This window comes from Macrotis lagotis, chromosome 4 (genome assembly GCF_037893015.1).
Source record: "Macrotis lagotis isolate mMagLag1 chromosome 4, bilby.v1.9.chrom.fasta, whole genome shotgun sequence".
Taxonomy (NCBI): domain Eukaryota; kingdom Metazoa; phylum Chordata; class Mammalia; order Peramelemorphia; family Peramelidae; genus Macrotis; species Macrotis lagotis.
The window spans coordinates 61,596,458-61,715,685 of NC_133661.1; the positions used below are offsets into that span (position 1 = coordinate 61,596,458).

Consider the following 119,228-nt stretch of genomic DNA (forward strand, 5'->3'; position numbering starts at 1 on the left):
TTCCCACATCCCCTCCAACATTGAACATTTTCCTTTTTAGTCATATTGGCCCATCTGAGAAGTGTGAGGTGGTACCCTAGAATTGTTTTAATTTGCATTTCCCTAATCAATAATAATTTAGGGCAGTTTTTATATGACTATAGATAGCTTTAATTTCATCTGAGAATTGCCTTTCTATATCCTTTGATCATTCAACAATTGGGAAGTGACTTGTCTTTTGTTCTTAAAGAAGACCGTGGCATCAGGAAGATGATACTGTGACAAGTGAGAGGACTGGGTATGAGGGGAGAGTGGGGGAGAGGGATTGCTTTGCTAAGTCCCCAGCCTCAGTTTCTCCTCTGGAGGCATCTGGGTCCAATAGCTAGATATGAATCAGGACAACTGGAGATGACCCTGGAATGGAGGGAGTCAGGGTTAAATGACTTGCTCAAAGTCACACTGCTCTACTATTAATATGTATTAAGTATTTAATAAACAAATGTATGTTGACTGACAGATTGACTAGCAAAGTGAGAAATTGAGTAGGAAGTAAAAGTGGAGCGCTCTCTCTCTCTTTCTCTCTCTCTCTCTCTCTCTCTCTCTCTCTGTGTGTGTGTGTGTGTGTGTGTGTGTGTGTGTGCAAGTGTCTTTATCTCTCTGGGTCTCAGTTTCTCCAAAAGTCCAATGGAGGGGTATAGCTAGGTGGTGCAGTAGATAGAACACCGACCCTGCAGTCAGGAGTAGCTGAGTTCAAATCTGGCCTCAGCACTTAATAATTGCCTAGCTGTGTAACCTTGAGCAAGTCACTTAACCCCAATGCCTTAAATAAATAAAATTATATATATATATATATATATATATATATATATATAATATATATATAGTCAAATGGGAATAATATCTGTGCTGCCTCAGAGAATTGTGAGGAAACTTTTGAGCAAATCTATAAACCTCAGCGTTATTATTTTACAGAAGTTTAGAAAGAGAAGTAATTTTCTTGCAGTTACCCAATTAACAAGCAGTAACAGGATCCCAGGATACAAACTTATCTCAGGGGGCAGCTAAGTGGCGCAGTGGATAGAGCACTGGCCCTGGAGTCAGGAGTCCCTGAGTTCAAATCTGACCTCAGACACTTAATAATTGCTTAGCTGTGTGGCCTTGGGCAAGCCAATTAACCCCATTGCCTTGCAAAAACCTAAAACAACAAACATCTCTGTATGAGGTCCCTTCTAGTAGAAATCCTATGAAAGCCTACCATGCCTTAAGCTTATTCTGGGTTCTTTTTTGTCAGTTTCAATGAAAATAAAATCCCTGTATTTCCCCTCATTGCTAACCAACTTACAATTCTTAGGTGGCTAAGCTAGTAAACACTTACCACCCTAACTCTCGGAGACTGCTAATCCTGCAGAGGCCTCAAATTGTCATGGACAGACTGGGCCTGTGAGGTAAGTTCTTTAAATAGAAGTAAATTCTCCCAGAGTCACTGGGGACATGTGCTGGAGGTCAGCTGGATCTCCGGAACGCTTTCACAAAGAGCAGGCGTCTGGTGCTGAGTGAGAGGAGGGTGAGGCACCTAGAACTATGAATTTTGTGGCCAGGTTGCTTTACTTGAAGGAACCACTGGACCGAACTCCTGGGACTCACTTTGGAGGAGAAGAAGAGTATGATCTTTTCTGGCCAAGGTTGGAGAACTCTGAGATCTAACTTAGAACTAGAGCTGTTTCTGCCCTCGCCCACCCCTGACTTCTTCCTTTAGGGTCTCATGGACCATCCCCCAGCTAGGAATAGACTTAGACCCAGGGGAATTGACTACCCAGAAGTCCAGTCGCCCTGGTTACCTCCTTACACTGCTGTGGTTAAGATTCTGCTTCAACTCTTTGTCTATGTGGCTGTTGTATTGTTTAGGTAATGCATTTTACTCATCTTTCTCTTCCCTTCTCTGTCCTTGGGGCTCAGGTCTACAGTTTATACCTTGCTTTTTGCCAGGGGAGGGAACTGGGTGTTATAGGGAGGGATGATTTTGGGGTGAGAAGGACCCAAATTTCTGGTGAGTTTCATCTCAATTCAACAATTTCTGAGAAAGGGTGATGGGCCATTTACCCATGGAAGGATATTCATATTTTTATTTTGAAGGGCAGGTGATAGATACAAACAGGAAACTGTTGATGATTTGACAGATAGGGTTTGCCCAATATGCATTATGGAGATTTTCTGGTCTGGATTCTGGACTTTCTATAATTTGTATGGGCAAAAGAAGATTATAACTGAAATCATAGAAAAATCATATAGGAGAGAAAAGGGTAGTGAGGGCATAGTGACTTCATTCTCTCTCTATATATGTACAAAACATAATATTTTATCTATAATTATATTATTATTTTAATAAATATATTCATAAATGATGCCATATATAAAAGCTTGGGGAGAGTAATTCAATTCACTTCTTACTGCTATATATCAGCTTTGTCAGAATGATCTCCTTCCTGGGTATAATATGGACTATTCAGTCTGAAGGCTTAGGTCCTTGTATGAACTTGGTTACTTACTATGTGACCTTGTGTAAGGAATTTAATATCTTGGGTTTATATCCTCATCTGTAAACTGGGAATAATGATGATGATGATGATGATGATGATATCCATACTACTTACCTCACAGGATGGTCATGAAAAAATTGGTTTGTCTACCTAAAACTCTATAAGGTTATCAGACTATTCCCCAGCAAGGTCAAATATCACTGAAGGAAGGAAATCCATTTCACCAGCTGACAGTTCTTGATTTTTACAGAACTTCAGGCCTGGATTGGATGACTGGGCTGCTATGTACCTAGAAGGAATGCTTGTTGAGTCATCCTTTGGACTAGATAGCCTTTGAAGTCCCTTCTAGCTCTGAAATGATGATTTCCAAGCATTGCCAATCAATTCTTAAATGGAGGTTTAAAGTTTGCACATTAAATATTTAATGTTTGCTGATTGTAATTTTATTTGCACCCTACAACTGTGAAGTACCAGAGAAGGTCTTGAGAAGTCTCATAGAAAGTAAATATCAGAGGCTTTGAACCCTGATCTTCTTCACTTTAATATTTCAATTTATAAAAGCACAGTTATATGATTATTTTTGCAATTTTGCTGATAATCTAATCTTATCTTGGATTTTCCATTAGGCATGTTAATGCAGACTTTAATACAGTTTAAGGCAATGAATTTGTAAAATTAGATCCTTATGAGATAGGTAGACTGGCCTGGATGAAGGATATCTGTGGCTCCTTACTTAGTAGTTGCTCCAGCCCCCAAAGGATTATTATTAAATCTCCTTTAAATTAACATGTTGTGTATAGAATTAGTTTCCTTTAAATCCCCCAACATTAGTAATAGTTTAATGTTTAACAGGGTTTCCCTTGGATCTCATTTCAAATATAGAAAACTCGTATTATTGCCATTCTTAAGATATTCTGATGGGGTAGTTCACATAAATATTAATATGCCTATTTGACAGATGAAGGAATTGGGGTTTGGAGAGATTAGGTGATTTAGCTGCTCTCACCCAACTAACATATGGCATATTTAGCAATAGGGCTTCATGATTTCTCCAGTTCTCTGTTCACATTACTGTCCTCCTGGGTCATCTTCTGCCTTGCTCAGGACAAATGTCAAGACTGTGGTTTCCCATGTGTATCCAACTACAGAGGCTTCTCAGTCAAGTTATTACTGTGGCTGGTCCTTCATTCCTCAAGACCTCGACATCAGGGAGGTGACGCCATGGCTTGCCAGTGAACAGAATTTCCATGAGGGTGGGCTGTGCAAAGTCACCAGCCTCACTTTCTCCTCTGGAGCCATCTGGGTCTGGTGGCCAGATCTGGATCAGGACACTGGAAATGACCCTGGATTCCTTGGCATTTTTAAGCTAAAATCTCTCCCAGGCCACAGCTTGACGGAGGCAAGACCCATTCAATGAAAAAGGCAGATAAAAGAATGATCCCTTTTACTTAGTCCAAAAAAAAAATTATATTGGGACGGCAAGAGTCTCAGGGTTTCCTCAGTATTTAAAGCAGATAAGAAAGAAATGAAGCAAAGAATAGCTTCTTCTGCATAGTAGGGAAAAAATCAACCTGGGAGAGGAAGATCCCCAGGGTTTCTGTCCAAAACAGAAACAAATATATATATTTACATTCACTCTGAGTCAATCTGGAACCAAAAGAAAGACGAAAGTGAAGTGGGGTGGGGTGGGGGAAGAGAGGGAGAGGCAGAGAAAAGGAGAGAAAGGAAAGACAGAGAAAGATGAAGAAGAGGAGAGAGACACAGAGTTAGAGACAAAGAGAAAAAAGAGAAATAGAGACACAGAGAGATGCATGTGCGCGTGCACACACAAACACACAGAAAGAGAGAGAGACAGAGACTCAGAGAAGTTGTTGACATCAGGAAGATGATGTTATGACATGCAGTTGGATTGAGTTTTAGTGTTTTTAAGTGAGCAGTCTTAGTCAATAACATTATCACACGTGGGAACAAAAAGATTCAAAATTGCTATAAAGTGTAATAATGAAAATGACACTTTATTGTGTGATTTTTGCAAAGTGAAGCTTTTCCCTCAGGGTGGGATAAGAAATCTTTACCCCAATCCCTAGAATTCATCTCATTGTGCCTTCCTGATCTTATTTTGATGTTTTTGCAGCTATGCTGAGGATCTGATTTCCAGAAGGTAAGTTTCTTGAATACTGGGGCATCCCTTCTTGGGTATGGATGTGTCTAACTAACAAAACTAAGTGATCCCTGAAGACGAGATGGATGGATGTGAAAGTCACAGAAGGGAGCTTTAGATAAATGGATGTTAGGATGGAAAGATGGATGGAAGGATGATCGATGGATGGATGAAGTAAAGGAGCGAGGAATACAAATATAAGGAGAAAAAAGACAGTCCGGACCCTCATGGAGTTTATATTCTAATGAGGGGAAGATATAAAGAGGGAATCATATAAAAGAAAACTGAAAGGGGAGATGGTGAAAAGTACTCTGTGTTGTGGTAGAGTCTGAAAAGTCAGATTTGGATTTGGGAAAGGAATGAAAGCAAACTGCCCTTGCTATTTTCTCAAAAAGAAAAAAATCATTTCATTCATCTGCAAACACAAGTTGATAATTTTGTATGGGAAGATGTTATAAATATCCAAATAGCCTTTGGCAGAAAAAATGGTTCCCTAGTTCTGACTTACAACAACAACACTAAGTACCTTCACTTCACTGGTTCTGCCAGTTCAGCAATTCTTACATGTACTCAATTGGAAAATGAAAATATGACATTGACAGCTGATGTCTATGTAGTGATCTAAGGTTTATCAAGGGTTTTTTGGTATTCTCACTCAAATCTAACAACCATCCATGACCACAGTTGCTACTTCATTTTATGGATAAGAAAACTGAGACTCAAAGAGGCTAGTATTTGTTCAAATCCTGGCTTCAAGATTTAAGCCCAAATCTTACTGATTTTGACTCTTATTATTCTATTTGCTATTAGTCAATTGGGTAGTCAGATGGTGCCATAGTGCATAGAACGCCAGGCCTGGAGTCAGGAAGACTCATCTTCCAGAGTTCAAATCTGGCCTCAGCTATTTACCTGAGAAGTCATTTAACTCCACTTTGCCTCAGTTTCCTCATTTGTAAAATAAGCTGGAGGAGGAAATGGCAACCTGCTCCAGTGCCTTTGGCAAGAAAAACCAAATGGAGTCAAGTAGAGTCAGACAGGACTGAATAACAAAATTAGCTTGGAGTAATTACAACAGCCTCTCCACTGGAATCCCAACACCCCTAGGGTAGGATTTTACTCAATGACCCAGACCATAGCAATGTTGCACTTCAGTGGAACAAGTCAGTAAAGTAATCTAGGTTATCTTTGAAAACACTCCTAGTTCTGGGAATAATGATGATGATGAAGATGAAGTTTGTTCTCAAACAAGAGCATGACATCAGGGAGGTGATGCCATGACAAGCACATACATTGGATTTGAGTGAGGGGTTGCTTTGCTAAGTCACCAGCCTCACTTTCTCCTCCAGAGCCATCTGGGGTCATATAGGAATCAGGGTGACTGGAGACGGCCCTGAATGTGAGGCAATCTGGGTTAAGTTACTTGCCCAGGATCACACAGTTAGTGTCTGAGATCAAATTTGAACTCAGGTCCTCCTGACTTTAGGCCAGTGCTCTCTCTGCTTAGGGTCCCTACTTAGGGATGCTATAAGACTCAAATGAGATAATGAATATCAAGCACTTATATTTGCCATTTAAATGACAGTAGTAGTACCAACAGCAGCAGTAGTAGTTGTATTGTTAGCCTCCAGCCATCCTTTCTGGTGAGGACTTCAGATCTCAAACCTCCTCCTGGACACTAGCTGAGCTTTAGACCTGTTTGTAGAACAAACAGGAATGGGTTAGTAAATGTTTAGCACCTGGGCTTTGGAAGAAAAGAATGTTTGCATTGACTTTTCAGTTTATTCTGCATTATTAACATCTCTTTAAGTCTAGACAATCAACAAAACAATAAACCAATCTCTGACTTGTAAATCCGAGGCTGAAGTGTAAATGCTCACACTGAAAATTTGGCAATCAGTTCAATGGCTTCCATATACCTCTGGGTCCATTCTCTGTGTGTATATTTACACACGTGTGTGCATCACACATATTCCTACATGCATCATATTCATGTTTGTGGGAATATGGACTTGTTTATAGAAATACATAGACATAAAGATATAGATACACATCTTAGCCCTATGTATAGAAATACATAAAGTTATAGATACACATCTCAGCCCTATGTTTCCAGATATAGACAGATGTTTCTATCTCTGTATCTGCATACATGCATGTTTTGTGTATGGTGATCTGTACATATATGGATGTGCATGGATGTTTGCTTATTTGTGTTTCCCTCATTAGAAAGTGAGAATATGAGCTGGGGGGAGAGACCATGTTTTTACTTTCTTTGTATTCCTAGCACTATGAATATATAAATGTTTGTTGGTGGACTGATTGATTGTCTTGGAGTAAGGGAAATTTGCATGGGGGGGGAATAAAGAATTAAAGAAAAATGAGAGGAAGAGGGGGAAAGAGACACACAGAAAAAGAGAGCAAGATAGACAGACAGATAGAGGCAAAGAAGGATACCAAGACAGAGATAATGGGAATTAGTTTCCATTGGCAAAGGAAAAGTTTTTCCTGTGTTGACTTGAGTCTGAAACCGTAATCCCTAAATTGCCCTTGATTATTATGCTAATGATAATTCCAAACAATAAACCATTCACTAATTGTTTTCTAATTATGCATGCACCTGATTAGAGGGGTGGGCTGGTCTTAAAACTCTGGTCTCTGTGTCCTGGGGGCACAAGAGAAAAAAGCTAGCTTTCACTTTCCAGCCCTTATTATCTGTAATGTTAGGGCTGGAAGGCACTTTAGATATGATTGAATCTAGCCCTCTGATCATCCTACACTCAAGGAAACTGAAACCAAATTGAATGACTTTTTTTTCCAGCTTGGAAAGATATTAGGTGGGAAGCTAAGGCTTATACTGGAAAAATTGGATAAATGAATGCCAATACAGAGGAAGGCAAAGGAAAGAAGTGAGGCGAGCTGAATGTCTTGGATCTGGAAAGATTATGGGGGAATCTGAATTGATTTTACAATGGCAACTCTTCTGGAAAGAGTAACGGAATATCAATAATCTTCCCCTGACTATGTTCCTTCCTATATATTTCCAAATTGCTCAGCAAAGAACTTTCTTTGGGCTCTGTATGTGAAGGGCACCTTTGCATTCCTAGTATTCTTAGAGATTAAGAAACATGATCTAGGAGGGGTTGGTTACACAACCACATTGCACAATAATGGAATGGGAAAGAATTCGGGTGTCCTTGCTCCCCAGCTCAGGAAGCTTTCCTTTATAGACCATAGCAAATCTAATGAGGTTCCCTTCCATTAGACTCTAAACTCCTTTAGAGCAGTGTCTTTTTTTGTTTTATTTTGTTTTCAATCTTTCTTTGTATGTGCTTAGCACATACCTGCCAGAAATTTAGTAAGCAGTTAATAAATGTTTGTGACTCGCTAACTTATGGGGGTAGTCCCTGGTGGGTTGTGAGGAATGGAGCAGTAGATAATGCAAATACTCCATTTTATTAAATGATTCTATAAGTTAAAAAAAGCAAACAATTTTTTTTTTGCAGAATGAAGGGCTAACATGACATATATACTGATATTACATGTTATAAATATATATATATTCAAATATTTGGACTAATAAAACATGTTAATATACTAACATATATATGCCATGATATACTATAAAATAAATATATAAAATGTAAATAAACATACTATATGTTAATATACTGACTAGCTAATATTAAATTATTAACTAAAATTTGCATTTAAATGAATTATCAACAACATAGTAGCTTTTTGTCATAGCATAAATTCTTAATTGATTGTTACAAATAGTATTATCCAGAATTATTTTAAAAAAGAAACAAACATTTTTATTTTTTTAAAGATTAAATTTTATTTTATTTTCAGACAAAGATTAGCCTTCCTTCCCCTGCCTCCCTAGCCAGAAAACAAGGAAAACAAAATCCATGTTACTAACATACGTGGTCAAGCAAAACAAAATTTCTTACTGTCATGTCTAAAAAAAATTACATCTTAATCTGCACTTGGAGATCATTAACTCTCTATCAAGAGGTGGACAACATGTTTCATCAAAGATCTTCAAGAATTATGTTTAGTCATTGTGTGGTTCAGAGTTACAAAGGTTTTTTTAGTCTCTCTCTCTCTCTCTCTCTCTCTCTCTCTCTCTCTCTCTCTCTCTCTCTCTCCCTCTCTCTCTCCGTTTCTCTCTGTCTCTGTTTCTGTCTGTCTCACCTACCTGGATCCACTTTCTCAACCTCTTCCCTCTTGAACAATCACAACAAATTTACACATTGATCATATCCTAAAAGATATTTATTTCATTCCGCATTCTGAGACCTTCACCTCTCTATCAGGAGGAAGGTAACATCTTTCATCATTAGTTCTCTGGAATCCTCATTGTTAAAAGAATGATAAGATTTATAAATGAAAATTACATAAGAATGTACATTAATTATAAGGGATAAGAATTCAGCACAATTGCATTTCCTCATATTTTTATTTTAGTTTACATTTTTATTTACACGTTACTAAAATATTCTTCTTGTAAGAGTAAATATAATCCTTCCTCCCCCTCCAAAAAAAAAAATCTCATGAGAAATAAAGTTAAAGAGAAAAAAATGTGCATCAGTATGTGTTCCAATACTATCAGCTTTGTCTCTGGGATGGATGACATTCTTTATCATAAGTCCATCATAGTAGTTATTTCCATATTTTTCCAAAGTTGTTGTTACTGATTATAATTCCCTCCATCCATTCCTCCCCACTATCATTTATTATATTCTCTCTTTCCTTTCACTGTCCCTCTTCAAAAGTGTGCTGTGGAGCAGCCAGGTGGCGCAGTGGACAGAGCACTGGCCTTGGGGCCAAGAGGCCCCAAACTTGCATCCCACCCCAGAGATCCAGCAACCTCCCAGACCCTTGGTCCTGGACATGCCACCATCTTGCAAAAAGTAAAAGAGAAAATGTGTTATATTTCTCCCATGATCTATCCTCTCCTCTATCACCCACATCACCCCTCCCCTCCCCCATCCCCTTTCTCCCATCTCCTTCCTCTCTTTTTTTCTCTATATTTCTATACCCTATTAAGTATGTATATTATTTTCTCCCTGAGACATTTCCAATGAGAATGAAGGCTCCCTCAATCCCCTCACCTTCCCCCTTTTCACTCCATTGCAAAAGCTTTTTCTTTCTCTTCCTAACTATTCATACAGAAAATGACTAATCTGTAAACATATTAAACAGAAATGTTTATGTTCAATATTCACCAGACTGTTTTGCCACTGAGGGAAGGATGGAAGGAAATTATGTAACTTAAAAATGTGCATATGCATGTGTATGAATGTTAGAAAAAAATACATAACATGTAATTGAAAAAATAAAATATCAATCAAAACAACCCTGTGTGATATGTAGTTTCTGTGATGATGGACTAAATACTATGACAAAATTTCATAACAAAATCATGGAAAATAAATTATATTACAGAACTGATATTAGACAATAAAACTTTTTTAAGATGGAACAAAAGGGGGGAAAGGTTGAACAGGAGAGTTATAAGTTCAGCTTTGAGTATGTTGAATTTGAGATGCTACCTATAGAACATCAAATTGGAATTGTCCAGTAGGCAGTTGGTGGTACTGGATCTCCAAGGAGATAGTAGGGTTGAAAACATAGAATATGCACAGAGATAAAAATTGAATCCATGGGAGATAAGGAGATTACCAAGTGAGAGAGAGAGTAAAGAGAAAGAGGGCCCAAAATCTTGGAGGACACTTACAGTTAGGTAGTGGGGTGTGGCTTGATAGTCCAGAAAAGAAAAATGAGAAAAGAGAGACCAGGGAAATAGGGCAAAAACCAAGAAAAAGCTGTCATGAAAACCAGAGAGAAGAAAATGTATAGCAGGAAAGGGTAGTCAATTGATACAAAGAGGTGAAGGGAGATAATGACTGAGAAAAGGTAGCATTTCTTGTTTTGTCATTTTTTTCCATTGTATCCAACTCTTTGTAACAACTTTTGGAGTTTACTTGGCAAAGTACTGGAGTAGTTTGCCATTTCCTTCTCCAGCTTATTTTTACAGATGAGGAAATTGAGGCAAACAGGATTAAGTGACTTGTCTGGGGTCATATAGCTAGTAAGTATCTGAAGTAAAATTTGAATTCAGGTCTCCCTTGGACCCACTGGACCACCTAAGTATCCTTGAGAAAAGGCAAATAAAAGATGCCTTTGGGGGGTGGCTAGGTGGCGTAGTGGATAAAGCACCAGCCTTGGAGTCAGGAGTACCTGGGTTCAAATCTGGTCTCAGACACTTAATAATCACCTAGCTGTGTGGCCTTGGGCAAGCCACTTAACCCCATTTGCCTTGCAAAAACCTAAAAAAAAAAAGATGCCTTCAGAGAGAGAAATTTAAATTGAATGATGTGGTAGGAAGTCAGATGACAAGGAAGTTAGGAGAGCTTTGATAAATGATATCCTATTGAGAAAGTTAGTCTAAGTCCCCGTACGTAGTAATTTCTTGGGTAACCAAACTCCTTTCTTTCATCTTTCACCTTCTAGGAACAATGATAATGAAAAGAAAGCTGAAACTGCCATGCTCCATCAATACTATAGCAATGATCAAGAGTTCTCGGAAGACAGCAGCGTTGACTTGAGTCAGTCACCCAACTCATTTGAGTATTCAAAGGATTCTGTAGAAGATGGAAAAGAGGAAGATTTTCAAGAAAATGTTAGGACATGGAAGTTGAAGGTCCTGAAGCAGGGAGAGAAAGATTCATTCATAACACTCAAAGACAGTACCTGCTGCCCAGCATCCAACTTCCAGATGATCAGATTGGAAGACATTAACACAGCAGCCTCTCAGATCCAGAAGGGTGTCCAGTTCACTCCCTGTATGGTATGGTATGACTTTAGCAAATCCAAGATTCTAATCCTATCTTTGCCCCTAGCTAGCTTTGGGACTTTGGTCATGGTCTGAGTACTTTTTTTTTTTAGTTTTTTTCCAAGGCAATGGGGTTAAGTGGCTTGCCCAAGGCCACACAGCTAGGTGATTATTAAGTGTCTGAGGCCAGATTTGAACTCAGCTACTCCTGACTCCAGGGCCGGTGCTCTATCCACTGAGCCACCTAGCTGTCTCCTGAGTGCTTTCTAAAGTGAGAGTGTCCATACTGTACCTGACTACCAGGTTGTTGTGAGGATTAATAGAATGAGGTCTTCCAAAAGTTCTGCTAGTTCATTGCAAGGAACTCTGGGTCTCCAATTTGGAGCCCAGATAAATGTTCTAGAGCAATCAATCATTGAGTCAACAAGTATTTATTTATTGATTGATTTTTTTAAAACAAGTATTTTTTGAACAAACTTACAACATCTGAAGCACTTAGCTAGGTGCTGGGGATGTTAAGAAACTTGAGTCCCTGACCTCCAAATTCACACTCTCCTGAAGAAGACCAAATGCAAACAACTATATCCATACAAGATACATACAGGGTAAAAGGAAAGAGGGGTATACTCTCAGAGGGTTCTTAATTTGGAGTCTCAAACATTTTTTAAAATCATATTTTATTATAATTGCTTTCCTTTGTATCCTTATATATTTTTTATGTCTTTTAAAAGCAGTATTCTGAAAAGAGATCCTTGAGTTTCACAAGACTGTCAAAAAGGATCCATGGAATAAATACAGTTGAAAATTTTGTCTTAGAGGAAAAGAGTCATCCTCTATTAAGTAACCCTAAGAGAGAAAAGACCAATATGCAGCATCTTTCTAGCATTCAACTTAGTAATTTGAGTGACAGTTGGGAAAGTGACCCCTGAAGTTGCTACATGAACATCACAGGGAGCTGTTTCTTATCTTTCTCCTTTTCAGCTAAATTCTTTTTTAAATATTTATTTATTTTTATTTTTATACAAATGATGTTTTTTCATACATTACTAAAATATTCTTGTTTAAGAGTAAACATAATACCCCCCCCAAAAAAATATAGACCTTCATGAGCAAAAAAGGAAAGGAAAGTTAGAAAAAATTCAAATTCAAATTAAAAAATAATAATAATAAGGGCAGCTAGGTGGTGCAGTAGACAGAGCACCGGCCCTGGAGTCACGAGCACCAGAGCCAAAATCTGGCCTTAGACACCCAATAATCACCCAGCTGTGTGACCCTGGGCAAGCCACCCTAACCCCATTGCCCTGCAAAAACCAAAAAAACCCAAAACAAAACAAAATGATAATAATAATAATAGGAGGAGGAGGAGGAGGAGCAGGAGCAGCTAGGTGGTGCAGTAGACAGAGCACTGGCTCTGGACCCAGGAGCACTAGGGTTCAAATCCAGCCTCAGACACTCAACAATCACCCAGCTGTGTGGTACCAGGCAAGCTACCCAACCCCACCTGCCCTGCAACGCCCCCTCCAAAATAATAATAATAATAATAATAATAATGATAAATGTGCTTCAATCTGTGTTCCAACACTACCAGCTCTGTTGTGGGTGGATCACATTCTTTAGGAATCATATCACAAAAACTACTTCCATATTTTTATACCATTGCTGATCACAACTCCCTCCATTTGTACTTCTCCACTACCATATAATATATTTTCTCTCTCCTTTTATTCTGTATCTCTTCTTAAATGTGCTGTAGGGTAGCTAAGTGGCACAGCAGACTGGTCACCAGCCCTGGGGACAAGAGGACCCCAGCCCACATACCACCCCTAAGGACCAGCAGTTCTAGGCCTGTGGTCCTAGGCAGGCCATCCAATCCCAGCCCCTTGTAAGAAGTAAAAAAGAAAATGTGTTATATCTGACCACTCTCCCCAATGGTCCACTCTCTCCTCCATCACTCACATTCCCAACTTCTCCCTGTCCCCCTTCTCTCCTTCTTATTCTAGATGTCTATACCTCATTGAGTATATATTCTGTTTCCTCTCCAAGCCGCCTCTGATGAGAGTGAAGGTGCCCTCATTCCCCCTTGCCTTCTCCCCTTCCATATCATTGCAATAACTCATTGTAATAAAAAAATCTTATTATATGAAATATCTTAGCCTATTCCACCTCTCCTTTCTCTTACTCCCATTACATTTCCCCTTTAGCCATTGACTCCATTTTTACAATATATTATATCTTAAAATTCATCTCTCTCCTGTGCTTCATCTATAAAAGCTCCTTCTATTTGCTCTATTAAATGAGAAGTTTCTTATGAGCATTATCAGTGTCATTTTTCTATGCAGGAATACATGTAGTTCATCATCATCAAATCCCTCAGATTTTACTCTTCTCCATTCTCTATGCTTCACCTGAGACTTGTATTTGAAGATCAAACTTTCTGTTCAGCTCTGGCCATTTTAACAGGAACATTTGAAATTCCTCTGGTTCATTGAAAATCCATCTTTTTCCCTAAAAGAGGATGTTCAGTTTTGTTGGGTAGTTGATTCTTGGTTTCATTCTGAGCTCTTTTGCCTTCTGGAATATTATGTTCCAAGCCCTACGAGCCTTGAATGTAGTTGCTGCTAAGTCCTGTGTGATCCTGACTATAGCTCTACAATATCTGAATTGTGTCCTTCTGGCAGCTTGTAATATTTTCTCTTTGACTTGGGAGTTCTGGAACTTGGCTATAATATTCCTGGGGGTTGTTTTTTTTATCTCTTTCTGGGGGAGATCAGTGGATTCTCTCAATTTCTATTTTGCCCTCTACTTCTAGGATATCTGGGCAATTTTCCTGTAGGAATTCTTTTAAAATGATGCCAAGACTCTTTTCCTGATCATGACTTTCAGATATCCCAATAATTTTTAAATTATCTTTCCTGAATCTGTTTTCCAGATCAGTTGTTTTTTTCAATGAGATGTTTCACATTTTCTTCTAATTTTTCATTCTTTTAGTGTTGAAGTATTGTATCTTGACTTCTCATAAAGTCAGCAGTTTCCTTTAGTTCTATTCTAGATCTGAAGGGTTTATTTTCCTCAGAGAGCTTTCTTATCTCTTTTTCCATCTGGCCAATTCTGCTTTTTAAAGCATTCTGCTCCTCAATAACTTTTTGAATTGTTTTATCTATTTGACCTATGCTGGTTTTTAACATGTTATTTTCTTCAGCATTTTTTTGGATCTCCTTGATTAAGCTGCTGACTTCTTTTTCATGTTTTTCTTGTGTCTCTCTCTCTCATATTTCTTTTCCCATTTTTTCTTCTATCTCCCTTACTTGATTTTCAAAATCTTTTTTGACCTCTGTCAAAGCCTGAGCTCAATTTCTGTTTTTCTTGCAGTCTTTAGATACAGGAGCTTGTACTTCCTCATCTTCAGATTGAGTATTTTGATCCTTCTTGGGATCATAGACAATATATTTCTCAATGGTTTTCCTAATTTTTTCTCTGTTTACTCATTTCCCCAGCCTTTGCCTGGTTTTGGGGTGCTTCCTGAGCTTTTGAGTATTATTGGGACACCCCCAAACAAGGATCTCAGTGTGTGAAGCTCTGTCTTCTCTCTTGGTCTGTGAATGACCACAAGCACACCCCTCTGCCACAGGGCTGAGGTGGGGGCTCCCTGCTGTTCTATGGGGGGGCCTAGACTGTGATCAGGATCTGAATGTGGTCAGAGTCCCGGAGTCCTGTTCCAGGTACAGAGGACAAACCTTGGAAGTCTCCCTCCACTCCTCTACCTAGGCTGAGCACTCAAGGCTCAGTTGCCTGGGGGCTCCTGCTTACCAGATCTGCCTGCTTCCAGTTCCTGGATCTGGGCTGCAAAGGCCACGCTGCTTGCCGAGTACCTTGAGGGCTGGGCTTCACAGGCTCACTCTGGCAGAGGTCCCCTCACTGATCTTCCAAGGTGTGCCCAGTGCTCCCCTTGGTGTAGGTCAGGAAACTGCCCCTGCTGCCATGAGCCATGCCTCCCAGGAGCCCTGGGGCTGCCTCTGGAAGGCTGAAGTTCCTTCACTCTGACAGGCTGACCCTCTAACCTCATGGAGCTGAGCCTTTCCACTATTTTCCAGGTTACTTTGGGCTGGAGAATTGCTTCACTGGATCCCTCTGTGGGTTCCAAGATGCTTTCTCTTCTGGGTTTTGATGACAATGCCTTTTATTCTCATCCTAGCTGTTTCTACCTCTTCAATCTCCCTTGATGAATCCTCATCCATGTCCCACCACTAACCATGGGATCTCTTTTCTCTTTTTGTGCTGTCTCATTTGGTGATCTCATTTGTTTTCAGGAGTTTAGTTATTATCGCTGTGTTAATGATTCCAGGATCTACTGCTAGGTCCAAATGGCTGTGAACTTACTGAAGTGATTGAAGTACTCACTGAATAAAAATAGCCCTGGACCTGGAAATGACAGAATAAACATGATTAAATGTGAGTTTTCATCTAAGATAAATGGAAAGATATTAAGAGAGCAATTAGTTGTCTTTGAATTCTAATCATCTGATGATGAACTATGTCCTTGGTTATTGAAACAACTGGCAGCTGTAGCCACTACTAGTAATATTTGAAAAATCATGAAAAATAAGAGGTACCTTTTTCCTGGAGAAGAGAAAATGTTTTGATTTTTAAAAAAGAAAAGAACAAAATAGGCAAAACTTAGGTTATTTGACTTGATTTCATTTCCTGAGAGAAGCATAATGATTATAAAAAGCCATCTTGGTTTTATCCAGAACAACTTAGACCAAATTAATTTCTTTGGCGGGGGCATGATTATTAAACAAGTATGAAATGGAAATGTCACAAATGTAGTTTACAAGATTTTAGTAAAATTTTTGAGAAAGTGATGGAGAGATGTAAGAATTGATTGGCTGGGGCCAGCCAGGTGACACAGTGGATAAAGCACCAGCCATGGAGTCAGGAGGACCTGAGTTCAAATCCTCAGACACATAATAATTGCCATGTGACCTTGGGCACTTAACCCCACCGCCTTAAATAACTAAAATTAAAAAAAAAGAGCTGATGGGATGAACAATGACTCTAGATCAGGGCTGAAGAACTTTACTTTTAAAAGTTTTTATTGAAACAATAGAAAACATATTTTGATTTTCCATGTTAGTGAGAGCTCTGTGGTAGTTTGGCTTCATTTACCAAAGCATTTAGTAAGCCCACAGGCAGCCTCATAAAACTGCCCTGCAGGCTGCATTTGTGACATGCCAAATTTTGGACAGCCCTGATCTAGATCAATGACAATGAAACATGCTAACATCTGACACAAGGAATGATGGATTCAAGATGTAGAATGCAGCATACATTTTTTTGGGCATTTTGCTTGATCTTGTTTGTTTCTATAGGAAATGTGTGAGAGAGGGTACTAGTGACGGTCTTGCAAAAATAAAGAAGAAAGGAGCTTTTTTTCCCCCTAAGCACTTTTTAAGGCTTAGAAGAGGAAAAAAGGGAAGTTCAGAAGGAAACAGATCAGGACAAGTCTAAGAATTTATTATATCAGTTTCAAAAAGCAAACTGTAGCCCAGCACATGCATCCCCACATGCGCACTCACACACACACGCATGCTCACACGCACACACGTGCGCATACACACACACACACACACGCACTTGGTTGCACACACAGCAGCAGCAGCAGCCGCAGCTGCCTCCACCAGGCATGGTACTGGGCTCTACCTCATCATGGCAACCGCAGGACACAACACCCTCGACTTCCAGCTCAGTGCGAAAGCTGATGGAGATGCCATTCTTAAAGGTCTACAGTCTGTTTTTGAAGAGCAGGCAATGACAGAAACAATTCATTCTTGGGAAGATCATGGATATTTAGCAACCTATATTAACAAAAATGGCAGTTTTGCCAGTCTGAGAATTTACCCACATGGATTAGTGTTGATGGATGTACAGAGTTACAACAATGATTTGAAAGGAAGAGAAGAAATTGACAATCTACTAAACAAATTAGAAGAAAAGAATGAAAGAACTGTGTCAGGGTAGTATTGGAAGGTTAAAACAATTGCCAGCTCTGGTACGAGGAGGCAAGATGGATAAGTATTGGCCTACAGCTGATGGACGCCTAGTGGAATATGACATAGATGAAGTTCTGTATGATGAAGATTCACCTTATCAGAACATTAAAATTCTGCATTCAAAGCAGTTAGGAAATATCCTTATCCTCAGTGGAGATGTCAATTTGGCAGAGAGTGACTTGGCATATACACAGGCCATAATGGGTAGCAGGAAGGAAGATTATACTGACAAAGAAGTGCTGATTCTGGGGGGGTGGAGATGGGAGTATATTATATGAAATAGTCAAATTGAAACCAAAGATGGTCACTATGGTAGAGATTGACCAAATGGTGATTGACGGGTGTAAGAAATACATGCATAAAACATGTGGAGATGTCTTAGACAATCTTAAAGGAGAGTGCTATCAGGTTCTCATAGAAGACTGTATTCCAGTACTGAAGAGGTATGCCAAAGAAAGGAGAATGTTTGATTATGTGATTAATGATCTGACGGCTGTTCCAATCTCTACATCTCCGGAAGAAGATTCTACGTGGGAATTTCTCAGACTGATTCTTGATCTTTCGATGAAAGTTTTGAAACATGATGGAAAATACTTTATACAGGGGAACTGCATCAATTTGACTAAAGCCTTGAATCTCTATGAAGAACAACTTAGCTGACTTTATTGTCCAGTTGAATTTTCAAAGGAAATAGTATGTGTTCCCTCATACATGGAATTGTGGGTGTTTTACACTGTTTGGAAGAAAACTGAATATTGAAGATTATTCTTGCCTGCATATTGCCATCTTGAACCTTTTAAATTATATGCTCTAGATGATCCTGAAATTAGCCATTCTATTGATTGTGAATTCCTTAAAGTTTTTTTATTATTATTTTAATTTAAAAAGAAAATGGAAAATGTATATTTTGAAAAAAAGCAAACTGTATATAATAGAGATTTGTGATTGCACATAAAACTCTGTTGTTTGTTAAATTCAAAATTTAAAACTACACACCCACCAACCTCCTCCCATCCCAGGTTCTTTGAGTCTTCCTTATTCATGTTCCTTCTAAACTTCTTAAATCTTCTCCCTTTTTCAACTCCTTGTATCTTCTTGCTGGGAGTTGAGTCCCTCTTTGAGTCTGTATGATTAATAGATTCATTTTAATTCGCCTCTTTTCAAACTTGTCCACTGTCTTTTAAAGGCTGCCCATTGGTGTGATGGATCATTTTATTGTTAACTCTGTTGTTCATTCTAATTCATTAAAAGGATGTTTTTCATACCTTAAAAAAGGATCACTATCTTTGAATTAGTTTAGCACTTCCTTAACACCTTATTATCTAGCATTAGTTTGGGATTATACTTTAATTTGCACTCAGAGTTCATCAGTTTGCTCTCTAAGTACGATAGCATTTTTCATGGAATCTTTCCAAATTGTCTTAGATCATTATATTGATCAGAGTAGTTGATTATAAATTACTTTATTATAAATTTAATATTTTATATAAATTACAAAATTACTGTTACTAAGTACAATGATGTCCTGGTTCTTCTCACTTCACTTTGCATCAGTTCATCTTGCTTTTCCAAAGTTTTTCTGAAACCACCCCCTTGCCATTACTTACAGTATGATAGTGCTCTATCATAATCATACTACAAAACTTAATTTAGCTATCCCCAATTAATGGGTATCCCTTCAAAATTCTTTGCCACCACTAAGAGCTGATGCAACTATTTTTGTAGATATAAGTCTTTTTTCCTTTGATCTCTTTGGGATACAAACTTACTAGTGGAATTGCTGTGCTCTTTACATTAATGTTATGCTCTTTTCATTCTATCTTCTCTTCTGCCCAAACTAAGGAACTATGAGATTTTGGCAGGTGCAACCTGTTCTCGGGGTTCACTAGCGCTTATTTGACCACCCTTGATAGTACCTGGAAGAATGAGGAGACTTACAAATAGGAGTTAGATATATTAGCATTGATCAGGGAGTTTAGTAATTTTTAGGACTCAACACAGAAGACTAACTATTTCTTTTGATTTCCAGTATTCTAGGCTGTCTAAGAAATATGGCATGGAGATCTATCTAAAGAAGGAATTTCTCCAGCACACAGGCTCAGTGAAGGATCGAGGGGTATTCTCCCTCTTGACCTCTCTCCAGCAGGTAGGAATTGACGGAAAAGGAGTGTGTCAGTAAGCACATTCAGAATGTTACAGTTGATTGGGAGGGTAGGGAATGTGGATGATGGATGTGAAAGCCAGTGATTAGTTGAATAGGTAAAGACAAATAGATGATAAAACCTGTACTTGGAAATAGAACTTGGCAGTGCTTTATTGAGCATATCAGATACTCTGGGAGATATTTGGGAGATGTTCTGGGTATCAAAAAGAGATGAAAAAAGAGACCTTGTTCCAGCTCCCTCCCTCACACATCTCCCTGACTTTCATGTGTGTGTAATATATACATATTTGTATATTTATATATTTATTTATGTATGTTTTCAGAATTTGAACTCAGGTCCTCCTGACTTCAGGGTCAGTGCTTGATCATCCATGGTGCCAATTAGGTGCCCCAAATTACTGACAGTTCCTGAAGATTTGGGGATAGACTTGAAATCTTGGGTTTAATTTGTATTATCTTATTTATGGCCCTGAAAAAGAAGTTGCTTAATGTAGTGAAGTTGCTTAATGTAGTGAACAGGGCAGTTAGGTGATATAGTGGACAGAGTGCTAGGCCTGAAGTCAGGAAGATTCAATTTCCTGAGTTCAAATCTGATCTTAGATGCTTATGAGCTGTATGATCCTGGCCAAGTCACTTATCCTGTTTGCCTTAGTTTTCTTATCTATAAAATGAGCTGGAAAAGAAAATGGCAGACCACTCCAGTATCTCTGCCAAGGAAACCTCAAAGGAGAGTTAGACATGACTGAAAGGATTCAACAACAACAAAAATAACAGAAGGCAGAGTTGTAGATTTAGAGTTAGAAAGGCCTGGGTTCTAATTTTGCTTCTAATGCTTGGTAATTATCTCTTTGAGCTTCAGTTTCCTCATCCATTATATTGAAGTAATGATATTTATAGTACTTGCCTTATAAGGCATTTCATTTTCATTGAAATTTTATTTTATTTTTCCAATTACATGCAATGGTAGTTTTTCAACATTCATCCATTTGAAAATTTATGAGTTCCACATTTTCTACTACCTTCTCTTCTTTCCCTCTCCCCATGGTGGCTAACAGTCTGGGAAAAGTTGTACCTGCACATTCCTATTTAACATACATACATATTTGTCATATTGTGAGAGAAGAAGTAGAACTAAGGGGAAAGGGGAAAAAAACATGAGAGAGAAAGGAAAACATAAATTAACTTTTAATAAAGTGAACATAGTATGTTTTGTGCTACATTCAGCTGCCTTAGTTTTTTCCTCTGGATGTGGATAGCATTGCCCATAAGGTCTCTCAGGGTTGTTCTTGAACTCTGAACTGCAGAGAGGAGCTGCATCCATCACAGTTGCTCATCTCACATTGTTGTTGCTAATGTGTACAATGTACCCCTAATTCTGCTCACTATAAGGTAGTTTGGAGGATCAAATGAAGTAGGCATAGGACTTCTGATATACATACTAGCATTTGTATTACTTGCCTACCTATCTGTATTACTCGGCATATTTTCCACTGGATCAAAGATGTGATGGCGAACAAGATGTGAGAAAACAAGGAGGCAAGTAGGTTATGAAGATTTTTTTAAAATAGTATTTTTTTTAATTCCATGCCAAGATAGTTTTCAACACTGATTTTTTGTAATATTTTTAGTTTCACAATTTTCTACTTCCCTCCTTTCCTTCCCCTCTCCCCTTAATGAGTAATTTGATATACATTATACATGTATAATTCTCTTGAACATATTTCCATATTACTCATGATGTGAAAGATCAAAAGAGGAAGATAAGAAAAGAAAAAGAAAGAAGAAAAGGAAAAAAAGATAAAATAAATTTTTAAAAGTGAAAATAGTGTGTTTTAGTCTGCATTCAGACTCCAAAGGTGGTTCTTTGGATATGGATGGCATTCTCCATAACGTGTCTTTTAGAATAGTCTTTGATCCTTATACTGCTGAAAAGAGCTAAGTCTATGATAGTTGATCATCATACAATGTTTCTATTAATGTGTATAATGCTCTCCTGATTCTACTCACTGTCCTCAGCATCAATTCATGTAAGTACAGGTTTTTCTGAAATCTACCTGCTCATGATTTCTTACAGAACAATAATATGCCATTATATTCATATACCATAATTTTCAACATTCACTTTTATAAGATTTTGAGTTCCAATTTTTCCCCTTTCCCCAAGACAACAAGCAAACTGATATAGGTGCTACGTGTACAATCATATTAGACATATTTCCATATTAGTCATGTTGTCAAAGAAGAATCAGAACAAAAGGGGGAAACCACAAGAAAGAAAAAAAAGGTAAAAATTGTATGCTTCAATATGAAGGATTTTGAATACTGAATAGAAGGCTTGTTATTTGATTCTGAAGCGAAAGGGAGTCACTGGAGTTTATTGGGTGGGAGTGGGTGGGTGACAAGGTCAAACCTTTAGTGGTTAAGTGAAGGATAGGTTGGATTGGGGAGAGGCTTGTGGCAAGGAGACTAACCAGGAGGCTATTGTATTGTGCCCTGGTGTGCGATGAGTGACTGTATCAAGGTAGTAATGTCAGAAGAGACAGGGGAGAATATATGAGAGCTGATAGGAAGCTAAAATGGGCAAAACTAGGCAAGGGATTGGATATGGGGGGTGAGAGGGAGAAGAATTAAGGATTATACCTAATAAGTCTGTGTGAAAAATGATTCATTTGGAACTTCACTCTAGTCCAGTCAGTATTAATCAATTTGATATGATTTCATAGGAGTAGTGATTATAAATTCTATCTATTAAGCCACAGAGTTGTGAGCTTCATTTTGTAAAATCACTTGCTTAATTATAGGAATTTAACTAGAAACCCTCCACCCTTGGTTTTATGGTGACCAAGCCAACATGGCAATCTCCAGACACTCTCTTTTGTCCAATGTGAGCAAGTGACCATTTTATGACCACTTAATCTGTGGAAATGCTCCATGCTTTGTCTAACCAGAGACCCCTCTGCTGACATACCATTTGTAGCTGATGCACCATTTTTTTTGGTTCTTGAAGCAGGGTCTTTCAATCATTGGAAGTCTGTTTTTTGTACAGTCCCTAGAGAGTTCTAGTATCAGAAATAGTATTAAACCTTTTTAAAATAAGACTCTGGAGCAAAGGGACATGGCAGATTGTAGGAAGATCTGAGGTCCATTTCATTAGAGGGGTTCATGAATCCTTTTAAAAATGCCATTGGCTCAAAACTCTGAGTTTCTTTTATAGTAGGCTGGACAATTTTAAGTTCTACACTTGAGATAATTGGAAAAATCTCAGAAAAAAAATCAAAATCTGGGTAAATAATAGCCGAGGGGGGCACAGATCCTAGAAAATATCACAAAAGAGGGATCAAGTTACCAGACTTCATAGGCGCTGCAGGGTCAGAGCAGAATTAGGAAGAGAAAAATTTCAGGCTTGTATATATTCTATCCAGGGTAAACAGTCCCTGAAAGTGTTTACTTCAGAGCTCTTGGAGGGAGGACAGTGGTCACACCTGGTTAGCGTGAGGGTGGGGAAATGTGAACAGGGTTGCTTTTAAGAGGCTAGTTTTTAACCTAGACAGTAGCTGACAGTGTTATATCTTTGTACAGGACCAGCAGAGAAAGGGTGTGATTGTTGCCACAGACAGCAGCTTCTCCATGGCAGTGGCCTACCATTCAGCTGAACTCAAGATCCCAGTGTTTGTCATAGTGCCTAACAATATCTCTATAACAAGGGTGAGGATGTGTCGGGACTACGGCGCTGTGGTGATTATTTTTGGTGGGTCGGCCAAAGACTCACGAAGTCATGCCCAACAGCTGGCCCAGAAGAATGGTTATCTCTACCTGGAGGAGTAAGTAGACTAGACCCAGAGTCTGTCAGATTCCACTGGAGTTGGTAATCCTCCTAGAACCAGGAAGGCCTCACTCCTTAGCTGGCAATTTTAATCCTTTTTCCTCTTTACAAAAATAGTTATTAGGGACCCACTGTATGCACAGAACACTATTAGACAATGGAACCGGTACAAAATGTATATAACACACAGTGCTTGCCTTCAAGGAATTTTCAATATAATAGGGGATAACTATACTTTCATATTTCAGTTAATCCGTGATCAGTGGGGACACTGTGCAGAATCTTCATCCTGAGAAATGCTTGTCCAATGCACCGGAGTCTTTTTATATACAGTGGATACCTGTACAGCATTCAAGCTACCTACTTACTATTACTTGTTCTTCCAATTTGACTAGACCATTTAGTTTCAGATCTCTTTTTTAAATTAAATTGCATTTTTTCAATGAACAAAATCTGTTTCCTCTACCTCTATCTTACCATACCCCCTACACACATTGAGAAGAAAGAAAAACAAAACTTGGGTAAAATATGTATTATCAAATAAAAAAAAAGTCCCATTCCACATTCATCACCTTTATTTTAGAAGGTAGTTAGCCTGCTTGATTATTTGTTTGCTGGAATCATTAATCATTGCTTTGATAAGAAATTTTAATTCTTTTATAGCTGTTTATTGTTATAATGTTGCTGTTACTGTATACATTGTACTATTATTCCATTCTCCATCAATTCATACAAGTTTTCTGAGGTTTTCTTGAAACTATTCCCTTCAGCATCTTAATAATTTCTTTCAGTACAATAGTATTACATTATATTCCTTTATTATAATTTATCTAGCTATCCGTCAGTTGATGGGTACCCCCAGTTCCCAATTCTTTGCTTCTCAGAAAAGAGCTGCTACCATATGAGTTTTTTCCCGTCTTTCTTTGATCTCTTTGGTGTTTTGCCCTAGTAATGTAACATGATCATAAAGTTTCTTGGTATATTCTTTACATGCTTCTTCCATCACTGAGAATTACTTCCTGTACCTATGATATACATTTTCATTGCCTCAGGGTCCCATAGCTTGGGTTCTTTGGAGATCTTTTGGAGATACAACATCACTGGGAGAATAAATCTTAAAAAGATTGATTTCTTCCCCAGAGACTCCTTTAGAATCCTTAACGGTATTGTGATGTTTCCTAATCTAGCCCTTCTAGTCAGTTTTGCACTGTAAAGTAATGTCGATCCCAGATTTGTGTAGAATATAATGTTTAATGAAAACTTGGGTTTGAGTTCAAAGAGACTTTTGAGGGCAGAAGGATAATTAAATTCTGCCCATTTTCCCTTCCATTTGGAGGCAAATGTCCTCTCAAGTGGATGATTTTTGTATCAGAAAAATGAAGGACAGAGCACTCATAAAACTTATGGATCCTCACAATATTTAGTGAAACACTTTTTATAGGAAGCTGAGACCTCCAATAAAGAACCAAAGCCTAAAGGCACTTCAAGTTTTCCTTCAGGTAACAGAATGAGTTTCTCCCCAAGCACCAGTGCTAAATAGATGTGGCTCTTAGATCAATTTGTGATTTACAGCCTTTTTTGCTTGTTATTACAATGAAAGGTTCCATTTCTAATGTTGATCAATGATGTTTCTCTACTTCCCAAAGAGTGTAGGGCAGTGGTTGTTAGGGAGACAAGGTCCTGCTTATTGCTTTTACTACCCCCCATTACTACAATTATATGTTGCCAATCTTTTTAAGGTGCATAGTTTGCTGTGCCACCTCTTTGCTCTACATTCTTCAAGGGATCCTGCTTCCTTTTAGTATACACTGCAAATATTTTAGTCTAGTATTCCACATCTCACAAGATCTGGGTCCTAACTTTTCCAGCTTCTTTGATATTACTGGTCCATACTCTGATTCTGATCAAATTGTTTTAAGTTGTCCCTGAATTTAAAACTCCGCCTTCCATGCATTTATAGAAAATCATCCCCACCCCTTGAATCTTTTTTTTCCTCTTCTCTAAAATCATGGAGATGTGTTACTTTATCTCACTGTACATATTAGGTTCTCTCTCCTTTGTGAAACCTTCCCAGGTCCCAGAAGATTCCTAGTTTTTGTCTACCTTAAATTACTTTTTGTTACACTTAGTTGGAAGAAGCATAGTGAATAAAATGATAGACTTGGAATGAAAAAGACTCAAATTCAAATCATGCCCTATATACTTACTAGCTCTGTGACCCTAGAAAAGTTATTTATTCTTTCAGCCTCAGTTTCCTCATTGGGAAAATGGGAAAAATAATAGTCCCTACCACAAGCTTAAGACTGTTCTTAGGATCAAATGAGTTTATGTATGTGAAGCTCTTTGTAAACCTTTGTTGTTGATGTTCAGTCATGTCTGACTCTCCATGACCTCATTTTGGTTTTTCTTTTTGTTTGTTTTGCAAGGCAAATGGTGTTAAGTGACTTGCCCAAGGTCACACAGCTAGGCGATTATTAAGTGTCAAAGGCCTAATTTGAACTCAGGTCCTCCTGAATCCTGTGCTCTATTCACTGTGCCATCTAGCCCTTGGGTTTTCTTGACAAAGATACTGGAATGACTTGCTATTTGCTTCTTGAACTCATTTACGGGAGAAGAAACCAAAGCAAATAGGGTTAAATGACTTACCCAAGGTCATATAGCTAGTAAGTGTCTGAGATCAGATTTGAAATCAGGACGATGAGTCTTCTGGCTTCCAGTTCCATGCTCTATTCACTGCACCACCTAGATGCTTCTATCTTGCACCAATTAGGTACTTAATAAATGATTGTTTAATCTGTTAAACCAGGTGGGATTTTTCTTTTTCCTCATTCATTCTTCTATCTCCCAACAGGGAAGACAATCTTGAGTACCTCTCTGGTTTGGGCACTATGGGATTGGAGATCTTCAGGCAGGTACCAAACCTGGATGTGGTGGTGTTCCCTGTTGGAGGCCCTTGTGGACTTTTGGCAGGCTCTGCAGCTGCACTGAAGCAGCTGAACCCCCAGATCTCTGTGATTGTAAGTTCTCACCTCTTCCCACCATTTCTGATTTTGTTGTGAGATTCAGTGGCACTTGTACAACTGAAACTTGCCTTCTCTGACCTCCTCTGGCATGGCCCAGCAATCCCCAGATGTTTCAATGGCAAAGGAGAAAGAACACAATGTAGAAAGGAGAGAGGAAAAAAACAAAGGGGGGGGGGCAAGCAGAAAGCTAGAGATGGTAGGGACTTTGAGATCATCTGCTTCCTTGGACAGATGAGAAAAATGAGGTCTGGAGAGATTAAGTACTTTCCTACTTGTGCTAGAGGTCCAGCAAGGATGAGAACCCAGGCTTCCTGATATCTCAGTTCAATATTTTTTCCATGGAACTCCACACTTCTCCAGGTCACTTGGTGCCATTCTCTTTTCCCCAGGGTGTCCAACCTGAAAGTTTCCCTGTCCTAAAACATTCTCTGAAGATGAGCCATCCAGTAGATAACCAGACCTGGGAAGACCGCACATTCTATGGAGGTAGGAACTCTCCTGACTGTCAAGACCTGGATTTTACAAAGGCCCTATCTTGGTTCTTGGATCTGTCCTTATTCATCTGCCTTTCACAGACCAACTGGTTAACCAACCAGCATGTAGCAAATGATTATTGTGCAATGGGCATTTAGGACTGTGGGCAGGGATAGGGACTGCACCTACTATAGGACTGGTGCAGTCAGAACAGGTGAAGAAACTTCCATCAAGAACAGGTCAGCATCTCCTTCACAACTCCCAAGTCTCAGGATGCAGCCCACATCCCTGACTTGTGATAGGCAGAATATGCCAGAGGTGGAATTTCAGTCAGGTCTTCCTGGTTTCTAGGCTAGCTCTCTGACAATGCTGCTTTCTGGGAATACAACCACAAAGAGTTTATATTCTAATAAAGAATTTCTATTTAATTATTAAACCAGCTGTTTAATTCAACATTGTCATTCATTTAAGACTTATCTCTTATCAAACTTTCAACTTTGCAAAAATGCATAAATTCTAGTATTTTCCCCAAGAACATGATCAGATGGGTAACTAGGTTGGGGCCTCAGTGCTGAATTTAGAGGATGCCATATTACTTGAAGTCTCAATGTTACAAGAATAGTTAAAGTTAAAAGTTATTAGATGACAGTCTGATGGATCTTTTCATTTAGACAACTTTGCCAAGAGTGGCCTCACACTTGTGGCCCAGGGTGTCTTATTTTCCATAGGGGTTACTATCCTGATTCCTTCCACTCAAGGGATAGCATTCTGATACCTCTCTTTCCTTTTTTTTCTCCTGGTTTCCTTGGACAAGGGCTATGGTACTTGGCAGAGAGCAGAAACTCCCAGTTTCTGGGCCTGTCCCTGAATCTCCCTACCTCTAAAATTGGGGATAATTTTACATTAGATAACATTGAGAAGGAGCTCCTTAACCCAGGACATATTGTCTCCACAGAACTGAGTGATCCAAGCTCCAGTAAAAATACCCTGCAGCTGGTGGGGCAACTTGTGGACAAGATTGTCACGGTGACGTATGTTTCCTAGATAGTTGGCATTTATAGAGGAAGGGGCACTCGGGGGAAAGGGGTCCTGTCTTGTTTGCTTATTTCTTCAGTGTTCATCTTTCCTTCCTGACAGGCAAGAAGAAATTCTGATTGCCATGCTGAGGATTCTGGAGTATGAGAGAGCCACGGTAGATGCAGAAGGTGCCATTGGCCTAGCTGCTATTGTAGCTGGGAAGTTACCAGAGCTAAAAGGCAAAAGGTACCTAATGGATAGACAAAGTCCTGAAAAATCGATTCATTTGTGGTTGCCTGTGTGTTCTGGCTGAGTCTAGAGGTATATAGCATTCTTTCACATCCACTAATCAACATTTATCCAATCCTGACTATGTGCAAGACACCATGGCAGGTCTGAAGGAACACTTATTCTTTTTTTTTTTTAAGTTTTTGCAAGGCAATGGGGTTAAGCAGCTTGCCCAAGGCCACACAGCTAGGTAATTAATTATTAAGTGTCTGAGGCTGGATTTGAACTCAGGTACTCCTAACTCCAAGGCCAATGCTCTATCCACTGCACCACCTAGCTGCCCCAGGAACACTTATTCAAGATGGAGTTTGCCCTCAAGGACCCTAGTTGTATAGAGGAGATAAATTCATAGTTTGTTCTCTCTCTCTCTCTCTCTCTCTCTCTCTCTCTCTCTCTGTCTGTCTCTCTCTGTCTGTCTCTCTCTTCCCCCACCCCCATCTGTCTGTCTGTCTCTGTTTCTCTCTGTCTCTCTGTCTGTCTATCTGTCTGTCTCTCTCTCTCTTCCCCCCCACCCCCATCTCTCTGTCTCTGTCTCCGTTTCCTCTTCTCTCTCTCTCTCTCTCTCTCTCTCTCTCTCTCTCTCTCTCTCATTCTCTAAACAAATACTGTGAACTTTGAAACTTTTATGGATCTATGATCTCTTTGGTGGAACCTCTTATGAAATGAGAAATTCCTTTTAAGAGAATCTAGGGCAAAGATGAGCCACAGGAAAAAGATTCAGCTTTGCAGGAAATGGGTTCTTTCTCAGAACTGGGCCAGATGACTCTTCCTTGCTTCAGGCTTACAAACCTTTGCTACTCTCCAGCCCTTGGTTCGAGGCTCTCATTCCCCTAACCTGATTGGCTGGTTCCTGGATTTAGAGCTCTACCACACATGACCAGCCTCAATTACTTGAGCCTCCTTTGTTTCCATTACCACCTATGACTGTATGACTTATGTAGGCTTCTGCACCCATTGCCTTTTATTCACTGCATGTAAATGAGCAGGGAAGAGAGCTTGTGAAGACAAGCTGATTTCCAAGGTCAAGCCCCTGGCTAGTATGACTAAAGTCTGTTTTACTCCAATTCTCTTAGAAAAGGAGATTATAAAGTGTTGATATTTTACATTTGAGGCAAGAATCTGAACACAGGAGATTAAACAAGACCCTCAAAATTATTGAGAAATCCAATTCAGAGTCTTTTAGTAGGCATATCAAAGTGGCCAGGCACAAGATGCTATTTAAGGTATTCCCAAAAGGTTTTCCTTGAAAATATTTCTTCCTTCTTTAGACCCAATATTGCCTGAAATCTCTCCATTAGAGATAGGAGGCAGCTATGTTGTACAATAGCCAGAGAGATGCACTTGCAGTCAAGATGACCTAAATGAAAATCTTGCCTCAGCTACTTATTACCTGGATGACCCTGGACAAGTCACATCATCTCTCCTAGCCTCAGTTTCCATGTGTGTAAAATTGAGATGATCAAATGAGATAAGTAAAGTGCTTTGCAAACCTTAAAGCACAATATGAATGCTAACTAATATTCTTTTGGATGAGCTATTGCTCCATCCCTTCATCTCCTTAATAAAATCTCTAGAAAAGATAGCATTTCCAGTCTCTAGCACCTCAATAGATTTGACTACCAAATGAGACTCTCTTACTTAATGGGAGTGATCCCTAGATTGGGAGATAGGTGGTCCAGAGGGAAACTGAAAAAGAGGGAAAAACAGAAAAAATGAAGGAAAAAATTGCTACTTTTATAATTGTACTAAAGCTTACCTTTGGATAGTGTGAGCAGTGAAAGAAAAGATTTGCTCAAGATCACACCTTGGCAAGTGGTGAAATCAGGATTCCAACCCAGGTCCTTTGACTTCAAACTCAGATTTCGAGGCAGGAGAGTTTTGATGAAAAAGCCATGGCTGACATAGAGAATCTCCACTTTGTTTACTGAGAAAGGGCCTGTTTCACAGATGTTTTGGGAAATCTATTCATTTCCCAGTCTGAGAGACCCTAGCATAGAGATGACTCTCTTTCAGCCAGCAGACAAATAGGTCGTGTGAAAGCTAACTTTGCTGGCAAGTTCACAGCCTGCATTCCACGAGGATATTGGGGGTGCGGGTTGGGGGGAAGAGTGACATTCAATGAAAAACAGACCACTGTGAAAGGACCCATCCTTGAAGACTGATGACTTGATATAGAGAGAAGTCATCTTGCACTTGGAGTCAAACTCTGCCAACAAGGGGTGGTCTAGAACTATTTCAGAATTGGATGAACTTGGCTCAGTGAGAATCTGAAGGCTGATTTAGGAACAGTTCATTTTTAAGTGCTTAGATCAGCCCAAACTTGTTCTAAATGTTGGAGGAATAAATATGCTTACTAGGATGTTTCTTATTAGAACAATTATTCAATAAACATTATTAAGCTTCTACTATGTACTATAGGGTTTGGACTTTTTTTTTTTTAGTTTTTTGCAAGGCAGTGGAGTTAAGTGGCTTGCCCAAGGCCACACAGCTAGGTCATTATTAAGTGTCTGAGGTTGGATTTGAACTCAGGTCCTCCTGACTCTAGGGCCAGGGCTCTATCCACTGCGCCACCTAGCCGCCCCAAGGGTTTGGACTCTTAAGGGTGCTGTGGTGCACAGAGAACTGGCCCCTAGAGTTGGGAAGACTGATCTGGCTTCAAACACTTACTAACTGTGTGACCCTGGGTAAGTCGCTTAACCCTGTTTGCCTCAGTTCCTGAGTTCCTGCAAACCATTTTGCCAAGAAACCTGAACAACAGCAAAGCTCTTGAAGACACAAACCCTAGAATTTATAGTCTAATAGGGGAGATGAATAAGGTGCACACACACACACACACACACACACACACACACAACTGTAGAATATCTAGCAGAATGTGATAATGGTCATCAGAGAGGTATAAACCAAGTGCTGTAGGAATTCCAAGAGAATAAAGGAATGCTTTTGACTGGAAAGAATCAGGAAAGGCTTCGTGGATGAGATGACTTTTGAGCTGGACTTCAAAGGTTGGCTTGGAACTGTAGAGTTGAACCTAGAAGAAAGGGTGGGAATGGGGTGGAAAAAATGTGGAATATATATATATATATATATATATGAAATATGTAGTACAGTTTGACATATAAAGGGGAGTTTTGAGAGATAAGGAGCCAAGGAACCACATGAAAGAAAATCTTGAGTTTGAGGTCCTATCCAAATTATGACCAATGTCCACCAAGAAAGGCAGTGTAGGGTGGTGAGGAGTGTGCTGGGCTTGGAGTCAAGAAGACCAGAGTCTCTGGAGTTTAGCACAACGATCATGGACTATAAGTCACTTCTAGGCAATTGGGCAGTGCCCGAATCAAATCATAATGGTCTTTTAAGGTCATTTTTAGAAAGAGGAGCCCAAAGCTAGCCTAAAGGGCTTTCCTTCTTGCTGTCTCTCTTTGCAGAGTGGTTGTGGTCCTAAGCAGTGGAAACCTTAGCCTGAACCTCCTCCAGCAATGCATCCAGAGGGCCCTGACCCTGGATAGCCAGATCTGCAGGTTCTCTGTTTGGTTGCATGACACTGCAGGGGAACTTGCCAAACTGTTGGAGATCATGGACCAAGAGACAATAAGGTAATTTCAGATGCTGCTCTAGATGATGGAGTAACCTAGTCAAAACCTGGGCCCCGGGGGATAGGGTTCTTCTCTTAAGAAGGAGAGAATTCAAGGCAGGATAGAAGTAGATGGGAAATGAGAGGGAGATTTGGGGTCTGGTGGGGAGATTAAGTCCAGGGAAAAGTCAAATTAGGAGGAATAGCTTCCCTTCCTCTGGCTAAGAAATACTCAGTTTTTGGGGGAAATTCCTTGGATTTTTAAGTCATTCATTTAGTTTTTGGAATAAGGAACCATTGTATCCTGAGGGAGTTAGAATCACCTTCTCATTCATTTTAAATTAAATTAAACCTAGACTTTAGAAAGTACTTTCTCTTTGCAGGGCTTTGTGTTAGAGGTTGCTAAAACCAGTCTAAACCACTTCTTACCCTCAAGGAACTTATATTCCTAGGTCTGTGGGTGGTCTCTGAATGCCTAGGGAAGTCGATGGATCCTGGATCTAGGAGGATTGAATTGGGAGGAGGTAGTTTTCCTTAGAAGAGATGAGGACTTTTATCACTCCCTAAATTGGGGGGGGGGGGGGGTTGAACTCCTTAGAAGCATATTTTAAAGTTTTAGTCACTCTTTATAATTTCTTTAAAAACTGGACTTTTGGGGCTCTGGGCATGGATTTTGAAGGAATGAAGAGGAGCGTGCACAGGAAGGATGAGAACAAGGGAAACCATTTCAGAGAATTATAGATCTGCAGATGGAGATCTTAAGAGTCATATAATTCCTTGAATTTTAGATAAAGCCCAGAGAAAGGAAGAGCATTGCCTGAGATCATAGAGTAGCAGAACCGGGATTTTAACCCTAGTTCATTGACTGGAAAGTCAATGCTCTTTTCACAGTGTGATGCATAATTTGAGCTTTAAAAAAAAAAAGAGAAACTTGGAAAACATTTCTGGCTAATGGACTATGGGAAACATGGCTACAAGCCTCTAAAAATGAAATATAGAATGGGTGGATCAGAGAGATAATGTGTTGAAGTGGAAAGAGCACTGGCTTTGGAGTCAAAAGGCATCTAAAAAACAGATGTTCCTGGCATGCCCTCCTTGCTACCAACTATGTGATTTTTGGGCAAATCATTTAACATCTCTGGGTTTCAGTGGCATTCTGGCCCTGCTAATTCTATTTTGGCTCCCCACCTTGCAGATCAGGTTCAAAGAAAGACAGGAATTTGTTCCTTTGAATAAAAGTCCTACCAACTTGAAATAGGAGCTGTTTAATGGCAATGCCCAGTTTGAGAGTAGAAGAGTGAGATAGCACTGTAGACTAGTGTTGCCTTATGTATTTTGTCAACAGGAACTATTCAACTAAGGAGAGGTAAGGGGCACCCCAGTACATTTCTTGTAATTCTGTGTATCTTTTAGGGTGTTGGACATTCAGAAGGAACATGGATTTGTGACTGCTAAGCTCTTCATGACAAAGGTAAGAGGAGGTAGACATCCTGAAAGATGGGTGATTTTTGAATAGTTTCTGCCAGCAGACCATCATATCAATTAACTGATAGAAATCACACCCCCAAATTCATTTTGTATCCCAAATTCTATTCTGCTATTCCTAGATCCTTGCTTTGGATTGCAATGATGACCTAGGTTTTTCTTTTTTTTTGAGTTTAACCAATTTTCATATCTTTGGTTTTTGACATTTTTACTTCCAAATATAACTTGGATATCTATATCTACATACACCTGTGTATTTGTACACACATGTGTAAATATGCATATATATATATACATGTATGTGTGTGTATTCAAATATATTCTCTCTTCCCTATTTAGGGAATGAGCCCTTGAAATAAAGAATAAAAAAAGAAAAGAAGGGGAAAAATAAATAATACTAGTAAACACATCAATCAAGTCTGACAAATCATCCAGTGTTCTTTACCCACCTTCTGCAAAGAAGGGAGAGGTATATTTTATCATTTGTTGTAGATCTAAATTAAATTACATAATAGTAATTTTCATTTGTTGTTGCTGTTGTTTCCATTGACATTGTAAACATTGAGTATATTGTTTTCCTGGTTCTGCTTATTTGTAGAGCAATAGTACTCTAGGTCAATTCACATAATTCTTCTCAAGCTTCTCTGAATTTTTTAAGGAGCTAATCTGGTAGCATTTCATCATATCTGCTTGGCCATTCTCCAATCCATAGCCATCTACTTTGTAAAAGTCCAGAGTTCTAGTCTAAGATATGCTATTGGCTAACTGTGGGTCACCTTGGACAAGCTCTTTCCTCTATACTACATTGACCCAAGTAGGTCTCTTTTTCACAAGAGATAGATGATCAGAAGAAGTAGTAGTAGTAGTTTGTTAGGAGCATTTTTTCCTTTCACCTCAATTTTCAAGTTGATTTTATTTCTAGGAAAAGTCACTTGAAGAGTTCTTTCCTGAGTTCCCTCTTCTATAAAATGAAATTGAACTTTCTGCCTCTGGAATTCTATCCAGTTCTAGATTCATAGCTTTTTAAAATTGGCAGCCTTTCCTCACAACAACATTGGGAAGTAGGGCAAACCTCATTTCCATTCTGCAGCCAACAGGTAGCTGGAGCTTGGACTTGAATGCAGGTCTTAGCCCATTCCCATGATTAATCATATTTTTCTCCAACCAGGAAAATTGTTCAGCTTTGATTAAAACAATGAAAGCTTAAAAATGAGTGGCAGTGGCTCTCCAAATTATGATTCTACCAGGCAAAATGTGGCTCCTGCACTTTTACTCTCTTTCAGCAGCTACCAGTGTCAAAATCAAATCAGAGTAAATGTTCAGATAATACATTGTGTTGTGTGGAGTACCAGAGGAATAAAGGAAAATAAGTACTTCTTGTAGAGATAAAAGGAGAAGGGGGGAAAAGGTAAGGGGCAATATAGGCTAACAGTTATATTTAAGAATTGCTAGGTTCCCACTCCTCCCTCCTGGAAAGACCTCAAGCAAGTCACCATGGTGGACCTCAGTTTGCCTCTCTATAAAATGACTAATGCTCTGTCACAGATGGTAGACTCAGGTGTTTAATGCCTACACACAAAAGGTTAATGGGAGTGACTGATATTAAGAAACTTGACCCAAGTGTTCAAGTACACGAAGGTGTTCATATAGGCTCCATGGTTGGGTCTGTGAACTCCGATGACAAACTTCTCTCCTCTCTTCTATCCTAGGTCACCTGTGTTGTTGAAACTAGAGACAAACAACAAGTAACACAGCTTCAAAGTGTCCTCTTAGAACACTATCCATCCTTGGACTGGATGCAGTAATGAGTGGGAGATATATCACAAACACTAGTTACAGCAGCAATTTTATCTGTTCAATGAAGCTCTTATGATTGTAAGCCCTTCCTTAATGGCCACAATGGGAGATAGGTTTGTGAAAGTAGAAATGTGAAAGCACTCCATTTGGAGTCAGAGGTGTTAGATTTGAAATTTTGTTTACCACTTGTGACTATTCTAGCAGAATTATATTCTCTGTGGGTCTAAAGTTCCTTATCTGTAAAAATAATAAAATTTAAGATTTCAAATCACATTGGACTAAGTTTGCATAAATAAATTTAGTTTCCTGGATCACCTAATATCGTGTTCGATCCATAATAGAAACTTATTAAATGTTTGTCGATTGAATCAATGAATGAGGTTGTAAGGTCAGGAAAGACTTTTAAGTTGTATAGGAATTCTATCTGATCTTCAAGAAAAATCACTAGGGCAGCTAGGTGGCACAGTGGATATAGAGCACTAGCCCTGGAGTCAGGAGGACCTGAGTTCAAATCAGGTCTCAGACACATAATAAATGCCTAGCTGTGTGACCTTAGGCAAGTCACTTAACCCCATTGCCTTAAATAAATAAAATTTAAAAAAAAAGAAAAACCACCAAGGTAGAGGTCTGAAATAATGGTACTTTACTAAGGGTTCATTGTCTCCACTAATGAAGTGGATCTCAGATTTTCCTCATGATCTGAGATGCCCACTTCTTCTAGGGCCTTAGTTTTATAAAGCTTGATATACAGACAGTACAACCAAAAAAGAGTTTTATTAGTGGATAAACCTTGTCCTGGACTGTCCAGGAGAGTCTACAGAAAATAAAGAATCTCATTAGTTGGCAAACTAGTGAGAATTATCTTAAGAGATCTATCTTGACCTTTCAGAAGGTCCTACCAAGTCAATGAATCCATGGGCTGGGTTGATAAACAGATGTCAAAACATCTATATGAGTAGATGGGCCTGTAGAAAGCAGGTCAGCAACCAGAGTCATTCATTGGTCAGGTGCTCATGGCTCATGTTGGACAACAGAGGGATGTGAAAAGATAGAGGGGCAAAAAAAAAAAATACCTGGGGGGCTTTCTATGTAAGTTTAGTCACCACCTTGCTGGGTTTGGTATATAACAAAGAAAAACAAGAGTTTTAGCTTCCTTTGATTAAGCAAGTGAATTTCCAATCTATAATACACTGCTCTGAGACCAACTATCAGAACTTATAATAACCCCACCCCCACCAACCATATCAAACTGATTGATATGGATTGAAATAGAATTGGAATCCAATAAACCATCTATCACATTTCCCTGCTTAGGTTCAATGAAAGACTAGTTTTTCTATAGATCACCATAATCTAAGTACATAAGAGGGCAGTTCTCTTATGAGCAATGCAAAACCAGAGGAGACAGTTAACAGTTTGAGAGGAAAAGAGAGAGACAGAAAGACTCATTAAGACACTGATGAGAGTCATTGGTGGCAATCCCCTTTGACAAGTAGGCCTTAGCATGTGTCAATCCTTTTCTCAGTAACCTATTTCATTAATCCATCCTTATAGATGTCTCATTTCCTACAGGTGCTTTGTGCTTGCCAATTATTTTTCCTATCAAAAGCAACATAAACTTTCTATCCATCCTCTACTCCAGTAAGTTTGTTTAGATAACTTGTACAATCTATTTGTAACAGCTAATAGAAAGGGAATCAAAATTATTCTTTTTTAAATTTATTTTTATTAAAGATATTATTTGAGTTTTACAATTTTCCCCCATCTTACTTCCCTCCCCCACTCCCACTGAAAGCAATCTGTTAGTCTTTACTTTGTTTCCCTGTTGTACATTGATCCAAATTGAGTGTGATGAGAGAGAAATCATATCCTTAAGAGACAAAAAGTCTAAGAAATAATAAGATCTGACAATAAGATATGGTTTTTTTTCTAAATTAAAGGAAATAGTCCTTGAACTTTGTTCAAACTCCACAGCTCTTTATCTGCATACAGATGGCACTCTCCTTTGCAGACAGCCCCAAATTGTTTCTGATTGTTGCACTGATGGAATGAGCAAGTCCTTCAAGTTTGAACATCACCCCCATGTTGCTGTTAGGGTGTACAGTGTTTTTCTGGTTCTGCTCATCTCAGCATCAGTTCATGCAAATCCCTCCATGCTTCCCTGAATTCCCATCCCTCCTGGTTTCTAATAGAACAATAGTGTTCCATGACATACATATACCACAGTGTGATAAACCATTCCCCAATTGAAGGACATTTACTTGATTTCCAGTTCTTTGCCACCACAAACAGGGCTGCTATAAATATTTTTGTACAAGTGATGTATTTACCCTTTTTCATGATCTCTTCAAGGGTATAGACCCAGTAGTGGTATTGCTGGGTCAAAGGGTATGCTCATTTTTGTTGCCCTTTGGGCGTACAAACAAAATTATTCTCAACGATCTTATGCTTTCTTCAAATGGTAGCTTCTCCTTGATATATTCTGTTAAATTTCATTAGCAAAAAAATTTCAAGGGAAATTTTTATTGAGTGGTATATTATGAATGGTTACAAATATTATAAAGTGAACACTAACACCAGAATTGAGATAAGATGGAATAGTTATTCATTTTTTGAATTAATTTCAGAACAAGTAACAATTTTACAAATATTAGAATATTCATTTTCAGTTGATATTTCCTTCCCTAGTAATGTAACAATTAATAGATAGAATGGGATTTTGTAAAAAGTTATTTAAAAAAAGTTTTTCCAAACTGCAGAGAAGCCTATACTATAACTATTTGATATTCTGTGTTTCCCATGCTAGTGAAAAGTAGTGGAAACCAATCCAACATTTGAAGTAATGTTCTAAAACAGATAATATTTATTTAAAAAAGTATAATTAGGAATGTGTAAATATAACTGTGATTTGGAAATAGAGCCCTTTGAGTGACAAGAGTCATAAACAAGGTATCAGCAGACTTGATCAGTGGCAGCTTAAATCAGAGCGTTTATTAAATATAAAACACAACAACAAAAACAGTATGTTTGCCCCTGTATAATGTATAATGCCGTATTTTAAGCAAAAGCAGAAATTCTAATTTAGGCCACAACCATTCAGTTCAGTTTTATTATATGCTTCCCATTTCCCTCATTGAGTTACAAGGCAAAGAGAGCCAAGGATTCTGAACAATGAGAGTCAAAGTTGGAGTTGTGAAGTATAAGGCAAAAATATACACATTCAATCCTTGAATGTCTTTGAGGACCAACTTTGTGCAAAAGTTGTTCAAGGTTGTACAATAGCTTATTCATACATTGGACTTTACATTCATTGTCATATCTTCATAATAACCCTGAGAAGGGGCAAGTTTTATGTTTAGCTGTTTTGTTGTTTTAGTTCAAGTATCTCATTTTACAGATGAGGAAATTAAGTTTCAGAGAAATGCTTAATACATAGAACTGGAAGTAAAAACCAAGTTTAATACTCTCTTTAGCTGGCTATATTATCCTTGGTCTTAAGGAGTTTGATATCTAGTTGGAGAGAGAAGACTTGTGAACAAATGACTTTAAAACTTGGAAATGTTTGCGTGTGTATATCCAAATAGATAATACAATATAAGTGATATAGAAGCTTAGGGGAGAAAACAATTATTTCCTTGAAGTCAGGGAGATCTTCAGAGTAAAAGACAGCAAGAGTAAAGAAAGGTAGATTTTTCAAAAGGCAAAGATCTAAGGAGATAATGTATGCAGAAGACTTTGTTAATTAAAATTCTAGATAAATATCTGCTATCTTTTGAGCAAAGACAGGAAAGTAAGATAGTACTTTAGGAAACAAAGTAGTTCTAGATGGCTTGGAATGTAATATTCCAAGAGAAAACAGTGAGTGATAAAGCCTAAAAAATGAAGTAGGGAACAGATCATTGAATGACAGACTAGTATGTTTATATTTTATTCTGAAGATTATGGGCAACTATTAAAGGTCTTGCAGGGGGATGGATGATTTGCTCAATGATGAGCCTAAATTAGGATTTTTGGTAGCTGAAAGAAAAGAAAGACTATGGAGATATATTGGTTACTGATTGGAGGTAATGATTAAGGGAGGAAAAAGAGTCAGAGATGTCACCAAGCATGAAGACTATTAATGATAGTGCCCTGAAAAAGTATGGGGAGGATGTACCAAAGGCAAGTGGAAAGACAGTGATTTTATTTCTAAGCAAGGAAAGATTTCCTAACAATTAGAACTCTCCAAGAGTCAAGTTAGTTGCCCAAGAAGAATTGGGCTAGACCACATTGGAGGTTCTCCAAGTTAAAGTTGGATGATCATTGTTCAGTGCTTGGATGTTAAAGAAAGGATTTTGAGATCTATCTATCTATCTATCTATCTAATATAATGAAGATAATAAGACTATAAAACTCTAGTCATATAAAAATTCCAAAAATCACTTGTAAGTGTATAAACTTAAAATGAAATAATCCAGAGGTTCTACTTTACAATTATCAGACTAGGGGCAGTTAGATGACCCAGTGAATAGGGCACTGGCCCTGAAGAAGGACATGAGCTCAAATCTGACCTCACACACCTGGCTGTGTGACCTTGGGCGAGTCAACCCCATTGCCTTGTAAAAAATTAGTATACAATTATTAGACTAGCAAATACACACATACAGAGGCAAATGACAAATATTGGGGGACAAGTGAACTCCTGCATTGCTAATAGAGCTATGAATTGGTCCTGCCATTTTGGAAAGCAATTTGCAACTATGCTTCAAAATTTATTGAACCAGAAATTTTACTATTAGGCATATTCCTTAAAGCAATTCTCTAAAAAATAAGAATAGGTTCAATAAAAGGACCAATATAGCAAAGTATGTTTAAAGCACTTCTTTTTGCAATGGCAAATAAATAGAAATTAATGGGTGTATCCATCAATCGGTGAATGACTGAACAAATTATATGAATATAATGGTGCAATTATACCATAAGAAATCATGAAAGTAAAGATTTCAGGGATTGCCAGGGATACTTGTATCAACTAATAGAGAGTGAGGTGAGCAAAACCCAATTTATAAAATAGCAAAAATATTGGAAAGGCAACTTTGAAAGACTTAAGAACTTTCATCAACACAATGATTAGCTATGATTTCAGAAGATGGCTAATTAAGCATACTCCCCACCCCTTAAGAGAAGTGATGGGTCTAACACGCAGAATATTTATTTTTGGACATGGCTGTAAAAAGAATTTGTTTGGCTTTACAATGAATTTTTCTTATAAAGATGAAGAAAATGTGGAAAGGAGAAAAGATTATGGTGCCTTTCCCTGCCACCAAAGTGGGAACAGAAGGAAATCTGGTTCTATTAGAAACCAGGAGGGATGGGAATTCAGGGAAGCCTGGAGGGATTTGCATGAATTGATGCTGAGTGAGATGAGCAGAACCAGAAAAACACTGTATACCCTAACAGCAACATGGGGGCAATAATCAACCTTGATGGACTCTCTCATTCCATCAGTGCAACAGTCAGGGACAATTTGCTGCTGTCTGCAATGGAGAATACCATCTGTATTCAGAGAAAGAACTGTGGACCAAGGACTATTTAAAAAAATGATATTTTATTGTTTGATCTTGCTATCTCTTATACTTTATGTTTCTTCCTCAAGGATATGATTTCTCTCTCATCACATTCAATTTGGATCAGAGTATACCATGGAAACAATGGGAAGTAAGATTAGGGGAAAAACTGTAAAACTCAAAATAGAATCTTTAAAAAAAAGGAAGGAAATCTGTAAGGAATCACAGTCAAGCATTTCAAAATTATATATTAAATTTATTACACATTTAAAAAAAGCTCTACATAATCCACAATTTCACATATGTTAACTCTCCTTCTGTTTGACATCATATATGAAAATGTTATATGGATATTATGTATATGGAAATTAAGCATTAAAAAAAAAAGAGGCTATCGTCCTATATAAACACTTCATTCTGCAGGCCCAGAAGTGTTAACTGACTTTTGTATGTGTCTCATCTCTTCTACTAGACTATAAAAACCCTAAAGGGAATTATTATGTAGTCAGTTAGTTGGGTCCCATTCTTTGTGACTCCATTTGGGGTTTTCTTGGAAAAAAGATACTAGAGCAATTTTCCATTTTCTTTTCCAGCTCATTTGCAGATGAGAAAATTTAGGCAAACAGGTTTAGGTGATCTGCCCTGGGTGATACAACTTGTGTCATGTGTCTGAGGCTGAATTTGAACTCAGGTTCTCCTATCTCTAAGCCAGAACTCTAAACATAACTTAATTCATATTGTGACTTGTACAATACATAATAAATAATGTTTTTTGAGTTACACAGAATTCAATAAACCTAGTCAGGCAGCCTCTGCTCAGGAATGATGAAAATCATCAATTACTGTATATAATAATGAAAAATTCTATGGTTAAAGAAAAGGAACCAAACCTATTCACAGTATAGACATTTTCTGAAACAATCAAATACTAAATTTTCAAAAAAGATTTAAAACAAAGTAGTAATGAAGATACAATGTGCAAAAACATCAATTTCTTCTCTACTTTTTTTTGCGATGGTAAGGTTTATAGGCAATTAAGATGGAGAGAGAAGCGATCCCAAAGAGGAATGTTTGCAGGAACCATAGCAGTCGAGCCCGACCATTTGTGATACCTTTTTTACTACATGAAAAAAAAGACAATATAGACAAACGGTCATTTTCAATTTTCAACGTTCTTAATCGAGAGTAAAAAGTAGAAGAAAATCAAGCTAAAGACAGATTTTTCTTGACCTGAACTCTGAAACCCTTGATAATGCCTGAGTAACTAAAAACAAGTTCAAATCTGGTTTACAGCATCATATGCAGGTCAGTTTCCTTCTGGATAAAATTGTTCATTTAATGAAAATTACATAGTTTATAATTTCCCTCCTTTCTTATTGTTAATTTAATTTTGGAAATACTTTTCATATAAAAGATCCATTTGATAAAATGTGAACAGTTCCCCCAAGTCCTGTCAAAATATGTAAAATATTTAGACTATCATTTTGCCTTTTAATTTTTCTTGGCTTGCCAATAAGGCATAAAATGATTTTACATTGTAGTTAAAATACTAAATGGAACTACATGCTACATTTCATATAACTTATATATAAAATCATAAGAATTAAATCTTAAAGGGACCATGGAAATAGTCAGGTCTAACTCCCTCATTTTGATGAGGAAAAACTGATGCTTTGAGACATGAAGTGACTTACCACAGTCACATGGTCACAGAGGAAGAAAGTAGTAGTACCACAATTAAAACCCAGGTTTCCCCACTAGCAAAATGTTACATCTACATTACTTTGTATATATACTTATGCATGTATATGCTATTTCCTGGATACTTTAAGGACCTCAGTCAGGAATTAGTTCACTTTTGTCATTGTCATTTAAATAGCAAGTAAAGACAATTAATGTTTGATTAATTTTCCTACTGTACAATATTACCCCTTCCTTCATGGTTTGTTATTCTTATAAAATACTTTACACACCCTCTCATTTAATCCTGTCTATTACTGTTCTAAAGGCTAAGTGTGTATACACACACACACACACACACACACACACACACACACACATAGGCTTCAATATTCAACAGTTAGGATTCCTTCCCAAATATGAAGATCCAAATGAAGGCAACATTTATTCTATAGTCAGAGATTTAATGATTAAATTTAACATTTTCTCACTATATTTTAGATAGAAAAAAATATTTAGATAAAAACCATTTTGAAATTATTTTTGACAATCTTATATTTTGCTTAGGATATATTTTTAAATCAATATGCTGTGATATGTGATGATCTGGGCAAGTTTATCTACAAAATCTGCTAGCACCACTTGTCCTTACTTGCTTGAACCATTTGATAATTTCAAGAGATTTTCATAACCAGATAATCTAGTTACACAAGTTATCATTATTGCAGATGTAACCATGAAGTTGTAAGAATATAGAAATACTGTGTCTTGTTCTCCTTCCATATTTTAATCAAAATAAGAGATCTGGACTCCAAAATTCTAATTTCTCAAATGGCTAAATTTTTTTTTTTCCCAATATATAGCCTTGAAAATTGTGGGAAGCATATGGGCTAAACTTAATTTATGATGTGAGGTGATGATGATTCACCAGGAAAAAAAAAGGAAGAAAGAAAGATGAGAGGGGGGAAGGAGGAAAGAAGGGAAGGAAGAGATGAGTAAAAGAGAAAAAAGGAAGGAGGAAAGAGAGGAAAAAAACAGAATTGCAATTTAGCGACTTCAGACTATGAATAGTTTGTGCTATACCAATGCTAATATAAAAAAATTAAATCTTTTTATTTTTCAAAATTTGTCAAAAAACCCCCCTATTATCTTGAAAAAGAACTTAACATTTCATTCTTTACCCATGGTCCTGACTAAAAAGAAATCAAGGAGAGTGTAAAAAAAAGTGTACATGATTTGAAGTTGAATACTTGGGTTCAAATTCTCATTCTGCTACTTGGTAAAAGTATAAACATGTCTCTTTTGGGGTCTGAATTTCCTGATTGGTAAAATGAGTGGGTTGGACTAGATAACCTCTAAATTCTATGATCTTTTTAAATGAACTCTAACTTGCCCTCAAAACACTCACCTTTATTCTTTACATCAGAAGAATTACCTGAATCACCTAAAAATGGTTCACTTTAAGTTAATTTCTTTTTTCTTTCTTTTTCTTCTTCTTTTTTTTCCTTCAGTTTTTACAAGGCAATGGGGTTAAGTGATTTGCCCAAGATCACACAGCTAGGTAATTACAGATTTGAACTTGGGTTTTCCTGATTCCAGGACCAGTGCTCTATCCACTGCATCACCTAGTTGCCCCTAAGTTAGTTGATTTCTAATTTCAATGAATTAAAGAAAAGGAAGTTAGGAAGCTGGAATTAAAGAAAATCTTAACCACTTACTTGCACAGTATCAAAGCATATATGGCTTCTCCCACATGAATCAACCAGGCAACCCAGTACCTGCAGAAAGCCAGTCATGATTTTAGATGAACAATTTCGAATAAGTGAATTATTATCACAGAAATGAAAAAGGAAATATGCTAGCTAATTGGAAAATAGATGTTGGTCTGAGATTAAAATGCAGAAGAGTGGCAATATAGGCCTTCCAGATCTTCGTGAGTCTCTCTCTAAAATACTGCATGGCCAATGTCTATTGTTTTCCAGATCTCACTTACCCATAGTACATGAGTTCAAGATGGTTATCCACCAAGTACCGAGTAAAGAGTCCGAGAGAGCCAAGTTTCTGATAGGGGATGCTCTGAGGCCAGAAGACTACCCACTGAAAGAGGCAGAAAAGGAATAGAATACATGTGAGGTGACCTGATAGCTATGGAAACCTTCCCTTTTAAGAGACTGACTGTAAAAGGATCTGGTTCTACAAAGCACAAACTGCCCCTTATCTCTTATTTTGAAAGGCTGTTAGCAAACTGAGCTCTACCAGCACACATCAGATCACCACAGAAATGATGAATAAAATTCATTTGTCCCCAGCTCACTTGTCCCAAATATCAAAAGGGGAACATTATGAATATGGTTTGAATTCTAGATACCCATGGAAAAGTAGACACTTGAAAATGATAAGCTAGACCAAAACTATTAAATCTGCTGCAACTAAATAACCCAACAGAAGTGTAGTTGCTAACTTGGGCAAATTTCTTTCTGAAGGAGATCTTGACTTTCATATTACAAAGGCTATTGCGTCCATGAAACCTTCCAGTGGTTCCCACCTATAATCACCTTTGCCCCCCTCAAGCTTCACTAAGAAATTTGTTTTTCTATTTCTCTGGTGCACTATCAAGATAACAGTGTACTTTCACAAGATAACTATGCTCACACAGGTATGTTATGTAGATTATGAGGGCTGAACCCAATAGGTCTTATCTAAATTGTACATATCCCTCAGAATCTAGTAGTGTCCTAAATACAATAGGAACTCAGGTTTGTTGAATTGAATGAGTTACAACTTAATGTTTTAACTGTCTCATTTATATGATTTCAAGCATCTGGCTCCTGTACTTAAGATTGTTGCTAGTTCTGGACCTCACTTTGCTGTGGCTTTCTTTCAGTCTCCAATTTAGTTCTTGACTTAAAGAAAATACCCCTCTCCTCTTCTAAGTCTTCCACACTGCTTCTCTTTATTCTAATAACTTCTGAAATTCCACAGAGCATTCCCAAATTATGGTAAAAGGAAGTGAGAGCATCCACAAATACTACCCTGTACTAACATGAAATTCTAATTAGTCCTACCTCCCTATTCTACCTTGACACATAAATTTTCATTCCATTTAATACTAAAAATAGCGCAAAAATATATGACAAAAACATTTTTATACCCCAGTTCCAGTAATTATGTTGTCTAAAGTCCTTAGCATAGCATTCAGAGCATATCTACTTTCTGAGTCTTATAACCTTTTTCCCTTTTAACAATCCCACCTATGATGTTTCTTGTGTCTTTTGGTTGCTCCATCCCCCTTTCCTGCAAAATCCTGCTCTCTCCAGATCCCATTCATCCCTTATGGCTTGGGTTAAGACTCCCTCTTCTATGAAGATCTTTCAAACAATTTCCCCCCTACTCTGCCTCCTGTGTGGGCCACTATATATCTGCTACAGTCTTTGCTTTATCTCTAGATGTTCTTATGGACTTTGGAATAAACTTGTCCCATACCACTGTCATTCCAGTTTGTTTTTTTTTTAGGTTTTTGCAAGGCAGATGGGGTTAAGTGGCTTGCCCAAGGCCACACAGCTAGGTAATTATTAAGTGTCTGAGGCCAGATTTGAACCCAGGTACTCCTGACTTCAAGGCCGGTGCCTTATCCACTATGCCACCTAGCCCGCCCCATCATTCCAGTTCTGAAAGCATAAATCAGTGTTGCCCCTGCTCCTGGATGGATCCTGTTTTATCTTCCCCTATTAACATGCAAGCTCCTTCAGAATAGGGACTAGCTTCACTTATGCTTTTGTAAACTCAATATTTTAGCACAGTAACTGACAGTTACTTTTTTTTAAAGAAGACTGATGATTTCATTCCTCCATTCAGTCCTACTCTGAACTCCTGTCCTGGCCACTGGATACTCTTATAAAGTAATCTTGGTAGGTGTCTCGCCTCCCTAATCTGCCCACCTGCCCACCTCGTTTGAGAGCAGGGAGCAAATAGGTCACATCTGTGGCTACTACTAGAAGGTAAGGGGCTGGGGGAGTGGGAAGGGCTCAGCAGGCAGGTAGAGAGGTGCCTCCACAATAATGGTTTGCCCAAAATTTTAAGGTTGCCTTCCCTATTGTTAAAAAAAAAAAGTCACACCAAAAAAGGCCAGAGCATTTGCATCTTCCTTTACTAGGCCCTCCCTAAGCCTTGTTGCTTAATGATGACTACCAGATTTCTTCACAACCACCCTGTTAAGCAAGTACTGCACGTACTGTTCCCATTTTATCAGTTGGGGAAATTGAGGTTCAGTTACATTTGATTAAATTTGATTAAATTGATTTATTAAATTGATTTCCCCAGATCGAAAAAGCGCCTTGTTCAGGATCATGCAGCAGCCCCCTCGGCTGTCGTCCTTTTCCCTCCGCGCCCAGAGCGCGGCTGGTCCAGGCCGACCACTCGCCTGCATCCACACTCCGTAACCAAGGCAACGAGGGCACGGAAGGGGGGAACGGGAAAAAGAGATGCTCGCACGCGTGCGCACCAACCGGCAGGGAAGCAGTGCGCCTGCGCCGCTCAAACCTTTCCCATTTCATCAAGCCTTACCGCGAAGTATCCCAGACCCAGGGCGGTGATCGCCATGCCCGCCGGGTGGCCCCTTCGGAAGTAAACGCCAGCCGGCTGCGAACTTTGCTCTTTTTTCGCCTCCATCTTGAAGGCTTTGTCAGCGCGGTGCTCGGCTCCCGCCCCCCCAGCTAAGAAAAGTGGACTAACCCGTTCCTGGAGTGAAGGGCGCGTGCGCACAGGCTGGCGGCGGCAGCACGCGCATGCGCCCCCTCGGGGACTTCCGCGCTCCTCACGGGGACTTCCGCACTCCTGCGTACTCACTCACCGTGTAGTAGCCGAAGCTCCCCAGGATGAGGCCGCACCAGCAGAGTCGGCTCCTCCTGAAGTAGGCTGCCCCGCCCCCCGCCGCCTCCATGACGGCCGGACCGTGCTGGACTGTGCCGGACCCGGAAAGAAGTGGACGCGGGGGCGGGGCCGGGAGCCTAGGGAAAGTCGGGAGGGAGTGGAGCCTGCTCAGACCGCGCCCAGCGCCTGCGCCACGCCCGAGAGCGCGCGCGCACGCGCAGTCCTGTGACGCAGGCAGGCAAGCGCACTGTACATGATGCGCCTAGAGGAGCGCGGCGTGTGCGTGCATGCCCCGACTTACAGAAAAGCCGTGCGTGCAAGCATGGTCATGAATGCACACGCATGTGGACGGTGCACTGTTTGATGCGTGCGCATCGATGCACTGTGTACATGCATGCACGCATGCACTCATAGAAAGCAGTGTGTGCAACGTGTTCGTAAATGCACGTGCGTGTTAATGGTGCACTATTTGATGTATGCACGTGAATGCACTGTACATACATGCACCCCGTTGCTCGTGTATACATGCATGCACCTATAGAAAAGCAGTGCATACAAGTATGTTCATAAATGCACTGTGTGATGCGTGCACATCAATGCACTGTGAATATACATGCACAGGTGGCCATGTGTACATGCAGGCAGACACGTATGGGGATGCGGTATGCACACATATTCACATAGATGTACTATGTAGTGCACATGAACATGCGTGTTCACACACTGTATGTCTATATTCATGTGTGGGTATAGACAAAGCACAATTCTACGAGCGTGAAAACCTATCAATACTGGACAATGGTTTTAGGGGTGGATTACAAATAGTAACTTTTTCATTCTTCCAGTCCTTCCCAGTTCTCCGGTCTCCTTCACATATCACTAACTGACTCACCAATCACACCTACTATTTTATTTTATTTTCATATATTTAAGGAGTGTGCACTGGAAGAGACCTCTGAGGGCACCCAGACCATCCTTTTGTTACAAAGCATGAAACAGTGTAGGATTAAGAATAGTTTGGTATTTTGCACCCACAAAACAAGATGCCAAACACTTGCTTAGATGTTTGATAACAAAAATCATATATAAAAACAAGGAATAGATACTTTCTTAAATGCACAACAGAGACAGAAAAGCAATGCTAATATAATAAGTAAAATGATTAATATAATTATCAATATATTAGAAGAAAGATAAAACATCACCAATTGGGGGAAGCACCAACTTGATAATCAGTGGCGGGGGAATCCCAGGTGTTTGCCATTGAGTCCTGAATGGGAAAGTAGCCCCAGGCAAAGCATCCTTTCCATGGGTGAGATTCCAAAGAAGGGAGCTTAGCTGGGGAATTTTTGTAGGGTCTTAGACAAAGAAGGCATTCTGCCAGGGGACCGGAATATTGTTCAATTAATTGACATGAATTATTAAGCATGTGTTCTCAGGGATTTAGCATGAAACATCACTATCTGGAACAAAACATCCTTGTTTTGAAATAGGTTCTGAGCAGTCCCTCAGAGTTTAACATGGTCCAAGAATGGCCAGTTCCTGGAGTTCAAGAGCTAACAAAGATGGTGAGGTTCATGTAAAGGACAAAAATCAGTCCATACAGTTCATGGGCCTTCATGATATCATCCCTTAGAAGGATATTAATGTATCCTTCACAAAGGCACAGAGAAATTAAAAGGACTTGTTCAGGGTCAGAGAGCTAGCAAGCATCTGATCTGAAATGGAAACCAAAGCTTTGCTCACTACAACTGCAAGGATGGTTAGGTGCTCTCATATTATACTTCTACTTATCTTGGGTTTCAACTCACATCAAGCAATTTTGTAGTGTTCTGTCCATTTGACGCTCTTCTAGGGGAGATCAATTATCTAAACATAAAAAGGCTCAAGGGAAAATATGGGATGATAAAGATTGTATCTCACAGTTAATGGATTTCATAACGGTGTATGTTTCTGAAAGACCATGACAGCAATAAGCATTTGTTGATATGCTTTTTTTGTTAATAGTTTTCTAAGCACTGAAAATATAGAAAGAGACAGAAAATTAATCCCCACTTTCAAGAAGCTCATAGTCTATGGACAAAGGTGACATGTTTACAGGGTCAAGTAGAGAAAAGAGCAGAGGGAAGAAGGCACCCTCTGTAGTGCATTGGTAAAATCTTGTTGAGGAAGATGAGATTTTAGCTGGCTTAAAGGAAACTCAAAAATAGAAATTAAGAGGGAATGACTTCCAGGCATGGAGGACAGCCAGTGAAAATGCAAAGTCAGGAAATGGAGTGTCTTTTCCCAGGAAAAGTAGGGAATCTAGGGTCACTGGAGAGAAAAATACTTGGAAAAAAGAAAAATGCAAAAAGCCTAGAAAGATAAGAATGAGCTAGCTTATGAAGGGCTTTTAAAAACAAGACAAGATTTTATATCTGATCCTGTAGATGATAGGGGATCATTGAAATTTATTGAGTAGGAGGATGAGTCGGATTACAAAAGACCATCAGATTTAAAATCATGAGAAAAAGTTACAAATGGGGCGGGTAAATCTTTTCATTAAATATCTATGATTAAAGTCACCCACCCCAAATTCATTGGGAATTGATACACAAATATATAAAAGTCTTTTAAGAAAGAAATGCATGTTCTGAGAGCATGAACCAATAGTTTTCTTTCCCTTTAAAAAATAGATTTATTTTTTACATCAGTTACATTTCTGAAGATATCCCCTTTCATTCTTTTCCCCATACCTAGTGTGTCTTCCTTTGTAACAAAGACTAAAAAAGAAAGATGCTAGAAAAGCAGTCTGGCAGAAATTAGACTAAAACAATAGACCCTATTCTGTAACGCATTCTAAATGGGATATGTGATCTTAAAATTGAAAGTAAACTATATACTTTTTAAAGAGGATCCTGAATTTATCTTCTTGAGGTGCCATATTTTCCAGAAATATTGAATCTGGAGTATGCAGGAAGCTTCTCCCCACCCCTAGCTGACATAATATATTATTTGCACCTCAAACTGGACTTTGTGTCCTTGGGAGTAGAACCAGCTACAAAGGCATGGACTGAGCAGTCTGCACCAGACTGAGAGAATAGCCAGGAACTTTGTAGATAAACAGACCCTCCTCTCTTCCTGATCTTTTTTTCCAAGGAAAAATAATGCTGCTTTTGCCATCACCTTTCTCCTCTCCCTCAGGAGGGGGATTAGACCTTCCTTCCTTCCTCTCTATGATTTTCCCTTTTCCCTGTAAATTAAATAACCAAGACTTTCTTTTCATTACTGAACTCCTTGTATCTGTTGCAGATGCATATTCATTTTTCTTGTAATAAATCTAGTTGCAAAAGAAGAGCTTCCACAGACTTGTAATTTTGGGGGTTTTTTTGGTTAAAAACTCTCACGGGTATAGGTGTGAAATGTATTTTTAATCAAATGAGATTAAATAAGATAACAATTAAATATTTTTGATTACATGAATCTGAAAAACTTGTGCATAGACAATATTAATGCACCTAGGAAAAAGGAAAGTGGTTAACCATTTTCCAATATTATTGGATTGGAATAAACAGTTTTCTAAATGAGAATTTCAAGGGGCGTCTAGGTGGCACAGTGGATAGAGCACTGGCCCTGGAGTCAGGAGTACCTGAGTTCAAATCCGGCCTCAGGCACTTAATAATTACCTAGCTGTGTGGCTTTGGGCAAGCCACTTAACCCCATTGCCTTGCAAAAAAGGAAAAAGGCAAAAAAAAAATGAGAATTTCAAAGTATTATTAAAACCACAAAAAAGAAAAGTAATAAGAGAAACTGCAAATCAAAACAACCCTGATATTCTCTTTTATAGCCTACAAATTAACCAAGATGACAAAAATGGCAATAAATGGCAAAGCAGTTGTTAGAAGGTAAAACATACAGATGTATTGTAAACTATTGATAAGAACAAAGTTCCCATATGGACCAAAATATTTATAACAGCATTTCTTGTGATAATTAAGAATTGGAAACAAAGTAGATGCCCATTTATAAACTAAAAATAAATGCATAAAATATATGTATAGTATTGTGTAACATCAATATATTTTACATGGATTTCCTAGATTTCAAGGTCATGGCACCTGTAACCCAGTGATGTGGAAAGAGTAATTACTATCTGTTGCATGGGTTGGCTCTCTGGAAAAAGGAGAAGGAAAAATGCTGGGGGAACATGATGATATGTAATACAAAAGATATTAATAAAAACTTGTTTTAAAAAATTTAAAGGGGTAAAGGCAGTTCAAGAAAACTATCCCATGCACCAACTGAGTCTGTCAGTATATTACAATTTTCCATACATGTAATTTCTTAACCCTGCAAAAGAGAAGCAGTACATTTGCTTGTAGCCAAATTTGGTTATGATAGTTACACAAATTTTTGAAAATTTCCCCCAAAAAAGAATGTAAACAATTCTCAAAAGAAAAAAAATTTTTCTGACCAGAAAAAGATTGAAAATCATTAAATGTCACTATCTTGATGTACCACCTCATGCTGATCAATCTGAAAAGATGCTAAAAGAAGGAAAATTCATTTTTAGAGGCTCTATATTTCACTGGTGTCAGAGCTATGAATTGATCAATGACTCTGGTAAATTAGAATTATGTGGGGGGGAAATTAACACATATTCTCACATAGATATATCTTGGGATAATGTCAAAAAGAAGAAACTGGTAGCAAGAAAAGGTAGCAGAAGGTTCATTGCATTATTGTTTATTGTTTGAAATAAAGTAGGTGCTCATGGTTTGGGGGAAAGAGAATGGGTTATGATATAGCAATGCAATGCAATTTTTAATTGAAATTCTATTTTATTCTTCCAATTACATGCAATGGTAGTTTTACAACATTCATGTATTTGCAAATTTATGAGTTCCACATTTTTATACCACCCTCCCTTCCTTACCCCCTTCTCATGGCAGTGAACAGTCTGGTAAAAGTTGTGCATGAGTCCACTGTGCCACCTAGCTGCCCCAGTCCCTATTACCTCCCCCCCATTACTTTTTTTTTTTTAGGATTTTTTAAACCTTAATCTAACTAATCTGTTTCTGTTATTGTGCTTCCTCTTGTATATGAAAGTTAGGTTTAAAATCCTCACAGGGAGAAACTGTGGGAAAATTTTAGGGTATTATTTGAATTTATCCCTATGTGGTTGGAAAACCAGACTTGTTTTGGTTATTGCTTCACTCAGGACTTCTGCTGACCAGAAATGCAGTCAAGCAAAGATTGATGTAAGGGATATAAGACGTTTTCTCCCATTATACATCTCAGGTGACCTACATGTGTAGGGCAGCTAGGTGGTGAGGAGGGCAGACCATTGACCAGTCCTGTAGTCAGAAGGACCTCAGTTCAAATGTGACCTCAGATGTTTGACACTAGCTGTGTGACCTTGGGCAAGTCACTTAACCCTGATTGACTCATCCAGGGCCATCTCTAGTCATCCTGATTCCTATCTGGCCACTGGACCCAGATGGTTCTGGAGGAGAAAATGAGGCTGGTGATAGCATCCCCACTCCAATCCAGTTCATGTGCTTGTCAAGGTTTCTCTTTTCTGATATCATGGTCTTCTAGAATCAAGGACAGAAACTGTCTCCAGGCTGGCTAATCCTTGTTCCTTTGTTTGAATTCCATAGAAAGTATAATTTACATACATTTCAGAGAAAGGGTCGCCCCATTTTTAACTTTCGTCTGCTGGATGACTTAACAAATTTTCTAAATTATTTTGGTTTAGAATTTTTTTGTTCTCATTACATTTTAAAAACTTTACAGATATTATCCAAGAGGTAGATTTTTACTGACTTTACAGTAGAAGCTGAAACCGACAAAGGTTAAGTTCACACAGCTAGTTAATTGTCTAAGGCTGGATTCGAACTTAGATCTCCCAGACTCCAGAATCAGAGATCTAGCCACTGCACCTGCCTCTGTTGGACCAGAGTGGGAAACATCTGGGACAAGGAGATAAACCAGAAGGTCATTGTAATACACCAAGTATGAAGTTCTTAGGGTCTACTTGATGGTGATAGCAGAGAAGACTAGGGAGTGTAGAGTCGAAATGTTAGGAAGGCAGAAAAGGAGAGAAACTTCAGGATGATACCTAGGTTACAAATACCCCCCCAAAAATATATATAATATTACAAAGAAGAGCAATTATATTTAAACACTAATCAAAATATTATTTTAAAAAACAATCTCAAGTACTCCACATTAAGAAACCTCATATGTGTTTATTGATTGTTTGACATGAACTATCATTTCTAAGCTATCAACTCAATAGTCCTCATAACTCCTGTAATATTGAAGCCTGGAATTTTATTCTGTGTGTTGGACCAAAGGCCAAGTTAATGTTGCAAAAAGGATTCTACTGATTTGGAAGAACCATACTGACCCAAGTAAATATAATGAAAGATGAGATGAAAGAGAACAATGACAAAAATGGAGAATTCAGGGAGGCTTGTTTTTTCAAAATTAACATTCACATCTATTAATATTTATCTAAGCTTGCTGATTATGTAGGTGTGGATGGGGGTGGAGGGTTGGCTAAAAAGCCAACTCCTGAAAGATGCAACTTGGAACTGAATCCTTATGTATTCCACTCTCAGAAAGAGGGATCTGAAAGAGTTACTTGAGAGTGGTCAGGGAAGCACCAACAAGGGCAGAGTACCTGAGCTGAGAAATATTTTAGGGAACAATAAGTTCTGTTTGAGTGGAATTTAGAGTTTAGAAAGGAGACTATGGAACAAGTTGTATAATTAGGAAAAAGATTGTAGAGGGAATTAAGCAACACTCTCTAAGTTTGCCTTTTGTCCTAGAAACAATGGAGAAGCCCTGAAAGATTTTATATACTACTGACCTGGTCAAATTTCTGAAGCAACAAGATTATTTTGGAAGCTCAGAGGACAGATTGAAAAGAGGAGAGACTGAAATTAGGGGGACTAACTCTTAAGACAAATAGGACGTCATCATCATATTCTAGGGGAGTGGTATAAGAGACAAGAGGAGGGTAGTGATCAAGAGTATAGAGAAAACAGACTAGAGAGTTGGGACAAAGGTAGAATTACAAGCCACAGCTTACTGTAACAAAAACTAGCTAATTTTTTGCTCAAGGCAAGAATATATAATTTCTCACAGAGAATCATCCTAATGACATGCTATTTTCCTATGATCCCTATTACCCATTAGAAGTAAGTGACCCTCATTCTAATTATGGGTTTGTTAACAATTGGTAACTAATTAACTTTGAGGTCTGAAGGAGGAATAAGAACCAAACTTGATTCAAGTTGTAAACTGGTAGACTTTCTAGTCTACCATCCTTCTTCTGAAGGATGGTTAGATAACTTTGACAGAAACAAGAAAATTTTGAGCAGCTCCATATTCAAAAGTTAGTTCCATTTTGGACACATCAAATTTGAGGTGACCATAAGACAATCAAGAGGAGATATCCAGGTGTCTGTTGGAAATGCAGGACTGTGTATATGTGCTTTTGGCTAGATGTATACTTGGAAAAGTCATGGCTCTGGACAGAATAATTGCACCTGGGAAATAATTGGACCTGATGAGATTAGTGAGATAGGTAGGCAAAGAAAGACCTTCTTTTCTTGCCCCCTGGGTCTTTCTCCTGTTTTCCTGCCTCCTTTTGTGGGTTGTCTCCTCCCACTTGTAAGATCCTTGAGGGCAGAGGCTGTCTTTCTTATTACTAATTTTAGGGCTTAGCATAGTGCCTGTCTTATAGTAGGACTTAAGAATAGTTGATTTAATTTCCCAAAACCCAGAGAAGAGAGTTCAGGAAGTAAAGGGAGAGAGTTCAATTACTTCCAGAAAAAAAATGTAAAAATTGGAGGACTGGTCTTAGAAAGGAGGACTATGTCCTGCTCAGAAACTGGAGTAAAGGAAGAGAGAATGAATGAATATATATATATATATATATATATATATATATATATATATGAAAAATTTCAAAGACTAAAATTGGGAAAGGAAGGTGCTCATAACAGACTGCCTCAATTATTGCCTTTAAAGTGGAAAAAAGATACCTGTTGACAAAGGGAGTGGGTGGAACTAACTTAAAGGCAAAAAGAAAAGATCTGGAATTTGGGAATAAGATAAAGAAGGGTGAAAGGATTTCTGAGAAAGATGAGTATTTGAGATTAGATAAAATGACTTTGTAACAGAACTGTCCCTTGGCAAAAGGAAGGGGTGATGATAGTTTTGAAAGTTGAGAGCAAAAGTTAAATTGTGGGATTGAGAAAGGTTTATAATTAAGACACCCAAAGATGAAAAGACAAGGAATAATAAAGGATGGAGCAGAATTTATAATTGAATTGGTTAAGTAGGAGTTCATGAATACAGAGAGAGAAAAATGGATTTTATGGAGGATATTGATGGTTTGAAACAAAACAATGTTTTAGGAAAAATGATACAGATGGCTGGATAAGAGAGTATGAACAATTTGGAATTGTGAAGGTCAACGGATGTATGTGATGGTCACAATTTAAGATATAGACATTTATGAAACATAGCTAAACATAAGCATTAAGAACATGAAATGTCATTCTGTGTTAAACACTGGGGAAGTGAAAACCCCAAAGGAAACTGTTGGCCCCCTAGTAACTCAGGGAACTTTTCCAGAATAGTGATTTTAAATTCACTAGATAAAGTACAGAAGATTGTAAAGGAAGCCTAGGTTAATAAAGATGTAATTCTTTTTCATCCAAGTTCATGGACTTCTCTTCCCCATTCCCCAAAATTTTCAAGTTAAAGAACCCAAGGTTCTTATCCAAAAATAATTTTTCTACAGTGTCCAGAAAACAAACATATATATGTATATATATGTATATGTATATAAAACTTTCTACCTTGCTCTTGCCTTTGGCAGAAGTTGTCAAGCCTCATACTTTTTTAGAGTTGAAAGAATTAACAGTTTTTCTTTTAGAAAAAACAAAAACATTTTTTTGCCTGCAAATTCTCCCAAGCCAAGAAAGATATTCCTTTGCAGTTTACCTTTTTCAGAGGAAGAGTGGTTTATTTAAATTTTATTAGCCCTACCATTATGCTAACCAAGTTAGATAAGCAAGGATTCTGGCAGTAGCAGCAAACATTTTAAACTGCAGCTCTTTTACTTATCCCACTGCTTAGAGTTCCAACCCATTAGTTAGCAAAGTTCCTTGTTCTTCTTTAAGTAGAGTGAGAAATCTTAAATTTGTGTTAGGTACCAATCCATTGCCATGGAGGGAAATGGTGCTATAGCCATTCCATAAGTAAGAATGTGTTCTTTCCAACAATATTGAGGGAATGAGGTGAAGATGATTTATTTTTCTGAAGAAGGTACCTTCAACTTCTGTGATAAATTTCCTTTATCAATGTCAAAAAGTCATACTGGGAAAAGAATAATAAAGTCGTATATAACAATTAGAAGTCTGCAAAACTCTTTATTTTATCTCACGTGGTTCTCACAGTCACCTCAGGAGTTATAGGTAGACATTCTGGATCCTCTTCCAGACTTGCACTTGGAGATACATTTTCCTTGAGTTGGTGAAAACCTCAATTGCCTGCTTTTTGGTTGTGTGGATTGTCTGGTTCTTCTATTTTGAAAGAGAAACCTAAGTGGGGAGAAGAAGCATAATGAAATCCATTAATATAACTTCAATTTTTATTTTTACCTTGTCAAAAAAGAGGGATTTTGTTTATTTAAAGTGATATTCCATATGTGACATGATTGTGTATATTTAACCTATATCAAATTATTTACATTTTGGAGGGGAGGCAAGAGTGAGAGGGAGAAACGTTACCAATTTGAATAGTGAAAACTATTTTTACATATAGTTGTAAAAATTAATGAAAAATAAAGTGGTATTGCTCACCACTAATAAGGTATATCAGAGATTTTTAAAATTGAGAAGGTGAAAAGGATGTATCTGTACAAAAATATTTGTAGCAGTTCTCTTTGTGATGACAAAGAACTGGAAATTACAGAGAAGACCATCAATTGGGGAATGACTGAACAAATTGTAGTATAGGATTGTGATGAGATAGTGCTATGCTATAAGAAATGATGAGATCAATGATTTTAGAAAAAAAAATCATGAAAAGACTTTCACAAAATAAAGAAAAGCAAAATGAGCAGAACCAAAAGAATAATTTAAATAGCAATAGCAATTTTATTTTGAGAATGACTGAGCAAATAAATTTTTGCTATTATACTTATATAACTACAAAGATCTATGAAGAAAGACCCTATTTGCAACTAGAGAAAGAACTGATCAGTAGAAGTACAGAGTATTACATATCTTTGTTTGTGCCCAATGGTAGCCATCTGGGAAGGAGGGGAGGGAAGGGAATAAAAAAAAGGGGGGGTGAAATCTTATGATAATTTTATTGCATATTTGAAAGTAGTAATAAATTGTTGATAGTAAATTTACAGTTTCATGATTGTACATGAACACCTTTGTTAAATAAATGCTTGCTTTATTCCACAGATTAAAATAAAGATATCACTGTATAATTTCCTTTTAATAAAATATGAAACTTTTAAAACAATTATGAAATAGTCACTTAAGAATAGTGTATTTTGTGGAATTGGGAACAAAAGTTACGGGGAAATGCAAAGATAAGATAATAGAGAGGAATTTCAGGAGAAAGACGGTCTTACTATCTTGCAGCAAACAGCTAAGGGTCCGGTGGCATTTAAGGTAAATGAAGTCTTGTCATTTCCCCCCATACCAATCCACTTCATTCAGCTGCCAGCCTTGTAAAGCTTCACAATTGTTGGGATGGGACTGGACTGGGGAATTCACTTATTTAAGGAAGTCCCAGAAGTTGCTTCTAATTAAAAAGAAGAGTTGGTACCATCTCTGTACTTTATGATTTTAGCCTCTTAATAGTTTTCTTGTTTCCAGGCTTATTTAGGTTCTTTTAATCAATATCTACTTTGTTGTGGACGTTGGTTCAGTAATTTTTCAGTCTTGTCCTACTGTTCATGATGCCATTGGAGGTTTTTCTTGGCAAAGATCCTGGTGAGTTTTGCCCTTTCCTTCCAGCTAATTTTACAGGTGAGAAAACTGAGGTAAAACAGGGTTGAGTGACTTGCCTGAGACCACATATCTAGTAAATGTCTGATCCTAGATTTGAATCTGGTCAGCTCCAGACCTGACCCTTTATCCATTGAGCCACCTTACTCCTCGATTGTGTTCCTTGCAGGCTAGTTTATCCTTAACTCAGAGGACCAAGGCATAGGCAGGAGACAAAAAGGAAAGTTCTCCCTTTATTCAACCTCAAGCAAGTGCTCAAAAGCCCTTTTTCATTCCCAATCCCGAGGCATTCTCTAATTACAAGTCAAACAGCTGCTTAAGTGCTTGAGGACAGCAGGTGTTAACAGTTTACTTAGTACTCCCACATAAGCCAGTCCCTTATACTCAGTATCAACTTTCCTTCAAGGAAATTGCTTTATCAGTTGTTGGGCGAGGGAATTAAAATTCCAGTTAACAGTTAGTGTTCTGGAGTACTTAGATTAAAAAAATCCCACCCTTCCACACCAGTTTTGGTTTGGGTCCTCCTAAGTACTTAGTCCTACATCAATTGTGATTCTGCTTTCAAAGAACTTCTCCAGAAAATAAAAGTAGGCAGGGCTCTTGATTTCCATTGGTTGGACCTTGAAGGGACAGTATAAATATTCTAAGTCTTAGTGCTTTCTTTCTTCAAGGAAGATGACTACCAACCCACCACCGGAGAAGAAACTGGATTCCTTTAGTAAGTAATATGCTCTTTGTCTTCAAAGTCCAACTGATATTCAATTACTTTATTTTTGAGCATTATGTCTTTGTCAGTGTGAAGCAGAATGTATTGGATTAATATGGAGGTAGGGTATCTATTTAGGACGATATTGCAATAGTAAAGCCAGAAGTAATGAAAAACTGGATTGGCCTGGAAGTAGACAGAATAGAAAAGAAGGAACAGAGGAAAGGGAAGCTATATTCAGAGTCCCGGAAGAAGAGGAGAGAGAAAAGAGAAGCAATGAGAGAAAACCATGTTAGGAAAATGAGGGAGAACTGGAAAAAAAAAAGATTTTTCTGACATTGTCATAGTCTTTTATTTCTAATTTGAGCTATCAGAGAAGGAAATGCTCCTGTTGCTGTAAACTTATTCTCCAAATCTTTTCCTCTTTTTCCCTTAGATTCCAGTCCTCAGTCAACAAGAAGAAAACGTACAGTGTTTAAGAAAGACCAAATCCATATTCTAAAGAATTATTATCAAAAGAATCCCTATCCTGGAATTGAAGAGAGAGAGCAACTTTCCAGGATGATCAACATCGCTGAATCTCGAATTCATGCAAGTCAAAAGCTTATGTCTATTTCTGTTTTATTATTATGTGTGTGTGTGTATATGTGTGTGTGTGTGTATATATATATATATATACACACACATATTTGTAAAAATCTTGGGGGGAGGAGGTCATGGAGTAAAGACAAATTTTTCTATAGAGTAAGAAAAAATAGAGAATGGGGAATGCTTCTAGGAGAATATAGAGTGGGATCAAACAAGGTGGAGGTGAAGATTTGGCCCTTGAGAAATGAAATGGTAGGTTTTTATTAAAGTTTGTCTCCTTGAGGCTTTCTTTTAATCAGAGAAATTTGCCAAAAAGCAAAGTAACTTGCCAATTTATCAAGTTAAGAACAATGCCACTTTAAAGAAATAAAAAGTTAACCCTTTTAATGACATGGTTAAAAAACAATTGAAGTCAGATTAATCATCATTTCTTCTTTTTCCCACTCAGTTGTGGTTTCAAAATAGAAGAACAAGACAGAGAAAACAGACTTTTAAAGCTTCCACCAGCTTAGGACCAATGTGCCTGGGATCTCCAGGTCCAATTCTGGAAGAAGACTTCAATGAGCAAGGACTTGCCACATCCAATGAATTTCGGTGCCCCTCCTGGGCAGGTGAGCCTGGTCAGGAAACTGGTTCAAGTTGTGACTGCTCCTCTAAGAGGAGAGCAACTTCAACTACTAAAAAATGTGGATATGATATTTCCCCAAGTTATGTTTTTGCGTCCTCCCAAAACAAGGGACCATCAACTGAACTTGAACCTCATATTCCCCCCAGGCCAATGTCTCAAGAAAGCTCTAGTCAGTGGGCAACTTTCTTGGCCCAAGGGTCAGAGAAATATGACACAAGTACCTCCTTTTATGAAGGAAAGAAACCACTACTGTGTGTTCAGGAGCAAGACTCGAGAGAGAGACAGTTAGATTCAAATGATCCCCCACTGCCTTTTCAGTGTGCAGAGGAGACCTCACCCCCATTGCCACAGCCACACCCCCAACAGAACTACCCCTACCTTTCAATCCTGCAACACTCAATGCCCCAGGCCCCTACCTTTCAGGTCCAGGCTTCATCTCAACCTCAGTCACAGTAGCTTCGAGACCAGAGCCTGCCACCACTATTTGTGAAGGGGGGAAGAGCCGTTATATGAATCACATTATTCTTTTAATCACCAAGAACCATATTGTTTTGTATCTAAGAGAACTGTAAGTCTTAAATCTACATTGCTTCTTCCTGATGGTCATCTCAACCGTCCCCCAGCTATAGCTTCCTGTACTCCACAAAACCACCTGGATAAGGACTGTTGGCTTAACTCCTTAAGTGATCCAGCTGACATTTTAGATTTGTTTGAGAAAAACCAAATACCAAGTTCAGGTTTCTAGATGTCTGATTGTTAAAACCTTGAATTATTTGAGGAAAGTAGATACTCTAACACTTCATCTTGCTTTGTCAGTGAACCCAAAGGTCCTATTTAACTCATTCAAGCAAGACTAGGTCCGGGAAGAATATGAGACTAGGTGAGGCTTCACCTGAGGAGCAAATGACCTCATGATCTATAAAATCAAGTTCAGCTGGATGTACTCCTGGACTGTCATTTCTTTCCCCCCCTTTGTTTATATCTACAAGACCTTTGATAATGCCATGGAATCCTAATAAATTTTTTATCTTAACTCGACTGTCTTCCTGTTTACCTTCAAGCTGTCTCCCTCATACTCAGAGTGAAAAGGACTTGGGAGTGGGGAGTTGGAGGTAGGGTCTATAGGGAAAGGCTTTCTCTCCACTTTATTTGTATCTGTTACGGTGATTGGGCAGAATTTGGGCTTATCTGAGTGAGCCTGAGCCTGGCTTTCAATGTCCCAGATACCTCTTTTCTGTCTTTCTGCACATGGTAAAAAAAAAAAAGCCTTTGGAGGCATCTCCAAACTTCTAGTAAAGAGATTCTGAATTCTTAGGCCCAATGAGCAACAAAAATGTAGATACCCTTTGATCCAGCAATACCATTACTGGTTCTATCCTCTGAAGTGATTATGAAAGGGTAAAAACATCACTTGTACAAAAATATTCATACCAGCTCTGTGGTAGCAAAGAATTGGAAATTGAGTAAATGTCCATCAATTGGGGAATGGCTTAATAAACTGGTATATGTATGTGCTGGAATGCTATTGTTCTATTAGAAACCAGGAGGTATGAGAATGAGCAGAACCAGAAAAACATTGTATGCCCTAACAGCAACATGGGGGTGATGATCAACCTTAATGGACTTGCTTATTCCATCAGTGCAACAATCAGGGACAATTTGGGGCTATCTGTGATGGAGAATACCATCTGTATCCAGAGAAAGAATTGTGGAGTTTGAACAAAGACTATTACCTTTAATTTAGAAAAAAAAAGTTATCTTATGTAATTTTGCTATTTCTTATACTTTATTTTTTTCCTTAAGGATATGATTTCTCTTTCATCACATTCAACTTAGATCAATGTAAGGACTGAGACTGCCTTCTGTGGGGGATGGAAGGAGGGAAGCGAGATTAGTGGGAAAATTATAAAATTCAAAATAAATAAATTTTTTTAAAAATGAAGAAAAGAGCCTGAACTTTTTGACCAATCCTTGGTCACCAGGCAGTGGTCTCTGCAACAATTTTTCATTGGTGATGATCCCACTCTCATGAAGGGAGGGTCCACCAAGTCAAAGGACTAAAAGTCCTTTAAAAAAACTAACTACCAAGAAACTGTACCCTCTGGTGACAGACAACCTCCAGGTAGATGGCACGAGTCATCTTAAAGAATGAACCAGTCAATTATGGAATATCTACCATGCACAAAACATTGACATAATGATCTCTGGGAGTTTACAACAACTCAGTCATCATTTAAGACGGCTGACCAAAATGTAGTTCACAAGGAGGTTTTATAGGGCTTCCTGCAGATTTACTAAAGGCTTTAGTAAACGAAGTGGAGCTACCAGTGCTAAAATGGCAAATCAAAATATATTGTCTATTGATTCAATAAAAAACTTTTAAAAGTAAGGAAGGACAGCCCTGATTTAAGATATCCTTTTTTCTTTTATGGTCAAACAGACTTGCCCTTCAGGTGCTAGCTCTCTTGGTGTCCCTCCCCCAAGTCTTTTAGTCTTCAGATCAGATATTCAAAATTCCTTAGACAACAGTCCTGGGACTAAATATTCAATTTGGCATTGATATTTTATTTAGTTCAATAAGCATTTTATGAAGCATCTTTTATATGCAGACATTATCCTAAGACTAAGGCAGGGGTGGTAAATGTCTGATGAGAAATCATTTGTTTTGGAGCTGCAACAGCAATCTTAGGTGGGACTAGAGAGTCAGTAAATCTAGGAGGTTTTTAAGGGATGAATTAATTAACTGATCAAATAAAGTAAACTAATTTTTAAGTTGACAATTTTGTATGGTCCTCAAATCATTGGGCTTCTCCCTGTTATTTTCTCAGACTCACCAATCCTTGGTATTTGCATGTGCTTCAGGGATTGGACTTTATTTGGCTAATCTCCTCTCTCCCTTTACAATAGTGATATTAAATTCTTTCTTTGAAAGAAGGCATCAATAAATCAATTAAAATATTCAGAAAAGGGCTTGAGGAATTTCAAAGTGGTACATAGGAGAGCAGTCCAGTGTTGAAATTATCACATTGAAGTTGTAATGCACTTAGGAAATAATCCAACTTTGCATAGTAAAGAATCATAGATTTAAATACAGTCCAAAAGGCTATCTGAGCCCCACTGTAACAGATCCTGTCCAATCAAAAGTACCCAATTTACCTCCTGACTAATTGGAATCTGTATAATCTTTGTCTTTTGGTTCCTTTGGATGTCTCTGCTCATGAGATGATTCTCCCTTTCTGGCAAACTCCATAAACCCTCTCTGGTTCCTAAATATACATGGCTCTTGTTTATGGGACTTGTTTGTTCCAGCACCAAAAATTTTATCCGCAGAATGCAGTTGAAGCTGGAGAAGTCCAGGGAGTCCTTTTTATCCATTAACCATGTAGAATTGAGGGTAACTACTGGACCAAAAGAAGTTTTGTATCCATGGCACAGTGACTCAAGAGGAAGCCCTGGCAATCCAGAATCAAGATTCAGAGGAAAAGAACCTGGAATCCCAGCTGAGCAACCCCACTCTGAAGAAACAATGCAGTTGAGAAATTATGAAATTTAGTGACAAAGTGCTTTGAAATTTGTAGAGCGCTTTACATACTTAACACCTCTGAGGGGTACTCCATAACTCCTACCCACAAGTTTGCAGGTAACAGTTCAAGGAGGAGTGCCCACAGGTTTTAGGTTCTATACACAGAAAGTATCAGCATCAGGATTTGATTAAAAGCTTTCTGGACTCCAAACCCAAGGCCATGTTTTAAAATCTAGTTTCACCTTAACAAAATAGGGAGAAAAAAAATAAGTTGCCAATGTTTCTTTAAATTTGAGTGATATCTATATATTAAAGCCATGACAACAAACTTAGTAAGATAAATCTGGGGTTTCACTAGTATCATTGGAGCAATATTGTCTCCTACCTACTGGTTCCATCGAAGATACAAAAATCTTCTTCACTGGTTCAGAGAACTGTTATTGTTTGCCCTTTGTTCTTGAAGAGGGCCATGACATCCAGGAGGTGAGACCATGACTTACATTTGAATTGGATTTGAGTGAGGGGGGGTGCTATGCCAAGTCACCAGTCTCACTTTCTGCTTTGGAGTCAGTGGGTCCAGTGGCCAGATATGAATCAGGACAACTGGAGATGTCCCTGGATTCCATGGGAGACTTTAGTCTTTAAAAGCTAGGTCTTTCTCAGATCTAAGTAAGTTTGACTGTGGCAACACTCATTCAAGTGATTAAGGTTGAGAGAGAGTGAGAGAGACAGAGACACACAAAGACACACAGAGATACACAAAGAGACACACAGAGAGACAGAGAGAGACACACACACATACAGACACACAGATAGAGGAGGCAAAGAGGCCAAAAATGACCATTTCCCCCTCACCCCTCATAAATATTAACCAGGGAGGATAAGATGTTCATGATTCTTAGTGATTAAGACAGGTAGAAAAGAAGCCTTTTTTTCTTAATTAAAAAAAAAGCAATCTGGGAGGGGAAGCTCTCTGTCTAAAACAAAAACAATTCCTATTTACATTTAGTCTTAACCAGTTAGGGTCCAAGCAATGACCCTAGAGGAAGCTTAAGGACCAACCATGTCAGCTCCCATTTATACAGCTCTTCAAGTTTTATAAAGTTCTTTTCTCTCAACTTGGTAAAACTGCAAAGACAATTATCCTCATTTTATGAATGACTCAATTGAGGCCCGGAGAAGGTAAGCCACTGTTCTCAGGGACCAGGGTGAAAAAAAAATGGAGAACAACAGCAACAAAAACTGCTGGTGGAATTGTGAACTGATCCAACCATTCTGGAGAGCAATTTGGAAATATTCTCAAAGGCAATAAAACTGTGCATACTCTTTGATTCCGTAGTATGACTACTTGGTCTGTATCCCAAAGAGATTACAAAAAATGGGGCAAAGACCCACATTTACAGGAATATTCATAGCAGTTCTTTTTGTGGGGGCAAAGAATTGGAAATTGAGGGAATGTCCATCAATTGGGTAATGACTGAAGTTATGATATATGAATATAATGGAATATTTTTGCTCTGTAAGAAATGATGAGCAAAAAGATTTCAGAAAAACCTGGAAAGACTTACATGATTGGAACATTCCATACCTTTACAGCAACATTGTGGAATGATCAACTATGATAGATTTAGGTCTTCTCAGCTATACAGCCATCAAAAGACAATTTTAAAAAACCTGCAATGGAAAATGTATCCATATCTAGAGAACCAACTATGGAATCTGAATATGCAGATCAAAGCATGCTATTTACACCTTTTTAAATTTGTTTGGTTTGTTTTGCTTTTTCCTTTTCGTATTTTTTTCCCTTTTTCATTCTGATTCTTCTTTTATAGAATGACTAATATGGAAATATAATCTACATCAGATTACTTGCTATGCTGGGGTGGAGGAAAGGAAGAATGGGAAGGAGAACACTACAAAAATGAATGCTGAAAATCATCTTTACATATAACCAAAAATAAATAATTAAAAATGTTAATTTTTTTTTGGCACAAACACACAAAACAAAAAACAAAATAAAACAAAATAACAAAAATGAAGCTTCTACTTCTATGACTCCGTATTAGTAAGGAAGATATGAAAATCTTCCAGCAACTTCAAGTCTACTGAGGAGATAAATGCATTTGTATTTAGTAATCAGTACAAACTTTTTATAAAGTTATGGGAAGGACTTACTAGATGAGAGGAAGAAAGCCTGGGGAAACAGGAAACACAAGAGTTGGTCAAGGGTTTAAGACTCAAAAGATCATCATTCAAATAATGATACAATAGGTCGGAGCTACAAATCTATCTATCTATCTATCTATCTATCTATCTATCTATCTATCTATCTATCTATCTATCTAGTTTAATACAGGCACCAGACATTCAAAGAGAGTGCTTTGTAATTATTGACAGAGATCAAGGAATGGTAACGGGTTTAGGGAAGGTCTTGGCAAGAAAACAGGGACTGAGACCTCTTTGAATAAACTATTTGGGGGTTCTGTTGCCCAGATGAGCATTTGCTAAATATATACGGCTCTTGTTTATGGGATTTGTTTGAAAACCTTCAGGGCTAACAGGCTATTTTTTTTTTAGGCTTTTGCAAGGCAAAAGGCGTTAAGTGGCTTGCCCAAGGCCACACAGCTAGGTAATTATTAAGTGTCTGAGACCGGATTTGAACCCAGGCACTCCTGACTCCAGGGCCGGCCCTCTGTCCACTGAGCCACCTAACCGCCCTACTAATTGATTTTAAATAAGAGGTTTCTTTTGTTCAATTTCTACAGAACTTTGCCTGTTCCCCATCTTTAAAATATCTTGTCATTTCATCTAAATCTGGGGTTCTTAAGCTTTTTCCCCAGCCAAGATCCTTTGACAGATCCTTTCTCAGAATGTTTTCAAATGCAGAAGATAAATTAAGGAGGATTACAAAGGAAACAAAAGTTAGGGAAAATAAAAATGTCATTCTCCATTACCATTTAAATTCAAGAACCCACAGGAAATTTATCTTAGGGAAGAATCCCAGGCTAAGATCTCCTTATCTATCAACAAAGACTTTTGTAGAAATAAATGGGTTTTTCTCCCAAAAGTCCTTCCCTTTCCCCTAACTCTCCACCCCCCCCTGCAAATTTTCTTCTAAGCTACAGAAGCAAATCGTCATAGTTTGCCTTCCATTCCCTTGCAAATTCTCTTCCAAGCTATAAAAGCAGACTCTCTTAGCTTAACTCTTCCAATTGATTTATTTAATTTTTATTTACTCTTCTATTATGCTAACCAAGTTAGATAAGCAAGGATCAACCAGCCATTAGTAGCTTAACATTTACAAATCCCAGGCCTTATAAATCTCACAGTTTTGGAGTTCCAAACAAAGGCACTCTTAAAATTTTTTTTTTTAAATTTCACTTATTTAAGGCAATGGGATTAGGTGACTTGCCCGAGGTCACATAGCTAGGCAATTATTCAGTATCTGAGGTCAAATTTGAACTCAGGTCCTCCTGACTCCAGGACTGGTGCTCTATCCACCGAGCCATCTAGCTGCCCCAAGCAAACACTCTTAACTGTTACTAACTTCTTTAGGATAGTGAGAAATGTTAAGTTTAAGTTAGATCCCTAATTGCTGCCAGAAAAATAAAATATGGTGCTATAACCACAGTTAGATAAAAATATATTGTGCTCAACAGCAAGAAGGGAATGAAGGAAGGATGATTTCCCTAAAGAAGTTACCCTCAGGGGTAGTTAGGTGGCTCGGTGGATAGAACACCGGCCCTGGAGTCAGGAGGACCTGACTTCAAACCCAACCTCAGACACTGAATAAGTACCTAGCTGTGTGACCTTGGGCACTTCATTTAACCCCACTGCCTTGCAAAAAAAAAAAGAAGTTACCCCCAACTTGTTGCCACCTACGCTCAGGTTGTTAATGTCAGAACTTCGAAAATGCATGAAGAGAAAAGAATCAAAACACAGAGAACAATTAGAAGTTTGTAAAACACTTTAACAACTTTATTTCAGGCAGTTCTCACAACAACCTAGGGAGGTCATAAGTAGGCATGTGGGATTTGTGTTTTCAAACACAACCTGTGATTTCACAAGGTTAGGGAGCTCAGATTGAAGGCCTTCCCTTCATTCAAACATCTGTGACTTGATCAGGGTCGCACAATCATAAGTTACAGGTGGAGGGGGTAAGATATGAATCAAGGTCTTTCTAATTCAGGGGTCAGCTCTCCCTCTACAATGACACACTGTATGTCAAAGGTATTGTTATCTCCAATTTTATACATGGGGAAACTGAAATTTTAGAGTCCTGTGACTTGACTCCAGCTATTAAGAAATCCTTTTTCAACCTTTATTCAACTGTCACAGGTTCGGTGTGACTCTGACCCAGGTGTGTGTTCTGAGGAATCCACAGGATTTTATAAAATGAACTTTCACAAAGACCTTTACTCAGAACTTATCTCATTGTGGTGTTGGTTCACCTGGGTGCCACTCTTTTTGATTCTACTTGAGGTTTTCTTGGCAAAGATGCTGGAGTGGTTTTTACAGATGAGGAAACTGAGACAAACAGGATTAAGTGACTTGCCCAGGATGAGACAGCCAGGCAGCAAGTGTCTTAAGTTTAGATCTGAGATGAATCTTCATGATTTCAGGTCCAGCAATCCATTCACTCTGTGATCTAGATATTTCTTACAGTCAGACGTTTATTCTTTTCCATCACATACAAGACACTGAATGCTGAGAGAGGGTCAGAGATATGTGGTTTTACACATTTACTTCCAAGGAATCCAAAGTGAGAAATGAGACAAACAGAATTCAGTAAACACATTCCGAACTCAATTGATGTCAGAAGATTGGGGACTATTCCCTCTCAGTGTGACCAAGGACAAAGCCCTTCCCATCTCAGATTTAAAAATGAGGTGTATTTGAAGGGAAGATCTTAGAGAGATGACCTCTTAGAGCCCGTTGAATCAGCTACAAGGTACATGATGGGGTTGGATGCTGAGGATGACATTTTAGAGTTCAATGACAGATCACTTTGGAGATGACTGTGCACTCTTCTAAAAATGGTATTTGCGTTGACCACCCTGGGAGATATCAATAGATGCCTCTAACCCAGCCCTTAAAGGGAAGGCCTGTTCTCTGACACAGACCATCTGAGTAACCCCAAACAAATCATCTTTCCAGGTTCTGAGCATTATTTTGAAATATGAAGTTGGAGGCTTGAGAGAAGTGGAGGGAAGGGCTTACCCAGGAGGACCTGCAGCCAGTTAAGTTCACATATTTATCATTGGGTTAAAGATGAGCTTCTTCAGCAACAGGGATCATTCCTTCAAGGCAAAAGTCATTCTTTGAATCCCCAGCCTTTAGCCCAGGGCCTAAAAGTAAGAAGTAAGTGTTCTAAATGTTTGTTGACTGATTGGCTGCTATTGCCTACCCTAACTTTGGGGGATCCAAGGACAAAACCAAAGTCACTCTCTTGTAAATCCTTAGTAAATATTTTGTATTTACAAATATGAAGGTTTTCTCAGACTTCCTCTTCCACTCCCTGCTTCCAGAAAATGGAACCTCCTGGAGGGCAGGAAATTTAATTTTTTTTTTTGGTGGGAACGAAAAGTTCCTTCACTTTGTAAATACTTAGGAAATTGTTGCTTAAGATTTGTGTATTTTATTGAAATGGGAACAAGAACCAAGGTTGCTCACAGTCTCTTGGGGGTCATTTGTGGGAAAAACGAATTTCAGGAGGGAGACTGCCTTACCACTTTGGGCCATCAGATAACAGTCTTTTCCTCCACACTAGCTCTCTTCATTCAGCTGCCAGTCTTGTAAATCAAGGCTTCAGAATTGTAGGGCTGAGACTGGACTTATGAATTCATTGAGCAAGAGATGTTCCAGGTGGAGAAATTCCTCCTAATTCTGTTTGTCAACTCTGAGGACAAATGATCAAAGAGTCACTGAGCTTATGCAACTGTTGCTAACTGAAAAACACAATACCAAAAAGCTCACAGAAGTAATGTCCCAACTACCAGTTTGGTCAAACATAATCAATAACCATAGAGCCAGAGCTGATATATAACCGATGTTAACTCTGAAAAGACCAAAGAATTCACACAGGTTATCACAATCACAGTTAACTCTGAAAAATAAAATAAAGAAAATAAGAGTTAACAAAAGTCATAAGCAAAAGATGGAAAGGAGGAAAACTAGATGGATGTGCTGGGGTCTAATCTGGGAGAACACCCCAATTTAATATGGCCAAACCTTAATACATATAGCAGTGACAAGGCAGTGAGATAGAGTGATGAAAATGAGGGGATAACACAACAATAAAACAAGTTTGATCGGCTTCATGATTGGAACATGGTCTGGCAGAGTTCAGGGTTCACCTGGGGCTGGTGCAGAAATAATTCTACTTGCCAAATAATTCTAGGATGAGTGCTTTGAGGGGGGGGAGACCACTTGCTTTGTGGGTCTGAGCTCTGGAAAATAGGGTGATTCCCAAAAATAAAAAGAGGAGTGAGATGGGGAGAAGGCAGTTATCAAAGAGGAGATGGAAAGGGAGGAAGGATATCAACTGGCCTAAGGTGAGAGAGGGGATTCCAGTCATAGGATATTGCCTGAGCAAAATCCCAGGAGAATGAGAAACTGTTCCATTTAACTGGAGAATGTAGGAGAAAGCTGGACAGATAGGTTGGTTCCAAGTTGTTTAGTGTCTCAAAGAGCAGATTAACTAGAACTTGATAAGATCACAATAGAAGGAGAAATGGAAAGAACTTTAGGGGTCAGCTCTTTCTGCTTCTTTCTACAGATGAGGAAACTGAGGGCAGAGCAGTTGGTTTCTTTGGTAACATTTCAAAGGCCTTTTGACCCCAGATGCATTTATATACTATTCCTTCTTCCCTCTCTAGAAAAAAATGAAGAGTGAATGAAAGGTTGAGGACTTGGGGGAGGGGTGGGGAAAATGGGATGACATCTTTAATTTCTTCTTTGCCAGGATTGAACTGGGTACACTGAATAGGTGTAGAGGCCAGATGTCTATTTTGGAGGACATTGCATCAGGAAGACCAAAAGTCATGAAAAACTGATGTCCTGCAAGTAATGGGAATAGCATGAAGGGAGGCTACAAGGGACTTGAGGACAGAGTTTCTGGAAGATTCATCGTCGAGAAAGAAGAAGAGAAGAAAAAAAGGACAAAGAATGGAACAAGGTAGGGAGAAAAATCAGTTAGGGACAATAAGGGAGGGAACACTGAATAAGTTTTTATCCCCTGCTCCAGAGAGGCTGATCTGGCTGTGGCTCAGTCTTTTTCAGATATGATCCTAGTGGGGGAGGAAATGCTCTTGTCACTCTCCAAATCTAAATCTAAATTTTTTTTTCTTCCTTTTTTTCCAGAAAAAATTCCTGTTTCAATGAGAAGGAAAAGAAACTTATTCACAGAAGAGCAGCTTCTTATTCTTAGGAGCATTATGCAAACAACCCCTATCCAGTGTAGAGGGAAGAACATTCAGCAAAGCTCAGTCCTAATGAATGAGTTGAGAGTTGATCCCTTGGGGACACTTATGTGCATCTTTCAAGTTCTCTTACAGATAGCATGAGAGGATCCTACACTGTCTCTTCTTTCCATACAGCAAGTCAGTAGGTTAATGTTCATTTGGATACCTTCATGAGGTCTTTCTGTAATTCCTCATTGTGGAACGGAGGAGACCTTGGACTTCCTTTTTTTTCTTTAAGGTAATATTTGATTTTAATAGATCATTGCCATTTCCCATTGCTGCCTCCTGCCCCCAACAAATGGAATTTTCTGTGGTAAGAAATTAAACAATTAAACAAAAGGAACCAATATATTGACCATGTGTGATAGCATAAGCCTCTTGTAATTCACCACCTTCTCACCTAAGGGCAGGGAAGCATATTTTCCTCTGAAGCTTATTTTCAAGTATTTTACCATGGAGCCTGGGTCCTGATGTCTTTTAGTGTTTTCCTTGATTTCTCTGAACTCTTTAAAAAATGATAACAATACTGTTATTTGTGCCATCAATTTTTAGAAATTCCATGCCCAGTAGACTAAGTTTTAAAGGCTTACAGATTTAGAGTGGGAAGGCAATTCAGGGTCACCCAATGCAACTTGCTCATGTTACAGGCAGGGGACCTGGGGTCTAGAAAAAGAAGTCAAGGTGTTCTGCCCAAGTGACAGACAGAAAGTGTCAAAACTAGAATTGGAACCTGGGAATTCTGCCTCTACCCACTTCTTTGTAGTGCCTGGTGCTGCCTCCTCTTTTTAGAAATTATCTAGAGAGGTATAGGTAGACATAGAGAAACACCTCCCAGGTAGAGCAGTTCATCTCTTCTCTGTCATCTCAGGCACATAAAAACCAGAAGGAAGGTTGCTGAAGGAAAAAGGACAATTATGTGAATCATTGGCTTCTTTTAATGAGAAAAGACAATTGCAGTCCCACACTTTATTCAAGGTTAGGCTTGAATCTACGATGTTTTTGCCTAGTGAAGATGTGATTGCCACCCTGAGAGATGTAACTTCCAACCAGGGACATCTGGCTGCCCACCAGGGACATAAGTCTACTTGCCAAGAATAATTGCTTGCTCAGCAAGGACATATGATTGCTCCCCAGAGACATCTGGGTGCCCACTTGTGAGATCTGGCTACTACCCAGCAGGGGCATCCAGATCTCATCTTGGAAGAATTGATTAATCTTTTCGATAATTTTACAGAGAGACCAGTCTCCCCAGCTTAATGACCCAAATGACTTATTGGTTGTGCTAAAAGATGAATTCTCAAATAAGTTCAGAAATAGGGATCTCTTACTGTCTGTTAAGAGTCCCATAATAAAATCCTTCATCTTTCTTGTCAGCCCTAATTATAGCTAATATGTATATAGGGCTTTCTCTATTACAGACCTATACTAAGCATTTTATAATTATGATCTCATTTGATTCCCACAACAGCCCTTGGAAGGAGTCTTATCCTCATTTTACTAGTGAGGAAACTGAGGCAAGCAGAGGGTAAGTGTCCTGCCCAGGGTCACACAGTTGGAAGTGTACAAAATTGCATTTGGACTGAGGTATTGCTGCAGGCCCAGAATTCTATTCAGTGGGTTACCTCCTCTTTTAAGGAGTAAGTGTTTAGAAGGTGTTTGAACATGCTCAAGGCCAGTCTGAATCATGGGATAGGATTTGGATTCTAGATGGGCTTTGTTAGATTTCTGTTCTATAGTAGCTTAAGCTGTGGCTTTAGCAAACAAAAGAGCTCTCAAGGGTTAGTATCCTCCAGGGCCCCAGGCTACTCTCTAAATCCCAGTTTCTGAAAGGGTTCTGATCTGCAAAAGAAGCAAAACTGGACAATGAGAACTGCCCCCAAATCATCACCCTGGGATGACAGGAAGTCTCCAAGATCTGTATATCAAGGCCATTTTTAAGAGTCAATGCAGGCAGAGGAGCTAGGTGGTACAGTGGATAGAGAGCACTGGCCCTGGAGTCAGGAGTACCCGAGTTCATATCAGACCTCAGCAGCTTGTTACTTACTAGCTGTGTGACCTAGGGCAAATCAATAATCTTATAGTCTTAGGTCAAGGTCAATGTAGGATGTAACAAAGAAGGAAATGTTTAGCAGATCTTCATATGTATAATCTATATTAAATTTCTTACCTTCTGGGAGGGAGGGGAGGTTTGAGGGAGGAGAGGAATTTGGAAGTCACACTTTAATATAATGAATGTTACAAATGATTACATATAACTGGGAAATAGTGAAATGAATAAAAATTACTTTTAAATGACTCAGTTCCCTGTAGAAGGGGAGAAAATTAGGACCCATGTAAATGACAGGAGCTTCCCCAGTCACCAGGAACTGGGAATGTGCATCAGTGGGCCCACTCTTGTTTTTGTCTGTAAATAGGGAAAGAAATTAGGGGCAGTTGGAGCAGGATTTCAACCCTGTCTTAGGTGATGGGCCAGAAGTAACTTTTCCTGATTGATGAGCCACTAGCTCTTCTCAGAACTCATAAAAACAAGCTAAAATGGATATATTCCAGTTTTGAGGAGGACTTGCTTATGTTCCCAGAAATTAAGACTATGACACAGGAGATTCCTAAAAAATTCTAGCTAAGATTGGGATTAACCATATGACATTCATTAGGCTAGGAAGTGGGAATAGCTATTTTTTAAGAGCATAGCTCTTCCGGGCAGCTAGGTGAAGTAGTGGATAAAGCACTGGCCCTGGAGTCAGGAGTACCTGGGTTCAAATACAGTCTCATGCACTTAATACTTACCTAGCCATATGGCCTTGGGCAAGCCACTTAACCCCATTTGCCTTGCAAAAACATAAAAAAAAAAAAGAAGAACATAGCTCTTAACCCATTATACCCTCAAACTAGATCATGGATTTGTGGGGTCTAAGGAAGAAGACAAGATCGAGATTGAGCAGTTCTTTATGCATAGTATCTACTATCAGGGAGAACACCTGGGATCAGACTCCAAGCAATATGCTTCAGGACCAAACAGGAAGCTCACCCCCCCCCCCCAATTCCCACCAAACATTCATGAATAGATAAAAAGTCCCAATTCAGGAAAAGGAGGTCAAAGTCTTCCTTTGTGTCCCCACCATTTAGCACAGGACCTGTAACATGGTAAACTCTTCATAAGCTTGTGGGAATAACTGCTATGCAACTATGCTAGGTTGGGGGATGCAGTAACAAAAACAAATTCTCCATGTTGTAGGTTGTATTTACTTTATTTAGAAATTTTTTCCTGTCCCTGCCTGAAGTAGAATGGAACCTTCCAGTGGGTAAGGAGCTCAATTGTTAGCACAGGAAAAGTGTCCTTGTGCTTCCTATACTCTTATGAAATTGGGTGTTGAAATGAAAGAGGGAAAGAAGTCTCTTTTTTTTAAGATTTTGCAAGGTAGTGGGGTTAAGTGGCTTGCCCAAGGCCACACAGCTAGATCATTATTAAGTGTCTGAGGTCGGATTTGAACTCAGGTACTCCTGACTCCAAGGCTAGTGCTCTATCCACTGGGCCACCTAGCCACCCCCAGGAAAGAAGTCTCTTGATCTCAAGATCTGTATACAGTCTGCTGAGGGTGGGGTGGTGGAAAATTCATAGAAAGGGAAAGGTAATGCCCATTCATAAAGTACCATTTCAATTGGTATGATAGGACCATAAGCAATTGGTACTATCCCATTTGATTCTCTTTACAACCCTGTGAAGGTAGGTCCAATTAGTATCTGCATTTTACAGTTGAGGAAACAGTCAAGCAATAAATGACTTGCCTAGGGTCACCTAGCTAGTAAATGTCTAAAGCTGAATTTGAAGTCAGGTCTTTCTAATTCCAGGTCTAGGGAATAATCAGTAATACTCCATAATCCATCCTATTTCTCACTGTCAAAGCCCATTTCTCAGCCTAGCTCAAAAAGATTGCAGTTTGAACTAAAGACTTGGTTGAGGAGTGAGATTATTCTCTAAGTAGTTTAAAGAGGAATTTTATAAACAGAACTAGTTTAGGCTGAGTCTACCCCCAGGGAATGGTTCTACTGGCTTTTCCTTTCTTCCTTAAGGGATTAAAGTTAGGGGTGCTGTGGTCTCCAAAGGGAACCCTAAGGTGGGATGGGCCTGAATGGAGTGATTACAAGAGACAGCTGAGTCTCTTAAAGAAATTAGCATTTTAGAGGCGGGTAGGTGGATAAAGCACCGGCTCTGGAGTCAGGAGTACCTGGGTTCAAATCCGACCTCAGACACTTAATAATGACCTAGCTGTGTGGCCTTGGGCAAGCCACTTAACCCCATCTGCCTTGCAAAAAAAAAACCCGTAAAAAAAAGTAATTAGCATTTTAAAATTTAATTCCTTAAAGAGATCGGATTGATCAGCCACACCTGAAATTTAGCCTACTTTCCCCAGCTGTAGCTGGGATGTTCTACTACCCAATCATCCCTTCAATTTATCGAAATCTCATTATTTGCAACTCAGACCTTTTCATTTTATTTTTCCTGGATCAACTCTCATCCTTCAGTTTCCAGTCTTATGAAATCGTGTTTCAAAATTATAAAGATGGGGACTAGACTTATGATTTTGCTAAGATCTTTCTACTAATATGGCAGGTAAATATGGCTCCTATAATTTATACATTTTGCTTTCTACAACCTCTCAGACACTAAAATTATTTGGTTTGTTATTTAGAGAAAAGTCAACTGGAGTTTCTCAGTTTAGGCAAAAGGAACCCAAAACAATTTGTAAAATTCATGAAAAGTGTCAAGATGTACAACCTCCACTAGACGATAAGGCTTTTGACTTATTGGGTGGGTTGAAGTTAATGTAAGTCAAAATTCCCTGGGAAATTTCCTGAGGACTTAGATACAAAGCCCTATCCTTCCCTGCTATACTATTGAGTATTAACATAACTAATAGACATCAGAATTTTAGTTTGTATGTATTTGTATATATGTCATCTATATGTATGTGTTTATCTTTCTCCCTCCTTTGGTTTATGGTCACTCAACAAAATTAAGTCTCAATAGAAAACAACACAATACTTCCCAAATCCATGCACATTTGGGATTTATTGATGATTAATAGATTAACTTTCTTTCTTTATATATATATATATTTAATGTTGTTATTTTATACATATAACCAAAATCCATTCTCCAATAAATAAATGGTCAAAAGATATCAACAGTTTTCTTTTTTATTTTATTTATTTTAATTTTTATTAAACATATTTGAGTTTTACAGTTTTCCCCCAATCTTGGTTCCCTCCCCCCACCCCCACCCCACAGATAGCACTCCTTCAGTCTTTACTTTGTTTCCATGTTGTACCTCGATCCAAATTGGGTGTGATGAGAGAAAAATCATATCCTTAAAGAGAACACAATTCTCAGAGGTAACCAGATCAAACCATAAGACATCTGGGTTTTTTGTTTTTTGTTTTTTTTTCCGAATTAAAGGGAATAGTTCTTGTGCTTTGTTCAAACTCCACAGCTCCTTATCTGGATACAGATGGTACTCTCTTTTGCAGACAGCCATGCAGACTGCCAGATTCACTTTCTTAGAAAGAGCTAATGTCTCTTTATCAGAGATCCAGGTAGACTTGACTGGCTAAAAGCCAAGGAGATGTACAGATAATAAAAGAAAAGGTTTAAGTCTAAATATGTTTTTTTAATGGCCATTGCACATCAAGACAAAAATTAGTTTCATTGACAGGGAAAGGTGTATTTGAACTAGACTTTTGACTCTTGGAAGGAGTCATTCTAGAATATAAAAGAAGCCTGGGTTCTTGAGTTTATTGCTAGTTGAGGAGTTGTGACTTAAGAAATTGTGAATGTCCCTTGAGGGAGCATCTCCAGAAAATAAAAGTGGATACAATTCTTATTTGCTATTGGTTGGCACTTGAAAGAGTAGAAATATCTGGAATTGAAGCAGCTTTGGAATGGGCCAACAGCTTCTCTGGTGTCATTAATTTGGCACTGTAGATAAATAAGTATAACCAAGCTGTCACAGAAGGATAGAAAGTCCCCATTTTGTAAGGAAGATTTCTCTTTACGATTGATTGACTATTGTGTGTGTGTGTAGATTCCAGAATTGCAGAACATTTACATTATCATGGGGTGGAGGGTGGGTGAGAGGTCTTTGTTTTCTAGTTGGAATATCATTTAGCTTATGCTCAAGCATTTAACTCTTGGTTGGGGGAGAGAAGTTAGGTTATTGAATCAGGAAGCCAAATCAGCTATCATTTGTTATGAAATAATTCACTGAGATTTCATTATAAACTGGAATCAAACTCTCTCTCCTCTTTTCCTCTCTTATATTAACTAGGTTATGCTGCTCAGTTTGCATATTGTGTGACCAAATGTGAAAGCAAACACCTAGAGCAAAAATTTGACTGGGGTGTTTTTTGTTTTTACTCTTGGAGGATGGAGTTGTTTCCTATGAAATAAGAGAAACAACTCCATCCTCTGAGAGAAATGTATGGTTAGTAATAGTTGATAAAATTTGTAGTATACTCATTTGTGCTTGTTCAAACTTAGACTTTTAAAAATTAAATCATCATAGGTTAAAATGTTGGTTGTGTTTTCAATGAATGGGAAAGGTCCTGGATAGAGGAAGAGAATTTGTAAATTAAAAACATAGAATGTTAAATGAATTTTTAAAGAGTTATTGTAAATGAGAGAAAAGCCTGAATGATTTTGTGAAAAAAGTGTTGGATACTATTGCTGCCTTTCAGTAGGAATGGGTATTCCTTACTGTGACCTGGTAGGATGGGTCAACTCTGTTTTTCCAAGATTTGATACCAGACCAAGAAATAAGATGTCCATCCATTTCTTCTTAGGAAAAAAAAGGCATCAAAGACACAGTGGAAGAGAACAGGTCCCCGAACTAGGAAGAATCAGGGTATCCTACTGGGTAGTTTTTTCTGGGGATGTTAAGTCTCATTGAGAGAAAGTCTCTTCAGCTGGGCATTCTGTACCCATACAGTCAGAGGGACACACAGGACTGGGTGAGAGTGTGTGTGTGTGTGTGTGTCTCAATGTTTGGTAAGAGGAAATTTCAAGGTTGCCATTATGTAAGTTATATTTGTATATTTGTATTCTACAATGTAGTAGGAATTCCCTACTTGTAGGAAGTTCAGAGAATACTGACTCAAGGTCAGTATTCTGACTTTCTTATGTATCAGAAAGAAGTGAAGTTACAATCCAGCCTTAAACACCTACCAGCTGTGTCAGTTACCCTGGGTGAAGTCACTTAATTTCTCATTGTCTCAATTTTCTCAACTGTAAAAATGAGAATAATACTGGCTCCTACCTCAAAGAGGAGGTGTGAGGGTCATGTGAGATAATATTTGATTCAGTAGCATAGGCTGGCTCTATTTAAATGTTTATTCCCTTCCTTTATAGCTTTAAAAACTGAACTCAAGGGTTGAGAGGCTGTCAGCTTTGGGAATCAAGACTTGCCCTTGGATTTACAAGGCCTGAGGTCAGGTCCTTAAGACATAAACCAGCCAGTTTGGGAATTCCTCAGAGCTCTAGGGAAATCAGTTTAGATTTTCTGGGGGAAGTATACTTTGGTTGGTTGTTGTTTGATAGCCAGTTTTGTGATTTAATCAGTGGAGGGATTAGCCCATAAAAAAGGAAAAATCAGGGGAAGGAATTGACCCCCCCCCATTAAATCCCCCCATCTTCCCACCTCCAGGGGCAGCTGCCTCAGAGCAATTTGCACCAGACCTTTCTGTTTTTACTAAGTCTCAGTAACTCCACCCTGGGCTAAGTTTCAGGTGGGACACAGATAAATTCATTATAGAGTCTTTAAGCTCCCAAGGGTTTTCAATTCCCTAAGTACCAAGGCCCTATTTTCTGCAAGGTATTTTGCTAAGTAATTTGGAAATTAAGACAAAGTGTCTCTCCCCTCAAGCAGCCTGTAGGCTCCCAGTGTAAAAACCAGGCTCATACATTTAGAGCAGAAGGGATCTGAGAAGCCATTGAATTTATTTTCCTCAAGGAAGAAAGTGAGGTCTGAAGAGAGAAGCTATAGAGGAAGTAACATATTCTCCTCAGACTCCAAAACCATGGAGCTATTTTTAAGGACATAGAGAAGTAAATACAAAATGATTTTGAGAGAAAGAGAATATTAAACAGTGTTAGGATGATAGTATGGCAGGAGAGACCTGAGCTGTTTTTGGAAAGAAGCCAGGGAATCTGTGAAGGGGAGATGGAAGGGGAATATATTTTATACCAAAGGAAAAACTTGGGTGAGGGCTAGGAGGCAGGAGGTATAAAATACATTGAAACAACCTCAATCTGCAATGAGATAATAGCTTTTTGGAGCTGGAAGAGATCTTAAGTATCATCCAGACCAGTTCCATCATCTTAAAACTGAGGGAATCTATGCAATGATTGATAACTGATAGAATAATGTGTCACTGAAGGAGAGGGTAAGTGAGCATGAGGAAGAGAAGCTCATTGCCAACCAGGAGTGGGATGGTAAAGAAGGCAGTCCTGAAGGAGGTGGAAAAGGAGGGAGCATGTCCACTAGCTAAGAGATGGGCCAGGAAATTCCAAAGTCACTGGCTTTGGAGAATGAGAGATTGGTTTTCAATTTGGAGAATGGAGGAAGAAAAAACTGTACAGGGTAGGTTCATTCCAAAATGTTTAGAGTCTGGAATAGCGGATTAAAGTATCTGGTCAGAAAATCACCAAGGATTGACATACAGAAAGACTTCAGAAGACATGTATTCCCAATTTTTTATACCGATGAGGAAACTGAGGAGGAAATTTAGTTAAGTGATTTGGCAATGCTTTCAAGGACACTCTAACTCCAGATGTGTACTGTTCTTCTTTGTTTTTATAAGAAATAAAGAGTAAATGAAAGTTTGGTGATTAGAAAAGTAATGGGAGTAGAAGGGATGAGATCTATAAATTCTGCCTAGTCAGTGTCAAGCTGGGTGTATTGATAGGTGTACACACAGAATGTCTACTTAGGAAAATATTGCAATAAGAAAGCCAGAAGTAACGAAAAACTGAATTGGCCCCTCTTCTTTTATCTTTGCCAGTATACTGGTGGCTCTTGATTTCCTCAGGCTGTACCAATGGAAACTCTCTTGAGCATTTCTTTCTATTGTGGGTCCTTAATTTCGCCTTGGGGCCCACAGAAACGACCTCCCTCCTGGAGGGGAGCTGAGAATAGAGAATCAAGCCACACTGCCTTATGCCTCCAGCTCAAATTTATTACTGCTTAGCTTCTACATATATACTGTTAGGTCTTCCACGGTAGAATAAAGAAAATGAGGTAATTGGGGCGATGCACAAGCGGGGTACATGCAGCGTCTTTCCTTAAAGGATAAGGGGTTATGTTAGGGGGGAGGTGGTAAAACACAGCTGTCGTGTGCCCTTGGGCTGTGGGGTGGAATGTCCAGCTCCCAAGGACTCTGGTGCACCTTATCTCTTAGGGTGGCAAGCCAGCTCCTGAGACTGTCCAGGTGGGGGTTTACTTGGAAATGATTTGCATGGCTGTTAGAGTAGCCTGTGTTCCCACATTAAACAGATTTCACTGGAGCCCAGAGGAAAGATGTGTATAAATTAATTTTGTTTATTTGTTGTTTTGAAATTTTATTTTTATTTTGCAACTACGTGTTATGAAAGTCTTCCAACCTTCATCCACCTGAATTAGCTGTTACATATTTTTCCACTACCCTCCCTTTCCACCCCCTCCCCCCCTCAGCAGGGAGCAATTCATCAAATTTTACATGTACACCTGTGTTCAACATGCCCACATATTAATCATGTTATGTGTGAGGAAGGGGACCAAGGGAAAGGAAAGAAGGACAAACAGAGAAATTTTCTAAAAAGTGAACATAGTATCCAATTGTTATTATTTGTCTTCTGGATGTGGATGGTGTTGTCCCTAACAGGTCCCCCAGGGTTGTCCTATCTGAACTGCTGAGAGGAGCTAGCTGGGTACTCCTTATAGTTGATCACTTTACAGTGTTAATGTGAACACCATCCTCTTGGTTCTGATCCCTTTGCTCAGTATCAGTTGGTGTAATTCTTTCCATTCCTCTCTGACCATTCACTATTTCTCATAGAACAATGTTACTCCATAACATTCATATACCATAACTAGTTCAGCCATTCCACAATTGATGGGCATCCCCTCAATTTCCAATTCTTTGCCACTACAAAAAGAGCTGCTGTAAATGAGAAATTATCTTTTGAAAGCAACTTCACCTCCTAAGATTGAGATTCATAGCAGAATCATAGATCTTAGAGTCTAGAGCTGGTATTATTCTTGCCTTTATACATGTAAGATATTAAACAATCAACAAAATACATCTTTTTACTTATTGACACTTTATTTTTCCATTTACATGTTATAAAAGTTTTTCAACATTCTTCCACTTGCATACTTGTATATAGTTTTCTCCCACCTCCCTTTCCACCACCCTTCTTCCCTAGCAGCAAGCAGTCTAGTGAGCATTGTACATGTACTTTTGTGTTTAGCATGTTTACATATTAGTCATTTTGTTTATGAGGAATTAGGACTAAGGGAAAAGAAAGAAAACAATGAGATAGGAAGGAAAAAATGAGAAACTTTTAAAAAGTGAGCATAGTATTCATTGTTTTTTTTTTAATAAAATCAAATTGTATACCCAATGATTCATACCATTTATGTGGGGACACAGATTGTAAAACCCTCTCCTTGTACATGAGGTGCTTTTGATTTACTGTGACCAAAAGAATTCTTCCTTCACTGAGCAGGTCCTCAGAGATGGAGCTGTGACCATGCTGGTATCACTTGATTGGACTTTTTAGTTTGGTTAATTTTTTAAACTTTAAATCTTAAATATGAAGTAAGTGGAAGTTTCAAACTTGCTAATTAAATTGATGCTAAAATCAACTATTTCAGGGAAGGAAAAATACTGCCCAAATTTTTTTTTTCAGAATAATATATTTTTTTAATCCCTCTGATTTCTACATCAATTTCTTCTCTCTTTATTCCTTGGTAAATCATTCACGCATAACAAGAAGAACCATAAAGAAGAGGGAAAAGGGGAGGCTAGGTGGCGAAGTGGATAAAGCATTGGCCCTGGAGTCAGGAATACCTGGGTTCAAATCTGGTCTCAGACACTTAATAATTACCTAGCTCTGTGGCCTTGGATAAGCCACTTAACCCCATTGCCTTGCAAAAAGACCTAAAAGAAAAAAAAGAAAAGCAAAGTGAATTTCTCCAAAACTTTTCTTTTTCATATCCTTTCCTCTCTCAGACATAACACTTATTTGCCTCCACCCTACTCTTTCCCCAACTGAAAAACAAAAAGAACAACAAAGACATTGAAACATTTATGAATAGTGAAGTCACACATTGTACCTGAAGATGATTTATTCACCATCTTGCATTGATCAGTTCGTCCAGAAGGGGCAGCCCTCCCCAACAATTCTAAAGAATCCTAGCATTATAGTGGTTTGAGCCTTTTTAAGTTGTTTCCCTTTATAAAGTTGTAGCAGCCATTCTTCTGACTCTGCTCTCTTTGCTTGGAATCATTTTCCAAAATTTTAAAAAATTTTCTATTTAATTGCTTCTTGGAGGTACTAATGGAGTCCTATTCCATTTATAGACTATAAATTGATCAGTCATTTTTTAATTGATATGTTCCCCTTCAATTTCTAAGTTTGAGGTACTACAAAAAGAGTTGCTGAAAATATTGGTATGCCTGTAGGATCTGTACCTTTTTCTTGGAGGGGGAACTAGGTAGTCCAGCGACTAAATCTAAATTCTTCCCTTCTTTCTTTGATATCTTTGGGGCATAGAACTAGTAGAGCTAATCCTGGAGCAGAGGGTACTTAATGGACTTGCTCATTCCATCAGGATAGCAATCAGACATAATTCTGGGCTGTCTTCAATGAAGAACACCATCTGTATCCAGAGAAAGAATTGTGGAGTTTGAACAAAGACTATTCTCTTAAAAAAAAAACCCATCATCTTAGTATGTAATTTTTCTATCTCTTATACTTCATTTTTCTTAAGGATATGATTTGTCTCTCATCACATTCATCTGAGATCAATGTATACCATGGAAACCATGTAACGACTAACAGCCTGCCTTCTGTGGGGGTGGGGGAAGGGAAGCAAGATTGGGGAAAAAATTGTAAAATTCAAAATAAATAAAATCTTCCATTTATTTAAAAAAAGAAAGCCTGGTAGAAGCTAATTAAGAGATCTACATTATCCAAAGCAGTTATGTTTGAAAAATATTTATCACTTTTTATATGCCTCTTTTTTCTTATAAAAATCAGTTCTGTAAAAAATAAATACCTGGTGCACCTAGATAGCGCAGTAGATAGAACACCAGCCTTGGAGTCAGGAGTACCTGGGTTCAAATCCCACCTCATACACTTTTTAATTACCTAGTTGTGTGGCCTTGGGCAAGCCACTTAACCCCATTGCCTTGAAAACAAAATCTAAAAAAACATTAATAAATACAAAAGATAGTTATTGAAATGCTGTAAATTTTTCCATTTTTATTTCCTCAGTAATTCAATGTAAGGCTCATATAATAATACCTATTATATATTGGGCAATGTACAGCAATCCTGTGAATGCTCACAACATATTGAAAGCTGTGCAGATGGTCTCTCTCTTGGAGAAGAAAGAAGGTAGGGACACCCCTTAAGAAATTAATTTGTCCTTCTCTCCCGCCTTTCCTTCCTCCCTTATTCCCTGCCATGGTTTTCTTTTAAGTCTTAGAAAGAAATCTACCCAAAAGGATAAATGTCACACCAACTTGTCCTATCAAGGGAAGAACAATGATACTTTATCCAAAACCAAAACTTACCCTTTTGATGACAAGAAATATCATTGAGGTCAAGTTAATGACCCTAATTACTTTTCTTCCTCTCAGGTTTGGTTCCAAAAGCAGGCAAATACTCAAGAAAGCAGATACATCAGAAAATTCATCTACAAGTCAAATTCTCAAAGAAGACCCCTGAAGGAAACACAGAAGTCAGAGAACTATGGTACACATACCTCCTTTGATGGAGAAATGAAGCCAGCATTTCATTGTCCATAGCAGGGATGGTCAACAGGATAGTTGTCCTTACCCCATCATCTGTCTTTCTATGTATACAGCAAGCATCAAGCCCTGAGAAATCTGCCAGCAGCCTCCAGCACAATTGCTTTCAGCCTTTCAGGTACAGCACCTGATCCTGTCTTAGCATCAGACACCATGGCCCATCAAGGCTTGATACAGCCACCCCCACTGGTGAGAGAGAAGAGCAGTCAAAGAAACTAACCCCCCCCCCCCTTTTTTTAACCAGCAAGATCTGTAGTCCATAAGTTTATCCAACAACAGTAACCACTTGGGTCTCTTTGCTTCTCCTCAGAGAGATATGAATAAGTCCTTGACTGCTAGTCTGGAGCAACTCAGTGGTCTAGCTCAGAGATTTTTGGTTGTATTTGTGTCTGCTTACAGAATTTTTTCTTTAAGCTGGAAGCTATGGATCTACCCTATAAATGTGCTGGGAGATTTCATCTTAGCATTTCTTTCATCAAATGACTGATGGCTTGATTCTATTTTCACTTTGACCTCTGCTTGTAATAGATTTTGGGAGTTTCCATTTGTGATTTCCTGAAATATGGTATTCAGGTATTAAAATGTTTTTTGGTCTTGATTTCCAGGTATTTCAATGATTCTTTGTTTTACCTTTATTTGTAATTCGTTTGTTCTTGATATGATACCATACATATTATCTTTTCTATTTTTTTTTAAGGTTTTGAATTTATTCTTATTTCTTGCTGTCTACTGTTATAATTTTTAACGGAGTCCCTTTTTTGGGTAAGAATTCACATCTCTTCTATGAAATTATTAATTTTCCATCCAATTCTTTCCACAATAAATCTCCTCACATTAGAATATCATTTTAACCTATGCTTACACTAGCAATCCTACTAAATCTCATTACACTCTTCCTATAGAATTTTGCCCTGAATATCCTTAGACCTATAGAATATATTTGTTATGAGGTTTTTCTGTTGATTCCTAGTTTCTGAACTGAGACTTGCCAGGGTCAGAGTCTCTGCTCCTGCCCTCTTGGTGGAACAGTGGGTCCCTATCTAGAACTAATGTGTCTCATCTGGGGTGCAGTCACTGGGCCCTCTCTTCTGTTGATCTCCACTATGCACAAAGAACTGCCAAGTCTAAGGTTTGACTTTATTATCAGGCTCAAGAGAACTCTAGATCTTTAGGGGTTGCTGCCTTCAGATTGCTGTAAACTCTCAGAATCCCTAGGTGACGTGGTAGATCCACTGCCTTCTGGATAGGTGCTTTATCTGCTTTGGTTTTCAAGTCTGGTCCTTAATGGCCTAGAGTTCCTCCAGGTCCTTAACCAAAATGAATTTCATTAAGAGAACTGGGTTTTCAGTTGCTGGAGCACTCCTTCAGCCCACAGAACTAGGAGATCTCCATGAGCTGTGTTCCTCAAACTAACCCTGATTCCTTCAGGTTAAACCTCCTCTGTAAGTTGTCTACAGCCCTTCTAGTCAACCTGTATTGGTGACCTAAGCTCTATGAAGTTACAGCAATTTCCTCTCATTTTTCGTGACCAATCATTTCTGGGTTTAACAAATCAACTTATCTTATCCGGATAAATCCATGCTGCCTGCAACCCCCGGTGAAATTTGGATTATTTTAATATTCATGTTGCCATTTTGATTAGAAGTGGCTTTGGGGGTGGCTAGATGGCACAGTGGATGAAGCACCGGCCCTGGAGTCAGGGATACCTGGGTTCAAATCTGGTCTCAGACACTTAATAATTATCTAGCTGTGTGGCCTTGGGCAAGAGACTTAACCCCATTTGCCTTGCAAAAACCTAAAAAAACAAAAAAAATTGTCTTTGGTAATTTGATTTCACCTGGACTACATGATTGGTATTCAGCTGAATGGAGGTTAGTTTGGAAAGGGGAGAGACTTCAGGAAGGAAGGCCAATCCACAGGCTATTGCAATGGTCCTCATCTGAGGTCCTCACCCACACTAGGGGTGTATAAGAGAGATGTTAGGAAGAGAGAAAAGAATCAAGGATGTTACCTAGTTAATAAATGATATTGTATGCAAAAGCACAATATAGAATACTTGAGATTACAAAGGAAAGGAAATATACCTCAATACTATTAGGAACCCGTGTTCTTGACTGATAGGTGTGAATACTATCATTGGGAAGGTATCAACTAGGTGGTTCTCATAGCTCCTCGAATTTTGAAGTTAGGATCTAGATTCTCTGTTGAAACAAAGGCCACCAATTTCGTGTTTCAAAGAGGATTCAAGAGTAGAAAAATGGACATCTTGAATTAAAATAGAAGAGAAGGGCATTATGGGATTGCTTTCAATGTCCCTGCTGTTTTCTGTAAAGTTGTTCGATCAGTTTCTTATACAAGTTGCCACATTCACAGAATGGCATGGCATAGTAATTTCTCTATGCTCCTCATCATTATCCATTGGAAATAAGCAAACTTTACCCTAGTTGTGGTCTATCAACAACTGACAAATAATTAACTTTGAGGACTGGTTGGGGTGGGGGACAAGAGCCAAGCATGACCAAGATTCTGATTGACTAAGAAGACAGCAAGGTCCTCTCAGATGTGGGGAAATTTGGAGGAATGTCACATTCAAAGCTTAGTTCTATTTTAAACATTTCAAATTTGAGTTGTTCATGAGACATTCAGGAAGAAACATTCAGGTATCAGTCAAAAATGTGGGACAGTGTTCTCATATTTTTGGCCAGACTTGGAAAATCATTCATGTAGAGATGATTGGAATGGGTGAAATTACTGAGAAGGTAGATGAAGAAGACCAAAATAGAGCCTTATTAGTAACATTCATTTCATATGTTCATAATAATACTTACTTGGAGCGCTTGGAACTGAAAATAATTTAAGGAAAAATTCAATGTATAATGTATATGCTTTCTTCTCGGGCATTTTATGAAACCTTATTGCCTAAAATATTCACTAGTGACTCGTGCAAGTGTTTAATCCATTGATCTCCCTTTTATCCTCACACCAATTCTGGGATCTACCTGTTGCTATTATCCCCATTTACAGATGAGGAACCTGAGACAGAAGTTAAATGACTCACCCACTTTAGTTTGCATCTGAGTTAGAATTTGAACACAAATCTGAACCAAAAAAACAACTTCCTCACACAAAGACTTGTCACCTAGAAGTCTCTTCAGGGAGCTCAAACTGGTTGGTCACATTTTTTCCTGTTAAGTCTCAGAGGATACAAGTTAAGAGAGGGAGGCATTAGAAATACCTTGGAGGGCAGGAAGAAAGCCGAAATTTAGAACTTCCTCTTGAGTGAGACCCTAAGTGAGGTTGCTGGTGCATTAGAGTGAGACTGAGATAAAGGCTTAATCTAGAAAAGAGTGAATTTCCGAGTTGCAACTGTGTCCTTTTGAGATTAGATAAAAGATTTGTAGAACTATCCATGGAAGAGGAAAGGGTAAAACTTCATGGCATTTTGGAACTCCAGAACAAAAGTCAAGTAGTGAATGTGATTCAAGGTTGAAGATTAGTTGGAACCAATGGAGCCAAGGGGATTGAATAGTGGAGGAGAGCATTTAATAAAACTGATTAAATAGAGATTCAAAGAGAGGAAAGTGAGGGTTTTAGAGATCAATAGTGTTTTTTCAAGGTTTTTTTATTTTTGCAAGGCAAATGGAGTTAAGTGGCTTGCACAAGGCCACACAGCTAGATAATTATTAAGTGTCTGAGACTGGATTTGAACCCAGGTACTCCTGAGTCCAGGACTGGTGCTTTATCTACTGCGCCACCTAGCCACCCTAATAGTGATTTTAATGAGGAAAAACTCAATAGTGTTAGGAGCAGATGGGGACAGCAGGAGAGAACATGATTAGAGGGGTGATTTTCGAAGTTCAAAATAGTAATGAAAATTAGAGTAGTTAAGTGCTATGGTAAAAATGAAAAGCATACAGATTGTCACCACGGGGAGGAGGGAGGTAGAAAAATGTGGAACTCACAAACTTGCAAAGGTATGAATGAATGTTGAAAATTACCTCTGTATGTAATGGGAGGGGGGGGAGAAGAATTCCTGATGGGGGAGAGAGTGTACTGTATAACTACTTAAGTAGATGGCTGAGCAGTGAAGCAGCAGATCCTGGGAGTCCAAGGTGATGATCCAGAAAACCAGTGAATTGAGGGATGGCTATTGGTAGCGAGGAAAACTGTGAACCAAGGATTGAACTCCTTGAGGAAGGAGACACAATTTGTTGACTTTTGTTTGTTTTTAAAAAAGATCTAAAGGATATGGTGTAGGTTTAAGACGGAGAAGTTCAAAGAACTTTAAGGAGGAGAATTTAATAATGAATGGGGACAAAAGAAAGACCTCAAACTGGGGAATGTATCAAATGGCTTATAACAATTACCTGGGCTTATTGATTGGCTTCTTCATGATGTGTTGCTGATGCGCAATTCTGTTCAAATGTAGTGTGGCAGAAAGAATATTGGTATGAAAGCTAACTGATCTGCCTAGATTTGAATCATGGATTTATTTGTATATTCCTATTGAATTTTGGGCAAGTGAACAACTTATCTGAGACTCAATTTCTTCATGAATAAAACAAAGGGGGTCTCTAGATGATCGCTAAAGATCTCATCCAGTCTGTAAGTTTTTGTGATCCTGAAAAATATTTTTTAAAAATGTACCTAAGATGAAGTAGTCTGTTAGGAAAAGAGCAGGGAACATACAGACTTGTATGTTCATATTGCAGTCTCGCTGGCTCATATTTGGCTTCACGTTTTACAAAGAACTTTTCTCCCAACAACTTTATACAATAAATAGGAGGAGACTGCTAGTCTCATTTACAAATGAGAAAGTTGAACAAAGAAGTTGATCCACTGTCCTCAAGGAAAAGAGTATTACACAGGAAATAAAAAACAGGTAAAGTGAAGTAACTTCTATGTACTTGACTATGAAAACCAAGAGGAAACTATTTGCTCTCCAGTAGCTTCCATTCTGCTGGGAAGACATGTGGGATTTGTACATGGAGTCAATACAGAGGCTTTAAAAAGTTACAGAAAGGCCTTTCAACAATCATTTGGGGGTGGGGAGGGTGTGGGCAGCTAGGTGACACAGTTGACAGAGCACTGACCCTGGAGTCAGAAGGGCCTTTGTCCAAATTTCACCCAAGAAACTTAATTACTAGCTTATATGATCTTGGGCAAGTCATTTAACCCCATTGCCTTGCTGGAAAAAAAAATGAACAAAAACCCCATCATTTTTTGTAAGGTTTTTGAATTTTACAATTTTTTCCTCTCCCTCTTCCCCTTACAGAAAGCAATTAACAAGGCCATACACGTATAATCATGCTAATGGAAAATGACTGACAAAATGATCTTTGAGCACCATAGAACCCCATTACTTCACAAAAACAACAACCACAAAAAAAAATATCCAATTCAAATTTGGCCTCAGAAATAATAATTATTTACTTTTGTGACTTTGGGCAAATCACTTAGAATAGAATAGAATAACAAAAACACTACAGGATCATCCAGGAGGCTATTTCAATGAGTCTCTAACAAGGAATCATTTAATTCCATCAAAAGTTAAGTGAAAGCAAAGCTTACAGAGATACAAGAATTTTGGGTCATTAAGAAGGCAGGTGAAATTCAGTTTTACACTGCTAATAACAATTGAAATTGCTTTTACAATGCCTTGAAGGCTATTAATGGAAGAAAGACCTTTGTTGCATTGCAAATATTCAGTAGTGATGGAGCCACAGGACTTGATCCTAGAGTGTTGCACTAAACTCTTCCATAGTTTACTGACCATCATTAACCAATGTTGACACCATTGACCATTTATCTCAGACTGAAATCAGTCCCTCACTAGTCACCCTTCCAATTTAAGTAGGAATTTGGAATTCCATTAGGCTCCAGCATAAAACCACAAGGCATTCAAAAGCTGATATCTTTCAGATTATGTAGCAAGAGGAGGTAATTCCCCAGGAGATAAAAGATGTCTGTAATGTCCATCTATATCAAGGAAAAGAAAATAGATGGTCCTATGACAACTACAGAGGAATCTGTTGGAGCAGGAAAATTCTTGCCTGAGTGTTCTAGTATTCCATTACTAGAAGATGGTCCTCTACGTGAGTCAGTTTGTCTTCAGACAGGGCTAGACAACTCCAGGAGAAATTCCAGCTACAGAACAGAGGTCCATACACAACTTTTGTTGATCCAACTGAGGGTCTAGGAACATCATGGAAAAGTTTGATTGCCCAGAGAAGTTCATCAGTGTTTTATAACAATTCCATGACTGTGTTTGGACACATTCTGAATACTGTTATCACACTTTCCCAGTCACCAGTGAAGTGAAGCAGGGTTGTGTAATCGTTCCCATGATATGAAAGGGCCACAAGCTAAGAAGCTTCAAGTGGAGGGAAAGTTGAAGTGTGACTGGATAATAGTAGACATTCCCATGATGCTTTAAAATTTGGGGAGTATTTTGCATACCCAGTACCTATGAGGGGTGCTCCATTATTCTCACTTGAAGGCATGTGGGTTGGAGCCCCGTTCAGACCACAAGGATATACCTGAAGCTTCCCTTCTCCCCCTTCCCCACTCCCTTTCTCTCTCCCATCTTCCCATCCCACTTTGTGCTTCTTGGATCAACATGGCCACCACAGAAACCATAAACCTGACTTGAGTTTCCGTTTTATTTTTTGACTGGAAATCCTTTTCAAAACTGGTTTGTAAAAGTCTAATATGACCTGGGAATAGACAGATATGAATCAAATCCAGTCTACAGAAACCAGAATCTGAATTCAGATGGAATTTTTGCTTGAGGAATTGGAAATTGAGGGGATGACCATCAATTCATGACTGGATAAACGTTTTTGCATATGAATGTAAGGGAATGCTATGGTGCCATTAGAAAGGATGAGCAGGCTAATTTTAGAAAAATCTGTAAAGATTTACATGATCCAAAGTGAAGTGAGTAAAACCAGGAGAACATTGTATACTACATTAGCAACATTGCTCAATGATCAGCAATGATACAATTAGCTTTGCTCAGAAATACAGTGATCCAAGAGAAGTCCAAAAGACTTATGATGGAAAACAAAAGTAAGTAAAAGAAAGTACCGATAAAGTCTGAATGCAAATGGAGGCATAATATTTTCACACTTTATTCTTTTTTGTTTTTTTTTCTCTTGTTCTGTTTTTTTCACAATGTGACTAATATGAAAATGTTTTATATATTGAACCTGTGTCAAATTGCTTGCAATCTTAGAGAGAGGAGAAGGAAAACAATGTGGCACTATAATTTTATATAAAAATTAATCTTAAGTGAGCAGCTAGATGGTGCAGTGAATAGAGCCCTGACCCTGGAGCCAAGAGGACCTGAGTTCAAATTCTGCCACAGGCACTTGATAAATACTAGTTGTATGGTGGTGAAGGGGATAGAGGTCACAAGCATTGGAGTTCAAATCTGGCCTCAGACACTTGACCTTTACTGGCTGTGTGACTTTGGCAAGTCAATTAATCCTGATTGCCTTACATCCAGGGCCATCTTCAGTCATCCTGATTCATATCTGTCCCCTGGACTCAGATGATCCTAGAGGAGAAAATGAGACTGGTGACTTAGCACAGCATCCCCTCACTTAAATTCAAATTATGTGTTTGTTATAACATCACCTCCCTGATGGCATCCTCTTTTTTGAAAACGACGGATAAAAAGCATCACTAGTTATGTGACCTTGGGAAGGAATGATACCACCCCATGGCCTCATAAAAACATCAACCACAAAAAAACAAATGCTAAAAATTATTTACATGTAATTGAAAAAATAAAATACTATTTAAAATGGGGAAAAAAAGGAATTTGTTGTATGAAGGTGACCATAAATTCTTGAAGTCTATGTCAGCAGAGCTCTTGGACTGGGAACTTCTACCAAGCTGGAGAAAAGTTTGAAAAGTATTCCTAGAGACAAACTGTTATTCTAGGATAATTGTGAAGAGACTCATTGCCATTATGTTTGGCTAACAGTTGAATTCTTTCAGCTTGGTGACCTTAGTTGTTCTTCTTTGAAAGAAATTATAAACCTAATACATATAAAGCAAAATGAACAATTCTACATATCAGATAAGGAGGATTAAACATAATTTCTAATCTCCATTATATACAACTTTCCTTTTTCGGTTTTGCAAGGCAACCGGATTAAGTGACTTGCCCAAGGTCATACAAGTAGGTAATTATTAAGGGTCTGAGGTCTATTTTGAATTCAGGTCCTCCTGACTCCAGGGTGGATAGTCTATCCACTGTGCCACCTAGCTGCCACCTTAAAAATTTTTTTTACAGTTTTACTTTAAAAAATGTAATAATTCAACATATTTACAAAGATTTCTTGCTCATCTGTTTTCTGCAAAACTCTGTTATTCTATGCATTAAAAAGATTCATAGATGTACTTTTTTCTTTTCCATTTTTTGAGTAATATTGCTATCCCCCATCTTTCTCTCCATTGTTCTTCATAAAAATTGAAAAGAAAAATCTCAACCCTTGTAACAAATATGTATCATCAAGAAAAGTAAATCTGAGATCATCACCTCCATCAGGAAGTGAGTATAAATACGAATTCATTTTCATCAATTCTCTTGGTCAAGGTTGGTCATTTAATTGAGCAACTGATTTAAGTGCTTCAAAGCTGTTTATATTGACATTTGTTATTTATTTTTAGTTATTTTAGTTATTTAGTATTTATTTTATTTTTAAAAGTTTTAAAATTTATTTTAAATTTAAATATAAAATAAGAAAAAATTTCCACACTTATATAATACATATTACATATTGTTTACAGTGCTGTCCAGCTTCTCTTTGCTTCCTTGTAGGTTTTCTTTTGCTCTCTCTGCTGTGAACTTTTTACTTTATTTCCTCTTCCTTCCTCCTCCCCTCTCCCAGTAGGCTACAATTAAGCATGGATATATGTATACATATCTATAAACATTATACATATACTCTCATACACATATATGAAAGATTATACTATGATTATTTCCCTTTGTCATTTTTCTCTGAAGGTGGATAGCACCTTCCTTCATAAGTCTTTCCGTTTTTGTGAAGCAACTGACTCATTTCCTACATCACTTTAATCTTTCAACCCAATCACATTCTATCTGAGAGAGACTGTCTATTTTCTGCATCTCTCATTTCTGACTACATAGGATTTATCTATACATGAGAATTTTAATTAATCCATTTTTTTATCTGATACATCTAAATGATTTAATTGACTTTGCAAAACAATTTTTCTGGGAGCCCCAGGTACATGGAAATGGTATCCACATTGATTCCATTGGAAAAGTTCTCAGCTTATAACTAATACAGTAGTTTGTCAGATGACTGCTTAAAGTCATTCTATGAAGTAGCTAGGTGGTTCAACAGATGGAGACTGGCCTGGAGTCGGAGGACTTGAGCTCAAATCAGACTTCAGACACTTAGTAGCTTTGTAGCACTGTCAAATTACTTAAACTGCAGTTGCCATCAATCAAGTCATCTTTCAGCCTCCAATTCCTGAGTAGGGAATGCCATTCAACCTTTTGTCCCATGTGTGAAGAAACTTATGCCCCAGGAGGGTAGAGAATTTCTATTTAAAATAAGCAAAATTATTCAATTTACACTTCAATAATGCTCTTACCTTACAATATGCTTTAAGGTCTGATACTACTGAATCTCGAGCTTTCATCTCTTTCCTCTGATTTCTTTGAAGTCCCTGATCCTTTATTCTTCCAAATGAACTTTGTTACTATTTTTTCCTAACTCAACAAAATAATTTTGTTGATATTAAATCAGATTTTAAAAATTGTTTTTCATGTATTATTCCCTTTATTCTATTTGTTTCAAGACTAGAGAGGGGAAATTCAGAAACTGTAGAACTCAATAACATTGTTTGATAAAGTGAAACACAAATTTATAGCTATTTACTTTATATATTGTTGATAATTATATATCTTGGATACTAAAGCATAAACAAAGAAATCTGATACTCTTCCCCATTTTATCACTTCGTTTTGATCCTAGAGGGCTGGTGGCTTCTGAGTATGTGGTTGTATGACTGCTGCAGCTAACATGGGGACTCCTGTGAACATTGAAAAGTTAATGCGTGATAGTGTGAATATACCTGCTGCTGATAGTGGAAACTTTTCAATTTCAAGTAATCATTTATCTATTATAACAGCTTCATCCACACATTTGATTAATAATCTACCTCCAACCTAAAACTATGAAAGGCATATGATCTATTTCTCTTCTCAAAAAAACACCTCAAATCTCTTCTAGATTTTTTTCATGAGCTTTAATATTAAAGCTTGTGGTATAATATGTTGTTCTAAGCCTAATTTCTGTCAGACTGCTGTCCATTTTTCCCAGTTTTTTTAGTAGGGAATTTTTCCTAGGTAATTAATGTTCCATTTTTATTAAACATTGGGTTATTGAGTTCTACTGTTTCTGAATTTCCCGTCTAGTCTTGAAACAAATAGATTGATGATTATTATTTTGTAGTTTGAGATCTGATAAGGTAGGTCTCCTTCTGTTCTTTTTTACCCCACTTTAGATTATCTTTTGTTTTGTTATTAATTATTAGCTTTATAATGTAATCTTTTGATTATTGATTATTAAGACATGGAATAAGTAAATTAATTTTAGTATTATCATTTTTAAATTGTACTTACTTGACCTGCTCAGAAGAAATTCATATCTCTTTAAATGTTTCTCTCTCCTTATTTATGTAGATTATTGAATCTTGGAAGATTTATATATTTTGTAGATATTTTGATTGAAATTTCTCTTCCTGCTGGATTCATTGTATTCAGAAAGAGCAAGGCTATACTTTGCTATTACATTGGCTACTTTTTTTTTTTACTTCATTATTTAAGATTTTCTAAATTGAACATCATGTCATGTGGAAAAAGTGAAAGTTTTGTTTCTTTGCTTGTGCTTACTCCTTCAATATCTTTTTCTCAATTGATTGCTACAGCAAATATTTATTGTACTACATTAAGTAATAGTAATGATGGACATTCGTGACAAAACATTTTTTTCTCATTTTAAGTTTTCTGTTTTATGATTTGATCTTTTACTCAGCAAATTTTTTTAAATCAAATATTTAATTGAAATTAAATATTTAAATGAAATTTAAAGCTGTGCCTTCTGTAAAAGATATCTTTAATGATTCTACTTTTCTGCATTTGCTTGTGAGATTATTATGGTCTTCAGCATGGTCAATTTTCATAAAAATGTTTTTGCACAGTAATCACTAGAGATCTATTATAGCTAACTTTTCCAAAATTCTGTTAAGGTCCTTAATATCTTTCTTCCAAAAATTTGTTACATGTATCCTAAGTCTCAAGGCCGAAAGTAGTACGAGTTCCCAATGAGGGTTCTTGTAAATTAATGACTATTTCCTTTTAGCACTTAGATACTATGTAATTAAATGCCCATTAAACATAAAAACATGTAGAGATGGACTGATTTTAATCCATTGACTTTGATACATTTAGGCATCAAAATACCTTTAAAATGTGTTCCCTATTTATCTCTATTAATTGTCTATTTTTACAACAAACTGGTCCAAGATCACAAATGCTGTCATTACTTTGTTTAAATCAGCTGAAGCATACACATTCTGTTCTAGCTCCTTATTATAACTTGGTTAGGTTAGAATATTTCTGTCTCCAATGTGTTTCTTGTAAACAAGACAGCATTAGATTCTAATTTCTAATACATCCTTTTATTCTTTTCCAGTTTATAGGCGATTCTTTCAGGACTTGGAAACTCACCTAAGAATGACTTTTAGAGTAACTGCACTATTATAGTACTGGATCACACCATAGGATACAAATTTCCTCGGATTATTCAAGAATTAATTATTTAATACAGTCAATATGTCAGTCATTTGCTTGTAGATAACATCTGGTACCTCTGGAGTCAGGCGCTTCTGAGGAAAAGGCAGATCTCTCAGAATATCATCCAGATCCCTCAAGGTGGTATCTAGATCTCCTGGATGGGCAGGCAGATGTCCATCAGGGAGAAGCATTGTAGACCCAAGCCCAGCAGTTCTATTGTGTCGATTGATGAGTTGCAGTTGTTCTTGCTGGTTAAAAGAAAGGAACAATTCATCTGGCTGTTCTTCCCTTCTCATCAGTGGAGACAGTTGTATCTGACTTGGATGCTCCTGAGGTGATTGTTGCAGAGATTGTTGCTGTAGCTGGAAGGTGGGAATCTGGGGCATCAAGGGCAGCAGGGCTGGTGGCTTCTGAGTATGTGGTTGTTGGGGGTCTGACTGCTGGGGGTATGGCTGCTGGAGCTGAAATGGGCACACTTGTGTACATTGAAAAGTTAAAGGGTGATAGTGTGAATACACCTGCTGCTGACAGTGCAATGGTGGCTTCACTCCTCTAAAAAAGGAAGTGTGTATATCACGGTTCTCTGGCCCTTGGATTCCCTGTTGGGCCCAGCAAGATGTGTGCTCTCTGGAACTTCCCTGGGATGCTGGTTCTGGTTCAGTTGATGATGTCATGGTTTTGGAGGAGTCAAAGAGTTGACTTTGGGAAATGTTATATCCAGAGCAAGCAGCTCCAGGGACTGAAGTCTCACCCTTCTCGATACAGCAGCTACTCCTTGAAGCAGTTTCCAGACTAGGCTCATCTGGTCCTGACCATGAGTCAGATCTAGTTGCATTTGGTAGTGAAAAGTTATACTTCGAGAAGTAATGGATGTCCTCTTCAGGAACCTGATTTGGAGAAGGATTTCCTGGGTCCATCCGTTTTCTTGCTTTGCTTGTAACCAGAGATAACTGCTTTTTATGTTGTGCTGATTGTCTAGCTCTTCGGTTTTGAAACCAAACCTAAAGTGAGGAACGGAAGAAACATAACCTCACTATCAATTTTTCTTTGTCACAAAAAGGGATGCATTTTTGTTTCTTTAAACTGGTGTTGATCTTAACTTGACAGGACAAGTTAGTAAGACATTTCTCTTTGAAATAGATTTCTTCATCTAGCTAAAAGAAACCCTCAGAGAAACACACTTAAAAACATCCCCAAATCATTTAATTACTCAAGGACCACATGACTACTTTCTTTCCTCTCCAGGAGGAGATACTATCTGCCCTTCTTTTAGTCTGTTATGACTATTCCAAAGGTTGTTGCGTGCTGCTCTCCATACAGTAGCTGCTTATTAAACGATCCTTCAGTTGAGGTACTGGGGATTGGAAAGTGAAAATCTTTATGTACTTCAATAAGTAACTTCCTTGCCCTCCTAGGTATTTCCCCCAAGCTCTGTCCAAATGTCTCCTCCTAAAAGTCCTTTTCTGACCCTCCCTGCCCCAGCTGCCATCACCTCCCTTAATTAAAATCTGTGAAAATGAGAACTATTCCTCAATAGGTAAATATGGCCAAAACACACGAAAAGAAAATAGGTGAATTAATGACTAGTGCATGGAATAGTGATCTGATCCAATCATTCTCAAGAAGAATTTGGAACTATGCCCTTGGGCATATGGTCCAGAAATCCTGCAACTAGGTCTGTACCCCCAAAAGAATCTATATATTCCAAAATTTTTTGGGTGGTGGCAAAGAATTAGAAATTTGGGGCATGCCCATCAATTGGGGCAATGTCAAAACAAGTTGTGGCATACGATTGCCATGGAAAACTGTTAGGCTATAAGGGATAATCAGCATGATGGTTTTAGGAAATTGTGAGATCTATAGGAACTGATGCAAAATGAAGTAAGAAGAAATAGGACATCATTGTGCACAGTACAACTAATGTTGTAATGATGATCAGCTGTGAAAAACTTAACTACTCTAAAAGACATCCTCTTATTATGTAATTTTGCTGTCTCTTATACTTTATTTTTCTTCCTGAAGGATATGATTTCTCTCTCATCACATTCAACTGAGATCAATGTATACCATGGAACCAATGTAGGCACTAACAGGATGCCTTCTGTGGGGGGTGGGGGGATGGAAGCAAGAATGGGGGGGGGGGAGTTGTGAAACTGAAAATAAATAAAATCTTTCTAAAAACAAAAAAACTTAGCTACTCTGATAATACAGGGATCCAAAACAATTCCAAAGGACTCATGATAAAAGAAAGACTATCGACCTCCAGAGTGAGAACTGATGAAATCTTGAGTGTGGAATGAAATATAATTTTCAATTTTCTTCTTTTTGCGACATGGCTAATATGGAAATATATTTTGCATGAATTTACAAGTAAAATTGGTAAGATATTGATTGCTTTCTCAGTGGTTGGGGAAGTAGTGGAAGGTAGGGAGAGAAGCTAGAGCTCAAAATTTCGAAAAGAAAAGAATGTAAAAATAAATAAAAAGTTTAAAAGATAAACAGGTAAGTTTCAACAAAACCCCAGCTATTAATAAACATGTCCAAATCCCAGCTAAAACATCACCTCTGATATACATGAAGCCTTTCCTGATCCCTCTTAGTTCTTGCTTCTTCTTCCCTGTGTTAATCCTTTCTTATTTACCCTCTTTACACCTTGTTGTTTATTTAGCTGTTTTTAGGTTGTCTCTCTCCTCCCCCATTAGATTATGAGCTCCTTGAAGACAGAGACTGCCTTTTGCCTTTCTTTGAATCCACACAGTGCTTGTGTATAAGTGCTTATGTGAGTACTTAATAAATATTGACAGCTGACATGGAAATTTCTCTAAATCACTACAAGTGAGAGAAATGCAAACTAAAGCAAATCTAATATTTCATCTCTTACTATGTCTGCCTGTCTCTCCATCTCTCTCTCTCTCTCTCTCTCTCTCTCTCACACACACACACACACACAACAAATATGACTAGGAAAGAAAATGAGGAATGTTAGAGTAGCTGCTGACTATCAGGAACACTGATGAATTGTTGGAGGAGCTGTGAATGAGTTCAGTCATTCAGGAAAGCAATTTGAAGTCATACTCCTGAAGTCTCTGGATTTGGCATAACTTTTGACCCAGCATTACCATCACTAATTGTATATCCTAAAGAAATTAAAATAATATTAAAATCTATTTACCATGTGCTGTGTAAACATTACCTTGATTGATCATCACAACACCAAGGTAGTTTATATTATTCCCTATTTACAGTTGAGGAAACTGAGGTAGAGAGTGTTTTGCCCAAAGTCACATGGCTCATAAGCATCTGAGAAAGGATTTGAACTTGAGACTTCCCAGGTCTAGTACTCTATCTTCTGGACCCCTTAGTTGCCTCTAAGAAAGATGGAAAAGACCTACAAGAATAGAACTATTTATAGCAGGTCTTTTTTGTAGTAGCTCCAAAGTATAAACTGAAAGAGTTTCCAATTAATTGAGAAATGACTGAATAGCTGTAGTGTGATGGTGAAGCCTAATTGTGCCCTCAGAAATTATGAAATGAGCAATTTCAGGAAGACCTGGGATGGATGAAGAGTGAGGTGAGCAGAGTCAGAACTCTTCTAAAGGAAAACACTTTTGCTAGACTTGAAGGGACTGATCAACAGGAGGAGTATCTAGGACTCTAAAAAGCAGAGGAAGCATAATACCCATCTTTTGACAGACTTGACTCAAAGTGCAGAAGAAGATATGTGTTCAAGACAACTAATACAGAAATGGTTTATTCATTTATTCATTTGTTTCAAGGAATTTTTTTTCTTTTCCTCATGTGGGATGAGTACAGTGAGAAAGGTTAAATAAGACAGGATATGGGGAAAAAAGGGTCACTGAGGCATTTTTAAAGAAATAAACAAAGATGAGAAAAGAAGAAAGGTTTGAAAAAAGCATAGACCAGTAACAGCAGGTCACTTTTGTAAATTCTGAGTTGAACTTAAGACATTTTAAAAGGAAAGAGTAAGCTACATAAGAGAGATCTGAAGTTCTATATACCATCTTCTTCTTTGTTGGTTAAATGAAAATGTTTATTGTAAATAAAAATTAAAAGGAAAACATTGTTTCTCCAATCAATGGGTTTTTGTCTCAATGAACAAGCTGTTTATATGAATGTGAGTCAACATGGCACCATAAAAAAAAAAAAGATTTACAGAAAATTGGAAAATATCAAAAAACATTAAAACTCAGATTAATTCCAGGAAAGAAATTGAAAAGATGTACTTCCTTCTTTTTGACCAAAAGATGGTTTACTTTCAAAGGATCCACATGCTATCCAAATATGGTAAATGTATAAATGTATTTAGTTTGATGGCCCTTTGTTACTAAGGAAGGTTTTATTTAGTAGGGATAAGAGAAACTACTGTTCAATAAAAATGTTTTTTTATTATTCAATAAAATATTTCCCTAAAGAGGAAAACCTAGGATCACCATCAAACCATATGGAGTGTCAGATAACCCTTTAGTGGAAGTCCTCAGATTTCTATTAGCTTATTAATTTGGTGTATAGAGAGAAGAGAAGCGAGGCAGAAGAATTTAATGATAAAGTTTATCTTTGAGTGTGTACACACACACAAACACACGAGATGGAGGTAGAGACAGATGACACAAAAAGTAGTAAAGCAGGGGCGGCTAGGTGGCATAGTGGATAAAGCACCAGTCCTGGAGTTAGGAGTACCTGGGTTCAAATCTGGTCTCAGACACTTAATAATTACCTAGCTGCGTGGCCTTGGGCAAGCCACTTAACCCCATTTGCCTTAACCAAAAAACCCCCCAAAAAAGTAGTAGAGCTCAAATTACCTGTATTCTAGACTCATCAATAGTGATCTTCCCGGAAAGCTCTTCTCTTTCTTCTATGCCAGGATATGGGTTCCTCTGAAAATGGTTGATGAGAATTCTCAGTTGCTCTTTGTTAAATACTGCACGTTTCCTTCTAATAGATGAGGCAGAAGCTTGTACTACGAGGAAAGAAAAGATGTGCAATCAAATTTGCAAGAATGTCTTTGAGCCTTCTAAGATCTGCCTCTCTGGAGCACTCCACACAACTGTGTCTTTTGCGGTCTTCCCTCCCTAACAAGAATGATGTTTGTCCTTCATTTTTGAAGGTCACTGACATCAGGGAGGTGATGATAAACACCTGAATTGGATTTGAGTGAGGGGGACGTTGTGCTTCCGAACATGGTTTTCTTCTGACCTCTTTCAGTCCCACTCTCACCCCAGCTTCCACTTTGTCTTCCTCCTTTTCTTCTCTCACTCAGAATATTCCAGGAGATCTCTTCTCAAGTCTCTACAATGTTCCTGGCACTCCCTTCTTTTTATTCCCACTACTTCTAGGTCAATCCAGTTTTTCTTTACTTCTGGTTTTCCTATTGTAACATCTTCCTAATTGGATATCCTACATTCATGCCCTCAAAGAATAATTTAATTATATCCATCCATGCTCACCAATACACCCACCCCACTCCAAAAAAAGTTTTTTTCATTGACTTATCACCTACAATTCCAAGAAATCAAGCATTCTTTCAAGATGACTCCCAGATGGTGGTGTAGGTTGTATACCTCTTGACCGAGGTTTTTCGAGGCAGACTAATTAACTGGATAGTCTTCTTAATTCTGGGGCCAGCTGTATATCCAATAGGTCAAATCATCTTCCCCCCCTTCCTTCCAGAGATAAATGCAAACCTTCCTGACTTGATTTGTTATGAAGCTTTTGAAAAATTTGTTGACCTGTCCCACAAAATTGTAGTAAGATATTCCCACTTAGATGGAACCATTTCAAGTATGGTCTCTATGAAATCATTGATAATATTTTTTAAAGATATATTTCCAAGCATCAAGGAAAGCCAACTCAACCATTGCCAACTACTACCAGCAAAAGACCAAGATAGATGTTAAGGATACAAAACCTCCTCAAAATCACCACCCTTTTAGGGAGTTCTTTTCCTTTAGGACTTTTCATTCTCCATGATTTATGGAATAAGCAAAATGATAAACAGGTCTTAGATAATTTGGATTAGAATATATGTTAATAAGGGAGAAGAGAAGAGGGTTTAATTCAAATTCACAAGAAGTCTAAAAGTTTTATTTCATAATAAAATGCACAAGATTGGAATTAAACTAGCAAGGGACTTAACTCATTCATTCACTGATCATTTTTTCCCCAGGGACCACTGACATGGCACTTTGATTAGAGCAGAAGCTGCGCGAAATTTTGAAATAGTAAAATATCTTCTAAACAAACCCAGGAGCTCTCTCCTCATCTCAAGAGTAAATTCATTCAAAGTTTGGAAGTCCTGGATACCATAGATATACCAACAAAAGATTCCCACAGGAAAGGAACCAAACTTCAGCAATTCCTTGTGGAACAAATTACTCTTCACTTACCAAAAGAACCTGGCTTCCACTTTTCAGTTGGTGAGTTGGTGTCCATGTTCCTTGAAGAGTCAGAAGAACAAATCCAAATGTTACGAAGTAATGGAGAAACGCCAAGGTGCCCAGGCCAGGTAGTTATTCTCTTTCCCTTCAAGCTTCAACTAATAGAGACCAAGAACTCCTGCCTCCCTTTATTTTCTGGAGATGCTCCTGAAGGCAAGGTCACTATTTATGTATATGTGTGTTTGTATCTATTAAAGAGGATTATGTAAATAAAGCTTGGTAAGGAAGGGTGGAACCTTGTTTCTAGGCAGTGAGGAAAAGTCGCTGTCAGTTTGGATTTCAATTGCTAACTTGGATTTGAGTTTCAATCCCTCACGCAACAACGGAAACAACAATTTTGCTGGGAGGAAAGTAGAATTTGCCTAAATGACCTAAATGAGCCTGAAACTAGAAAGTGTGGAGAAGGTGCTAATTTCAACATTATCAGAAAGAGCTTCTCATCGGGAATTCTCCATATCAGTGAAATCGGAAGTGCAGTCCCTATCTCTACAATTCTGAAGTCTTGTTTTACAAGCTTGGAAAGTGAATGAAGAGGACTAGTGTAGAAAATTTCCATTTAAATGTCACCACAGTTAATATTCCAATAGAAAGACACTCCATCCTGAAACCCCTTTTTCCCTTATCTTTGCATTGACCTCAATTCACTATATGAGTGACCTTTACTTTCATTTCCAGTTTAATATAATACACAATTTTTAAATGACTGCTTCACAAGTAGATACTAGGTGAAGAGATTCTTCTTTGAGATCATTAAAAAAAATTTACATTCCTGTCCTCCCAGAGGTTCCTTCCATTCTAGTGGGGCCAGGATCTAGGAGAAATGGAATCCAAATTAAATTTCTACCCAAGCAAACAAGATGCAGAGTGTATTCCATGCAATCACAAGAGGAAGATTGGGTTAATTTTTTCCCTTTTCAAGTTCACAAGAAGTCTCTAACTATAGACATATAGTAGTAATTCATTCAAAGAAGCTTATAGGAAATGCTCACCCTTTGCTGAGCCCTAGGCCAACTGGTGAGGGTGCAAAGAATTTTGCCTTGAAGGAATGATACTAGTTGCTGAAGGATCTCACCTTTAACCTAGTGATAGGGATGGGACCTTTGACTTCAATGACTTCGGGAACTCCTGGGTGAGGAAACTCCCTCTATCAATGCTAATTGGCATTTCTATCCCCTAACAAAAATAACTCCAATTACTATCTTCTAGTGTTGCTTAGAGTCCTGAGACATGATTTAGTCAAAGTTATTTAGAGAGTCTGTGACAAAAACCAGGTCTTCACTTTGAAAGTTGGGTTACTGAAGGCTCTTAGCAGCCCCAAGTCTACTCAACTTTTGAAAGTGACTTTTCAGCTGTATTGAGTTCTGTCACAATTAAAAACTGCCAGCCTCAGCCTCTGCCCTGCATCATTCATTTCTTGCATCTTAGATCTGACTCAACACTCCCAAGAGCTTTTTCCAAAGAGTTCTTCTCTCTAAAGTCCTTCTTTCCCTAATTTCTTTAAATTTTACATCCAAAGAAAGTGGAAGGGGAAAGAATTTGCCCTAGGTCACAGAGTGAGGGAGAAGTAAACACAGATATTTGTCCCCTATCACCTGATAACAGTTGAGTTCAGTTTATCAAAAAAAAAAAAACCCCACAATAGCCAAAATGGCCTGCAGAGGGCATCCACTCCGATTGCCATTTTGTAGATTAATTTTCTTTGCATGTTTCTTCAGCTTATTTTCCTAGATTCTTTTTACCCTTCATTTGTCTCATTTCCAAACCTGGAGTCTAAGCTCCTTGGAAGGAAGGGTGGGTTTAATATCTCTGACGCTCCGCATTTAGCAGCATTTGCACATGATGAAGATAAATAAATGTTCGACCTTTTGTTGAGGGTTCTGAGCATGGGACTTTGTGAAGCCCCAGTTTGTACTATGACACTGCACTCCTCAGAACAGAGATCTGGGTGAGAGACATGCTAGATCTATAACAGTGAATAGAGGGCCGGAAAGGTGATCAGCTACTTCTTACTAGTTATATGAACATAGGCAAGTGGTCTTCTTTAAGCCTCAGTTTCCCCATGTATTAAAATGGAAAAAGCAATACCTTTGCCATGTAGTGTGCCATTGTGGATGGGGATCTGGTCCCTGTATGAGGAAGACCTTGTTACTGCCTTGCACTGGCAACGTCATGACTGTGGGACCTTGGCCAAGTCTGATGCTTTCTTTGATATAGGTATCTACCTGCTTGGGTAGTAAAAATTCAGGCTGAGCTCCCTAACCTTGTGAGATCATAGGTAGTATTTAAAATAAAAAGCTTATAATGCCTACTGCCTCCCAGGGTTGTGATGAGAACCACAGGAGTTAAAATAGGGAAAGTGTTTTACAGAATTCTCATTGTTCTGTGTTTTAATGATTTTCTCTTCAAGAGTTTGTAAAGTTCTGTCATTAAAAGCCTGGGAACAGACAAGTTGAAGGTAACTTCTTGAGGGAAATCATCATCCTTTCACTCCCTTTTTGTTGTTGAATACAATATATTTTACCTGTACTGTGGCCATAGTGGACATTTTTTTCCTGGAAGCAAATAGGAATCTGAGTATTTCTGACTTATTCCTAAGGGGAACAAAGGTTAGGAGTGTGTAAGAGGACTTATTTTAAGAACTCCACTATGTGTGAGATGTTTAAAGGCTGGAGTTGGGTAAGGTCAGTGCTAATGAGTGATGAATTCTCACTTCTCTAACTGGGTTGGCATACTAGAAGAGCCAATTAAATTGAGATAAATCTTTCTCTCTTTGAAAGAAGTAAGCTAGGGCAGACAGGTGGCACAGTGGATAGAGCACCGGCCCCAGAGTCAGGAGGACCTGAGTTCAAATGTCACCTCAGACACTTAATAATGGCCTAGCTGTGTGACCTTAGACAAGTCACTTAACTCCAAATGCCTTCCAAAAGCCCGAAAAATTAAACTACCAAAAAAATGCTTCCTTGGCTTGGAGAAGAATCTGCAGGAAAATTGGATTTAGAAAAGAAACACTTTTACTACCGTCTTTGCTCTCCTTTTAAATTAGGCAGGCTTCACCTATCAACTTCCTTAGGATTGATTTCCAATCAGTCATGAATTTAAACGCAAATGGGAAGGGCATTTTCATTTTCATTGACTTTTGTTTTTTTTATGAATTTGACAAAATTTGAATTCAGATACTTCTGACACCAGGTCTGGTATTCTATCTACTGTGTCACTTAGCTTCCCCTTACATTACTTTTTCCTGAAAATCTGAAGGAGATAGCTAAAAGGTAGAAGGAAGACAGCCTAACACAGAATTTGGTTAGTACTTTGCAATGGGGAGGGAGAGAGAGAGAGAGAGAGAGAGAGAGAGAGAGAGAGAGAGAGAGAGAGAGAGAGAGAGAGAGAGAGAGAGAGAGAGAGAGAGGAATCCCTGATATATCCAACTTAGTAAGAAAAACAAAGATTTTTCCATCTTCCTCTACCAAGAGATAAAAGAGGAGCTACTAGTTGGGTGTCCTGAATCTTCTTCCAAGTCCTATCATTGCTGTCCAAGGAAAGAAGCCTTGGGATGATGTGGCCTCTGGAGTTTTATTCTATAGGCCTCTATTTCCTCTTCTCTAGGCTCTTGAGCTTCATAATGCTAATGTAGGGCCTCTTCCTCTCATCTGATTGCATGATCTCATTGACAGGGAACAGGCAGATTTCCTTGTCCTTTAATGACTTTTTCAGTTTTTTATGTTTTTTCCCTTTTCTTCCCCCTCACTGTCAAAACTGCTCCTCCTGAATTTTCTCCTCAAAGCTGGCTCATAAGAACAGGTCTAGGAAAAATTTTAAATTAAAAAAATCAGTTGCATATGACCAGTCTTCAAGAAGATCCTTAACTGAAATCTCTAAGATGGCAGAACATTCCTTCCTGATATTACTTTGTATTTTCGCACTGTTGGTGCATTGGTGTGGCCATTAAAAAATACAACAAAGATAGACTGAGGAAAACTTTCCAGGCAAGAAACATGTTTGTAGCCTTAGTCAGACTTTCCCGGATCAGTTAGGTCAGTAACCAAAATGGTCTCCAAAAGTTGAGACCTGCAAAGGGGAAGGGAGAGACTGGGTAGTAGAAAGCCTTTAGATCAGTTTTAGTCGGGGAAGTAGGTTGGCTTCAAATGTGGCTGATCAATTCTGTCTCTGTATGGAATTTAATTCGAACATCCCAATTGCTTGATGAAACTCAGCCGCTCTAATAATCAAAAGTATTCCCATGCCTCTTGGAGAGCAAATCATATAAATCTTGGATAAGAAAGGGCAAAGCAGGAGAACTGTACTCTGGAGGTGGACCCAGAGCAAATGATTATTATCAATTAGGTAAGTATTTTGTTTGTTAGAGTTAGCACTTGGATGCTACTCCTGTGAACTTTCTGGTATTTCTTTTTCAGTTAGCAGCAGTCACATAATCTTTGTGATTCTTTGGTCATTTGTCTTCAGAAATGACAAATTAGAAAGTGCAGAGTAGGTACTAACTTGTCTTATAAGCTAGAAGGAAGGTGTTCATCTGGGATTCTGTAAATCAGTGAATTCACAAGTTTGGTTTTTGCCTCTTATAATTCTGAGGTGTTTCATAAGACTGAAAGTTGACTGAAGAGTAGGAAAAAGGCAAGGTTCTATGCACCTTATCTCTTTCTCTCTCTTTTTTGTTTTGGTAAGCAGATGGGGTTAAATGACTTGCCCAAGATGTAGGTAAGTATTAGGAGTCCAAGGCTGCATTTAAACTTGGGTCCTCCTACCTCCAAGGCCAGTGTACACCTAGCTGCACCCCATCCCCACCCCACTGCATTCACCTTATCTTTGATGAAGAAAGACAAACCAGGAGAACCTGTACTCTGCAGATAGAGTCATATCCTGGGATGGACAGAGCCCAAGCTGGTTCTTCTCTGTACAAGTAATCCAAAGCAAGGAGCTGACTTGACCTGGGAGGGTAGCAATGGCATTCTTCTGCCCTGCATTCAGTTCACATTAGCAGAGATTTTCTTTGGAACTACATTGAGAAATGGGGTTTGGAGAAATGGTAGAATGTAGGCAGAGCACTCAGGTCAAAAAGACCTGAGCTCAAATTTAGCTTGAAATTTTTTTTGTGTTTGTGATCCTGAGCAAGTCTCTGTTTGCCTCAGTCTCCTCAATTTTAAAATAGATAACAATAGTAACCACCTGCTTGGTTTTGTTATGAAGATCAAATGCGATTTTCAGAATTGCTTAGCACAGTATGAATACCATAATGGTTGTCTGAAACATGAGTATGACCTTTCTATGGGAGGCTAGGTGGTGCAGTGGATAGAGTACAGGCCCTGGAGTCAGGAGTACCTGAGTTCAAATTTGGTGTGAGACAGTTAATAAATACCTAGCTGTGTGGCCTTGGGCAAGCCATTTAACCCCATTGCCTTGTAAAAACTTAAAACAAAAAAAAAAAGAATATTACCTGTCTCCATCAGTGAATTTTTTACCACTCCACTCTGAAACAGTACTAAACCTTGGGATCAAGAAGTGTTTTTACCCATTCAATTCAAAATACAATTATTACCTGTCTATTTCCAAAGTATACTAGATGCAAGGACACTTGTTTATTAAGAATACAATTAAATTCTTTGCCCACTAGGAGGTTTCATTCTGCTTAAGGCAGGGATAGAAGGAAGGATGGAGCAGAAGATAAAACTGCTATACAAGTAAATAAAAATGAAATATGGAAAAAATACGCAATGGAGAATTTGTCTTTGTCATTGCACCCTCCTCCTAAGACAGTTAGACAACTTTGTGTGAGTATTTACTATGTGGACAGGCATTATGTGACATTTTCGGGCTACAAAGAAGGAGTTTTGTCCCCTGTTTATTCCTATTTTCAATTTTACTTCCTAAATTAGAACATTTTTTTTCTGCTCCTGCATGTTTGGATGAAATTAGGGGCTTCCTGTTTGGTTCTGATGTATATTTTTGAGCTCTGACCCTAGGCCCTCTCTTCTGAGGGTACTTACTGTGCACCAAGAATAGCCAAATCTCTGTCTCCTTCCTCAGATCCCATTGTCCAGACCTCTGATGTGCCCCAGTCAGTTATAGTAGAGACCAATGTCCTTATCTGTCATCATCACCAAAAAATACTTCCTTCATCATCTTCAAAGATAAAAACCCATCTCTTATCACATGATCCTTCCCCTCCATCTCTACTTCTGAAACAATCGATGAATCAGAATTATTAAGCACATATGTACCAAACACTGTACTGATCACTGGGGACACAAAAACAAGCAAAAGACAGTTGACTGCTCTCAAGTAGTTCACAATGTAAAGGGGAGATAATTCTCTTGAAACATTCTTCCGTCCCACCTTGACTCTTAGTTTCTCATTTTTTATTTCTCCCTCAAGTTTTATCTTGCCTTTTCTGCATTCACAAGTTTGGCCTTTACCTAACTAGTCCAACTCTGTATAGTTTAGCACCATTGAATTCCCTGCCTTGTTCTTTCATCTTTCAATCTGTCTACCAAACTTTAGCCCTGGAATACCACCTGCACCTCTACCATCTTTTTCCTTTGTTCCTACAACAGTGCTAAAGCAAGTCAGATGATCCTGTTGTGACTGTCTTGTAGGAACCCATGTTCTTTTAGGTCAGTTAACTCTTCCTGTGTTGAGGACATACAGGCTCTAGCTAGAACTCTGAATTGTTTTTAGTTGACTATAAGGTTAAAAGAAACTGTGTTGTGTCTGCCAGAAAAATTACAGAGTTCTTTTGAATGTCTATATTTCCTAAAAAAAAGCATGAGACCAACTGATTCCATATCCACGGGTCAGATATTCCCTGCCCTTGTTCTTGAGGAAGTGCCTGTGCTGTAAAAGATGCTTAATAAATGCTTATTGAATCAAATCGGAGATCAATTCAAATGGAAGATTTAGCCCTAAAAAAGACTGTTTAAGGAATTTGAAATGTCTAACCTGGAGATATCCCTGAGGAAAGGGATACCAGGAGAGCTGACTTTAAGTCCTTGAAGAGCAGTCATCCATTTGGATAGACTCTTCTCCACTTGGCCACAAGAGAAAAAGGTTATTATAAATGATGACTGAGTTGTTGAGTTGAGATGTAAACTCCCAGAGATCACTGATTATATTAATGATTTGTGCATGGTCAATGTTCTGTAATCATTGATTGGTTGAATCTTGCTATATTGTCCTTAAGAAACATAGACAACTCTTGCCATCTATTAGCAGGTTATCTGCCACCAGAGGGAACAGTTTCAGGATTGTTGGTTCAGACTTTCACTCCTCTGAATTTTAATACCCTCCCTTCAGGAGAGGAAGAATATCTCTCCCAAAAAAAAGTTGTAGTGGAGCCAGCCGACTATCTGTTGTCTAGGAAATCCTCTAAGCCTTCAGTGATGAGGCAACCTCCAAAGGCTAAAGTCATTCACCTCAGGATCATGGTTTAGTCACCTTGCTCATGTGAAGAAAGACAGAAAAGAAGAGGCGTCTGAGGATTTAAAAGAAAGACCCAGGTCCACCCAAATAAGCTCCAGGTCTACCCACCTCTGAGCAACTGGTACAAATCAAGGAAGAAGTAAAACTCACTTCTTAGTCTGTATCTGAGGGATAGCCACTTTTAGGTAGAAAAGGAAGGTTTAGGCTCTGTGTCCCCTGACCTAGCCTCTAATATTCTTTTTCCACCTACAGTCATGCTTGGTTGAACATGTCATAATACAAGTAGTCCTTTGGGCAAAATGGCATTCTCCCAATTCTGGTGATTTGTGGTCTAAGTACTTCATCCAGCTTAGGTCCTAAGTGCCTCTCCTAGTGCTTTGCACTGGGTCTCTACAATGGTCTGATACCAGGTCTAAGACACTCTCAATGCAAAATTTGTGAGGGCTCAAATATGGCAGATAAGTGTCAAAATGGAAAGCTGGAATGGTGCCCCTTTGATTCTTGAAGTGGAAGGAGCTGTGGGGGGACTAGTGAACATTCCCAAAACTGTAGGCTTAGAGATTTGCCTGGAGGAATGGAGTAGATTAATCCTCCTAGTAGTGTTACATCCTGTTACTTAAGCTACAACTTAATTTTGAAATGATATCCATTTCCCCACCTAAAGCAAGGAAACAAACAAAACTTCAAACAAATCTCACTCCTTAGAACTGCTGAAGAATTCATGGACTCAAAATACCCTTAATTGACAAAACACAAGGAAGTATTTTATGAGAATGACAATCCATATTCCTTGAAAGTCAGAATCTGTAATCTCCATGCTATTCAGAATTGATCATTTAACACAAATGACAAGGCATCTAGAAACATAAGATTCACAGATTGAGCATCTGAAGTCTCCGTCAGATCTCCCTGGGCTTCAGTCAAATGTCCCTGGGGGGCAGCCAGACCTCCCTGGGGGTCAGTCATATGTCCCTGGAGTTCAGTATGATCTCCCAGAAGGGCAGTCAGATCTCCCAGAGAGGCTGCCATCTGTTCATTAGGAAGAAATCTAGGAGACTCAAGCTCAACAGTTCTCTGACATTGATCAGTGGGAAATAGTTCTTGCTCTTCCAAAACAGGGAACAATTTATTCAGCAGCTCCTTTTCTCTCTCCATTGGTGGTAGCTTTGTCTGACCTTGAAGGTCCTGTGGTGACTGATATGGGGTCAGCTGTTGTCCCTGGAATGTGGGATGTTGCTGGAGTTTTGGCTGCTGCAGCTGATGTGGGGGCTCCTGTGCATACTGAAAAGGCACCTGGTTATACCCTGGGTACAACTGACCCATAGTCGATGTCTGCTGTTGCTGATTCAGTGGTGGCTTCACTCCTTCACAAGAGAAGGTGCAGGAGTCATAATTCTCTGACCCTGGAGTTTCCTGCAGGGTCCAGGAAGATGTCCACTGGCTGGAGTTTCCCTGGGGTACTGACCCAGGGAGGTCACAAGGTTGAAGTTCATTTGATGTTGTCATAGTTTGAGAAAAGAAAACAGAAGGCCTTTGTGAAATGCTATATGTATATAAACAAGCAGCTTCAGTGGTTGAAGCCCTACTCCTCCTCTCAAAGGAACAGTTCTTCCTGGGGCCAGCTTCCTGACAGGGTTCCCCTGATCCACAAGGGCACCTACATGCATTAGATGTTGCAAATTGTTGTTCAGAATAGTCCTTTTCCAGAAATGAATTTGGAGACATGTTTTCTAGACGCATTCTTTTTCTTGAGCTGGTAGAGTCTTCAGATGCTCGCTTTTGGGGTTGTTTGTGATGTCTGGCTCTTCTATTTTGAAACCATACCTGAGTGGGGAGAAGACAAAATGTGATGATTTCCATCAATTGTCACTTCAATTTCATTTTTACTTGTGATAAAAAGATCAGTTTTTTCTTTAAAGTGATATTGCTTGCCAGTGCTAAGTCTGTGTCTACAAAAGATAAAAAATAAGGAAGGATGGGAGAAATCTATTTAAAGAAAAATATTTCTGGCAGCTCTTTTTTGAGGTGGTAAAGCATTGGAAAGGAGGGAATGCCGGACATTTAGAGACTGGCTATCAAATTGTGGTTGTTGATTGTTCTTTGTTTTGGAAAGGACTGACATCAGGAGGGAGATGTCATGATTTTCAAGTAAACTGGATTTAAATGAGGGAGGATTGTGCAGTCAGTAACCTCACTGTCTTTTCTGTAGTCATCTGGATCCACGAGCAAGACAGATCTGGACAGTGGGATTTGGCCCAAATATAGTGAGAGGCTTTAATCTTGTTAAGCTAAGATCTTTACTAGATCTCAGTTTAACTGAGGCAATGTCCATTTAGTGATTAAGGTTAGGTAACAATGAGACAAAGAATGGCTTCTTACTTAGATTTTTTAAAATTAGTTTGTGAGGGCAAAATATTCGGGGTATCTGGTCACAGTTTGTGTGAATAGTAGCAGATGACAAGGGGATAAACTAGCATTCCAATTTGGTTGAACCACTGAATGGAGGATAATGTGAAAGATGGATGGGCTCTATTTTTGGGGGGTAGTAGGAAGTACTGGAAGAATGGTGGTGGTTTTTTATTGGTCAATAAAATAATACATTTAAAACAAACAAACATGAAACCTAAGAATTTCTTCCATTCTACAATGATGAATGATAGATTTCAGTGAAGGTGCCCAAATAGATATGAACCTATCAACTTGGTTCATGGAAAGTACAGGTAATGTAGGGTTTTTCTTTATAGAGAGAGTTTATGCAATCTATAAAAGAACTTTCAATGCACCTACATACATACATTTAGATAGATAGAGATGGAGTCTTTTCCAAATATTTATCATGTAGATATGAGCTCTTAACTTGCCTGTATTCGAGACTCAGGAATATTGGTCAGCCTGGAAAGTTCCTCTCTTTCTTCTATGCCAGGATAGGGGTTTTTTTCAAAATAATTTACAAGAATATTTATTTGTTCTCTTGTAAACTGTGTGCGTTTTCTTCTTGTTGACTCTGAATTGTAAACTGAGAGAAAAGGAGGATAAAAATTTTAGTTAGATGACAGAACCAGGAGAACTCCCTTGCCTTTGTAGATCAGGACACACCTGCACCTTGTTTCACTCCCACTCTCTTGGATTCCCCAGTATGGGTTTCTCTCTCCTTTTGTTCATTGCTTCTACCTTTTCTTCTTCCTGAATTCTTGAGTACTGTAGAAAGTCTGAAGTCTATCCTCAGGCCTCTACTGTGTCCCTGGCATCTTGTTTCCTCTTTTCCACTTCTAGGCTAATCAATTTTTCATTATTTTTAACTCGAATTCCTAGAAACTCCTAAGTAGTCTCCCTACTTCCACACCTATCCAAAAGGTCCCACTGGACACTGGCAAATGAGAATTTAATTTGTCCTTTCTTCCCTTCTGCCTCACTTCCCTTCTTGCCTCCCTTCAAAAACACCTTCAAGAAACAAAAACAGGAAAGGTTTTTTTCATTTGTCATTACCTACAGAGAGAGAAAAAAAGGAATAGGGCATCTAGAGTCAAGGGGCCTTTTCGGCTGGTAGGAAATCAATAAAGTTCTCTGGCTCAAGTTTTTTCATCTGTAGAAAAGAATGGGAATAACTGAGCTCTAAAGGTTTTGATATTTCTCCATCTCTGGTGATATTCTGACCAAGTTCCTTAACTTGGCCCTAAATCCTTTGTGACTAACCTCCCTGTGCAGCTTTTTCCTACATTCTCCACTCCACAAGTGAACAAGTAATCTTTCTTTCTCCCAGCCTAGTGAACTCTGCCATGCATTCTCTATATCTGGAACCCCCTCCCCATCAATTAGAGTTTGACATCCTCCCTCCCTTTTGCAGAATCATTAAGTGTCAGACTCTGGGTGAGAACTCAGGTCTTCTTGACTCCCAAATCCAGTATTTTCCATACTTGGTTGATATTTTGGTTAGTTGGTATTTTGCGTTTATTACTTTCACTACCCCAGCCCATATGTTTCAGGGACAAGTCTTCTATTATTCAGGCCATTCTAAGTCTGGAACCAGCTCTATATTCTACCTTTTCCTCCTCTGGAGAGATCAATGTGTGCCATTACTGTTATGATTTACTATAAAATCTCTGAAGACCAATGTTAACCCATCCCCCAAGATGTAAAGTATTCCACTTCACTGGAGTAAGAGGATGTAACCTTTTCAAGACACCCAGAGAAGAAAATTACCCAGTTCTAGTCTTTCCTCAGTACTAACCTTTGAACATTTTTTTATAAAAAATGTTTTCAAGAATCTCTTATGTTCCTTCAACAAGGCATTATTTTCCATTTGCAAGTGAACTCAACCTTAAGGATGGAAAGCACACCCCTTTAAATATCCCTCGCCTCCACCCTTAACCAATTTTTTTTTTTGTAAGGCAGTGGAATGAAGTGACTTGTCCAAGGTCACAGAGCTAGGTAATTATTAAGTGTCTGAGGTGGAATTAGAACTCAAGTCCTCCTGACTCCAGGGCCAGTGTTCTATCCACTGTACCACCCAGCTACCCCCTTCTTTGTTTTTAGTATTCGACATTGTTCTTGGGTGATATTATATGCAAATTGGTAAACAATGACTTGAATTCTAGAGTAGAAGGTGAGGGGAAAGTTGAACTACTAAAAATCTCTAAAATTGTCCCAGAAGCTTTGTTTTCAACTGAAGGAAGAAAGTTTAAATTCAAAACATAGGAATACCATAGGGAAGCTTTCCCACCATCCCCAGAGGCAAAATAACAGAATGTCAGGCAGAGTTTGAAACCAGAAAGTGCGCTACTTACTAGTAGAATCCGACTTCCTCTCCTCTGGTGGTGTCCTACTGGCCATTTTTCTTGGAGACTCAAAAGGTCAGAAGCAAGGATAGGAAGTAATGGAGAACCACTGAGGACTTAGGATATTTATACTGTCCCTTCAAATTCCCACTCAGAAACAAAAACCCTACTTGCCTTTATTTTCTGGAGATGCTCTCTGAAAGCAGACTCACCATTGGTAGAGGAATAGGGACCTCCTACAAAGTCTATTAGGTGGGCTAAAACCAAGTTAGTAAAGAAGGGTGTGACCTCTTATCTAAGGACTCGGGAAAAGTAGGTGTTAACTTGGACTGCACTTGTGGTTCCTCTACTGCCCTCCTGCCTCCAACCACTGAAACAGCAGTTTGCCAGAAGGGGTGTTTGACACTGGGCAACTGGATAAAGAGCTAGATAGAGGGCAGGACTAGGATTCCAAAAGACTCATCTTTCTGACTTCAAATCTGGCTTTGGATTTGTCTCTACATGTAATTGGAAAAATATAAAATTACAAAATTTTTTAAAGGCATTGGTGTTGGTCAGACTGGAGCTGCCAACAGGCTTCACCATCTTGTCTCTCAAAGAGAAGAACCTATCTCTTTGCTAGGCTATCTCTCACCAAGTCATCTCTCAGGGCTCCAACAATCCTATTAGACTGCAAACTGGTGGGGACAGAGGTGGGGGGAGGGCAGCTGGGAAGGTAAAGATAGGGAAGGGCCAACTTGCCTTGACAGAGGGAGTTCCTCACCCAGGAGGATCTGTTGCCAACCAAATCACAGATGCAATCTTTATGAGGAGGTTTAAGGGATCATTTCTTCAACGTAAAAGCCATTCTCTGTATCCCCAGGAACTGTAATACTGTACAGCACTATCCTAAATACTTGTTGCCTGACTACAAAGTGCTTACACTAGGTTTGGTGGATAAAAAGGACAACACTAAAATCTTCCTCTTGTAACTACTCAGTATTGAGCAGTTATTTTATTGTATTTTATTTGTACAGAAGTTTTCTTTGGATTCTGCCCTTCCTCCCAGTTCTTGCCCCAGGAGAATGGAGTCTCCCTGAGGGCAGGGGGTTGAAAATTTTTTTTAACACACAGGCAAGGAGGAGTGTCCCAGAACATTATTAATGAAACTATTGCTTTATTGTGTATTGAATTGAATGGGGGTGGGGAGTTTGGAGAATTCCCTGGACCCAGGGAGCAACTATTCTCTTGTCAGAAAGGTGGAGAAAAGCATACTGTTGAAGAATTAGAAAGGAAAAGAAAATAAGGGCAGGTGGGGTCCTTTTGGATATCACTTGGCCAGTGGAGAGAAGGAATGGAATGATCTCACAAAAGAAGTCTGTGTTCTCACTTTCATTTGGATGGAGCTTAGGATGCACCCCAATCCACTGCCAAAGGACAGGAAGTCTTCAACTAAGTGAAGTCTTCATTCTCATTTGTTCTATGGGTTGCTTTAAATGGAGTCATGCTAGTTTTTCCAGAGTTTGATTCAACAACTTTGGGCTTTTTGAGTCAATTTAAGAAGTTTTTTTTTATAACCAGTTCAAAACTCTCCCATATTCTGTTCAAAAACTGTATCCCTTTACTTTGGTCTTTGAAAAACTGGTCATTGAATGAATCAATATATCAAGTCTCAATTTACTGCAAACCTCTGCAATATATTGTGAAATAATACATGGAGTCTCATTATGAAGAAAAACCACATTCTCTGTTCTATCCTTAAAATCATTGGTGACATACTTAACAATTTGTATACTATATCACCCTGGAAGAATGCAAATTCCTAGAAAAAAGAAGAGGGGGGGCAAATCTTCATAAAGAACCTACAATGTGCTAGTTACTGGCACAAAAGTTTAATGCTTTGCCCCCACAACCCAGTGAGGTAAAATCTCCATTGTATAGTTGAGGAAACTGAGGGAAACACAGGTTAAGTATCTTGCTCAACATCTCACGATTTCTAAATGTCAAGATGGCATTTGAACTGAAGTCCTCCTCCCTGCAGTCTCAGTCCTCCATCCACTTTGCCACCCAACTGAAAAGTATTTAGGGGAGTTGTACTGTGTATCCTAACTGTGTAGCTCTACTGATTTGTAGATAGTAGTTGGTAGTGTTTTAGGGGCTTATGATGATGCTTGAAATAATTGGACTTTGAAAAACCTTTTTTTAGGGAAGGCCCTAGCAGAAGGGGAGGCTATGGCAGAGATCTCAGAACTCCCAACTCCTGAGCTTCTGACCCTGTAGTAAAGGGACCCTGAGTCTATGGTCTGGCCTCTGTAGAGTTTTCAGGGAATGGAATTCCCAGGGCTGGAAGAATTCCTCATCATCTAGACCTGAACCAGGTGCAGCACCTCATCTACAGCAAGAAGGCCCAGATCTTCAAGTTTCTTCTAAACCAGATGGCAGGGAAATTCATCCAATCCCTCAGCCTACCACAGTGGTGATGTTTGAGTTCAGGCACCTGGCTCTGTGGGAACTGCACAGATGTTTGAGTTCTCTGCAAAGTGTTCCTGCTCTGCCTCAGTTGCTGGAAAAAGAAGAGACCCCTGCCCTTTTCCAGCAGATTCCCCAGAGTTGGGACCCAGGAGATCCATTCTACTTGGAGGCTGTGGACCAGAAAATAGACCAGGACTTAGATACTTCAGAGAGGGAGGAAGACAGAGGCCAATGGAGACCATGACATCAGGAGGTGATGTCATGACAAGTTGAATTGGATTGGGGGGGGGGGGGCTGTGTTAAGTCACCAGGTTCACGATCTCCTCCAGAGTCATCTAAGATCCAATGGCCCGATATGAATTCAGACTGACTGGATGCATGGCAATCAGGGTGACCTGCCTAAGATCCCACAGCTAGTAAATGTCTGAGGCTGGATTGGAACTCTTGTCCTCCTGACTTCCAGGCCAGTGTTTGCTGCACTGTGCCTCCCCTCTGCCTTGGGGGAAGGAGAAAGTGAAGGAATGAAAGGACCCTGACCACATCTAAATAGGACTCAAAATCCTGCTCACTGCACTGTCAGAATCTTTGAAAAACTGAGGAAGACAGAGCTTCCAGATTATTGGTAGGTTCTGTTCTTCCCCTAGTGACCAGAAGACTGTGCAGTAGGATATCCTAATTAAGGAATTTAAACTATCTCTTTGGCACAGAGTCTCAGAAATTTTTTTCCTTTCAAGTTAATAGAAGGGGAAACTCATGGACAATGGGGGGACTCCTACCAGGCTCCTCCACCTAATTCCACATACTGGATTTTGGATTCTCGGTACAAAAGGAGATTTCCAGATTCACTCAATCCCCTCAGGCTCTGCCCTGAGTATCCCTTCCCCTCCCCAGAAGTTTCCTTAATCCCTTAGGCCTGAGGCCTGGACCTAGCATTTCCCAACTCTTCCTCAATACTCTAAAATTGGGTTACAAGTGTGGAGAGAGCTCTTCCTTGTCATCTGTCTTGGAATTTCCCCTCACTGATTTTACGCATAAACTCAGACCCCCTGCTTCCTGAAGTTCAGTAATGTCATTGCCAAAAGAGGAGTCTAAGGGGGAAAGGCTCCAATTTGGAAGACAGATTTCAGCATATGTGTTTCTATAGGGGCACAATTAGGTTTCCGAGTCCAGTTTCAGGAGCCCCAGAGACAGGGTTCTCACTGCTACATAGTGGACCCCCACAGATACAGTGTTTCACCCATTCCTAAGTTTGATCTTTGGGGCTCTGGGGCTAATTGCTGTCTTGGTATACTGGGAAGTTTACCAGTAGTTGAGAGGTCAGGTTGGAGATACAGGTGGGATGACCAGTCCCCCTTGTCTACACTGTCCTCTCCAGTCTGTATCATCTTTTTTCTTCATAGGGATCCCTTCTTCATTCTACTTGAGGAACAAGTTCCCAAATTTTTCTGTGTTTGTCAAGACAAATGTCCAATTGGTCACGATAGAGGAGACACTGTACTTGAATGACTTTCTTTTACTGGTATCTTGGCAAATGTACAGACTTTTACTCCATTAATGGAAATACCTTATTGCCATCTAGTGATAAGTCCACTTTGCTTTTCAAAGATTTTATCACAGAATCAGAAATACGATATGTATTCAACCCCCTAGTGAAGACAAAGGAGGAATGAGTGGATATAGATCTCAGAACTTCTTCAAAGTGTTGAAGGCTGGTTGGTAAGCATTTTGGCCAATGCAGATTTTGCTGAAGCAATGATTACCAATTTAGCATGAAATGAATTGACATCAGAAGTCAGGAGATCAGATCCCAGGGCTTCAACTCCCTTGATGTATGACCTAAGGCTCATTCTTTCCCATTCATGCCCTCAGTTTCTTCCACTGGAGTAGGAAGTGGCATTGGGCCCAGTTGGGGGAATAGGGGGGACTTGGAGAAAAGACTTGCAAATGG

The 119,228-nt window shown here is 38.6% G+C and overlaps 2 protein-coding genes and 1 pseudogene across 11 annotated transcripts; 2 read left to right on the forward strand and 1 right to left on the reverse strand.

Annotated features, from left to right (window-relative positions):
* Nucleotides 1-1,473: 1,473 nt before the first annotated feature.
* Nucleotides 1,474-35,524, forward strand: LOC141520960 (L-threonine ammonia-lyase-like). Of its 8 annotated transcripts, none has more exons than XM_074232956.1 (13): nucleotides 1,474-1,661; nucleotides 4,651-4,677; nucleotides 9,456-9,593; nucleotides 11,197-11,533; nucleotides 19,598-19,714; nucleotides 23,312-23,553; nucleotides 26,407-26,572; nucleotides 26,968-27,064; nucleotides 28,008-28,083; nucleotides 28,190-28,315; nucleotides 31,786-31,953; nucleotides 33,345-33,402; nucleotides 35,126-35,524. In XM_074232956.1, the coding sequence occupies exons 1-13, from the start codon at nucleotides 1,561-1,563 to the stop codon at nucleotides 35,219-35,221; spliced, it is 1,749 nt and encodes a 582-aa protein (XP_074089057.1). In that variant the 5' UTR covers nucleotides 1,474-1,560; the 3' UTR covers nucleotides 35,222-35,524. The 8 variants fall into 8 exon arrangements, with proteins under 8 accessions (XP_074089057.1, XP_074089059.1, XP_074089056.1 ...); XM_074232955.1 differs by having other exon boundaries at nucleotides 1,568-1,884; XM_074232957.1 differs by lacking the exon at nucleotides 9,456-9,593 and having other exon boundaries at nucleotides 1,568-1,884; nucleotides 35,126-35,520.
* Nucleotides 17,155-18,423, forward strand: LOC141520962 (spermine synthase pseudogene; annotated as a pseudogene).
* On the reverse strand, nucleotides 28,912-47,513 carry TMEM254 (transmembrane protein 254). Of its 3 annotated transcripts, none has more exons than XM_074232963.1 (4): nucleotides 47,289-47,513; nucleotides 44,433-44,536; nucleotides 44,158-44,217; nucleotides 28,912-31,388 (listed from the first exon to the last, which is right to left on the reverse strand). In XM_074232963.1, exons 1-4 carry the CDS (start codon nucleotides 47,376-47,378, stop codon nucleotides 31,223-31,225), a joined length of 420 nt encoding a protein of 139 aa, XP_074089064.1. In that variant the 5' UTR covers nucleotides 47,379-47,513; the 3' UTR covers nucleotides 28,912-31,222. The 3 variants fall into 3 exon arrangements, with proteins under 3 accessions (XP_074089064.1, XP_074089066.1, XP_074089065.1); XM_074232965.1 differs by lacking the exon at nucleotides 28,912-31,388 and adding an exon at nucleotides 40,995-41,879; XM_074232964.1 differs by lacking the exons at nucleotides 28,912-31,388; nucleotides 47,289-47,513 and adding exons at nucleotides 40,995-41,879; nucleotides 47,003-47,251.
* Nucleotides 47,514-119,228: the final 71,715 nt, after the last annotated feature.

What these genes read in the sequence shown, in the direction of transcription:
- LOC141520960 (XM_074232955.1), top strand. Translation starts at nt 1,742, where the DNA reads ATGGACCATCCCCCAGCTAGGAATAGACTTAGACCCAGGGGAATTGAC. An exon ending in GGTTATCTCTACCTGGAGGA is followed by an intron (nt 23,554 to 26,406) that starts GTAAGTAGACTA and finishes ATCTCCCAACAG; the next exon opens with GGAAGACAATCTTGAGTACC. An exon ending in GACAAGATTGTCACGGTGAC is followed by an intron (nt 28,084 to 28,189) that starts GTATGTTTCCTA and finishes CCTTCCTGACAG; the next exon opens with GCAAGAAGAAATTCTGATTG.
- TMEM254 (XM_074232963.1), bottom strand. Translation starts at nt 47,378, where the DNA reads ATGGAGGCGGCGGGGGGCGGGGCAGCCTACTTCAGGAGGAGCCGACTC. An exon ending in CTTGAACTCATGTACTATGG is followed by an intron (nt 44,218 to 44,432) that starts GTAAGTGAGATC and finishes GGCTTTCTGCAG; the next exon opens with GTACTGGGTTGCCTGGTTGA. An exon ending in TATGCTTTGATACTGTGCAA is followed by an intron (nt 31,389 to 44,157) that starts GTAAGTGGTTAA and finishes CCTTTCTTCTAG; the next exon opens with GTTCAACTCTACAGTTCCAA.